A 144,179-nucleotide genomic window follows, 5' to 3' on the forward strand; every position below is an offset into this window, starting at 1 on the left:
CTCTACATAAACTTCTTCATTGATGTGTCCATTTAAGAATGCACTCTTGACATCAATTTGATATAACTTGAAGTTCATGTAACTAGCAAAAGCAAGCATAATTCGAATTGACTCTAATCGAGCCACTGGTGCATAGGTTTCATCAAAATCTATGCCTTCTTCTTGATTATAGCCTTGTGCTACTAGCCTTGCTTTGTTACGAATGACTTCACCATTTTCGTCCAACTTATTTCGGAAGACCCATCTTGTTCCAATTACTGGATGATCCTTTGGTCTATCAACTAGATCCCAAACATCATTCCTAGTAAATTGGTTAAGTTCTTCAGACATGGCCAAAAGCCAAAATTCATCGTCACAAGCCTCATTGATATTCTTTGGTTCTAATTTAGATATAAAAGCAACATTTGCAATATATTTTTCTAATTGCCTTCTAGTTTGGACACCACTCTTTATTTCACCAATAACTTGTTCATGTGGATGATTATGAACTTCTTTCCAAACTGGTTAAAGAGAAATATTTTCTTGAGAAGTACTCTCTATCAAGGGTTCTTCTTGAAGTATTACTTCTTCTCCTTCGCTTAGAGGTATAATCTGCTCACAATTCTCATCAAATACAACATGTAAAGATTCTTCAATACAAGATGTTCTTTTATTGAAAATATGATAAGCTTTACTTCTAGAAGAATATCCAAGAAATATTGATTCATTAGATTTTGAATCAAATTTATCAAGATTATCTTTGGTATTTAGCAAGAAACATTTACTACCAAAAATTTTGAAATATGAGATCTTTGGTATACGATCATAATACAATTCAAAACATGTTTTATGTAAAATTGGTCGAATAAAAACACGGTTTAGAACATAACATGTTGTATTTATTGCTTCAGCCCAAAAGTATTTTGGTAAATTTTTATCTTGAAGCATGGTTCTAGCACATTCTTGCAAAGTTCTATTCTTTTTTTCAACAACCCCATTTTGAGGAGCCGCTCTAGGAAAAGCAAAGTTGTGAGATATACCATGTAAATCACAAAACTTTAGAAAAGATTCATTTTCAAATTCACCACCATGATCACTACGAATTTTAATTATAGATGTAGATTTTTCATTTGTAATTCTTCTACAAAGTTTAGAAAATTCCGAAAAAGCATCATTTTTGCTTTTTAGAAAAATCACCCATGTAAACCGAGAATAATCATCTACTATAACAAAAGCATACTTGCTACCATTCAAACTTTGAATTCTAGATGGTCCAAATAAATCTAAATGTAAAAGTTCAAGAGGACGTTTTGTTGAAACTATATCTTTTGCTTTAAAAGAACTCTTGATTTGTTTACCCATTTGGCAAGCATCCCATAAGTGATCTTTCTTATATGGTATTCTAGGTAGGACTCTTACAAGATCATTCTTGGATAACTTTGAAATAATTTTAAAGTTAACATGTCCAAGTCTCTTGTGCCATAACCATTGAATTTCATTTGAAACAATAAGACATTTTTCATTAAAAGTGGGTAATTCATCTAGATATAGTTCATACACATTGTTCCTTCGTTTACCTTTAAAAATGATCTTTTTAGATTGAAAATCAGAAATTAAGCATAAATCATTTTCAAAAGAAACATGAAAACCTTTATCACATAATTGACTAATAGATATTAAATTATGCATTAAACCATCTACTAAAAGAACATTTTCTATCAAGGGAAATTTTGGATTACCAATACCTATTACTTTTCCCTTGTTATTGTCACCAAAGGTGACGGTTCCTCCATCCTTATTTTGGAGGGTGGAAAATAACTCCGGCCTAACAGTCATATGTTTGGAACAACCTCTGTCCAATATCCATTTGCTCCTTATGTTGTGTACCTACAACAAAATTAGAAAACAGAGCATTTGACCCCTTTTTATTTTCGGGTCCATGAGAGTTAATCTTAGGAACCCATATCCATTTGGATTTTGGTTTCCTTTGATAATAATATTCTTTCTATGAAAGGATTTATCATGTCTAGAATAATCATGTCTAGGCATATAAGCATTATAGTTTCCATGATTAGATGCATTTCTATTAGAACTAGAAAGTTTAGTTCTATGAACAAAAGGTTGAGAATAATGTCTTTGATTTTTCACCACATAATTTGGTCTATTTTGAGTATCAAAGAAGCTATATCCTAATCCGGTTTTATTAACCGAGCATCTTTGAGAACCAAGAAGTTTTTCTAGATTCTCTTGACCATTTGTGAATTTGGTCACTATAGAAAGAAGATCATTTGATTTTTCTTTAAGACTAGATATTTCATTTTGTAAGAGATTGGTTCTTACTCCAATTTCTTTTATCTCAAATGTATGGCAAGAGTTTTCCTTCTTGAGATCTTCTATCTCTTAAAGTAACACTTTATTTTGAGAGTCAAGAGTTAAATTTTCAGTTTTTAACTCTTTATTTTTAGAACTTAGACTCTTAAATTTAGCATATAAATCATTAAATGCTTCAAATAATTCATCATAGTCAAATTGACTTACCGAATCTTCTTGTGCTACAAAACACATATTAGCAACTTCTTCATTTGATTCTTCATCGGAAGAGGAGTCACTATCATCCCAACATGCTTGAAATGCCTTTTTCTTTTTGAATTGGTCCTTGGGCTTGATTTTGAGAAGAGAACAATTTTTCTTGATATGTTCTGCCTTTTTACAGTTAAAGCACTTGACTTCAATGGGATTGGAAGAATCTGCTTTCTTTACCTTTCTTTGAAATCTTTCCTTTTTTATGAATCTCCTGAATTGCCTTGTGATGAGGGCAATATCTTCATCTTCTTCTGAATTTTCTAAGTCAGAAGTAGCCTTAAAAGCAAGAGATTTCTTCTTGGGCTCTTCTTCTTGTCTGTCTTGAAGTTGGACTTCATATGCCATAAGGTTACCAACCAAATCTTCAAGAGTGAGAGTGTTAAGATCATTTGCTTCTTCAATAGCAGTGGTTTTTCTCTCCCATTCAGGAGTTAAACACCTTAGAATCTTTCTGACTAAATCCACTTGTGAATATTCTTTTCCAAGGGATTTCAAAGTGTTAGTTATATTGGTCATTCTAGTCACCATGTTTGATATAGATTCATTTTGCTTCATTTTGAACAATTCAAATTTATGAACTAAAGAAGCAATTTTAGATTCCTTTACCTTTGACGTACCTTCGTGAGTCACGAGAAGAGTATGCCAGATTTCATTTGCTGTAGAGCATTGAGAGATGCGATTGAACTCTATCTTGTCAACACCACAATATAATGCATTCATTTCCTTGGCATTAAGTGAAGCAGTCTTCTTTTCTTCATCGGTCCATCGGTTGAAATCAGTTGATGGAGTTTGGTACTTTTCTGAAACAACTCTCCAAATATCTAGATCCATGGATTGCAAGAATATTGTCATTCTTACTTTCCAGTAACCATAGTTTGTTCCGTCAAAGAGAGGAGGACGAACAGAGGCACATCCTTCTTTTTGTTGAGATGTTGTAGTTGCCATGCCAGATGATGATCAAATCAAAGTGATAGCAAAAACCTGCTCTGATACCAAATGAAAGTGCACTAGGATTGAGGCAACAAGCACTAGAGGAGGGGTGAATAGTGCTTTTAAAAAACTGTCTGCGGAATATTGAATGATTTTGCAAATCGAAAATGCAAACACACAAAGAACACAAGATTTTATCCTGGTTCGGTCTATCCCGACCTACATCCAGTCCCCAAGCAAAACCCGCTTGAGATTTCCACTATCAACCTTGTAAACTACAAGATCACACAGACCAAAACCGGTCCCACTTTCAGTAACAATCCTACTGAAAGCAAACAACTCCTTTAAACCAAGGAGTCCTTCTTTTTACAGAAAAATAAGTAACAACTTACAATACAACCTATGAGCCTTTCTTTTGAATGCGAATGAGATGCAACTGGCTTTTGAGGTTGTTGAAATACTCTACTCACGAATTCACTATCTCTCAAAGTGATTTGAGTGAAAAACTGAAGTGAAAATATCAAGTGAGTGAGAAAACAAATACTTGAATGAATAGGAGTGAAAAGCAATACGTAAATAATTCAAATCGATTGAATTCTTGTTTTTTTTTAGTGTAAAATGCACTCATATTTATAGTTAAAATTTTCCATACGTTGAGAGTATGAAAGGGTGTCAAAACCGTCCATTTTGAATGATCAAAACGTTTGAAAAACAAAAAGACACGCCTTTTTGAAGTTTCAGGAAAACGGCAAAATTAGTCGACTGAAACATCAGTTAGTCGACTAATAGTTAGTTATTAGTAGACTGACAGTTATCGTCGGTCGACTGATCTGTTAATCGAGTCGTTTGAAAATCTGAACTTTTGAAACTTAGTCGACTAGAGAAAAATTAGTCGACTGATAATATCATCAGTAGACTAAAAAACTTTTCAGTCGACTGCTGCTAAAAACTTCTAAAAAACAAACATTTTGTTCGGTCGACTGATAATAGCATTAGTCGACTGCTGCTAAATTTTCAGAAAACATATGTTCTGTTCAGTCGACTGATAAAATCATTAGTCGACTGCTGCTAATTTTACAGAAAACAGACATTCTGTCCAGTCGACTGATAAAACCTTCGGTCGACTAATTTGACAAAAATGACTTTTTAGAAAATATGGCGCGAAAGGATTAGTCGACTGGTAAGTCTATTGGTCGATTAATAAACATAAAAATTTAAGAAAAGAGTTTTCTAAAAAGATTTTCAAGAGTGTTTCTTTTAGAAAAGTTTTTCTAAAGACTTTTAAGGTGAAATGCAACCTAAATATGCACTCTAAGTAAGTCTCTTACAAGAATCTAAGACTTTTAATGAATTAAACATTTGCACACTAGTCTTTAAAGATTCTTCATTGAATTCTTCAATTTCTTCATAGCCTTAGCTGAAATGCAGTTGATTCCACTTGCTCATCATCAAAACCTTGTACTTGAAGTATCATGTATGGCTTCATTGTCGTAACATGGTCTTTTGACCCACTCGAGCATCTTTCCTGTGAAGGCACATAATTATCATTATGTGAATTACATGCACCACTTCGCGTTAGAGGCAACCACACACCTCTCATCCTACTCACCGTAGTACGTAACATACATGTTCAAAAGTACAACCACGATGAGAGGGGTAAGGATTTCTCATAGAAAATCCCCCAATATATCTACTTTATAGAAGTCCATAGTGAACTCATTCGAGTTTCAACTTATCGTGTGTGCGTCCTTTAGACAGTCGCAAGCATCTTGCCTATTAGGCGAATATCAACATTACATGATTACCTTAAATTATCAACACATATTTCGAGGTCTCTACATACCTCTCAGCCTGCTCCTTATAGTCCAAACATACTGTACATGACTAATAGTACAACTACAAGAGGAGGAGCATGGGTTTCTCAGAAGAAATCCTTAAACAATAATCTCGCGAAGGAAGTGCACCAACTATCTTGGTTTGACCAGAAAGCCTAGATACTAGGTCTCACATCAGAGGTGATATAGCGTTGATCTAGCGATGGTGCAAGTTTCTCAATAGGACTCTCGCCCTACTCATGCACAGGCTCCTAAACAAGGTTTTTCGAGCCGTATTTGATACGTGAACTGAAGTTGCAACACACTTCTCCCAAATACATTGATTTGGGAGATCCAACTGCTATCTCGCAAAAGGCTTTCGAAATCTGCTTTAATAGCTATACAATTTTGAAAATAGGTTTGCACCTAAAAACCATCATTTTTGGAGAACCAAAGTACATAAGTGTGCATCGTGGCTTTTAAAATAATTAAGCGAAACAATACACTATACACTTGAAGTTGCACTAAGGGAGTGCAAGCTGGCAAGAGGCAAACTTGTGCACATAAGAGTACAATGGCAAATCCAGAAGCAAGACTTGATGTGCAAAGTTGCACCTCAAGCGTAAAACGCATAAGGCACACACGAGGTATGGAATCATACCTCAACCATCGAAACACACAAGCAGACAAATGCGTGAGCAACTCATGAGGTATGAAATCATACCCTAACTAGGCAAGTACAAAAAATGACTTGTGAGACACGAAGTCGTATCTCGATTAAACGATAAGCATGAGCAAGTAAAGGAGCATACGACAGAGATAAGATCACAAGCAATAGTAAAGTATATGTGCAAAGTGCGTTAGCAACGTAAGGACAACACAACATATGCACAAAAAATGAGTATGAAGCAACCCTAGGGACGTAAAGCATAATGACAATAGAAAAGTAACGTACGAAAAGTACAAGCAAGAAGTAAAACCATGGTGCATAAAGCACGGGGAAATCATAGTATGAAAAGCCATAAAAGAAACAATTAAGAACATAACGAAGGACAAAGATTGCGTCTTGGAGTTAAAAGGCATACACATACAAGTAAATGCCATAGGGCCAAACGCAGGGCAACGGGAAACAAAAGACATAAAGAAAAGTGTGAGAACATAGAGGAGGACCAGGATTGCATCCTGGAGTAAAAAGGCATACATACACAAGTAAATGTCATGGCGCAAAGCGCGGGGCAGCAGGAAAGTAAAGTAAGAAAAAGTAAAGAGGACAAGGATCGCAAAACTGCATTCTTGACATGAATTAAAAGCCTGTGCACATATAGTGTGGCGGCAACAGAAAAGGAAAGTGCAAGAAAAGTAAAGAGGACAAGGATCACGAAACTGCATCCTTGAATTAAAAGACATACATATATATTTTATACGTATACATATATCATCCTCTTTCATTTTTAGTTATCATTGCTTATTTTAGCATTTATCTGTTCATTGTGTCTTTACACAAAAATCCCCTACATTGAGGGGTTGTGGGTCCTCATACGCCTGCGGCATAGGTAAGCACGAGCCTGAGGCACTAAGGTGAGCTGGATCCACCGTTCAACCTGTGATGCTAAAAAGGTCATCGATATGCCACAATATAAACAAGAAGTGGGTCCGCTAATACCTGTATTGGTACCAGACCCTAAATACGAGGGCAGGTAGGGAGCTCAGCTCCCTGCAGAAAAGCAACAAAGGCAACAATGCAGGGAGTCCTTGGTTCCCTACCTGCTGGAACAACAATGGCCCCCTTGACAGAGCCTTGCTGACCACCGACAATAAACAATGGTTGAGGCAGGGAGACTTTGCTCCTTGCATGCTCGAATCAGCAGAGAGGGCTAGGGGCTTAGCCCCAAGCCACACGAGTAGGGACAAAGAGGCCTGCTCCTGACAACCATGGATGCAGAGGCAGAGGCACAAACACTGCACCCTACCTACGAAGGTATAGGAGGCAAGGGCCTTACCCCCGCCTGGCAAAAAGCCAGAGGCAGAGAGCTCATGCTCTATGCCTGCCAAGACAGAAAAGGCAAGGGAGGGGGCAAAGGCTTCCTCTCGAACTTACCTCAATAGAAAATAGGATAGGGGGTGCAACCCCCTTACTGGAAATGAGACAGTCAAAGGCTCTGCCTCTGCCGGCAACAAGATCAAGGTAGGGGGTGAGCCCCCTGCCAAAAAACAAAAGAGATGAGGGGGGCTTCTTCCCCCGCTCAGAAACAAGAAGAAGGCAAGGGCCTTGCCCCTGCCCAGAAAAACAAAAGAAGCAGGGGGAAAGCTCCCCCTACTGGCAAAACAAGCAGGGGAGGTGCGACCCTATGCCAGGAAGCAATAGGAGGCAGGGGGCTCCAGCCCCTACCGAGGAACAACAGAGGACAAGGGGAGCTTCTCCCCCTACCGAGAAACAACAAGGGAGCAGGGGAGAGGTCTCGCCCCCTGCTGGGAAACAAATGTAAGGGGAGCTTCACCCTCTGCAGGCAGCGGGCGAAGCCCCCCTATCGGAAACAAACAAAGGCAGGAGACCTCGCCCCCTATCGAGAAACACAAGAAGGGGGGTGACAGGGCTCGATCAGGCCCTACCGACACACCCAGAAAGCCCAAGGTGGTGGCATGGGCTTGGTTCCTGCCGACCCATCAGAACACAAGGTGAAAAGGAGAGGAGGTGCTTAACACCTCCCTCCCTGGCAAACACAGAGCCACCATGGTGGCTTTGGTCCACCAACCCAAGAACAGGAGGGTCGAGGGAGACGAAGAAGAGAGGAGACAACGAGTGGTGCTCGGCACCACCCTTTTGGTAGACCTAGAGCCACCCACGATGGTGGCTCTGGTCCACCACCACAAAACTAGAAAAGGGGGTGGGGTTTACCTGCGAAGATCGTGGTGATAGGGGACCGAGGCGACGACGGGAGGCTCCTAGAGAGCGAGGGAGAAGGTGGCGATGGTTGCCCACACTTGGAGAGGGTGGTGTGGTCGGCGGCCTCATTCGTCAATGACTGCTCGCAAACCAGGAGGCTACGGGAAACCATGAGGAAAAGGGAGAGGTGAGGTTGGAAAACTTTGACATCAGGGGCTCTGGCGCAGCCGACGACCGGACAGTAGGTCATCGACGATGTTGCAGGTGGCCGTTGGGGAAACGAGGTCATCGATAGCAATGGTCGTTGGGTTGTTTGTTGAGGCCACCGACGTGAGAGATGAGGTGATGACAGGGGAGGAGACTGGAGGCTAAGAGAGAATGGGAGTCGAGGATAGGGCATTGCCGGAACTTGGAGGCATCCAGCGGCTTCCATCGCCGATGTCCTGTCGCCGTAGGACAAAGATGGGAGAGGCAAAGAGGAGAGAGAAGGGGCAAGGGATTTTGCCCCTCGCCCATGGTGCCTACGTCTTTTAAAAGACACAGGTTCTTAAAGCTTCGAGAACCCAGGTCCGGGTCAGGCTTGGGTCTGTGTTAGGCTCGTGTCTGTTTGATATTTTTTTATGAACTTTACACTGTTGTATACCTTCATGGATGGAACTCAGCAATGCGCCCTCTAAATGCGCTTCAGAAGGCTCCGCACGTGCAACTGTCAGTTCAGCTCTGCAGCTCAAGACATCCACTATAACATTGGTTTTTTCAACCTTGTACTCCAAGGCAAAGTCGAACTCAGCCAAAAACATTTGTCACTGAGCTTGTTTAGGTGTTAGCTTCTTTTGTGTTTAAAAATAACTTGTGGCCACATTGTCTATCTTGACGATGAACTTAGCACCCATAAGATAGTGTTGCCAAGTCCTGAGGTAATACATAATAATTGTCATTTCACGTTTATGCATTGTGTAACGCCTCTCTGCATTCTTTAGCTTATGACTCTCATATGCAATCAGATGACCCTCCTTCATAATAACTCCGCCAATGGCAAAGTCGGATGTGTCTGTGTGGGCCTCAAAGGGTTTTGAGTGATCAGACAACTTTAGCATTGGCTCCCTCACTAAGGCTTTCTTTAAGCCATAGAAGGCATCTTGGCACGCTCCTATCCAGAGCCATACTCGATTCTTCTTTAACAAATCTATGAGGGATGTAATAATGAGTGAATAACCTTTAATGAAACGCTGATAGTAGTTTGCCAAGCCAAGGAATGACAGCAACTCTACACTTTGCTTGGTAGAACCCATTCCTGGATGACTCATCTTTTGTCATCCATGCGCAGCACACCACCCCCAACAACGTGGCCAAGGAAGTTGATATCTTCTTGCCCGAAGAGACACTTCTCTCATTTAACATAGAGGTCATTCTACTTCAGCACTTGAAACACTGTTCATAAGTGCCTGACATGTTCCTCCATGTTGCTGCTGTAGATCACGATGTCATCCAAGTAGACTACCATGAACTTGTTTTAGTATGGGTAGAAAATCTGATTTATTAGGGTTGTGAACATGGCTGGAGCATCTGTCAACCTGAATGACATTACTAAGAATTCGTAAGCACCATAGCGGGTGACACAAGTTGTCTTCGGCTCATCGCCATCTGCAATCCTCACCTGCCAATAAGCCGATCTCAAGTCTAGGTTTGAAAAGACTCGGGCACTGCCCAACTGATCAAACAAGTCTACTATTAGGGGCAATGGGTATTTGATGTTTACCATGACCTTATTCAAAGCATGATAATTCACACAACCGTTTGGAGCCATCATGTTTCATCTATAAAAGGATCGGGGTGCCAAATGAGGCTTTCGATGGACGAATGATGCCTGCATCCAACATCTTATCTAGCTGCCTACACAGCTCCTTCAACTCAGTTGGCCCCATGCGGTATGGAACCATTGCGGGAAGCTTCGCTCCTAAGGTTAACTTAATCTTATGGTCGACCTCACGTCTTGGAGGAAGACGCTTCGACAATTTCAGAGACATCACCTCCCAAAATTCCTCCAATAGTGGGGCTAAAATCGGCAGCACTGCTGCTTCCACCTTTCTTTCTTCTGTGCACACCACAACTAAGAATGTCTGCTCCCCATGCTTAACACCCTTCTTCAGCTGCATCGCCGATAGCACTAAAGACTTGTCTTTCTGTATAAGATACTATACTATGTGGGATACGTCTGACCCCATGATCGTCAACGTGTTAAACTTTGGCAACATCAGAACATTTTGGCTTCGCAAAAACTTCATACCCAAAATTATCTTAAAATCGTTCAAGGGCACCACCGAGCAATTAGCTTTGTCGGCCCAACTCCCCATTTAGATAGCCACATCTCTTGCTTCACCAAGGATGGGCTTGGCCTCAGAGTTTACCGTTTTGATGATCTTTTGCTTTGGCCTCGGCTTCAAGCCCAACCGCTCTGCCTCTTCCTGTGAGACAAAATTGTGTGTAGCCCCGGAGTCTATCATTGCTGAAGTAGACTTTTCATTCGTAATGACTTTCAAGTACATAAGTTTCTTACTGACCTGTATGTTTTTAGCTACACAACTTCTAGCTGTATTAATCGATCGCATGACCCTCATCCTTGGTTGCATGGTCTTAGTGTCACTGCATTTATTATCACTGCATTATTCCTACGTAGCGTTGGCTTGCTCGTCGTCCTTCACAAGGTGCCTTGGGCACTGCTTGGGGATATGCCTATCTCCACAGAACCACCATGTCACAACCGCACCCTTGTTGTTGTTGTTATACTTTGGGTAGTTTTATTTCTTATCAGATTAATGGTGTGTCGATGCCTCACCTTTGTCGTTACGCCGCTCATCCTTCTCGCCTCCATGGTTAAGATTCTTCCTGACTTTGGTTGATGGGGTGAAAGGCTTGCGTTAAGTGTCAACTAAGCGCTCGGCCGTCACATATGCATCTTCCAAAATACGGGGGTTGCTCTTTTTCACTTCAGACTGTTCCCATGGCTGAAGTCTCACAATGAACCAGTTGAGCTTGTCATCTTCTGGCATGTTAAGTATCTCCAACATAAGCTTCTGGAATGTTCTGACATAGTCTTGCAATGAACCAGTGTGTTTGAGCTCACAAACCATCCAGTACGCCTGCCTCTATGTATTCATTAGCATGAAGTAGTTGTGTAGCTCCATTTTGAAGTTGTCAAAAGTGTCTATCACATATTGACCCATCTCCATGTCACTGCACTTCCACTTCCACCAAGCGATATCATCTCCATCAAGTAAGGATGATGCAGCCTTAATCCTCAGATCTTCAATGATCACATTCTGGATATCCAAGTAGTCTTCTACTTGGAATAAGAAGTTCTCAATGGCCTTGCTGTCACGAGAACCATTAAATTTTGTAGGTCTTTGCACATCAATCCTTGATGACCTCTCACCATTTCTGCCATTCAGGGTCACTGTTCGCTGCAACATGCGGTTTTTCAACTAAAGTTTCCCTACTTCAATCTGCAAGTCAGCCACTGTAGTCGTCAATGAAGTGACATGCCCCATTAGTAAGTTTACTTGCTCTTGCAGGCTCACCACCACATCATTCAGTCCACCGAATGATTCAATTTCACGTGAAATCGCTTCTTCATGCGAAGCCACATCTTCCATTAGCCTGTTGATAGTTACAGCCAACTCCTCTTGGCCCTGTGGTGAACCCATCTCCTCAGCTTCGACAATTGTCTTGCCTTTGGTGTTGCGCAAGTTTTGATAAGGCACCACAATGTCTTGCTCACAAATTGTAGCTTATTGGCGTGTCTGTCGACATCGACTCTAGAGTCCCTTTTCCAGCACGAGAATTTACTTTAGTACCACTTGTCACGAGCCTATTTCCTTTAATAGGCCAGTGTGGCACGACGGTCCTTCCTTACCGCTGCAAGCCTACTTGTCAACTCTCTTGCCAGTCATGAAAGCTTGTAATCAGAGTGCAAGAGAGAATAGAGGGAGAAGAATTGCAATAACAAGAAGCAATCACAATGAGGGTGAACAAAAGAAAGTTCAACACATTTAATTCATTCACAATTTTGCCCGTAGGCTATTACAGTTCAAGTATACGGGCTGCCTCTTCGGGGTATTGATTCACCTGAATCGAGTAGCTTACATCAGACTCAATAAAAGTGAAACAGACTCTATGCAGAACTTTACAATGTAAGTCACAAGGGAACAATAGCAATGCTTTGTTTTAATTAAACAGTCAGATTCCCCTTGTCCGTACCAGTTCTGTGTTAGTTGTTTGATGCCCGAAGAAGGCCCGATGACAAGTTGTGTAATGGGGCCCGATGTGTTGCGAGGATTGGATCCCACACTTCTAAAGCTCTTGTGATTCTGACAGTCTTTTTGGGGGAATGTCCCAATTTTGAGAGACATTTTGTAAAAAAGAAAATTGTATATCTCTTTCTCATTTTGTAATGAAATGTTCATTTTGTAATTTTGCATTACTAAACTCTTGGCTTGTAACCCGCTCAAAGATTCTCAACCAATTTCTCCTTTCAATTTTTCCGCTTGCGCAACCTTTCCATTATATATATATATATATATATATATATATATATATATATATATATATATATATATATATATATATTCTCTAAAATCCAAGGGATTTTAAGTTTGTATTTTTGGGGTGTTACAGTCATTGTCTGCATCTAGTCCCAGACTATGACCTTAGCAAGTTACTTCCAAGTAATACAAAGGGTTATTTGCAAAATGGTCCCTACCTTATTAGTGATTTACAACAACGTCTGTGGCTTATGGATTTTGGCAAAATTCCCACCACATTTTTGGTAACTTGCAACAAAGTCTTTGAGGTACTTTGAAAGAAGCTGTGAAGGGCAGCATAATGATGATTCTACCTATATAGAGGGACCCTTTTCTAAAACACAAACAAGGCAGGGAATATTTTGGCAAAAGTTTAACAAATTTTGATTTTAACCCAACTTAAAGACATTTTTTAGAAAAGCTAATTAGTTAGAAAAAGCTAAAAATGATAAGGGTATATAATGTGCAACATCTAACCATGGTTAACCTAACATCTTCTTGACTGAAGGACTAGTTTGAGCTAATGGCAAAAAAGGTATGGAGTGATTTATAAAAACACATAAGGAATGATTTTTTGAGAAATGTTTGGAGGATGGTCTATATTCTTTGAAAGGGAAATCGGGGGATGGTCTATATTCTCTTAATTTTTCTAGTATAGATCAAAATGTTTTTGTTATATAAAAGACTTCTTTTATAATTGACATAGTAGGGATGTACATGCTAATCTTAAGATTGTGCAAAACATTATTGAATGCTTTAACTTGCCTTATGATAAAAGTACTTTTCAATTATGTTCATATCAAATGAGAAAATTACATAAATTGCCTTTCTACAATATTTTGACAGATAAGGGTGGCATGTGGGTTGACTCAAATGCTTCTTTTGCAATATTTTAACAAATAAGATTCATTTGACTAATGGCTAAGTTTTCTAAGTTGTGCATGTAATCTTTACATGGTTGTGGAGACATCATGTTGTAAATCACTTACAACATAAAAAATGGCTCATGATACAGTTATTTGGTCAAATTTGATTTTGACTTTGTGTCTTACTAATTATAACAAATTTTAAGTCATTTTTGCATTTGTCCCTTCCCATGATTTGATTATTTTATTTATATTTGTTATAATGTTTTTTTATTATTTGTTATTTTTAACTGCAATGTATTATGTATGTCAATTTTTTGTGGATGTTTTATAGATCTATAAGTTGGTGGACAATAATTTGATATGGAAGAGGAAGAACCAAGAACCAATAATTTAATTTCTCAACCTTTAAGTTTACATATTATGTCTCAAGCTCCGGTAACACCAGTTGATAGCAACCATGTTTCAATGAAAGTTAATGAAGATTAATCAACTAATTCGGTTACATTAGCACTTGAACAGACAAGTAGGCATAAATCAGTTGTATAAAAATATTTCACTAGAAAAAAGATTGGTGAAAATGATAAGTTAGAGTATAATCATTGTCATAAATGTCTTGCTGGTGGTGCCAAGGTTGAAACTACTCATTTTCATGATCATATTAAGATTTGTCCTAAGGTTAAGCATAATAATATTCAGTAATATATTATGGTCACAATCAAAGCTACAGTGAATGCCGAAAAAATAATAGAGAATTAGCAATTTATTCAAGATGCTGAGAGAAGGGATCTTGCTATGATGATTATTCTACATGAATATCCTCTTAGTATGGTTGATCATTATGAGTTTAGAAAATATTCTAATACTCTTTAACCCTTGTTCAAAATGATTACTCAAAACACTGTAAAGAAAGATATTCAAAAAAATTATAATATGAAAGGAGACAAGACAATGAAGTTGTTGGAAAAAACTAAGAGTAGAGTTGCCATCACTATGGACATATAGTCATCTACCAATCAAAAGAAGGGATACATGGTTATCATTACACACTTTATTGATAATTTTTGGAGCTTGCAAAGTCAAATCATAAGGTACTTGTCAAATGTCAATCATTTTTTCTTTCAATCCTTACTAACATATTTTTTCAATATCAATATTTAATCACCTTCATTATATTATGTTTTGGTTTTTATATGTGCCTTGTCGACATACTAAGGAAGTTCTTGTTGAGTGTTTGATGAATTGTTTGTTCGAGTGAAACCTTGATAAGAAGCTGATAAGTTTGATGATAGATAATTACACCACTAATGATGCAGTTATGGATATTTTATTGGATAAACTTTCATTTGGTCCATTAATATTACATGGGTAGTTGTTTCATGTGCATTGTTGTGTACGTATTATCAACTTGATTGTCCAAGATGGTTTAGTTGTGATTAGAGAAAGAATTGAAAGAATTCTTGATAGTGTTGCTTATTGGACATCATCTCCCATGAGAATACAAAGATTTGAAGAGGCTGACTATCAGATGCATATTTTAATTATAAAAAAACTTGCTCTTGGTGTTAAAACTCGATGGAACTCAACTTTTCTCATACTTCCAACAGCTTTGCTTTATAAAGATATTTTACTTGTTTGACATATCGAGATCCTCACTATAAGCGTTGTTCGACAGAAGATGATTGAGAGGTGATACAAGATAATTATGAGAAATTAGATTTATTTCATCGCGCAACAAAATTATTTTCAGGTACAAAGTATCTTATAGTAAATGCCTACTTTCCAATTATTTGTGAGATTAGAGTTAAGATGACTAAGTGGCTCAGGGATCTAAAAGAAGTGGTGAAAAATATGACGCTTAAAATGCTAAAAAAATTTAATAAGTATTGGAGTATGATCTATGGTATTATGGGAGTGGCCACGATTTTAGATCCAAGATACAAGTTGAGTATGTTAAAGTATTATTACAAGAAGATTTATGGAGATAACGAGGCTTTAAATGAAATCACGAGGATTAATAATCTTTGTTTGGAGTTGATTAGTGAATATAAAAAACAAGAAAACAAGTCCAATGAACCTCAACTTTCTCCTCCTCCTCTTCAATCAAGTATTGGATCCAAATGTCTACTAATTGATAATCTTTCTGACTTTAATAAGTTTATACAATCTAAAGATATGGAAAAACATGTGGGAGATTGGAGTTGAAACATTACTTAAAAGATGGGATGATGCCAAGAACTACAGATTTTGATATACTATATTTTTGAAAGTCAAATGGTCCCAAGTATCATCTTCTATAAAAGATTATAAAGGATATATTTATTATTCTTATCTCCACAGTTGCTTCAGAGTCTGCTTTTAGTAGATGCAGGAGGGTGGTAAGTCCACATCGTACCAGACTTCTTCCAACTACAGTAGTTGCTTTGATGTGCTCTCAAAATTGGTTGTGGGCTTAAGCACAAGGTAATGAAATAATAATTTTATAATTAGTGAATGCTTATGTTATAATATGTAACTAATACATTGTTTTTTTTATTTATAGGTTCATCATCATCGAAGGATCCACAATGTTACATATTCTTGGAAGATATGAATGTGGTGAATTTTATTTTTTACTCACTCTTTTATCTGCTATTATCACTTGCTAATAAAATCTATGTTGGTTGGTTAATAGGAAAGTGAAGCAAAAGATACAAATGCTATCAATGCTAATGATATTTAGAGTTTAATGAGCTAATGGTAATTCTTTATTTGCAAGTTCATTAGCAAATTGTTAAAAAAAAATCTTGCATTTATTTTGATATTCTCAGTTACAAATTCCTTTAAGTGAAGAACTAATCGATGATTTTGTATTCAAATCATTGAAATTATGAAATAATATGAAGACTTCCAGATAAATCTCAAGAAAAGCAATTCTTTCGAGTCCTAGTGAAATGTAGTTATCAGCTAAAAGGTCAATTGAACCAAGTGGTCATTCTAAATTTTCAGAGATATCTTCTTATTATAACAATATATATACTCATCAAATGTATGTAATAAAGAATATATATACCTTTTGTAGTTTTGTTTTACATCTTCAATTTTTGTATCATTTCTCCCCCATTTGACATTTTTATTCTTCTTTTATACTTATCTAAATCTGAAGCACCTATTCTAGAAACACTTCATTTGTTGACTTTCATTATGATGTGATGTTTAATATCATATTCATCCAACCAACTTATGCTTTTTTTATGATGTTGGGTTTCATCAACTATTGTTCTTTTCTTGTATGTGACAGATATGTATAGAGACAAGAGTAGTCATATCTCCTGTTATGGTGATTTCACAATAAATATATAATGACCAAATATATAGAGATGTGGTGCTGCAAGAAAAGCATGAATGCTTTGGAATCTTGGTGTCTGCAATGCCAAAGGGAGCAAAAGTATGCCTTACAGATGTTTACTTTGTATATCAACTTTCAATGAAGTGCAAGACAATGAATTTCTCAAGAAATATCCAACTTTGCTCTTGACTATATATGGTTCCAGTTTATTAAAGCAATTCTTTTGAGTCCTAGTGAAATGTAGTTATCAGCTAAAAGGTCAATTGAACCAAGTGGTCATTCTGAATTTTCAGAGATATCTTCTTATTATAACAATATATATACTGGTCGAATATATGTACTAAAGAATATATATACCTTTTTGTCTTTCTGTTTTACATCTTCAATTTTTGTATCATTTCTGCTTCCATTTGGCTTTTTTATTCTTCTTTTATACTTATGATCTAAATCTGAAGCACTTATTCTGTAAACACTTCATTTGTTGACTTTCATTATGATGTGATATTTAATATCATATTCATCCAACCAACTTTTATTTTTTTATGATATTGGGTTTCATCAACCACTCTTCTTTTCTTGTATGTGACAGATATGCATAGAGATAAAGTCATATCTCCTGTTACGGTGATTTCACAATAAATACAAACAGCCCCGATAAAGAAAGGTAATTTCTATTTCCTTTTCATTCCCTCATCCCATTTTGTGATTTCATATCAAATTAAAGTGCAAACTATCTTTTTTAGTCGGGTTGGAAGATATTAAAAATGTCTCAAATCATATTCTATAAGTTCTGATTTCTTTGTAAAACTCTCTGAAAAGAGAAAATGGCGTAAAAGCCTCCAGCAAGAGAGACCAAAAGTACAGGTTCTAAAGCTCTTAGTTGAAATGCAGCTTTTTCCATATAGTTGTTTCAATGGTACATCTTTACATTTTTTGTTCTGTAATGGCTATTCTTCCCATCATTAATTAGAGATGTCAAAGACATGGGTTCAGCTTGGATATCTTACTACTTAAACCCATATACTTGTGTTTGGTAATGCCCATCTACTGTGGGGATAATGGACCAAGTTAAAATTGTGGATCTAATTATATGTGAACTTGAACTCAGTAAGCATAAAAGGCTAGTCAGATTAAGGGGTATCCATATTTATGTTTAAATTTGATTATGTTTTATTATCCAATTAGATCACATTTGGCAATGCCAACGGCCAAGCCACGTTAGACCAGGTTACGTGGTTGCATTCCGTACATCAGTCTATCTTTTTCAATGTATCCTTTTTAATATAAAAATATTAAAAATTATGTTTATTGATTAAAAATTAAGAAATTCCATGTTCTAGTGTCTATTTTGCGAAAAAATTTGGAACTTCCGAGTCTAACCTGCATCACGCGTCCCTGTATCAGATGCATGTCTTTGTCGCATAGGTTCTTGTGATGATTCTAGAAATTTCATTTTTGGATGAAAAGAGGGTTGTAAGTACCAAATTAATCTAGATCTTAGGAGCTCAAATTAGTTAATTGAATACATTTTCACAGATAATCAGACTTGAATTCAGTTCGAACTCCAGTTCAGATTCCGATTTGGATGTAGAACTTCATACCGAATCTGGATCTGAATGTTAATGGATTAATCCAGATATCCTATTCAAATCTGAACCGTTGACATCATTCCTACGTAGCATTAACATCCTCAGTCATGACGGTTTGATGGGAGACATAAATCATCCTTTGGCGTTGAACCATAAATAGCACAACGGCTCCTTTTAATGGTCATTGTAAACATACAAATTAATTCAACAGAGTTACAAAACCATTACGCTTTATATATAAACTGCATACACCCACGTAACCAACACGAGAGAGAGAGAGAGAGAGAGAGAGAGAGAGAGAGAGAGAGAGATGGGTTCAAAGGGGAGTGGTGCTATCATTGTTGCATGGCTGATGTTGTCTGTGCTTGCAAGCTGCAGCCAAGCATTTGATGTGACGATACCTGTTAGAGATCCTCATTTCTCGTGTATCAGGGATTGCGCCCCACAATGCATCGATGAGTTTCATTCAGCCAGCAGCTTCTTTGTGTTCCATTGCTACTCCCTCTGTCGCAAGCTCTGCGGTGGAGGCCTGATTGCAAACCGACCACACTCTAGCCGAACTCCAGCACCAGCAGCACCAACCCCTTCCTCAGCTTGAACTCAGCCAGTGCAGTCATGCTAGAATCGGCAGCCTAGAAGCCTCCTTTCTGTGTGTGTTTTTTTCTCTGTTTCTTGGTCACAATAAGCACACTTGTTTCTGCATGTGTTTAAGGGGTGTCAATGGAAGGAAATTTATCTATTGTCTGACTGAATCCGTCTTTGTTCAGTTGCATTTGGTAAGCCAAAACCATATATGATTATAATGGAATGCACAGATGGTTTTGATTTTTTACTACAGAATTCAATCGGTATGAGCTTTTCACCATCCTAACCCGAATATGTTTAACCAATATCCGAATCGGATCTGGTATTGGCCACACACATCTTGAATCCAAACTGCTTACATCTCTATTCGTGTTGTGATGATAAACGGATTGGATTATGGGCCTAATCCATAAAGTTTGGGAACACCAAGTTGGTTTGATAGGCTTTTTAGGACTGGGTTGTGTAGACTTGGTTTGGGTATTCCAAAAAATGATGGAGGCCGAGCACAATATCAAACTCAGGATTGAACTATATGAGTCCAATTGTAACGTAACGTGGTTCTGGTTGGGGATACTCAAGTCCCTATACACACTCACAGATCTAATTAGCTATTTTGTGCTTATTGACTCTAGATATATGTTGACCAGTTTCAGTGATTAGCTTAGTCTATGTTTTTCTTCTTATAACAAGGAACCCTTGTAGAGAACCGGGTCACTTAATGGGCCCGACCCACCCCTTTCGAATAGGCTTCAGGTGGGGTCCACGACTACCATTCCTTGCGTGGCCCACCTGTGAAAGCTATGGACACACCCATGTGCCAGCTGGGAGGTTTAGCCTTTGCTTTGAGGTGGTGTCTTTTGCCTATTTTGTTATAAAATTGGAGCAGCTTAATAATTTTATCATACAAAACCCCATGGTTAATTAGACCATACCCAAATTAAGGTCTCTGTGGGACAGTTCCAAGAAGAAGTTGGGTCCTGAAAATGTCTTTTTTAAAAGCAAGAGACTTAGTTTGGATCCTCAAGAAAAAAAAAATTCTAGAACAAAACTTTTACTCTAATTCACGCACACATGATGACCAGTGCATGAAACACCAAATGTACAACTTGTAGGCACTATCAGGGTGAGGCCCATCCTCCAAAATGGTGGTACTGCCACGTGTCTTGGGGAACGAGTGTCCTGAGAAAGGGCAGGCCCTAGGACAATTCGCAACTCAACCTCTCTGAGGACCTGGCCTAGGGCACGACTCTCTCTCTCTCTCTCTAACCCTAGGGGGGTAAAGCAAAACGTCAGAAAATCACACGCATAAATGAGACACTGGTTGGGTTCGCAGGAACCTACAACCACGGCTTAACACCACAAATAATTATTTATTTTAGTGTAAGTTGAAATTATTGACAATATATGGTGATATTGTCAAAATATCGCCAGAATATTGGGATAACATCACAAAATTTTTGCAATATTTTTTATTTTTAAAACTAAAGAATAAGCTTCTCTTTAATATTTAAAATCTTAGAAATTTAAGGATTTCAGAAACTTTCTAAAAAAACCCACTTTTTTTGCAAAAAAAATCTCAAAAAGAACCCTTGGTGAGAGATTGCCGATGAAGATATAGGTGACAATGACTAAAACAAGTTTATGAATTTAATATATATTTATATATTTATATATTTATATATATATATATATATGTGAATGTATATAACGTACCAATTCTTTAAATTTTATGCGTATGATTTATTTACTTTTCACAAATTAATTTATATGTATTTAGTTACTTAATATAAAATATCTATGTTTAATATATCTATTTATTTGTTTACAATGATATATTTATTTTATGTATATATATTTATTTTTATTTTTATATTTGTATATTGTATATGAATATGTGTTAATTATTTTACATATAAATAATATATTTATAACATATTTATGTTTACATTTATATATTATTCATTTATACTTATACATCCAAGTTTATAGCTATACATATTTACATATTTATATTTTTTTTACAATAATATATAATATACATTTATGTATATATATATATATGTATATATATATATATCTTCATATGTTTATGTATTTATTTAAAACATTTATATATTTATGCAAATATATACTTGTATATATTGATGTTTAATGTTTATATTAAAAAATATATATTTATTTGGGGTCTGATCCGAATCAACTTGCCAGGTTTGCCAACAATGGTTTTGATATGCTTATGAGACTGGGTTGTGAAACCTGGTTTATGTGTGTTACGAACAATGATGGAGAGACCTGGCACAGAGGTCTGACCTTAGGGAAGCAAACAGTTCAGATCTGGAACAGCTAAGTACATGGGGGAGTCTGATCCGGAACAGTTAAAAATTGTAAAACCGCCTTCCTGGATCCGACCCATTTGCATCCCTAATTGAGCTCTATCCAAACAAGATCAATATATGAGACACATGTTAGGTCAGTTATGAGCTGGTTGGGGATACCTGAGTTCTTATATACAGATAAATCCATCCATAGTCTCAACTTACTGGTGCACCATGCCCAACAGACTCAAAATTTTCACCTGTTGCTTTATTTTCATTATCTATAAGACAGCAATAACTAGAAAAACTCTCTTTTGCACACTATAACCAATTAAGCACCCGATTAGGTTAATAATACATGGGTAATCAATGTGTGCAAGTTAGAGCCTGCTTTATATGGTTTAAAACAAGTTCCAAGACCTCGGTTCAATCATGTTGAGATTTATCTTGTGCATCTTGGCATTGTCTGATACATCTCCTTTGTGAAGTATTTTGTGTTTATCTATGTTGATATTATCATAACATAAGACATATATTCAAAGGTGAGGAAGTTAATAAATAGTTTTGGAGAAGAGTTTTTTATTATGGATCTAGGTCCTCTCCACTATTTTCTTGGTATTGAAACCTTACCTACAACACATAGACTGATCCATTCTTAGAAAAAAATATATCCTCAATGTCTTGGGTCATGCGCGAATGTTAGAAGCAAAACTGATACTACAAGGATGAGGGTCAATAGCGGTGATTCTTTTTTAGCGAGAAAAAATCTCACCACTATTGATCAAGCAATAACGACATGATTTTTGTCTTTGCTATTAGCTTCATCAATAACAGTGAGCCATGAATCTCACCACTATTACTCTACTACGACCATAAATCTCGCCGTTATTAGCTTCATCAATAACAATGAGTTGAATATCTGTTGTAATGCCTTGCCCCTGCACACATCTCCCCATCATAGGATTTTACTTTATCAAGATAACAATTATGGTGCCGTTATAGAGTGACGTCAGTGTTGTTAAAAATATGCCTTAAGATGAAAAAAATGTCTTGCCTTGAGGCGAGATATATCAGCGTTATTGATCCTTAACGGCAATATCTAATGCTCGGAGAAGCTTGTCATTATAGATCAATAATGGCAAGATCTGGCTCTTATTGTTATAGGGTTTTAGTCTATAATGATGACAATTATGTCACCATTACAGAGTGTTGTTAAAAATGCACCTCAAGGCATAAAAATTGTGTCTTGCCGTGATGTGAGATATATCATCGTTATTGGTCTTTAATGACAATATCTAACAGTCAGAGAAGCTTACTCTCGCCATTATAGGGTTTTAGTTATGTTACTGTTATAGAGTGTTGATAAAAACACTCCTCATGGCCTGATGGGCCCTCTCTCTCTCTCTCTCTCTCTCTCTCTCTCTCTCATACCTAACCCTATTCGCCTCACAAGAGGCCCCTCACCCTCATTGTCAGCTCCTCCTCTCCTTTGATGCACCTCATCCTCTCCAAACCTAACCCTAACCCTAATGCCACCACCCAAACTCTCATTTTATACGTCGCCTTCAAGCACTGAATAATATCCCCAAAAAGGAGAAATTTTCAAGAAATAAGGGGAAATCTAGGGTTTTGATCTAGGAGGGACAATGCAGGCGGCACGTGCAAAATCTTGTCTTCTATAGCTCGTGTGGAGCCTCGCACATGGCAGGGGAATAACCCTGGCTCGGGGCCTTGTGATGGGTGCTAGGGTCTTCTTTGGAGTAGTGTATGCTTCTCCGTCGACGTTCTTGAACAAGAAAAGGGTCGTGGATTTAGTCACAGGCCTCCTCAAATCGATCCCCCTCGTCGACCCCGTGAAGGCAAGAGATCCTCTCTCTCTATCACTCTCATTGAAAGCCCTAATTTTCTCTAGTTGAGTTGGTTGCATGTCTTTGTGTTTGTATGGTCAATTGTGAAATTACTTCCTTTCTTTTGATTTTTATATGTACGTCTTGCATTTTGATCAATGATTTTTGGGTTTCACTCCTTTTGCAATTAGAGAAATTGTTTAAAAAAAATATTAGCATTATTGTGTATTAAGGTGATGACAAAGCCTAATTGATTGTGTTGTCGAACCCCAAAAAAACCCTTTTTTTATGTGTTTAATTGAATAGAATGCTTGAAAAATCGTTAGTATTTTTTGTGGATTTAAGGGATCAAGAAGCCTAATTGATTTGTTAATGAACTTTAGAAAAATCCCCGTTTATGTTGATTTTTGGGTTTATGTTTCATTTTTTGGGCTCACATTTCATTTTTGGGATGATGTTTCATTTTTTTGTTTTATTTTTATTTTTTTAAGGGCTCATATTTTTTACCTCACATTTATGTTTTGTTTTGTTTTTATTTTTTTACCTCAAGTTTTTATCGATCCTGTTAGGCTCAAATGCAAACTAAAGTTGAATATGATTGTTAGTTGAACACTTATTTGCATAATACTTATTTATACATATATTCTATAATGCCTTATGAAACAATGCAAGTTTTATTTTCAGGACTATTGTTGTGCACTTTACTGAGGACTATTGTTGTGCACTTTACTAATCCTTTTCATGTGGGCATGTGTTGTTTTTTGTTTTCTCATAGCAAAATACTACCAGCTGTCTCATTTTTCCTGGGATTCATAAGTTCAGCCTCTAGCCTAGGGACTTTGTGTTTTGCTAGTTACTTCTGAGTTTAGAGGCTTTTGCATTAATTTTGCCCTTTAGTCAACTTTTTGTCATCTCCATTTTTTTGCCTCATGTTTATGTTTTGTTTCATTTTTATTTTTTTACCTCAAGTTTCCATTGATGTGGTTAGGCTCAAATCCAGACTAAAGTTGAATATGATTGTTGAACACTAATTTCTTTAGCATAATACTTATTTATAAATCTATTCTATAATGCCTTATGAAACAATGAAAGTTTTATTTTGAGGACTATTGCTAGGCATTTTACTGATCCTTTTCATGTGATCATGCATGTTGCTTTCATTTTCTCATAGCAAAATACTACCAGTTGTCTCATTTTTCCTGGGATTCATAAGTTCAGCTTTTAGACTAGGGACTTTGTGTTTTGCTAGTAATTTCTAAGTTTAAAGGCTTTTGCATTAGTTTTGCCATTTAGTCATGTTTAAATTGGAAAGTGATTTTATTGTATGCTTTTGTCAAGCTAATGACTTGACATGAGGTTTGTTCTCAATGATTGAATGCACTTAGTTATATGTATCTTCATGATCTTCATTGAGGTCACTCCACCTTGATAGGTTTACTTCTAACCACTCTAGAAATATCATCTTTGACATGACAAGCCTAATTATGTTCTTTTTATATCATCCGTTAATTTTTTGTTTTTTTTTGCAGGTTATAGATCAATAATGGTGAGATCTCTATCTTTTTGTTATAGCTTATGACGAGGAGTCAATTATCCCTATTATAGTCTATAATGGCAAGATAGAGATCTCACCGTCATAGTGGTGAGTTAGGGATCTCGCCTTTATATCCTATCTTACCATTAAAACAACCTTGGCCTTAAAGATTGTCACACCACTATTGATAAATCCAGTTCTGGAGACATTCATTGTTGGTGTTGATTCACCCTTTAACAATGAGCTATAAATGTCACCGTTATTACTTAATAAATGCTATTTTTTTGGTGACTTGTTGTCGAGAATTCTCGTTATTATAGGCCTATATCTCGTCACTATTGATGTAAATCCTTATAGTGTAGTTTTCATGCGAGCAACAACTAATGTATTTTATCTAAGTATGTTGGTGAGCTGCTTGATGACGTGTAAACCCCGCTACGACAGAGCAGTCAGAGGGGATAAATATAAAAAAAAATATTAAGGGAAAGTCAGTTTCCCATTTGGGGAAACTATGTTCCCCGTGAAAAAAATCGAAGGATGAAGATAAATCTCACCCCCACGATCGTCGGGTGGGTGGGTGGGGGGGGGGGTTATCCTCATCCCCCCATGAGGACTATAAATAGCCCTCACGGTGCGCTCCTCTCCCTCACTCGAGCAAGAGGAAGCAGAGAGAGCATAGGGAGCAAAGGAAGAAAAAAAAAGTGAAGCTTACCGGATTCTGGCACCAGCGATGAGGTAAAACCCTCCACCTCCTTCATCTTCTTCTATTTCTTCGTCCTACTTTCTTTTTGGGAAAAGGGGTGAGGGAAGGAAGCCATGGCTGCCGGTGATTTGCAGAGGTAGGCCGACATCCTTTGCTATCGGTGAGATGTAGGGAAAAGGAAAAAAATCAAAGAAGATGCGAGAGAGAAAGAAGGTCGGCCTGTCGGCCGACGCCGGTGGTCGATACCTCTGTCACAGGGAGGGTCGGTCGGCGCTGGCGGCCGACTCATACCCTGTTGGGTACAGAGGAGAGGGTCGGCCGGTGGTCGCCACCTCTCTATAAACGAAAGGGGCTTTGCCCCTTTCGGCCTTTTTAGGGCAGACCTAGGGTCGGTCTGGGTGTGACCTAGACCGAACCGGGTCGGTTTGAGTCATGCCCAGACTGAGTCTGTATTAAAAAAAAATGGTGAAACCGAGGGTCAGTCTGTGTGCGACCCAGACCGAACTGGGTCGGTTTGGGTCGCGTCCAGACCAAACCCGAAGTTGGGTAAGTATGAAAAAAAAAGCAAGAAAATATTGGTTAAAACGGTTTGGGTCGAACCGGTTTAGATCAAACTGAGTCTAGCTGAACTGGTTTATGTGGGTTGGTTCAGAACGAACTGGTCTGAACTGAACCAATTTAGACTGAATCAGGCCTGAGCCGAATTGGTATGGATCAACCTGAGTCAGACCAAATCGGTTCAGTCTGACTGGATCTGGATTCTTAGTTCATATTCAGTTTGATCTGGACCTGTTCTGGATCCAGACTGACTGTTCTATAACAGATCGGATTAGTCTTGGATCCATATCAAAAATGGGTTTGGATCCAGTCAGACTGTTCTGGATCCAGATGAGTAATGGATATGGATCCAGTTAGATAGTGTTAGATCCAGATCATAAATGGATCTAGATTGGGTGGTGAATTAGTATCAAATTATACATAAATCTGAAATAACCAAATTACCCTTTTGGATACTCGAGATCTATTTTGGTAAAACGGGCATAACTTTGCACCCCAAACTCAGAATTGAGTGGAATTTGGTGAGTTAGACAAGTATTGTAGAGGGGAATCCACCGGTTCATTGATTTTGGTTAAATTAATGACACAAAAATCGAGATTTCATGAGTCAATTCAGGAGGGCTATTTTGGTAAGAAGTTTTATGCATTAATAAGAATATGTTTATGTAATAACCAGATTCTATTATCAGAGCGTCTTGAGACTCAATTTCATCTAGAGCACAGTATTTGCATTTGAGGTAAGAGATATTATTGACACTTTTAAAAGTAAATAAACATTTTTACATTGTATGTTATAGTAATGTTGTAAATAAATATGATTAGCATGATATTTTTTAGTGAGACCATGACATGCATAAAATTTTCATGCTTGACATTATAAATTGATTTCATAAGTATATTAGTTGTGATATACATGTTAGTTATGGTATGTCATGCATGTTAGAAAGAGATTGAATTTGTGATAGCATGTATATGTGATTATTAATAACATGCATTATGATGAGATTATATTTAGATTTGAGTTCCATTTATTCTATTCATGGTGTGTAAATGAATATATTGAGATCGAAATGCATAATCCCTTAAATTTCGGAAGTGGCAACCTGTGACAAGGGCTATCTGGTTCGCGGCTAGAGTGCAGCCACCACAGAGAGTGGGCCACCAGTGACTTAACGATGTAGAGACACTACATCGTTGCGTGCTTAGTGAGAGATAGTGTGAGTCTTAATGTCATCATGAGATTAAAGAGTGAGATCTATCGAGATCAGTTTATGACATCACTCATGAGAGAATGAGTGAAATTCAAGTTTGAGAATGTGGTTCAATGTGTTGAACTTAGATATAACTTAGGGTTACACTCACACTGGGTTGGGACTCTAGAGGACCATGGATGGTTGATAACCATCATGGTTAAGTTGTAGCATGAATCTGAAAGTGCACTAGGATCGAGGCAACGAGTACTAGAGGGGGGGTGAATAGTGCTTTTAAAAATTGTCTGCGGAATATTTAATGATTTTGCAAATCTCAAAGCAAACACACAAAGAACACAAGATTTTATCCTGGTTCGGTCTAACCCGACCTACATCCAGTCCCCAAGCAAAACCCGCTTGAGATTTTCACTATCAACCTTGTAAACTACAAGATCACACAGACCATAACCGGTCCCACTTTCAGTAACAACCGTACTGAAAACAAACAACTCCTTTACACCAAGGAGTCCTTCTTTTTACAGAAAATAAGTAACAACTTACAAAACAACCTATGAGCCTTCCTTTTGAATGCAAATGAGATGCTATTGGCTTTTGAGGTTGTTGAAATACTCTACTCACGAATTCACTATCTCTCAAAGTGATTTGAGTGAAAACTGAAGTGAAAATATCACGTGAGTGAGAAAACAAATACTTGAATGAATAGGAGTGAAAAGCAATAAGTAAATGATTCAAATCGAGTGAATTCTTGTTGTTTTTTAGTGTACAATGCACTCATATTTATAGTTAAAGTTTTCCATACATTGAGAGTATGAAAGGGTATCAAAACTGTCCATTTCGAACAATCAAAATGTTTGAAATATGAAAAGACACACCTTTTTGAAGTTTCAGAAAAACGGCAAAATTAGTCGACTGAAACATCAGTTAGTCGACTAATAGTTAGTTATTAGTAGAGTGACAGTTATCGTCGGTCGACTGATCTGTTAATCGAGCCGTTTGAAAATCTGAACTTTTGAAACTTAGTTGACTTGAGAAAAGTTAGTTGACTGATAATATCATCAGTAGACTGAAAAACCTTTTAGTCGACTGCTGCTAAAAACTTCTGAAAAACAAACATTCTGTTCGGACGACTGATAAAAAGCATTAGTCGACTGCTGCTAAATTTTCAGAAAACCCATGTTCTGTTCAGTCGACTGATAAAACCATTAGTCGACTGCTGCTAATTTTCTAGAAAACAAACATTCTGTCCAGTCGACTGATAAAACCTTCGGTCGACTAATTTGACAAAAATGACTATTTAGAAAATATGGCGCGAAAGGATTAGTCGACTGGTAAGTCTATTGGTCGACTAATAAACATGAAAATTTAAGAAAAGAGTTTTCTAAAAAAAAAATCATGAGGGTTCTTTTTAGAAAAGTTTTTCTAAAGACTTTTAAGGTGAAATGCAACCTAAATATGCACTCTAAGTAAGGCTCTTACAAGAATCTAAGACTTTTAATGAAATAAACATTTGCACACTAGTCTTCAAAGATTCTTCACTGAATTATTCAATTTCTTCATAGCCTTCGCTGAAATGCAGTTGATTTCACTTGCTCATCATCAAAACCTTGTACTTGAAGTATCATGTATGGCTTCATTGTCGTAACAATCTCTCCCTTTTTTATGATGACAAACTTAATCAAAGATGAAGCATTTAGATGCATAGATGAAGATTTTACTCCCCCTATCAATATGCTGCAAAACATTAAAAGTTAGAACATTTAAAGCACATATATCACATATTGATTGGTTTGCATTTTCATTCATCATTTCTTCATGCATTTAGAAATACATTCATTCAAAGCTTTTTTTTTCTCTTAATTTTGCATTTCTCATGCAAGATCTCCTGTTAATTACTATCATCATCTTTTTCTCCCCCTTTGTCAGAATCAAAAAAGAGTAAGGGCAGAAATAGCATAAGCAAAATAGAGATACAAGTTTAAAATATTACAACCCATAAAGTATGAAAGTTCAGACAACAAAGATTAGAAAAGTGAGTTGAGCAAATCCTTGATTGAAGTAATCTCTTTCTGAATCGAAGATAGTTGTTGAGTCACATCTTCACGAAAAGTATGTTGATGCAGCTCTAAAGCTTTCAGTCTCTGCATAACTTCATCATGGTCTTGACTTGTCAAAAATTTCTTTCTTTTTGCATGAGATGAAGGTGTCGCAGAAGGTGAAGGTTCAGAAATTGATGGTTCAATAGGATCAGATGGTTCAATTTGATCAACATTTAAAGGAGGCAGATATTTAATTTTCATTCTTTTAAAAATTGTTTGATCAAAGAACTCTTTTTGCTCAATGTATTTTTCATTTGTTAAAGGAACTTTGAAATATCTAAAAATACGGGTTAAAAGACAACCATAAGGAAGAAATGGTTTTTGTTTCCACAAATTTGTAAAATACACATTGGCCCAGTTGACAGAAATATTTCCAAATAAAACATAAAGAGCCGTAGATAGATCTACGGAATAATAATCAAAAGAACCAGTTTTGGGTAGAACATTGTGGGCAAGGATTCGTCCAGCAATACGTGCATGAGTTTGAAGATTAGTATTTTTGAAATGAGGGCAGTGAGGTGCTCCTGGAAGAAGAATTTGTTCAAAAACTCTATCATCATTCAATTCAATAGTGTTGAAAAGAGTGTCTGAAGGTGGAATTTCAAGAATTTCTCCAAGTAATTTCGAATCAAACTCGATTTCAACATCACGAACAAGAGAGGACAAAACTTCAGTTTCATGATCCATTTGTAAATTCGTGTAAAACAAGTGAATAAGAAAAGGATAGTGAAGGGTATCTGCACAAGCATCAAAAAGATGTGAAATACCAAGAAATAATTCTCTTATTTTGTAACGAGAAAACAAGTAAAATAGAACATTTCGGCCTGGTAAAATAGGTAGTGCAGAAATTGATCCAAAAGTATCATACAAAAGAGGATTTCAGAGTAATCTGAGTGAAAAACCATGTCTTGAAGTAGGTGTAGGAGGAGGAGAACCTAAACCTTTTGCAGATGCAGACTTCGTACGAGGCATGGTAAAAAAAGGTTACCAAAAACAATGACGGCTTCCAAATGATTTCCGGCAGAAGTAGAACGTTGTCTGGCGATGTGAAACAGAACCAGAGGAGGATACAATGGCTGACGGCGAGTGAGAAGTCGGCCACAAGGGGATTCCAGCAATGACTGTCACACAAGAGGGTTCCAGCATGTTTTGAAGATGCGCCAGTTACTGCAGGAGGATTCCGGCGTTTCAAGATCATGACCAGAAGACTCCGGCGTCTCCTTGTCACGGCAAGAAAATCCCGACGAAAATGGGATCGAATGGCACTCCGAGGGTTTTTCGGAAGAAAGAGAGGCAAAAGAGAAAGAGGGTTTTCATTTTTAAGGGTTTCGTTTTTAAGAAAAACGAAAAGATACAAAAACGAAGTGAAACGATGCTTATTTTTAAAAGAACGGGTGTTTTAGAAATCCAAGGGGTATCGGGTCCCTTCATTTTAAAATTTTAAAAAAAATTTAGTCGACTAAATCTTTATCGGTCGACTAAGAATGTGCGACTCATTCTAAAAAATATCATCAGTCGACTAGAAATATATCGGTCGACTAATATGGTGCGATATATTCCAAAATTTAAAATACCAGTCTACTAGAATTTTATCGGTCAACTAATATAGTGTGATTTTGAGATTTTGTTCAAAAATCAGCATTTTTATAAATCCAAAAATGAGCAAATACCTAGTTCTCTCCTAATTCTCATAAAATCTTCATTTTTAAGAGGTTTAGTGAAGATATCGGCATGTTGTTCTTTAGTGGAAATAAAATTTAACGAAATATCTTCTTTTAACACATGATCTCTTAAAAAATGATGTCTAACTTCAATATGCTTAGTTCTTGAGTGCTGAATAGGATTTTTTGAAAGATTTATTGCACTAGTGTTATCACAATAAATAGTTGTTGTGGAGTAATTCAAACCGAAATCTTTTAAGGTTTGTTTCATCCATAGTACTTGTGAATATGCTAAACTAGCCGCTATATATTCTGCTTCAGTTGTTGAGAGTGATACTGAATTTTGTTTTTTACTAAATCAAGAGACTAAAGAATTTCCTAAGAAATGACAAGTTCCACTAGTACTCTTACGATCAGATTTACTTCCTGCAAAATTTGCATCACTATATGAAATCAAATCAAAGGAAGATGATTTTGGGTAAAACAAACCGAAATCTGAAGTATCTTTCAAATAACGAAGAATTTGTTTTACTGCAGTTAAATGAGATTCCTTTGGATTAGCTTGAAATCTTGCACACATACAAACACTAAACATAATATCAGGTCGACTAGCAGTTAAGTATAATAGAGATCCGATCATACCTCTGTAGAGCTTAGTATCTACACTTTTACCATTTTCATCTTTATCAAGAGAAGTAGTTGTACTCATAGGATTCCTTCTTGATTTCGATGAGTCCATCCCAAATCTCTTGAGAAGTTCTTTTGTATACTTAGCCTGATTGATGAAGATTCCTTCTTCAGTTTGCTTTATTTGAAGTCCAAGGAAGTAGTTTAATTCGCCTATCAAGCTCATTTCAAACTCTTCCTGCATAGCTTTAGCAAATTCTTTACAAAGAGAATCATTAGTAGAACCAAATATTATGTCAACAACATAAATTTGTACAATAAGAATATCTGAATTAAGATTTTTAATAAATAAAGTGGAGTCTACCCGACCAATGGAAAAACCAGATTGTTCTAGAAAGTTTCGTAGTCTTTCATACCACGCTCTTGGTGCTTGTTTGAGTCCATACAAAGCTCTTTTCAATTTGTAGACTTTTTCTGGATATTTCTCATTTTCAAAGCCTGGAGGTTGCTCTACATAAACTTCTTCATTGATGTGTCCATTTAAGATTGCACTCTTAACATCAATTTGATATAACTTGAAGTTCATGTAACTAGCAAAAGCAAGCATCATTCGTATTGACTCTAATCGAGCCAATGGTGCATAGGTTTCATCAAAATCTATGCCTTCTTCTTGATTATAGCCTTGTGCCACTAGCCTTGCTTTGTTACGAATGACTTCACCATTTTCATTCAGCTTATTTCAGAAGACCCATCTTGTTCCAATTACCGGATGATCCTTTGGTCTATCAACTAGATCCCAAACATCATTGTTAGTAAATTGGTTAAGTTCTTCAGACATGGCCAAAAGCCAAAATTCATCAACACAAGCCTCATTGATATTCTTTGGTTCTAATTTAGATATGAAAGCAACATTTGCAATATATTTTTCTAACTGCCTTCTAGTTTGGACACCACTCTTTATTTCACCAATAACTTGTTCATGTGGATGATTAGGAACTTCTTTCCAAACCGGTTGAAGAGGAATATTTTCTTGTGAAGTACTCTCTATCAAGGGTTCTTCTTGAAGTATTACTTCTTCTCCTTCGCTTAGAGGTATAACCTGCTCACAATTCTCATCAAATGCAACATGTAAAGATTCTTCAATACAAGATGTTCTTTTATTGAAAATACGATATGCTTTACTTCTAGAAGAATATCCAAGAAATATTGATTCATCTGATTTTGAATCAAACTTATCAAGATTATCTTTGGTATTTAACAAGAAACATTTACTATCAAAAATTTTGAAATATGAGATCTTTGGTATACGATCATAATATAATTCAAAACATGTTTTATGTAAAATTGGTCGAATAAGAACACGATTTAAGACATAACATGTTGTATTAATTGCTTCAGCCCAAAAGTATTTTGGTAAATTTTTATCTTGAAGTATGGTTCTAGCACATTCTTGCAAAGTTCTATTCTTTCTTTCAACAACTCCATTTTGTGGAGCCGCTCTAGGAAAAACAAAGTTGTGAAATATACCATGTAAATCACAAAACTTTAGAAAAGATTCATTTTCAAATTCACCACCATGATCACTACGAATTTTAATAATAGATGTAGATTTTTCATTTGTAATTCTTCTATAAAGTTTAGAAAATTCTGAAAAAGCATCATTTTTGCTTTTTAGAAAAATCACCCATGTAAACCGAGAATAATCATCTACTATAACAAAAGCATACTTGCTACCATTCAAACTTTGAATTCTAGATGGTCCAAATAGATCTAAATGTAAAAGTTCAAGAGGACATTTTGTTGAAACTATATCTTTTGCTTTAAAAGAACTCTTGATTTGTTTACCCCTTTGACAAGCATCACATAAGTGATCCTTTTTATATGGTATTCTAGGTAGGCCTCTTACAAGATCATTCTTGGATAACTTTGAAATAATTTTAAAGTTAACATGTCCAAGTCTCTTGTGCCATAACCATTGAATTTCATTTGAAACAATAAGACATTTTTCATTAAAAGAGGGTAATTCATCTAGATATAGTTCATACACATTGTTTGTTCTTTTACCTTTAAAAATGATCTTTTTAGATTGAAAATCAGAAATTAAGCATAAATCATTTTCAAAATACACATGAAAACCTTTATCACATAATTGACTAATAGATATTAAATTATGCATTAAACCATCTACTAAAAGAACATTTTCTATCAAAGGAAATTTTGGATTACCAATATTACCAATGCCTATCACTTTTTCCTTGTTATTGTCACCAAAGGTGATGGTTCCTCCATCCTTATTTTGGAGGGTGGAAAATAACTCCGGCCTTCCAGTCATATGTTTGGAACAGCCGCTGTCCAATATCCATTTGCTCCTTATGTTGTGTACCTACAACAAAATCAGAAAACAGAGCATTTGACCCCTTTCTATTTTCGGGTCAATGAGAGTTAGTCTTAGAAACCCATATCCATTTGGATTTTGGTTTCCTTTGATAATAAATATTCTTTCTATAAAAGGATTTAGAATAAACATGTCTAGAATAATCATATCTAGATGCATTTCTATTAGAACTAGAAAGTTTAGTTTTATGAACAAAAGGTTGAGAATAATGTCTTTGATTTTTCACCACATAGTTTGGTCTATTTTGAGTATCAAAGAAGCTATATCCCAATCCGGTTTTATTAACCGAGCATCTTTGAGAACCAAGAAGTTTTTCTAGATTCTCTTGACTATTTGTGAATTTGGTCACTATAGAAAGAAGATCATTTGACTTTTCTTTAAAACTAGATATTTCTTTTTGTAAGAGATTGGTTCTAACTCCAATTTCTTTTATCTCAAGTGCTTGGCAAGAATTTTTCTTCTTGAGATCTTCTATTTCTTGAAGTAACACTTTATTTTGAGAGTCAAGAGTTAAATTTTCAGTTTTAACTCTTTATTTTTAGAACTAAGACTCTTAAATTTAGCATATAAATCATTAAATGCTTCAAATAACTCATCATAGTCAAATTGACTTACCGAATCTTCTTGTGCTACAAAACACATGTTGGCGACTTCTTCATTTGATTCTTCATCGGAAGAGGAGTCACTATCATCCCAACATGCTTGAAATGCCTTTTTCTTCTTGAATTGGTCCTTGGGCTTGATTTTGAGAAGAGGACAATCTTTCTTGATATGTCCTGCCTTTTTGCAGTTAAAGCACTTGACTTTATTGGGAATGGAAGAATCTGCTTTCTTTACCTTTCTTTGAAATCTTCCTTTTTTGATGAATCTTCTGAATTGCCTTGTGATGAGGGCAATATCTTCATCTTCATCTTCATCTTCATCTTCATCTTCTTCTGAATTTTCTGAGTCAGAAGTAGCCTTAAAAGCAAGAGATTTCTTCTTAGGCTCTTCTTCTTGTCTGTCTTGAAGTTGGACCTCATATGCCATTAGGTTACCAACTAAGTCTTCAAGAGTGAGAGTATTGAGATCATTTGCTTCTTCAATAGCAGTGGTTTTTCTCTCCCATTCAGGAGTTAAACACCTTAGAATCTTTCTGACTAAATCCACTTGTGAATATTCTTTTCCAAGGGATTTCAAAGTGTTAGTTATATCGGTCATTCTAGTTACCATGTCCGATATAGATTCATTTTGCTTAATTTTGAACAATTCAAATTTATGAACTAAAGAAGCAATTTTAGATTCCTTTACCTTTGACGTACCTTCGTGAGTTACTAGAAGAGTATGCCAAATTTCATTTGTTGTAGAGCATTGAGAGATGCGGTTGAATTCTACCTTGTCAACGCCACAATATAATGCATTCATGGCTTTGGCATTCAGTGAAGGAGTCTTCTTTTCATCATCGGTCCATCGGCTGAAATCAGTTGATGGAGTTTGGTACTTTTCTGAAACAACTCTCCAGATATCGAGATCCATGGATTGCAAGAATATTGTCATTCTTACTTTCCAGTATCCATAGTTTGTTCCGTCGAAAAGAGGAGGACGAACAGAGGAGCTTCCTTCTTTGTGCTGAGATGTTGTAGTTGCCATGCTAGATGGTGGTCAAATCAAAGTAATAGCAAACCTGTGCTCTGATACCAAATGAAAGTGCACTAGGATCGAGGCAACGAGTACTAGAGGGGGGGTGAATAGTGCTTTTAAAAATTGTCTGTGGAATATTTAATGATTTTGCAAATCTCAAAGCAAACACACAAAGAACACAAGATTTTATCCTAGTTTGGTCTAACCCGACCTACATCCAGTCCCCAAGCAAAACTCGCTTGAGATTTTCACTATCAACCTTGTAAACTACAAGATCACACAGACCATAACCGGTCCCACTTTCAGTAACAACCGTACTGAAAGCAAACAACTCCTTTACACCAAGGAGTCCTTCTTTTTACAGAAAATAAGTAACAACTTACAAAACAACCTATGAGCCTTCCTTTTGAATGCAAATGAGATGCTATTGGCTTTTGAGGTTGTTGAAATACTCTACTCACGAATTCACTATCTCTCAAAGTGATTTGAGTGAAAAACTGAAGTGAAAATATCACGTGAGTGAGAAAACAAATACTTGAATGAATAGGAGTGAAAAGCAATAAGTAAATGATTCAAATCGATTGAATTCTTGTTGTTTTTTAGTGTACAATGCACTCATATTTATAGTTAAAGTTTTTCATACATTGAGAGTATGAAAGGGTATCAAAACTGTCTATTTCGAACGATCAAAATGTTTGAAAAATGAAAAGACACCTTTTTGAAGTTTCAGGAAAATGGCAAAATTAGTCGACTGAAACATCAGTTAGTCGACTAATAGTTAGTTATTAGTAGACTGACAGTTATCGTCGGTCGACTGATCTCTTAATCGAGTCGTTTGAAAATCTGAACTTTTGAAACTTAGTTGACTTGAGAAAAGTTAGTCGACTGATAATATCATCAGTAGACTGAAAAACCTTTTAGTCGACTGCTGCTAAAAACTTCTGAAAAACAAACATTCTGTTCGGTCGACTGATAAAAAGCATTAGTCGACTGCTGCTAAATTTTCAGAAAACACATGTTCTGTTCAGTCGACTGATAAAACCATTAGTCGACTGCTGCTAATTTTCCAAAAAACAGACATTTTGTCCAGTCGACTGATAAAACCTTCGGTTGACTAATTTGACAAAAATGACTATTTAAAAATATGGCGCGAAAGGATTAGTCGACTGGTAAGTCTATTGGTCGACTAATAAACATGAAAATTTAAGAAAAGAGTTTTCTAAAAAAAAATTCATGAGGGTTCTTTTTAGAAAAGTTTTTCTAAAGACTTTTAAGGTGAAATGCAACCTAAATATGCACTCTAAGTAAGGCTCTTACAAGAATCTAAGACTTTTAATGAAATAAACATTTACACACTAGTCTTCAAAGATTCTTCACTGAATTCTTCAATTTCTTCATAGCCTTCGCTGAAATGCAGTTGATTCCACTTGCTCATCATCAAAACCTTGTACTTGAAGTATCATGTATGGCTTCATTGTCGTAACAGAATCAACCGATATTGAGAGTCTAACCTCCCGGCTAGCTATTGGTGGTTTCTCCGTGGTGGTTTCACTGCAGTGGCTGGTGATCCGGGGACCAATAAGAGTGTATGGTTCATTGTCTAGCCAACATTATAGAATTGAGGTGTTTTACGTGGGTTGCTACACCCATAAACGACTATTACTGGTATAGCCGACCTAGGGATAGTTGGTTATGAGAGAGTGTTTGAAAGTTAATGGGGGTAATTTATAATATACAAACTTGTGTGGTGTGTCAAAAACTAAACTAAGACTACGGGCTTAAAGCACACTACAATTGTAAGTTAAGTGTTTATTTGCTTATAATTATTCTTTACTGGGTTGTAGACTCACTCACATGTTTAATTACAACTATAGGTTGCAGGCACACTAACGCAGGCGGGACTTGACCAACTCCTTTTTCGGCAGAGCATTTGGTAATTTTTATTTTTATGTCATTGAACAATAATGTATTTGTTACTTTTTTTTTGTTATGAATGATGAACATTGTAAATAAAGTGAGTTATTGAATGATAAAAAAAAGCAAAAAAAAAAATAGTCATGTTTGTCTATGTGAAATTTGAACTTTTTCCTTTGGAAAGTAATACCAACTGAACTCAGACTTTCGAGTTCCAGATCGGAGTGTTACAAAAGTGGTATCAGTGTCAGGTTCACACAAAGAAGTTCATCATTCATAACGAGTTCAATGACATAAAATATGGATATAAGTCTCTGCTCGATAAAAATACGTTAGTAAGTAGGTTGTTTTGTGATTAAGAAATTGTTAGCGAGCACAACAATCACAAAGTTCCTAGCGCATAAGACCCTTTGAAGCCACTAGATGTAGAAAGAGAGGAGTTTGTCGCTATAATGGCAATAGCGACTGGAGTTGTGGAAAGCATGACTCAAATAGTTAGAGATCTGACACCACAACCCCTGTCGATTTATATCATTGTCGGGGAGAGTGACATTTATCGACAGAGCTACTCTGATACTACTCGGGTGTGGCAGACGCAATCCTGCGGGCGAGGGACTCACCAGTCCCACTGTCAGAGAGCACAATCAGTATGTGCCCAAATGAGGAGAGATTGGATGGTGGCTCGATAAGGAATCATAAAGAGAATATCCCCTAGTGCAAACTTTGCATCTCGAGGAGGTTCTCGTATGACCAGTGCATGAAGACGATATATGTTCTGAGCTAGTTATGCAGTTGCAATGAGTGCAGCCAATCGAGGAGCTTTACATCTAGTTGAAGAGTTTCTTTTTTAAGAAACTAGTTGGGTGATTCAGGCTGCAGAAGCAACATAGCAGGCTGCTGAAGCAGACATGTAGCCTCGAGGAGTTCAAAGGAAGGAGGTGAAGATGAAGACCCCACTGATGATCCTGCCTCACCTACCTACACTCCTGCCTCCCTTACCCACAGTCCTTCCACACCTACATATACTTCAGCTTCTCCCTAGTATGACCTGAATGTCCTTCCTGCGAATCACCGTCATTAGACACGAAGGAGTTCAGGGAAAGGACCAAGCTTCGAGTGGATTGAAGAGTGATGTGGCAGAACGCTAGGAATAGTTAGCTTATTTATTTAAGTTTTATCTTTTTGTCTTGCATTGTTTTTCTTCTTGCTTGCTAGTAATAAGTCTTTAACATGTACTAGATTGATTAATGAAATAAAATAAGATATTTTTGATCAATGAGTATCATAATCATTTGCATGTAATAAAATTTATATGAGTATAAACGAACCAAATAATGATAACCTCATTACGTGATAATTTCAACGCAGCATATATGGTCACCCGTAGGAGAACATCTTATCTATCTAAGGACATTGTGGCCGCTAGGCAAGAGATGGGTTGACTCGATGCAGCAACTGAGGATAGAGAGCACCTTGCTGGACCATCCCGAAGGGCACCTTCATCACCCCTCACGATAGAGGATACTCAAGATCATCGAGCGCCTTTGTATGCTGGTGCTCCTAAAAGTCAAGCTCCTTGTGAGGATGAAGTGCATAGTATGAAGATCCCACAGGGATCGCCAGTAGGAAGCTCAGTAGGAGAGAGAATAAAGATACCTTCTGAGTACACCATGAATCAAATCTTATATGAACTCTTATAAGTGACCCGAGCTCAGCAAAGTCAGCCTCAAACGGTTATTTCTGGCATCACCTATTGGGATGAAAGGTTCAAGAACATGCAACCTTTGCTTTTCGATGGCACTCCTGATGATGTTGCAGTGGAAAATTGGCTAATGCAAGTGGAAAATGCCTTGGATGACATACAATGTCCAAGAGATCAGAGAGTGTGGATAGTTGTGTCAAATTTGATCGGCGATACGGAGCATTGGTGGAGATCCATCAGGGATACCTTGGAGCAGTACACGTATTTGCCTTTGTCTACCTTCATGATAAGATTCTACAGGCAATTCTTTTCAAAGTGTTAGAGAGTGGAAAAAGAAGAGGAATTCAGGAAGCTGAAGCAGGGTGATATGACCATAGCCCAGTATACAACTCGTTTCAACTCTCTTTCTCGTTTTAACAAGTCTTTGGTGGCAAATGAGAAAGAGAAGTACAGACGTTTTGAGAGGGGCTTGAGACCCAAAATTCTGAGGTTGGTCGGCTTACAACAGATAAAAAATATAGTTGGCTCGTGGACTACGCCTCCATATACGAGTTCTGAGAGATGAGGACGAAAGAAAAACCCCAAAAAAAGGAAAAGCCTAAGACTGAAGACAAGACCCAGCACAATGGTAGCAATGTGACAGAGTCCTCTCAAATGAAGTTTTAGTATAGAGGAAGATTCTAATAGGAAAACAAGAGACAGTTTGGAGGTCAAACCCCTGGTTAGAACCAGGGTAAGCAAATCAAGAATATGGGGGGATCACAAGCAAAGAGGCAAAAGATTCAAAAGCTAGCCCAATCAGACAATGCATGCAGGACTTGTGGTCTTTAGAGGCACGAGGGAAAATGTGACCTAAGAAATGTGAGGTGTTTTAACTGCCAACAGATGGGCCACTATGCCAATGACTGCTCTCAACTAGATCGAAGAAGCAGTGCACCCCCGAAGTAGAAGCCCGTTGTACCAGAATGTGCGGCGGCTCTTTAAGAAGCTCTTGCTAGTCCTAGAGTGGTTGAAGGTACACTTCCTATTTTTGGTATTCTAGCACATGTATTGTTTGACTCCGGAGCTACACATAGTTTGACTACTTCAACTTTTGGGAAACGGTTACCCATTGTACCTTCACGATTGAGTATTTCTTACTTGATAGAAACACCTGTAGGCGAATCCACCGTTGTGGACATAGTATATAATAATTGCATAGTGAAAATAAAAAATCGTGAGTTGCCTATGGACTTATTGCAACTCAATTTCAAGGACATAGATGTCGTTCTCGGTATAGACTGGTTGTCGAACCATCATGCTACCATTGACTGTAGAAAGAAAATTATCAGTTTTTAAAACCCCCAGACTCCAACTTTCACATATCAGAATGTTAGAAAACTACTGAAACCAATGATCATATCTCGCCTGAAGGCCAACAGATACATTCAAGAAGGATGCATGGGATTTATGGCCTACATGAAGACCGAAGAGAGAGAAGATCTCACCATATCTAACGTGGACATAGTTCAAGAATATGCTGATGTTTTTTTAAAGGACCTTCCAAGTCTCCCTTCCGATCGAGAAATTGAATTCCAGATAGACCTTGTCCCAGGAACAACTCCCATTTCGAAGGCCTCTGATCGGATGGGACCCGCAGAACTTAAGAAACTTAAGGAGCAACTACAAGAGTTACTGGAGAAAGGATTTATTCGACCGTCAGTATCTCCTTGGGGTGCTCCAATTCTGTTCATCAAGAAGAAGGATGGATCATTGTAAATATGCATAGATTATAGGCAACTAAATGCAGTGACCATCAAGAATAAATATCCATTGCCACAGATTGATGACTTATTCGATCAATTTTAAGGAGCTGTATGTTTCTCGAAGTTGGATCTGAGATCGGGTTATCATCAGCTGAAAATTAAGAAAGAAGATGTAGCTAAGACGACATTTAGATCAAGATATGGCCATTATGAATTCTTGGTCATACCTTTTGGCCTAACTAATGCACCAACAACCTTCATGGATATGATGAATAGAGTTTTTAGATCATATTTGGATAAGTTTGCGGTGGTATTTGTTGATGACACTCTCATTTATTCCACCACGAGAGAGGAATGTAAAGAATACCTGAGGATAGTTCTGTAGACACTCAGAGAACATCAACTCTACACCAAATTATTAAAGTGTGCATTTTGGTTTGAACAAGTGTCTTTTCTTGGACACATTGTTTCTAAAGATGAAATTATAATAGATCCTGCGAAGATAGAAACAATCACCAATTGGTCTAGACCCAAGAATCCTACCAAGATTCATAGTTTCTTCAGATTAGCTTGGTACTACTGGCGATTCGTGGAAGGGTTTTTTCTATTAGCAGCTTCAATGATAAAGCTCACTAAGAAAGACATAAAGTTTGAGTGGAATGACAAGTGTGAGCAGAGTTTTCAGGAGATAAAGAAGTGTTTGACCATTGCTCCAGTATTTGTCTTGTCTTCTAGATCCGGAGGTTTCACTATTTATAGTGATGTCTATCATAACGGATTAGGTTGTGTTCTGATGCAACATGGTAAGGTGATAGCTTACGCATCTCGCCAACTCAAAATGCATGAAGTCAACTATTCAATGCATGACTTAGAGCTTGCAGCAATCATTTTCGCCCTCAAGATATAGAGACACTACTTATATGGTGAATAATTTAAAGTTTTTACCCACCATCAAAACTTTAAATACTTGTTTTCGCAAAGAGACTTGAACTTGAGACAAAGGAGATGACTGAAATTTTTAAAAGATTATGATTTTGAGCTGAAGTATTATCCGGAAAAAGCGAATATAGTCACTAATGCTCTTAGTAGGAAGTCAGGAGCATTAGCCAGACTCGCAGATTGGGATTTATTTTCCTCGGTCGTGCATCAGAAAGCAGAAGCCCAATGCTTACCAGAACGATTATTATTTGTGCAAACCACATTAAGGTCAGAATTGTGGGATCAAAATAAGAAAAAGCAACCCTTAGATCCAGAGTTGGCCCAAGTGAGGCAAAACATTACGAAAAGTGGAGAGTCAGACTTCAGAGTTGATGATCAAAGACTTTTCAAATTTCATACTAGAGTGTGCATTCCAAATGATAGTCAGCTTAGACACCAGTTATTGAGCGAGGCACACCACTCAAGATATGCCATCCACCCTGGCAGCACCAAAATGTATCGGGATTTAAAAGATAACTTTTGGTGGAGTGGTATGAAGAAAGACATTGCTGAATTTATAAGCAAGTATCTGGTGTGCCAGCAAGTGAAGATTGAGCACCAACGACCCGGTGGATTACTACAACCACTCCCCATACCTGAATGAAAATGGGCATATATCACTATGGATTTTGTCTCAGAACTTTCAAGAACCAAGAATGAGATGAATTCGTTATGGGTAATTGTTGACAGACTAACTAAGTCAATTCACTTTTTGGCATGTAAAACAACTCACTTTTGTGACCAGTTGGCACAATTGTTCATCAAAGATATTGTCATACTTCATGGAGTACCAGACTCAATTGTTTTAGATAGAGACTCGAAGTTCACATCGCGATTCTGGCAGAGTTTTCAAGAAGCTATGGAGACACAATTAAAGATGAGCACAACATTTGATCCCCAGTCTGACGGACAGTCAGAACGAACCATTCAGACCCTAGAAGACATACTACGTGCATGTACCTTAGAGTATAGTGACTCGTAGAACAACATTCTACCTTTGATGGAGTTTGCCTACAATAATAGCTTTCAAGCAAGTATAGGCATGACTCCATTTGAGGCGCTGTATGGTCGACGTTGTCGCACCTTTGTGTTGGGATGAAGTCAGAGAAAGAAGGTTGTTAGAGTCTGATTTGGTGCAGCGGATGGCAGACCAAGTGAGATTTATTCGAGAGCATCTTCTGGCACCATAAAGTCGGTAGAAAAGTTACGCAGTCCAAAGACATTATGAGTTAGAATTTGAGCAAGGTGAACATGTATTTTTGAAGATATGTCCTTTCAAGGGATTGATGCATTTTGGTCGAAGAAGAAAATTGAATCCAAGATATATTGGACCCGTCGAGATACTCGTGAGAGTTGGTCAGACAACATACAGACTGACTTTGCTACCTTCCTTGTCTCGAATTCACAACGTGTTTCACGTATCTATGTTGTGAAAGTATGTGCCCGATGCCTCCCACATACTGGATATTGTTGGGTCAGTGGTGAAAATTCAAGATAACTTAAGCATAAGAGAGAAGCCTATTGAAATCTTGGATGCTAAAGTGCAGAAACTGAGAAACAAAGAGATGTCTCTAGTATTAGTTAGATGAAGTCATTACAATAATAATGAGGTTACATGAGAGCGTGAATTAGACATCCATGAACAATTTCTATAATTGTTTACAGGTAAGATTCAGGACGAATCTTCTTTTAAGGGGGGGTAGAATTATAAAACACCCTCCAACGAAGCAGTTAAAAGAGATAAACATCGAAAAAAAATTATTAAGGAAAAGTCGGTTTTCCATTTGGGGAAACCGCATTCCCCATCAGAGTCAAGGGTTATCCTCACCCCACGGGGCTATTTATAGCCCTCACGGTGCGCCCCTCCCCCTCACTCGAGCAAGAAGAAGCAGAGGGAGGAAAGGAAGAAAAAAAAGGCAGAGTTTAAAGGATTCTGACGCCAGCGATGAGGTAAAACTCTCCAACTCCTTCATCTTCTTCTTTTTCTTCGTCCTACCTTCTTTTTGGGAAAAGAGGTGAGGGTCGACAGCCATTGCTGCCGGTGAGATATAGGGAAAAGGAAAAAAAATCAGAGAAGATGCGTGCGAGAGAGAGAGAGAGGGTCAGTCGGCTGACACCAGTGGTCGATCCCTCTATCACAGGGAGGGTCAGTCGACGCCGGTGATTGACTTGTACCCTGTTGGGTACAGAGGAGAGGGCTGACTGGTGGCTGACCCCTCTTTGTAAATGAAAGGGGATTTGCCCCTTTTGGCCTTTTTAGGGTAGACCGAGGGTCGGTTTGGGTCGTGCCCGGACTGAGTCTGTATTAAAAAAAATGGTGAAATCGAGGATCGGTCTAGGTGCAACTCAGACCAAACTGGGTCAGTCTGGGTCGCGCCCAGATTGAACTCGAGGTCAAGTCAGTATGAAAAAAAAATGTTGGTTGTACCGGTTCAGGTCAAACCAGTTCAGACCAAATTGGGTCTAGCCGAACCGATTTATGTGGGTTGGTTCAGACCGAACCGGTTTAAACTGAACCAGTTCAGACCGTATCGGGTCTAAGCTGAACCGATTTGGATCAACCCGAGTCAGACCAAACGGGTTCAGTCTAACTGGATCTGGGTTCTTAGCTCAGATCTAGTTTGATATGGACCTATTCTAATTCTAGACTGAGGGTTCTGGATCAGATTGGATCAGTCTTAGATCCATATCAGAAATGGGTCTGGATCCAGTTAGACTGTCTAGATCCAGTCAGACCATTCTGGATCCAGTTAGGTTGTTTTGGATCCAGATGAGTAGTGGGTCTGGATCTAGTTAGATAGTGTTGGATCTGAATTAGTATCAAATTATACATAAATCTAAAATAACTAAAATACCCTTTTGGATACTCAAGATCTATTTTGGTAAAATGGGCATAACTTTGTACTTCGAACTCATAATTGAGTGAAGTTTGGTGCGTTGGACTCGTATCGTAGAGGGAAATTCACTGATCCATTGATTTTGATTAAATTAGTGACACAAAAATTAAGGTTTCATGATTCAATTCGGGAGGAGTATTTTGGTAAGAAGTTCTGTGCATTAATGCGAATATATTTACGTAATGACCAGATTCTACTGTCAGAGCGCCTTGAGACTCAATTTAATCTAGAGCACAATATTTGTATTTGAGATAAGAGATATTATGAGCAATTTTAGAAGTAAATAAATATTTTTACGTTGCATGTTATAGTAATGTTGTAAATGAATATGATTAGCATGATAATTTTTAGTGAGACCATGACATGCATAAAATTTCCATGCTTGATATTATGAATTGATTTCATAAATATGTTATTTGTGATATACATGTTTGTTATGGTATGTCATGCATGTTAGAAAGAGATTGTATTTGTGATAGCATGTCTGTGTGATTATTAATAACATGCATTGTGATGAGATTATGTTTAAATTAAAATCTTATTTATTTTATTCATGGTGTGTGAATGGATATATTGAGATCAACATGCATAACCCCTTAAATTCTGGAAGTGGTGACCAGTGACAAGGGCTACTTGGTTCGCGGTCAGAGTGTAGCCACCACGGAGAGTGGGCCGCTCGTGATTTAACAATGTAGAGACACTATATCGTTGCATACTTAGTGAGAGATAGTGTGAGTCTTAATTTCATCATGAGATTAAAGAGTGAGATCCGTTGTGATCAGTTTGCGACATCACTCGTGAGAGAATGAGTGAAATTTGAGTTTGAGAATGTGGTTCAATGTGTTGAACTTAGATATGACTTAGGGTTACACTCACACTGGGTTGGGATTCTTGAGGACCATGGATGGTTGATAACCATCATCGTTAGGATGTAACATGAATCATACCAAGATTGAGAGCCTGATCTCCCGGCTAGCTATCGGTGGAGTCCCCGTGGTGGTTTTACTGTAGTGCTTGGCGGTTCGGGGACCTCTGAGAGTGTATAGTTCATTGTCTAACCAACATTGTAGAATTTGGGTGTTCTACACGGGTTGCTACACCTATAGACGGCTATTATCGGTATAGTCGACCTAGGGATAGTTGGTTATGAGAGAATTCTTGAAAGTTAATGAGGGTAATTAAAAATATACAAACTTGTGTGGTATGTCGAAAACTAAACTAAGACTAGTGGCTTAGAGTCCACTACAGTTGTAAGTTAAGTGTTTATTTGCTTATAATTATGTTTTACTGGGTTGTAGACTCACCCCCATATTTAATTACATCTGTAAGTTGCAGACACACTAGCATAGGCGGGACTTGACCAACTCCTTTTTTGACATAGCATTTTATAGTTTTTATTTTTATGTCATTGAAAAATAATGTATTTGTTATTTGCTTTTGTTATAAATGATGAATATTATAAAGAAAGTGAGTTATTGAATGATAAAAAAGCAAAAAAAAAAAAAAAATTAGCCATGTTTCTCTGTGTAAACTTTGAACTTTTTCCTTTAAAAAGTAATACCAACCGAACTCGGACTTTCGATGTCCTAGATCGGGGTGTTACATGACACTACTAGATATCATAGCATTCTTGAAGCATTACAATATATTACGTTGGCTCATCTTGATATCCCATACTTCGTGAACAAAACATGTCAATAAGCACATGCCAACCCAAGAGTATTGGAACCACGTCAAATGGATTCTTAGGTATCTTCAAGGTACAATATTAATGGGATTGAATATTCATAAAACATTTTCTTTTCAACTGTCAGTTTATTGGGATGAACTTTGGTTGGATGCCCAGATGATCAAGGGTCAATTAGTGGCTACCTTACCTTTCTTGGTTTGAACTTTATCTTTTTAGAGTTTGGCCAAGCAGCATACATTTGCTAAATCTAGTACATAAGTTGAATATAAAGTGTTAGTATAAGTTATTTCAGAAATCATGTTACTAGAGTTGCAAATTCAGCAAATCATGAATGTCCCACTTGGTGTGATAATCACGGGGCAACTTATCTCTCAGCAAATCTAGTATTTCTTGCCAGAATGAAGAAGGAGCTTGAAGTTCAATTTATTTATGAAGATCACCTGACAGATATTCTTACAAAACCTTTACCCTGAAAAGGTAAAAGATAAGGAGCTTGAAGTTCAATTTATTTAAGAAGATCAACTGGCAGATATTCTTACAAAACCTTTACCCGAACCATGTTTCAGTTATAATGGGGGTGTTGAATAAGAGGCTTCCTTAATGGTTCCAGTGACCAAGTTAGCAAGCAAGGAAAGCTCTAGAGAAGATCGGTTGAAAGACAAAACAGTCAAAGGAAAGATGAGGAATCCAGATTGGCTTCCAAAGACTTAGGTTCTTTGGTTTTCAAGTCTTACAATCGTGCAAGGAATTTGATTATAGAAAGGCCTCCTATTGTGAACAGGTCTCTGAAAGGATTTGAAATCTTTTTAAATCACTTTCTCAAATTGAAAAGGAGCAACTGAACATGAGATCTAAAATCACAGGGGGGCCACCTGTGATTTGTACTTGTTTCCTTACTTTTTAGAATCACTTTGTAAAATGTATGGGAACTCAAATCACAGAAAAAGAAGTGTGATTTGAGATCACAGGATTTGAAATAAAAAAGATTTCAAATCCTTCTAAAAAGGAGCTGCCGAACATACCCTTAATGTAAACCTGTCTAAAAGGCTTGTACCTGGTTGGGTTATAAATATACAAGACCCCTCTTTCAGAAGTTAAGTGGAAAAGAGAGAGTTCTATTGTGGACTTAGGCTTGAAGTTTAGCTGAACCACATTAAAACTTGTGCATTGTGTTTGCTTGAGAGTGTGTGTGTGTGATACGGCTCACGTTGAACTCCGATATTTTTCAGGTTGTATTAAGTTATACGTAACACATATTTTAATGGTATAATCATACTTTCTTTTCTTCTTTTTTGGCAGCTAGGAGGCGGCAGATATGTTGTGCAATACCAGCAAAAGGTTACATTGGTTACTGAGAGGAGCCGAACATATGGTTCATTGAGGAAAACAACTGCTTTCCGAATCACACTTGGAAGCATCATCCAGGGGAAAGATCTCTCCTTTCCCAATATTTTTAATATTAATTTAATCGTATAAGGGAAGTGACTAGAAACATGAGTTTAAATAATTGATGTGTTCCTTTTGTGGCACTATTCTTGTAATAACATTTGCATCTTTAAATAATGCATGGACCAGCTGTTTGTCTGTATGAAGCCCTGGATTTCCCATGCACTTACTCAAGAAACTGACGAATTGGGTGGAAGAGACCCGATTTCTTGCCTAACAGTCTTTCTTGAATTCCGTCCAACTTAGGAACTAATCAGAGTATTGTCCCAAGTAGATCTAATTTTAGTTAAAAAAAGTAAAGATTGGATCCTGATTTTATCAAGTGGACTTCATCAAACTAATACAAAGGCTTGTTTAGCTGTAGATAAAGGCATGGTTTTAAAACTAGTTGACTTATCACTTGGCTCGTCCTTGAATGACCTGTGATTTGGCCGGGTCATGTCACTACAAGGATGCAAGTCAATAGGGGTGATATATCTCGCTGCTATTGGCCCATATCTCGTTGTTGTAGTCCTATAGCTGCACTCATTTTCGCTGAAAAGTCAAAAAATAAATTGCCTTTGTTGAGTAATAATGGTCATATTTATAGCTCACCGTTAAAGGGTGAACCACTAGCAGCGAAGAATCGCTGCAGAACTGGGAACATCAATAGTGGTGTAGCAATCTTTAACGGCCAGATAGGATATAATGGTGAGATACTTGGCTCATCCTTTTAACCTGTTAACTTTATATTTTATATAAAATAAATAAATATATGTATATAGTATGTATATTTTATAATATTTTATCAAATATATGATATTGTTTATAATATATTTAATGTATAATTTTATTAATATATGTATAACCATATTTTTATATATAATATACATAATATTTATATTATATTTTATATAATATATGTAATTATATATGAAATATGTTATATATGTATATATATATGCATGACTCAGCCATGTTTTGTTCAAAACAAGTCTGTACTCATTTTGACCCAGTGACTGAGATCCGAGTCGAGTCAACCGAGTCACCACCGGCTTGACCCAGTAAGTTTTTAAACTATGGATAAAGGTCTAAAAATGACCCCTCAAGGCCAAACTAGGTCATGGAACTTGGTTCAGTTCGTTCCAGCTTGTCCGCAAGTGTTTGGCAGACTCGGACATGTTGAAACTTAATCAGGTACTAAATAACTTTGCAAGTAATAATCATATACTCTGTTAAAAATCACATTCTTCAAAGTTGAATTGGCCGGGTGTTTTCAGCATAGGAAGGATGTAAATTCTTGCTGGCGCTACTTGCAACCAATTTATGTGCATTGTTATCTTTGTTTTAATAAATTTCTTCTTCTTTTTACAAGAAAAAAAATTGGATGATAAATAACTCGATCAATGTGAAATCCTCAAGACATGCCTACATCTGATGGATTTAGTTCTGCCAATTAGAACCAAGACATGTTTTCTAGTAGAAAAAGGCATATCCACCCGATATCATAGATAATTTCCAAATTTTGACAACAGGGAAAGTCTGCCTGCCTTAATAATCACAGCCTCTGCTTAAACAATCTACTGCAACATTTTTTTTTGGATAATCCAAGAGAAAAACTCCCCCACCCCAATCACCAACCGGCCTCCGGTTGGTAAAACCCTTGAGGTCCCTCCTGCTCACTGGGAAGTACACCCAGCTTCAACCTTGTGGCAGGGGATGCCACCTACAGGTTTTGAACTTGTGATGTCCCGACATCTTGGTGATGTTCACAAGTTGCTCCTACCAGATGAGTGGAGCCCATGTGAGCAATTTACCATAACATGTTCATACTTGCAAGCAAGATCGAGAATTTTTCTTTTTTGAAAGGAAAGCTGGGGTTAGGCAGACCCAACCCACCAGTTACACAACATACCATTGGGTTTTGAACTTTCAATGTCCCAACCCATGGTGACATGCACTAACAGCTCCTACCAAACCAGTTGGATGATGAGTTGTGGAGCCTGATTCAGAGTTTTTTGCTCTTACAGTAGGGGGTCCGGGTGCTCCCCCCGTGCCGGTCTTTGGGTGGCTGTGGTTTTTTACTCTCTCTCGGATTTGAGGAGAGGTTTTTCCACGTAAATCTTTGTGTCTCTCTTCTTTGTGTTTTGATTGTTCTTGTTTCTTCGTTTTCTTGCTTGAGTGTTTCCTATCAATTGGTATCAGAGCGAGGTTCAAGTTTTCTTTTCTTGTGAGAAACACTCATCGGCAGTAGAACGTGAATTTTCGTCATTCTGTAGCCTTGAGTCAAAGTGATTTATAAGTACGTAAATATCTATTGTACTGCGATCTCACTAAAACAGAAAGAAATTTGTCGAAGTAAGAATGAAAGAGGGGAAGATAAAGATCGATTGGTTTGATAGCAAGAATTTCAATTTTTGAAAGATGTAGATTAAGGATCTGTTGTATCAAAAGAAACTATATGAGCCTCTATTGGGAAAGAAACTTGAGGCGGTGAAGGAAGAAGAATGACTATTGTTAGATCGTGTTAGATCGGCAAGCCCTAGGTATGATTCGTCTCACCCTGTCTCGCAATGTTGCATTTAACATTACAAATGAGAAGACAATAACGGATTTGATGACAGCACTATCAAACATATACGAGAAGCCATCCGCCTCTAATAAGGTGTACTTGATGTGTCGGTTATTTAATCTGAAGATGGCTAAAGGGGATTCTGTGACCAATCATATCAACGAGTTCAACACCATCACGAGTCAGTTGAGTTATGTGAGTATTGATTTTGATGATGAGGTAAAAGCCCTTATTTTACTCTCCTCCTTACCCGAGAGTTGGGGTGCGACTGTAACCGTGGTTAGCAGTTCTTTTAGGCAAAAGAAATTGAAACTTTTGGAAATTCGAGACCTAATTCTTAGTGAAGATATTCACAGAAAGGAGTCAGAAGAATCTTCAGGTGCTACCTTGAGTACCGAAGGTAGAGGGAGACCCTTTCAACGGGGTCAAAATTCAAACCGTGGAAAGTCAAGGTCAAAAGGAAGGAGTAAGTCGAGACCTCAAGGTGATCTTGTGTGCTGGAACTGCGACAAGAAAGGTCACCTAAAATGAGATTGTAAAGCCCCAAGAAAGAAACAAAACCAGAACCAAGAAAATGATCAGTTTGTAACTGCGACAGTTGAAGAAACAACATTTGAGGATGCTTCGATCTTGAGCGTGGACAGTCCGATCGAGTCATGGATTCTAGACTCAGGTGCCTCATTTCACTCCACTCTGTGCAAAGAGCTTATGCACAACTTCATGGCCAAAAAGCTTGGTAAGGTTTATTTAGCTGATGATCAATAGTTAAATATTATGGAGAGGGGTGATGTGCATATTAGGATTGCTTGTGGGTCCAAATGGGCATTGCATAATGTTCGTTATATACCCGATTTAAAAAGAAATTTGATCTCAATAGGTTAGTTGGATAGTGTCGGATATAAAATGGTATTTGGTAATGACTCTTGGAAAATTGTGAAAGGGATCTTGGTTGTTGCACAGGGAAGAAAATTGGGGACCCTTTACATGACTGATAACAATAGGGACATTATTGCATCTTTGAGTTCGAAAGCAGATGCTAAGTTATGACATTGTAGACTTGGCCACATGAGCGAGAAAGGGATGAAAGTGCTAGCATTAAAAGGGTTACTACCAGATTTGAAGTCTGTATATGCTGGTTTCTGTGAGGATTGTGTGTTAGGCAAACAAAAATGGGTCAGTTTCTCCAATATCGGAAGAGAACCGAAAGTAGAGAAACTAGAGTTGGTGCACAATGATGTTTGGGAGTCAGCCCCTGTCTGTTTCCTTGGAGGCTCACGATACTATGTGACCTTCATTGATGATTCCACCACGAAGGTATGGGTTTATTTTTTGAAAAATAAATCTGATATGTTTGTCACTTTTAAGAAGTAGAAAATAGATGTGGAAAATGAGACTGGGTTAAAGGTCAAGAGCTTACGATCTAACAATGGGGGCGAGTATGACAGTGTAGAGTTCAAAGCATTTTGTGCAGAAAACATAATTAAAATGACTCAGACTGTTCCAAATTGACTACAACAAAATAGAGTCGCTAAGAGGATGAATCAAACTCTCAATGAGCGTGTAAGGAGTATGGGACTGCAGGCGGGTTTGCCAAAGGCATTCTGGGCTGATGCATTCAACACCACAGCTTATCTTATCAACTGAGGTCCCTCAGTCCCACTCGATCTAAAGTTGTTGGAAGAAGAATGGACAAGAAAGAAGGTAAATCTCTCTCATTTAAGAATTTTTGGTTATATTTCCTATGTACACATTGACTCTAAGAAAATGGATAAGCTAGATGCTAAGGCCCTAAGATGTTAGTTTATTGGATATAGTTCAAATTATTTTGGTTATCGTTTCTGGGATAAACAAAGCCAAAAAGTAATAAGAATTAATGATGTAACATTCAATGATAATATATTCTACAAGGATAGTCCCGTTGTAGAATCAGAGGGTACAGGGAAACAGGGAGAAATGACGAGAGAGATTGATTTGGAGAAAATCTCAACAAATACCCCTATTGAGAATTCTAAGACTATCGAGGTAGACTCTAACATAAAGCCAACCACTTCTGCACCTAAGTTGAGGAGATATGTTTGAGTACCTAAAACTTTGACTCGATATTCCCCATCTTTACACTATTTATTGTTGACTGACTCTGGTGAACCAGAACATTTTTTTGAGGCAATGCAAGTGAAAGATTCAGTTAAGTGAGAGTTAGCAATGCAAGATGAAATCAAGTCTTTGCAAAAGAATGAGACTTGGGTGCTAACCAAATTACCAAAGGGGAAGAAAGCATTACTGAACAAATGGGTGTATAAAGTGAAAGATGAGCCTGATGGCAGCAAAAGGTACAAGTCAAGATTGGTAGTTAATGGATTCTTGCAAAAGGAGGGGATTGACTACACTGAGATATTCTTTCCCATGGTGAAGTTGACTACCATCAAGATAATTCTTAGTATTGTGGTTGCATAAAACTTGTACATAAAGCAGTTGGATGTGAAAACAATTTTTTTTCATGGGGACTTAGAGGAGAAAATCTATATGGTGCAGTCGAAAGGGTTTAAGGCTCCGAAGAAAGAAGACGGTGTACAAACTAAAAAAGAGTTTATATGACCTAAAACAAGCCCCTAGGCAATGGTATAAGAAGTTTGACACCTTCATATGTAATTGTGGGTTCACCAGATCCGAGTTGAATCATTATTGTTACTATAAGAACTTTGCTTTTGTATCTAGATGACATGCTTGTTGCAGGTTCTAGCATGCAGGAAATCAGCATACTTAAGCGGCAATTATCAAAAGAGTTTGTGATGAAAGACTTGGGTCCAACAAACTAGATTCTTGGTATGCGGATTACTCGGGATAGAGAGAAGGGAACTCTAAACCTATCATAGGAAAAATATATTGAAAATGTGGTGGAGAGGTTTAAAGTTCAAGATGCAAAGCCTAGGAGCACCCCACTGGGAAGTCACTTCAAACTCTCCAAGGAGCAGTCACTAAAGACAGACGAGGAGCGAGAAAAAATGGCTAAGGTCCCATATGCCTCAGTCATTGGCAGTCTCATGTATGACATGGTGTGCACCAAACTGAACATTGCTTATGCAGTGGGAGTTGTGAGCCGTTTTATGGTGGATCTCGAACCAGAGCATTGGGAAGCTGTGAAGTGGCTATTGAGATATTTGAAGGGGACATCAAGTATGTCACTTAATTTCAGTGAGAGAAGTGCAAACTTGCAAGGTTTTTTAGATGCAGACCTTGGTGGAGACGTGGACGGATGGAAGAACACTTCTGGATATGTATTTACACTTGGTAACATAATGATCAGCTGGATGTCAAGACTTCATAAATGTTTTGCCCTCTCAACCACAGAAGCTGAATATATTGTAATTTTTTAGGTCGGAAAGAAGATGGTGTGGTTGAAGAATTTTTTGAAGGAGATCGGCAAGGAACATGACAAAAGTGTTCTCTTCAGTGACAGTCAGAGTGCTTTGTGCCTTGCAAAGAATCCAATATTTCATTTAAGGACAAAGCACATTCAATTGAGGTATCATTACATTCGAGAGATGATAAATGATGGGACATTGTCATTAGAAAAGATCCTTCGTGCCAAGAATCCAGCAGACATATTGACAAAGGGTGTGACCACTGAGAAATTGAGGTTGTGCATTGCCTCAATTGGACTCCTTCATTGAGCATGAGAGAGGGTTGTCATTCCAGAGATGCAGAGAAGAGATTGAGAAGACAAGATAGATGAAGGTCCTTTTTGTATCAGTCTCCAAGTGAGAGATTGATGAGTTGTGGAGCCTAATTTATAGTTTTTTTCCCTTGCAGTAGGGTCTGAGGGCTCCCCCAAGTGGGAGGCAGCGCCCCCCGAAAGAATTTTGTTTTGGGGCTTATGTTTGGGACTTGGTTTCTTTTGGATCAGACCCGACTTGTTTAGGCTTAGGGTTGTCACCCTTGCCTTATAAATTTTTATTTTTTTTCTCTCTTGTAACAGTCGGAAAAGAGTAATAAAGATTTTTCTCTGGGTGACCATGGTTTTTTACTCTCTCTCGGATTTGAGGGGAGGTTTTTCCACGTAAATCTTTGTCCCTCTTCTTTGTGTTTTGATTGTTCTTGTTTATTTGTTTTCTTACTTGAGTGTTTCTTAGCACTGGAGCCCCCATTGGTAAGCATGATCTAGTATTAGTAACTGCAACTCGGACCCAAAACTGGAGAGATAAATATTGATATAAGAAAAGCACCTAGCTTGAAGGTGTTAGTGCATCTTAGAGACCTATATTGAATCTTTTTAGATCTATGTAGTGGAAAGAAATATATAGTAGTTAAATGATGGACTTACTTTCATGTTATTGAGGAAAAAAAAACCTTGCATATGAAATAAAATATCATACCCATTCACGGGAAGCATCGATTAGTTTGGAGAAAGTCCATGAATCCTACCCAAGTTTCAGTGTAGCTTTAATGCTTCTAGAAGGTGAAAATCATCTAATTTGTATGTATGTAGCACGTTTTGCTCATATATCTCAATTGACTTACATGCAATCTTGCTCTGGTTGCCCATTATAGAGCCTAAAGATGATCCATTGCAAGGTCTATTTTTACAAAATTGATCTGATGTAGAGCTTTTCCTAGGCAGGTTCTTCATGGTTAGAAAAGTCATTTCATTGCTAATGTTAAGGATTCACAGCAGTCAACCATACAACTAGCTTAGGAACAAGATTCTCAAGTTTTTAGTCAGAAAAAGTTCTTGGGATGATTCTAAAATTTTCATTTTTGGATGCAAGAGGGTCGTACCAGATTAATCTGGATCTGACTAGCTCAAAATAGTTAGTTGGATATACTTCTACAGATAATTACATTTGAATTCTGCCTGAACTCGAACTCAGATTAGGATTCAGATGTAGAACTTCATACCAATTCTGGATCTGATTGTTACTTGGATAGATTTTGCTGTTCTGATCGAAACTAACAACATAAGTTCGGATTAAGCCAGATATCCTATCCAAATCTAAACCGTTGACATCCCTGCATTACATAGCATTAACATCCTCAGTCATGACGATTTGATGGGAGATTATTCTCCAGACGTTGAAAGAGAGAGAGCAACGGCTTCTTTAAATGGCCAAACTATACCTGCAAGTTACTTCACAACGTTACAAAACCATTCTGCATACATATATATCATACACCCACACAACCAACACGAGCAGGCAAAAGAGAGAGAGAGAGAGAGAGAGAGAGAGATGGGTTCAAAGGGGAGTGGTGCTATCATTGTTGCATGGCTGATGATGTCTGTGCTTGCAAGCTGCAGCCAAGCATTTGATGTGACGATACCTGTTAGAGATCCTCATTTCTCGTGCATCAGGGATTGCGCCCCACAATGCATCGATGAGTTTCATTCAGCCAGCAGCTTCTTTGTGTTCCATTGCTACTCCCTCTGTCGCAAGCTCTGCGGTGGGGGCCTGATTGCACACCGACCACACTCGCACCGAACTCCAGCACCAGCAGCACCAACCCCTTCCTCAGCTTAAAGTCAGTGGAGTGATGCTAGAATTGGGAAACCAACAAGCCTCTTCTTTTTATTTCCTCTGTTTCTTGGTCACAATAAGCCCACTTGTAAGAGTTTCTTTCAGGCTCACTTCGCCGGAAAAGATTGGCTACCCTGTGGTGTAATAGAAACATCTTGTTCCTTTCACATTTTCTTGATTAATTTTTTATTTTGTAGATCAAGACATATGGATATAATCTATCACCCACCAAAAAAATATAAAACGAGCAAAGCCACTTTCTTAAGAGCCCCGTTTGTTTAGTCAAAAACCCTGTTTTAGATTGTTTGATTTTGAGGGCTGCAAAATTCAATGGAGCGCGATGTGCCAAAATTTTATAATTGACAAAATCATGCTGGGATGTAGGGGTGTCAACGGTCGGGTTTGGTTAAGATTCAGGTGTAATGGACTAGATTTTCGTTTGTGGTATTGGGTCTGAACCTGGGTCTAATCAGGTCCACTATAAAAAAAACATACCCAAACCGGATAGAAACTACTCGAACCAAACCCAGACCATACACAATAAAGCCATATTTTTTTATCATTTTTACATTGAAAACTTTCCGGTCTTAATCGGAACTCGGGTCGGATCCAAGTCTGGTATAAAATTTTACAATCTATACCTGGGTCCGAACCCACGTCTTAATCGGGTCTTCTTATTTATCACCATACCCGGACCCTATAGGGTTTGGTTCGGGTTGGGTCTGGGTAAACCAGGCCCGTTGAGACCCCTACTGGTATGTCCAAGCCACTCGATCTAAAGTGCATTCTCTAACAAAATGAACCGCAGTTTCATCAAATAAGGCTCACACCTATATGATTTAGTTAGAGATGTGGTACTCTAGAGTGCAGCTAATATTTTCCTAAATGTCACATAACGTTTCTGCTTTCATGTAATTCCACGTTAAAGCCATTGGCCTAATCAACAAAAACCTTTTAGTTATTTACGAAAATATATGTATTCTTAAAGTAAGATTTGAATTCTCATCATATTTGGTTTTCCCTAATCAAACAATTTTCGGATATGGAAAAAATTAGGAGCAGTATTTTATATATCTATGTTTGGTTTAGATCAAACCCTGTTCTTTTACATTTCTTTCCAATGTAAACAGCTTGTTTTTACTTTTTAATCTATTTTTACGAGATCTTTTTTAATCCGGATTCGAATCCAAATATGTTGCATGCGTGTCGAATCGTGGGTAGGATCTATAATATTCCGGTCCTCATCTGATCCATTTGCACCCATGAACTGAAAATCCAACTCAGAATTAAATTTGGTACGACCTCTCTCTCTTCGCCACCACCGATCGATCGATTCTCTGTACAAACTTGATCTCCCCACCATCATCCAATCGGATTGGCGATGAATTCATCACATTTCATGGATAATCAGATCATGGGTCTATCGGGATCGCAGAAGGACAAATTCTTCGAGCTATTGAAGCCATCCGACGGCCAGAACGGCTCAAATAAGGACGAGCTGCTCCCCAGCTACGACTTCCAACCAATTCACCCGATTTCGACTGGTTCTCCCGTTTCTGATGGAGCCAGGATTTGTTCCTCCGCCGATTCGAAGCCCTCGTCGTCGTATACAGTATATGTTTTTCTTGCTTTTCTTCGTCTTCTCTCCCTAGTGCCATCTTTGAGGTTTGGTGAGATGGGTATGTTTTGAATTTGATTCGTTTCGTGTACGGTTTCTTAGTGTTGGTGATGGGAATTCGTTGATTTAGGGCGACCGTTCTTAATTTAAGTGAGGTTTACATTGTTCCTTTTTCATTGATGTGTGTTAGCAAATTTAATTGTATTGCGTAGGTAACCGGTGGTTTTTTAGCTTTGTTGGTTTAGAGTGGTTGAGTCTAGATGTTATTGATGTTGTTCCTTGTTTTCTTTATTTTTGGGGCACTAATTTTTTTAGTTTAAACTGTTTTTCGAGTTTTAGCTTAAGGCAAGATGCAAATTGTTGATCAGCGAGAGGGGCTGTTTTTGGGAAAATTGGTTTTTCTTTGTCTATTCTCTCTGTGAGAGAGATATCGGGCAATTGAATGTATTTTGTTTTCGAATCAAAACTTTAGTCTCTTTGGACTTCCTACTGAAATTTCCTTTTAACAATTAAAGGAATTTATTCAATTGAGTAATATGGTGCTTTGAGAAATTCTACAGTCCATGAATTAACACATTTTTAGTTGTTAGGCATTATGAGGTTTTTGTTTTTCATAATTCTTGGGTTTTTTGAATAACTTCTGTTCAAAATGACCGGTATTTTGGATCTTGGTAAGTTTGGATTGCAGTGAAATATGGCTTGTTTTCATTTAATATGTGAACATGAGGTTTATTTTCTGTCTAGCTTGTATTTATTTATTTCGTGGCTTTGGTATGACCTCAGTTGATTTCTATCTCACCACTTCTGTTGTATTAAAGGATCCAAAACGGTTTGGATTTCTTTTTCATAGATGAAATTCATAATACATTTTTCGACAAGGACAGCTTAAGGCACAATAAAAACTAAGGAAATTTTCTTTAAATGAGAAGTTGTGAATAAATTGATGTATTTTCGGTTGCCATGCTGTGGAATTTTAAACAAGTATATTGTAAGAGATCAAAGGTGAGTTGTGCGTGATGAATGGAGGCAATGGAGGTGTTCTAAGAGAACTGTAGTCATTGAGGAAAATGTTATGAATAAGGGAGGACAGGAGATATGTTTTCATATTGGATTGAAATATTATTTCCATAACACTACAAACTTTTTGCACCTTTTTCTTCTTGTTTATATGCCTCCCCATCTTTTCTTTTTTTCTGTGAAGTTGGTGATATTATCATTTTTCAGTAACAAAGGTCACTGCTTAGACTTGATTTTACAGCAATAGTTTGATCTTTTAAATATAAGTTTTGTGACCTCACTACTATTGGGTGTGGGATATTTCTTATTATACTAGATTCATATTTAATACTCTTCCTCAAACATTCATTGGAGCTGTAATTTTCCCTAACCCTCATACAGTTGACTGAAAAGTTTCACATAGGGGGTGTAGAAATCCCATGGGGAGTGCCCCCAGCTTGCCTTTCATCAGAACTTTGTTCCGATTGTATTTTTGAGTCATTTTAGACCATTTTGGCCATGGAGAGTATATTGCATCTGCAATGTGGTAAGTTGAAACTTGGTGACAACTTTCTGAGGAGAACAGTAGTTTTACTATTGCGAATAGTTCTTTAATGATGATAAAAATGTGAGATTGCTTTAAAGTAAAACTCATACTATGTAAATGAGTGGTGAGACTACTTTCTAGGATAAAACATGATGCCTTTGAAGATCATGAACTATATTCATTGGATGATCTTCAAACTTGAGGACATGATGAATTACAGGATTTATAGCTGGAAAAGTTTGTGTTTGATGTTGAATCACGACATTAGAATGAAAAGAATGAAATTTAATAAGAAGGTTAGTGAAGAGGATGTGCAGTTAAGATAAATAACTTTACAATACAGCCATGCAAGAAATCTCAATTGTAAGCTATATTATATGACAAGATGGTTGGTTTGATGAAGTCATCAATCTATGCTGGTGAAATGAATTAGAGACAAACTGGTAGGGCATTATGTGATAAGTGAGTCTATCTACAATTAAGGGGCCACAATGTGATATGACCAAACCATCATTTTTATAATGTGCTAATGTTGAGCAACTAAAGCACACCAAGAAGACAAAGTGCATACTCACAAAATTTTCATGGATATACAAAATACCAAAGAAGGATAAAATTAAAAATAACATATTGTTGGACGTTTGTGAGCAGGGCCAAAGATAACAGAAGGGAAATCAGTGTCTCTACAGTGTTTTGGATATGGTTGACAAAGACCTTTGGCCATTGTTGGCAAACCCGGCAAGTTGACTCAGGAATCGCCTGAGTCGACTCGGATCGGAACCCTAATGAGTCACTGATTCAGGTTACCGATCCTAATGCTGATTATACTTTTTTTTTATCATGTATTTTATGATTTTAATGCACAACAATTCTTATATAAAGTCATTTGTTATGAAGAATCTAATATTATTCAATGAAAAAAGGTAATAATCATGTATAATTATATGATTTTGTAACTTAACTGTTGACGTATTAACTTGAAGTTTAGTTATTTCCATGTCTTATTCATGTGCTTACACTATAAAATATAGAGTCCTGACTCATCTGAGTCACCGAGTCAACCTATTGACTCGCAAGTCAAGGATTAGGTGATCCAAGCCCGAGTCATGAGTTTGCCAACTATGCCTATGGCAGCACTAGTATAAAAAGGTTGACAAGACACTGATAGAAGGAATTAGGAAAGGCAAGAAGACTGACAAAGACTACGATGGAGATTGTGGGTGCACTATGAAGGACTATAGGGTGGTTGAAGTTCTACCTTGGATGGGATGGAAAAACAAGACCAATAAAGTCAACCTTATGTAGTTAGAAGTGATGACAATAGTATGATTATGATGGTATTGTACCAGAATACCTTATTATGGTTTACTCCTCACTGGAACTAACTATTAGGACATATGACATAGCATACTACAATTTTCATTTGTTAAGGTTGACTCCACTCTGATAATTTGGGTGTTGTCTTGGTTATGGAAACATTAGTCTAGGATAGATGGTTTATTTGCGATGCTCTTGAAAAATCATAAAGCTTTTTGGCTATGATATAACGTGTTAGAACATATTGAAAGAGTCAAATATAGCTCACTGTTGGGTATATGGAAACAAGAAAACATGCTAAATTGCAGGAAACAAGAAAACATGCTAAATTGCCACTGTAACTTATCATAGTCAGTATCATCATCATATATAGTGTTGCCAGCAAGCATCAGTGCATCAGTTATATGGGTGCTCATGCAACTCTTTATAATGAGAATTCAAATATTTGATTCATTACTTGGTCACAGATCCCTGATGAATTTGTAACTGGTCATAGATATTAGCTCCCACTGCTGAGTTGTGGCATATCAAGCATATATGTTAACTGTTTTTATTATTTTTATTAGAGAAGTGAGACATAAATATTCAATTTGTGATCAATTTTGTTCTGTTTTTTTTTATGTCAACTCATTTTACAGTAACATATCAGAAGTTTGTTCAGGGAAAAGTTTGTTAGACATTTGTTTCTTGTGGTTGCTTCTTTATGTCACAGTAAACAGCTTCCACTGGACAAAAATGCATTCTGTACTATTGTCTAGTGTTTAAGTTTCAAGTAAATGATAAATGAACCTAGTCATGTGGTACATCCCATAAAGATATGCAAAAAAAGTGGGACTTGGATAATTATTTTGGAATATATTATTTGGATTCTGCTGTTTTATGACATTCACCCTGTTTGTTCTAAAATCCTCTTTGTTGACCTTTTACAGAATTACAGCTTGTAAAATCCATGAATTTTAAGGAATTTCAATAAAATAAAAATGTAAAATTGTGTGAAATAATATGGTTTTTGTCATATTCAATGCGATTTCAATGCTTGTGGGTTAGTAGAGTGAACCCGATAACGAATACTAGAAATGAGACTTGGATCCAGACTTTAGTGAGGTCCGAAGATCCGACCCGGTTCGTAAGGCTAAGTTGAGGAATTCGATTATTTCAGGATGATAGTGTGAGATCCGAAGTACATTAAATGTAAGATAGTGCGAAGACGGGAAAACTTGAGAAAAACCTGCGTGGAAATGCGAAAATCCACCAACTAGGGAAACGTCCCAAGAAGACATATAGGAAATTTCTTTGCGAAAACAAACAACAAGTGGTGAAGTAGCGTTGTGGTAGGATGTACGGTTGTGTGAAGCCACAACCCTAGTTCAAAACCCACGGTGCGCTTACGTAGAAAGGAAAAACGTTTTTATTTTACATGGAATCCGGAATGACACAAAAAGGGATAAATATAATAAAGTTGACACACTTTGCAACGAAATCAATAATAACACAAGTGGTGGAGTTTGTTGCCCCTTTGGTGAAAGACTACGGTTCGAAACCCCCTATGTGCGTAATACCTTTTTGCACAAAAAAAACATGATTTTTACATTAGTAAAAAAGTAAAATCGTGGAGCTTGTGAATTCCTACTTTATAGCCCATCTCCCACGAAAAATGTGTGGGAATTGGCTATTTTTTCCCCTCTTCCAAGAAGATAGGGGAATCCCACCAAATGGGAAAGAAGGGTGCCACTAAAACAATAAAAAAGGGAAGTTGGAGAGATTTTAGCCAAAGGGGAGGGGGGCTGTTTTTGGAAATGGTAAGCACCCACCAAAAATAGTGGGATTGAGGGAGATTCATGTGTTTGAACTTTTGAAAACCCACCTAAGTGGGTGGAGTTAAATTAGGGGCCTTTGAGAAAATCGTGGAGACCCCTCTTAACATTCTCTCTCTCTCTCTCTCTCTCTTGGTGATCGACTGCCATTGTTGGATGTGGAAGCTACTCCTCCTCGTGACGACGTGCTGCTCCATCGCGAAGAAGAAGCGTCCTCCTTCTCGGCTTGAAGCTTCGAACAAGGTAAGGAGTATTGTTTTGTATGCAAGTGTTCAATGGTCTGTAGCACAACCATGCTGCAGCGTTATCAAGGCTGTTTGGGATAGCACCATTGACTCGTGCGGGCGGTAAGGCATCGAGGCCGCTCGAGGTTGGGATGAGCCACCTTTTCGCCTATGTAGCGATACGGTGTGGTCCGGCTAATGTTTTTTGCCATGATGGATGCTGAGGGAGCCGTGCAATGCTGCTACCAACGTGTACCCGACTTTGTGCTAAGCTCCATACAAAAAAAAGGATAATGTCTACTGGGTGAACCGACCTAGGATGCCATCACGTAACTCGTAAGGGTTATGTGATAGGGTGGTTCCACGATTCACCTAGTTACACATTTACAGTGGGTGGAGCCTCTTTCCTTATAAGAATCATCATAATGTATATTTGTTTGAATGAATTGGTGACTATGTACATGTGACGTCGGTGCTCTTGGATTCAGTATTTTAACGTTATGTAGAAATGGATTATGGAATAAAAAAATATTTATTTTACAACCGCTTAGGGATTGCTCTTATGTCTTTATGTTTAGTCTAGGGAATGTTGGATGACCATGGGACCAAATGTTGTAGGGGTTACCCTGATCTTCTTTTATTACTCTGGCTATGAGTAGTAGGTTTGCAACTGAATATTGACATGATCATCACTCATGTCCTACTGAATTAGGTGACTGTATATAATACAACGATTGAGTTTAGTCTCAGATCGATAGTCATATTTGGCGATGCTATCTTCCCCAATTACATGTTGATTTTGTGTTACATGGTAATATCTCTTTTGCTATTAATTCTTGTATGAAAAGAAATATTTTGGTCAAGACCATATTTAACATATCGTGAATCAACAAGTTTCATCATTATTTTAAATTTTTGACAGATCTGAACCGTAGGTCTATATGTAGGAGTACTATAGTTGTTTTGCACAGATTTATACCGTGAACCAGATCACATCGTTGGTATTGTCTCTGCTGGAGCATTGGTAAGGTTAGCTAGAGCTAGTCGGATGTCTGAATACTCTCTTTTATGTGTACTTTAGATTTTTTTTTGATATCTGAGCGTCGCCTTAATGTGGACGAGTCGTGGGGCTTGGACGCTAGTTTCCTGTATGCTTGCAATAGGGCTTGCTGATTTCAATTCGCTAACGTGTTTCATTTGAGAAGTGAATAGGTAGGTCCGAATAAGCTTGTTAAAGTAAGGGTGCAGCAAAGTGAAGCTGCTGAGAATGCTACGACAGGGTTGTGACCCACCTCGCAGGGTAGCACACGCTGCTCCTGCTGGTGTTGTTGGCACCGCTTATGCCAATGGCACTGCTGCTCTACTGGCTACGGAGCCATATTACACGTCAAGGGCCGGTTATGTGCTGCAGGCTGACAAGGGTTTGCCGAGGGCCACCAACACCAATAGGCAAAGTTGAGCACGGTGGACCTGCACTCAGTATGGGTCAAGGTATGTTGGTCAGACCAGCATTTAAGTAACATTGCTGGACACCACTGGTCCGGCGTGGGCTAAGGTCCCTGTTGGCGTCGCGTGGTTGCAGCTTAGAAGACACGTTCCGGGTGGTGTTTCAAAGATCTACTGGGAACTGGTTGAGTCCAGTAGACTCCCTCTTGACCGAAGGTAGTAGGTGCTGCCTTCGAGCAAGTCTAGTTGGTTGGATCGAGGGGTTGAGTTCCCTTTTAGTCTTGGGATTTAGGGATGTTATGGCGATGGCGTCGGCCACTGCTCATGATGGTCGGTCAGCCATAGGGGTTCTGCTGTGACCTGATGGAGTAGACCGTAGCGTTGCATCACTAGGGTGAGTGCAATAGAGAATGGGTAACCCCATTCGAGTGCTCGTTGGGCCTTGCACGTCTAGGTGGCGGATGAGCTCCTTATCGAGCACGAGTAACAATTTGTATCCATGGTTGTTTGGTGCCACCTTGAGGCGGCGATTACACGACCACGCTACGGGAGGGCTTATGGCAGCCCGACGTAGTGGGAGAAGTCCATGTGACTTCAATAAGAGCACATCTAAGGAAAAGAAAAAAAAAGAATGTGTATATATAAAGTAAGCAAACCATGCCACATGGATGGCATAGTACATGGGGTGCAGGTGCATACAACCTCGCTCAAGACTTAAAGGTGAAATGTGGGCTCCGTGTCGAGCCATGTTCTGAGAAATGCTACTTTGATGGTGTTTATGGCACCTTGTCTCTAAAATGCATACAATGTGTGTGAACCCTAAGTCGGGTTCGGGATTCTTAGAATCCCCTGTGGTGCGACGACTCGCACAGGAAAATAATTGAGAAATCAAATGTATGCCTAAGTGTAACGCCCCAAAATTTCAACTTGTGATTTCGAAAACCTTATCGAAAAAACCTTTCAAAGATTTAAAGTTTTAACTTTTAAAAACGACAGCGGAAGACCTTTAGAAAGGAACACAAGTCAACAATCCTGGGTACGTTAGCTGAAAAACCATCATTCACATGTACAACCGGTTAAAGGAATTGTAGAAATAAGGCAATAGATTAAAAATCTGCAGTTTATTACAAAATGAGCATTTTGTTCCAAAGTTCAATAAATCTAAAGAAAACTCCAAAAAGACCCAGAGCCAAGCCGCCAGCAGAAAGAAGATAAGTCTTGATCCATATTGCACCACGCCATCGGCCGCCAGTGAAGTCCTACTCCTCACCTGCCCATAAAATGGGTCAGTTTCATAACAAACCAGTAGGTGCACGAACAGATTAGTAGAATGAAAATAAAACAGACATTCATGAGATAAGCAGTTATGATATTTAAGCAATCAATACAACTGTAATCTATTCTAACAAATGTAATATGTGCAAAGAGTTGTTAGTTGAAGCATTTCAAGCAGTGTAAGTTTCAATCATCTACAACTATCCATGAAGATATTCTTTAAGTTCTGATATTATCTGGCCTGTGGGTACGCACAGACGCGAAACGTAGAAACAGCCGAGACCGATCCGGGGGTTTATTATGTCAGGTGTTTTCATTAACCCGGATGGCTGACTGAGTCCGCTCCTAAGGGGACGGTCAGTGACCAAGAGAGTAAATCCCCAAAGGCATTCGTGGCCCATGGATGCATCCAACTTCTGCAAAAGTGCCTGGGAGTTACCACCTAGGATAATTTATGGTAATCTCAATTCCCCTAACTCCGATGACTGGGGAAGCCGAGTCTTTTGCCCGTGGGGTGGTTGTTAACAACCTGTCCATCGGAGTTTTTGTACCATCCATCATCTCCCTTGATGAACCGTGAAGGTCGAATGGGTACGACGGGGGTTTCTTAACCGCCGCCCCATCATACATGCTCTGGTCTATTAGACCCACTCGAGCATCTTGCCTGTGAAGGCGAATGGTCACCATTTATGTGATCTCAGCATTGTGCTAATTGCACGCATCGAGGTTGCTACAACCTCATCCTCCAACCATCGTAACCCACATGGGACGTACTTGTCCAAAAGTACGGTTGTACCTCCCTAGAGGTACGACTACGATGAGAGGGCAACATATAATGTTTTATGATTCTTTTGGATCATACATGACATGTATTACTCTTTTGAGCAATTGGCCTGTGGAGGCCGATAATATCACATCAAAACAATAAAGTGTTGATTCCCACTTCAAGATACTCCATGACCTCACATAAAATTCATACCGTACATGCCTTAAGGTTCGGTTACAATAGCAATTTCAGTGGTTTCCTCTCCATAAATGAGTCTATTCATAAAGTTTATCTTAAGTATGCAGTTCCAACAGAATAAGCATGCAGAACAGACAATCACGAGTTAAGTAATCCTACAGGTAACAGGTAAGCCAATTAACTACTTGATTCTTTCTAAAATGAGTCTACCATTGAGCGTGCAATTTCAAAAGAATCAAAAAGAGTAAAACTCTGACCAGCAAGTACTTCTTCAGATAAGCATGTATGCAAAATAACTATTTTATCTCAGAAGTCTTATTTTATTTTGTTCATACAAACTCTTCGTGCGACTTTCCCCTACCTCGGGATGTCGTGCAGCTGCGTGCGTCTACGCGTGTAGATGATACGAGGCTCAGGCCGCGGAGCCAGAGCGGGGTTCGATACGAAGTCTGCAAAAGTGCTACGTTAATTATCATGCGGAGAAATAGAGAAACAGGCCTGCTGATTGAAAAAGAGGGGCAGCAGGGGTGTGCCCCTGCTGGCCGAGATCAGAAAAAAAAAGAATGACAAGGGGCGAGCCCTTGCCTGCAGACAGCCGCGGGGTGACAGGGACTGAGCCCTCTGTCGAAAACACCGAGGCGGCAGGGGGGTCAGCCCCTGCCGAGCACAACGAAGTGGCAGGGGCTGAGCCCCTGCCGACAACAACAAAGTGGCAGGGGCTGAGCCCCTGCCGGCAACATCAAAGTGGCAGGGGTTGAGCCCCTGCCAGCAACAATTAAGTGGCAGGGGTTGAGCCCCTGCCAGCAACGTTAAAGTGGCAGGGGTTGAGCCCCTGCCGGCAAAATAAAAGTGGCAGGGGCTGAGCCCCTGCCGACAATATAAATGTGGCAGGGGCTGAGCCCCTGCCAGCCAACGTTAAAGTGGCAGGGGCTGAGCCCCTGCCGGCAATAGAAAAGTGGCAGGGGTTGAGCCCTTGCCAGCAACGTCTAGTGGCAGGGGCTGAGCCCCTGCCGGAAACATCGAATCGGCAGGGGCTGAGCCCCTGCCGACAGACACGAAACAGCAGGGGCCCAGCCCCTGCCGATGGCAATAAGGTGGCAGGGCCTCGGCCCTTGCCTGGCAGATCCAACGAATGGCAGGGGCCTCAGCCCCTGCCAGACCGAGTCACGGCGACCCCAAAACAACGAAAAAAAAAAAAAGGTCCCGCAGGGGTGACTGGACCCCTGTCGGCCCTTCGACAGCCCCAATAGAAAAAAAAAGGGGGGGAGGAAAGGTGACAGGGGCCTGAGGGCTCCCTGTCGACCCTTCGAAGGGCACAAGAGAGGCGGCAGGGCTATGCGCCGCCTGCCGACCTCCCGACGAGGTGACAGAGAGGGGGGGGGGTGAGGAAGAGAAGAGGGAGGAGAAAAGGGAAGACGACGTACCTGGGAGACGGTGGCCGGCGTCGGCGGCGTGCGCAACGAGGGAGGAGACCGGTGCGGAGGGGGGGCGAGGGCTGCGAGAGGGAGGCGTGACTCCCTTCACCCTCCAACGTCTTTCTTAAAGGCGCAGGGGGGCAACGAATGGGGAAACCCTTGGTGGGTTTCTCTAATCTGCCCGCAAGCGAAGGGGAGGAGGTGCGGCGCTCGGAAATGCTCGGGTTACTTAAAACCCTAAAGAAAAGGGGCTCGGGTCGGGTCCGGACCCGACCCGACCCGACCCGGGTCCAAAACAATTTTTTTTTTTTAATTGCGGGTTTTACATCCTACCCTTATTAAAAGAATTTCGTCCGCGAAATATTTATTGCCTTGAAGAATCAAAATACAGGTCAGGATAATTTTTCCTGATATCGTTCTCAGGTTCCCAAGTACATTCGTCAATTCCATGATGTTGCCACCGAACCTTTACAAAGAAAATGGTCTTTGATCTTAGCACTTGGTCACGACGGTCGACTATCTCCACTGGTCTTTCTTCGAATGTCAAGTCCCCTCTAATGTCCACATCATCATAATGAATGATGTGTGATGGATCGTGAACACACTTCCTCAGCATGGATACGTGCAAAACATTATGGATCTGGGCGTAATGAGGAGGTAACGCCACGCGATAAGCTGCTTCTCCAATCTGCTCCAGGATTTCGAACGGTCCAACGTATCTAGGACTTAGCTTTCCCTTCTTCCCGAACCGAAATACGCTCTTCGTCGGCGATACCTTAACAAAAACCATCTCGCCAATATCGAAGGTAAGCTCTCGTCGGTGTTTATCTGCATAGTTTTTCTGCCGACTCTGAGCGGTACGGAGTCGTTCTCGAATCATCTGCACTTGTTGAGTATAGTGTTGCAAAACTATAGGTGCCTCCAATCTTCGTTCGCCAACCTCGTCCCAGTAAACAGGTGATCGACATGGCCTCCCATACAAAGCTTCGTATGGGGCCATCCCGATGCTCGCATGATAGCTGTTGTTATACGCGAATTCCGCCAAACTGATGTGGGAATCCCACTCTCCCTTCCAGTTCATCATACAGGCTCGAAGCATGTCTTCCAAGGTCTGAATCGTACGTTCCGACTGCCCGTCAGTCTGAGCGTGAAACGCAGTACTAAACTTCAGCTTTGTGCCCAAAGCGAGCTGAAGTTGCCCCCAAAACCTTGAAGTGAATCTAGGATTACGATCGGAGATAATCGAGACTGGAACACCGTGCAATCTCACAATCTCTCTAACATACAGATCACCGAGACTATCCAACGATTGGTTGAGACGGATAGGTAGGAAGTGAGCCGACTTGGTGAGTCTATCGACGATCACCCAAATCGCGTCATGCTTCCTCCGCGTCCTCGGAAGACCGACTATGAAGTCCATGGTAACATCCTCCCACTTCCATAGAGGGATCTCTATCTGCTGCATGACCCCACCGAGTCTCTGGTGCTCGATCTTGATTTGCTGATACGTTAAACACTTCGAGACATACTCAGTCATGTCTCGCTTCATACCGTTCCACCAATAATTGCATTGTAGGTCCTTGAACATCTTCGTGCCGCCAGGGTGAATGGTGTATCTAGACTTGTGGGCTTTCGCAAGAATTTCATCTCGGATGATCGGGTCGTCAGGAACCCAAAGGCGCTCCTTCAACCATATACTTCCATCCTCCTTCAGACGAAAAGGTGTATCTGCCAATATCGCTTGAGCCTTCAACTTCTCGTAGCGTGCATCAGTTTTCTGTCCATTGATGATCCTCGCAATTAGCTCAGGTTGAGCAACAAGGTGGGATAGACCGATTGAACCTTGAGTGATTGCGAAAGGTTCCCAAGAGGCTAGGTCTTCGACCAACCTCCATCCAGCAAATAAGGCATTAATCGAAACTTTCGGTGCTTTGCGGCTGAGAGCGTTAGCCACGACGTTCGCCTTTCCTAGGTGGTAGGAGAGGGTGAAGTCGTAATCCTTGAGGAATTCAAGCCAACGTCGTTGTCTCATGTTCAATTCTTTCTGCGAGAATAGATACTTAAGGCTCTTATGATCGGTGAATGCTTCAAACTGCTCCCCATACAAGTAATGTCGCCATATCGAACACCACCGCAGCTAACTCTAAATCGTGAGTTGGGTAGTTCTTCTCGTGAATTTTAAGTTGCCGAGAAGCGTAAGCGATCACTTTCCCATTCTGCATCAGCACGGCCCCTAGGCCTGACCCAGAGGCATCAGTATAAATCACGAATCCGCCTTTACCAGAAGGTAAGGTCAAAATAGGAGCACTGGTAAGTCGCTCCTTCAATAACTGAAAACTCGCCTCGCACTTCCCGTCCCATAAAAATTTAGTCTCTTTCTTCAGCAACTTCGTCAGGGGTAACGCAATTTTAGAAAAATCCTGAATGAATCTTCTGTAGTAACCCGCTAGTCCAAGAAAACTTCTGATATCACGTGCGTTCTTTGGTTGCTGCCAACTAAGTACAGCCTCAACCTTTGCAGGGTCCACGGACACTCCTTCCTTAGAAATAACGTGTCCCAAAAACATAACTTCTTCCAGCCAGAATTCGCATTTAGAGAACTTGGCATACAAACGTTCCTTTCGCAGGGTCTCCAACACAATTGTTAGGTGCTCTCGATGTTGCTCTCGACTTTCTGAGTACACCAAGATGTCGTCGATGAATACGATCACGAAGGTGTCCAAAAATGGCTTGAACACCCTATTCATTAAGTCCATAAAAGCTGCGGGGGCATTGGTTAGTCCGAACGGCATGACTGTGAACTCGTAATGACCGTATCTCGTCTGAAAAGCCGTCTTAGGAATATCATCATTCCTAATTCTGAGCTGATGGTATCCAGACCTAAGATCGATTTTTGAGAAAACCTTAGCCTTCTGCAACTGATCGAACAAGTCTTCGATACGCGGCAATGGGTACTTGTTTTTTATTGTGGCCTGGTTGAGCATTCGATAGTCGATGCACAGACGCAAGGTCCCGTCCTTCTTCTTCACGAAGAGCACAGGAGCTCCCCAAGGAGAAACGCTGGGGCGAATGAATCTCTGATCTAACAACTCCTGCAACTGCTTCTTAAGCTCCCCAAGCTCAGCTGGCGCCATTCTGTAGGGTGCTTTGGAGATTGGCGTCGTACCTGGTAGCAATTCAATATTGAATTCTACCTCACGAGACGAGGGAAGTCCCGACAGCTCTTTAGGAAAAACGTCGGGGTAATCGCGAACAACATCCAGCTCACTGATGGGCATTGAATTCGATTGGATAACACTAACCAAAAAGGCAGTGCATCCCTTCCGCAAGAAGTTCTGTGCCTTAAGCGCCGAGATCATCCGCTTGCTCGAACAGGTCTGGGAATTCTGAATTTTACTCTCGAAGAGCCTGGAGGTGATAAAACGATCTTGCCATCACGGCAAAAGATCTTGGCATGATACTTGTGCAACCAATCCATGCCTAGGATGACGTCAAATTCAGTCATCTCCAGCAGGATAGCACAAGCAGGCAAATGCCGCCCTGCCACAACTACGTCCAATTCAGGTATGTAAGTGGTGCAAACTGTGTTCTTCCCAACGGGGTTATACACGTCTAGAGCATTATCAAGTGTTTTTACAGTTATATGAAATTGTTTTACGAATTTTTCTAAAACAAACGAGTGTGTAACACCACAATCAAAGAGTGCAAAAGTTGCTTGATCAGCAACAAGAATGGTACCTTGAACGAGATCCCCTTTCGTCAATTGTTCGACCGTGGCTGCATAAACTCGACCCGACTCCCTACCACTGCTTGGTTGTGCTCGCTGTTGTTGCTGATGAGGTGGTCGAGGAGGCTGAGATACGTTGCTGGTTCGCTTGAGGTCATCTGCTGCTTTCTTCCGGCAGTCGCGTATGAAATGGCCCATCTTGCCACAGTACAGGCATCCACCAGTGTCCCGTGGACAAGATTGTCCCACGTGAGGCCTCTTGCACCTGGGGCAGTTATCACCAGACGGTTGCCTGGACGGTGGATGGCGCTGCTGTCGTTGGCGCTTTGTCGGAGGGAACTGTTTCTTCCCTCCCTCAGTCTTCACTGGAAATGGTGGTCGTTGCCCTGGGCCGCCGGGATAGGTCTTCTTTTGATCCCCATCTGTCTGGGGTGACTTTTTGGCTTGCACACTTTTTGAACGCTCCCAATCCTCGTTCAGTAAGGTGGCTGCTGCTACCGCCGCAGAAAAAGTCGCGGGCATGCTGGTGAGAACCCTATGTATGAGTCCTTCCTTCAGTCCGCGAATGAACTTCCCAGCCCGCTCATGATCATCCTTGAATAGGTGAGGACAATAGCGCTCCAACCGTTGAAATTTGGCGATATATTCGTTCAAACTTAAGCTGCCTTGGCACAGCTCTAGAAATTCCACCTTCTTCTTTTCCCTCGCATGAGGAGGGAAATAGTTTCCGAGAAAAGTCCTTCGGAAGGCCTCCCACGGAATTACTTCAGCACCTGGAAACTGCACCTCCCGGGTAGTGTCCCACCATTCGCGAGCGTCGTCCTTCAATCGAAAGAACCTGAACATCGTCTTCTTATCGTCAGGGACGGACAACACTTGGAATACCCGTTCCACCTCTTTGACCCAACTCTCCGCTAAGTCAGGGTCAACCTTGCCAGAGAAGGTAGGAGGGTTCAGCTTCAGAAATTTTTCATAGGTGGCAGTTGGTGCATTCCCAACAAGGGAACCCGGATCCTGATGGGGGCGACCCTGGTTACGAATTGCCTCAGCTAAGGAGTTGAGGGTATCCATCATGAATCCCCTCTGCTCACGCAACTCATCAGTCATGCTGTTGCTTGAGTTTCCCGCCATCCTTAAAAAGCAACCAAGATTAAGGTCAAAAATACTGAAGACGTACAAGTAGGCATAAGTATAGGAGCAAAGGCAAAAACATAGATCTTTATTACGAAAGTCAAATATTTAGAATCCAGCTGTGCTGGTACATAAGCAAAAGTTCTATTCCGTAATTATAAATGAGTTCACAGACTCCAACAAAACTGGGTAAGTGCTACCTCTCTTTAGGGACGGCTAGAGTACTTCCTAAGATATTCTCTTCTATTGCCTGTGCGCCTGAATCTGCGCTTAGGGGTGAAGGGAAGTGGCTCCTCGTAGGAGGTCTCCTGCCCGTAAAGAGGCGTCGTCGGAGTATATTCCGGTGAGCCAAGACTATAATCTGAAGAATCCGTCGTAGGTGTGTATGTGGGTGATACATCGCCCACTGGGTCTGCTGGAGGTGGCGGTTGCTCGCCTGCAGTCGAAATTGCGATCTTGTCATCATGCTCGGCCTTGTGGAGGCAAGCATTCATGGTGTGCCCTGTTTCTCCGCAGAAAACACACTCCTCTGCTAACTCAGGGGGAACAAAATCTCCCGATGACTCCTGTGGTATCTGATGGTGCACCCGAACGTGTGAAGGCACGAAACCACCTTCTCGAGCATGCACCTCAGCCCACGCTGTTGCCAAGGGTATCTGGTAGGCGATCGGTAGTGGGAAGCCTTGCTCATCCGTAAAAATGGGTAGAGGAGGGCAGTTAGCCCAGTAACCAGCCCCGAACATCTCATGTCCGCCCCTCTCCCTTACGGAACGGCCACGTACTCTACGCGTGCCCCTACCGCGACTACCACTAGAACCAGTAAACGGATCCATCTATCCAACGGTACTACGAATAAAACAAGAATATAATTTAGTCTAAACATGCTATAAAATATCAAAGACTTACTTACAGCGCGATGGGAATCTCAATAGTCAAGATTTCACCTCTTTCTAACCTGGCTCTGATACCAAGTTGTAACGCCCCAAAATTTCAACTTGTGATTTCGAAAACCTTATCGAAAAAACCTTTCAAAGATTTAAAGTTTTAACTTTTAAAAACGACAGCGGAAGACCTTTAGAAAGGAACACAAGTCAACAATCCTGGGTACGTTAGCTGAAAAACCATCATTCACATGTACAACCGGTTAAAGGAATTGTAGAAATAAGGCAATAGATTAAAAATCTGCAGTTTATTACAAAATGAGCATTTTGTTCCAAAGTTCAATAAATCTAAAGAAAACTCCAAAAAGACCCAGAGCCAAGCCGCCAGCAGAAAGAAGATAAGTCTTGATCCATATTGCACCACGCCATCGGCCGCCAGTGAAGTCCTACTCCTCACCTGCCCATAAAATGGGTCAGTTTCATAACAAACCAGTAGGTGCACGAACAGATTAGTAGAATGAAAATAAAACAGACATTCATGAGATAAGCAGTTATGATATTTAAGCAATCAATACAACTGTAATCTATTCTAACAAATGTAATATGTGCAAAGAGTTGTTAGTTGAAGCATTTCAAGCAGTGTAAGTTTCAATCATCTACAACTATCCATGAAGATATTCTTTAAGTTCTGATATTATCTGGCCTGTGGGTACGCACAGACGCGAAACGTAGAAACAGCCGAGACCGATCCGGGGGTTTATTATGTCAGGTGTTTTCATTAACCCGGATGGCTGACTGAGTCCGCTCCTAAGGGGACGGTCAGTGACCAAGAGAGTAAATCCCCAAAGGCATTCGTGGCCCATGGATGCATCCAACTTCTGCAAAAGTGCCTGGGAGTTACCACCTAGGATAATTTATGGTAATCTCAATTCCCCTAACTCCGATGACTGGGGAAGCCGAGTCTTTTGCCCGTGGGGTGGTTGTTAACAACCTGTCCATCGGAGTTTTTGTACCATCCATCATCTCCCTTGATGAACCGTGAAGGTCGAATGGGTACGACGGGGGTTTCTTAACCGCCGCCCCATCATACATGCTCTGGTCTATTAGACCCACTCGAGCATCTTGCCTGTGAAGGCGAATGGTCACCATTTATGTGATCTCAGCATTGTGCTAATTGCACGCATCGAGGTTGCTACAACCTCATCCTCCAACCATCGTAACCCACATGGGACGTACTTGTCCAAAAGTACGGTTGTACCTCCCTAGAGGTACGACTACGATGAGAGGGCAACATATAATGTTTTATGATTCTTTTGGATCATACATGACATGTATTACTCTTTTGAGCAATTGGCCTGTGGAGGCCGATAATATCACATCAAAACAATAAAGTGTTGATTCCCACTTCAAGATACTCCATGACCTCACATAAAATTCATACCGTACATGCCTTAAGGTTCGGTTACAATAGCAATTTCAGTGGTTTCCTCTCCATAAATGAGTCTATTCATAAAGTTTATCTTAAGTATGCAGTTCCAACAGAATAAGCATGCAGAACAGACAATCACGAGTTAAGTAATCCTACAGGTAACAGGTAAGCCAATTAACTACTTGATTCTTTCTAAAATGAGTCTACCATTGAGCGTGCAATTTCAAAAGAATCAAAAAGAGTAAAACTCTGACCAGCAAGTACTTCTTCAGATAAGCATGTATGCAAAATAACTATTTTATCTCAGAAGTCTTATTTTATTTTGTTCATACAAACTCTTCGTGCGACTTTCCCCTACCTCGGGATGTCGTGCAGCTGCGTGCGTCTACGCGTGTAGATGATACGAGGCTCAGGCCGCGGAGCCAGAGCGGGGTTCGATACGAAGTCTGCAAAAGTGCTACGTTAATTATCATGCGGAGAAATAGAGAAACAGGCCTGCTGATTGAAAAAGAGGGGCAGCAGGGGTGTGCCCCTGCTGGCCGAGATCAGAAAAAAAAAGAATGACAAGGGGCGAGCCCTTGCCTGCAGACAGCCGCGGGGTGACAGGGACTGAGCCCTCTGTCGAAAACACCGAGGCGGCAGGGGGGTCAGCCCCTGCCGAGCACAACGAAGTGGCAGGAGCTGAGCCCCTGCTGACAACAACAAAGTGGCAGGGGCTGAGCCCCTGCCGGCAACAATTAAGTGGCAGGGGTTGAGCCCCTGCCAGCAACGTTAAAGTGGCAGGGGTTGAGCCCTTGCCAGCAACGTTAAAGTGGCAGGGGCTGAGCCCCTGCCAGCAACGATTAAGTGGCAGGGGCTGAGCCCCTGTCGACAATAGAAAAGTGGCAGGGGTTGAGCCCCTGCCTGCAACGTCTAGTGGGGGGCAACGAATGGGAAAACTTTTGGTGGGTTTCCCTAATCTGCCCGCAAGCGAAGGGGAGGAGGTGCGGCGCTCGGAAATGCTCGGGAGAGTTCGGGTTACTTAAAACCCTAAAGAAAAGGGGCTCGGGTCTGGACCCGACCCGACCCAGGTCCAAAACAATTTTTTTTTTTTAAATTGCGGGTTTTACACTAAGTATGAGGTTCGTGAGGCTCTAGGTATACCTGAAAGACGGTGTATGTTACCGAACCCCTCATGGTGCGATAGTTCGCACATGGTTATAAGGAAAAGGTTAAATAAAACATAAAACCTTTAAGATTCTGGGTATACCTGAAAGACAGTATATGTTACCGGATTCTCCGAGCTCTAGGTATACCTGAAAGACGGTATATGTTACTGAACCCATAGTTTACCTTGGAGAGGGTAGGTGGTACAAGTTTCATGGACATTCATGTTTTCATGAGAGTTAGGCATCTCACCGTATGGTCTCAGTCCGCTACGGTGTCTATGCCTGTAACACCCCAAAAATTTCGACGTGAAATTTTTGGATAAATTTTTTTTTTTTTTAAATAGGGAAAGTGACAAGTCCAAGTGTCGGGCGAATTATAGGTAAAACAGAGAGGTACTGAAATCATTCCATTTATTAATTTAAAGTATTAGCTATATCTCATAAATGAAAATATTAATCCAACTAATCAGAGTCTAAACAGGAAACACTGAAAACTGAGATCTCTTGACTACTTCCAAATCAGACACCACGATGCTCCGTTTACTTACTACCTGAAAAAGATTTAAAGCAGAAGGGTTAGACTTCCTTGTCTGCGTAAGAAGTATTATATTCATATGTGGTGTTCAGTGTCCTGTGTATAAATATGTGCAGCAATTTAATTTCAGAGCTAGCATGTAATTTGTGCTATTATAAAGAAATAAGCATGCTTTCTACATCACTATACAGTACAGGAGATAAACAGGGTTATAGATAAGTTTATTCATACTAGCATGAGCTTTCTGTCAATAATTTCCACAATTTCTCAAGAACAAGTTTGTAGACCAATTTAATTTCTTTTTGTGTTTATCTTACTCTTACCCTGTGGGTACGCACAGGCATAGACATCGTAGCGGACCGAGACCATACAGTGAGACGCCTAGCTCTCACGAAAACATAAACGTCCACGAAACTTGTACCACCTACCCTCTCCAAGGTAGACCATGGGTCTGATAACATACATCGTCTTTCAGGTGTACCCAGAGCCCAGAGAATCTGGTAATATATACCATCTTTCATGTATACCCATAATCTCAAAAATTTTATATTTATGCATTCATTTATATTTTTTATTTATGTTCTTGTGCGAGCCATCGCACCACGAGGGGTCTGGTAACATACACTGTCTTTCAGGTGTACCTAGAGCCCAAAGAGTCCGGTAACATATACCGTCTTTCGTTTTTCCCAGAGTCTCATGAATTTTATGATTAAGCATACATTTTTATTGTTAATTTATTTTCTTGTGTGAGCCATCGCATCACAAGGGATTTCCAAAAATTCTGAACCCGTCACTAGGTTCACACACATTGTATGCATTTTATAGTCTGGGTGCCATAAGCACCGCCAAGGCGTATAATTTTCTCAGAATTTGGCTCAACCCAGAGCCCACATTCAAACATTTACTTTTTGAGCTATGGCGTACTCTTTCGTACCCATGATCAATCCCATATTCGCGGCAAGCTTTGTTTAACTTTTATATGCACACCTCTTTCTTTATGTGTACTTGGATTGAAGTCACATGAACTTCACACCCCGCATCGAGCTGCCTAAGCACGCCCGTGCGATGGCCGTGTGGCCGCCGCCTCAAGGTGGCACCAACAATAATAGATACTAACTGTTACTTGCGCTCGATGAGGATCCCATTCACCACTTAGGTGTGCAAGGTCTAACGAGCACCCAAATGGGGTTACCCATTCTCTGCTGCACTCACATTAGTGGTGCAGCTCTACGGTCTAATCCAGCAGGGCATGGCAATACCCCTATGACCGACTGACCATCATGAGCAGTGGTCAGCGCCACTGCCACAACATCCCTAAATCCCAAGCTAGAGAGGGACTAAACCCCTCGATCCAGCCAGCTAGGCTTGCGCAAAGGCAACACCTACTACCTTTCGTCAAGAGGGAGACTACCGGCTCAACTAGTTCCCAGTAGATCCATGAAGTATCACCTGGAAACATGTCTTCTAAGTTGCATCCCCGTGACACCAGCAGGGACCATAGCTCACGCCGGACCAATGGTGTCTAGCAATGTTATTTAGATGCTGGTCTAGCTAGCATGCCTTGACCCATACTAAGTGCAGGCCCTGTGTGCACAACTTGCACGCTGGCGTTGGTGCCGACAGCATCAACAGGGGCAGTGGGTGCTGCCCTGCGAGGTGGGTCACGATCCTGTCGTGCGTATTCTCAGCAACTTCTCTTTGTTGCACCCTTACTTTATTAAGCTTATTCATACCTACCTATTCAGTTCTCAAACGTAACACACTAGAGAATTAAAATCCACTACACGTAGAAGAGAGTAATCAAACATCCACTAACTCTAGCTAACCTTACCAATGCTCCAGCAGAGACAATACTAATGGTATAATATGGATCACTATATAGATCTGTCCAAAAAAAATATGGTGATCATAGATATGGATTTATGTTTTGAGTCATTGTTTAGCATGATTAAAACTACAACAAATATGTTGCTAACTTCTGAAAATATCTGTCGAATAAAAAAAAATGATGGTCAACCGCTATAGCGGTTTTATAATCAGGTGTTAAAAATATTTCTTCATTTACTTTACAATGGGATTTGAACATGACCATTTGAAACCAGTTGAAACAAGATTTTTCACCAGTCTATGTTTGAATGAAGCATATAAGAAAATGAGGACTGAATCACGTTATGGATGGTGACAATGATTCAAAGTGCAAATAAAAGAAAGAAGCAGTGTAACAGCCATTCTAGATATGTTTCCAACCCTTCATCCCACTTACTACGTCATGGTTGATATAGATGCATACATAATTCAAGGATCTGGTCTAGAATGTCGCATAAAAACAATACCTATTCCTTTATGAAAACACACCCTGGATATATATAACATTGATATTTTTTTTCTTTTTTTCATAGGAATATGTATGAAGTCTAGAACAATCTTTCAACTGTTATTTCAACTACAATTTAGTCATACAGGTGATATATAGATTTTTTTCTCTCAGAACAAATACCCGAACATTTCAAAACATAGCAATGATGTATATGCTTAAAAAGAGAAACATCTGATATTAGCAAAATACGGTCTCATGGTTACATGTTTTTTTTTATTGCTATGCCCCAAATCGCCAAATCAGAAAACACATCTTCGATCAGCCTCATCCACGATATTCCACTTAGCTATAGTTGATCAATGTGTTTGATGTGCATGCGTGGACAACTTTCAGTTTGTGTGTTAAATCGTGTGTGTGCATCTATTAAGCAGTACGAGTTCTATAATCAACATGTATTAACAAAACAACTTGCTTACAAAATAGATCTAAACCTACACTATGCATTAACCACATCTAGTTCTTATTCTTCCAGCGTGAAAGTGTTGTTTCAAGAAACTAATCACACTGTTGTGGTGTGGATGGTGTCCTCAAATGAGATCGGACAACCCACGCCCCAACATGACTCTTGACGCCGACCACCCCCGTGTCGATAGTGCCATCCTACCCGTATTGACGGCACTACAACATATTTATGCCGCAGGGCATCTAACGCATGTAAAATGTGATACTCCTTACCTTGTTCGAAGCTTCAAGCCGACAAGGATGATGCTTCTTCTTCGCGATGGAGCAGCACGTCATCACGAGGAGGAGTAGCTTCCACGTCCAACAATGGCAGCTGATCACCGAGAGAGAGAGAGAGAGAGAGGAAATCATGCTCCACGATTTTCAAAAGCCTCCCTACCCTATTTTGTCTCCCCTTAGGTGGATTTTCAAAATTCCAGCATCAACCTCCAATCCCAATCCCACGATTTTTGCTGGGATTGATTCTTTTCCAATATCGTCCTTTTCTCCATGTGTAAAATTTTCCAACTTCTTCCCCCTGTTTCCCTTTACTGTGGTACCCTTCATCCCATTACATGAGATTCCCCCCATCTTTTGGTAAAGTAAGAGGAGTAGCAACTCCTCTCACATTTTTGGTAGAGAAAAAGCCAAAAATATAGGCTAAAATCTTGAGACCACGTTTTTGCCATTTCAACAAGGTAAAAATATGGCCTTTTGTGCAAAAAGGTATTCTGTGCACAAGGGGTTTCAAACCGTAGTCTTCAATCAAAGGGTCAACGAACCCCACCACTTGTGTTATCTTTGTTTTCATTGCAAAGTGTGTGGATTTTATTTTATTTAACCCTTTTGGTTCCGTTCTAGATTCTATATAAAAAAAAGAAACGTTTTTCCTTTTTATATAGGCACACCGTGGGTTTTGAACTAGGGTTGTGGCTTCACACAACCGTGCATCCTACCACAACACTACTTCACCACTTGTTGTTTGATTGTGCAAAGAAATTTCTTATATGTCTTCTTGGGACGTTTCCATAGTTGGTGGATTTTCGCATTTTCATGCGGATTTTTCTCAAGTTTTCCCGTCTTCGCACTATTTTACATTTAATGTGCTTCGGATCTCACGTTATCGTCTTGGAATAATCGAATTCCTCAACTTAGCCTTGCGAACCGAGTCGGATCTTTGAACATCACTAAAGTCTGGATCCAAGTCTCATTTCTAGTATTCGTTATCAGGTTCCTTCTACTAACCCGCAAGCATTGAAATCGCATTGAATATGATAGAAACCATATTATTTCACACAATTTTACATTTTTATTTCATTGAAAATTCATTAAAATTCATAGGTTTTACAATGTCTGTGCGTACCCATAGGGTAAGAGTAAGATAAACACAAAAAGGAATTGAATTGGTCTAGAAACTTGTTCTTGAAAAATTGTAAAAATTATTGACATGAAATATGTAGAAATGATAGAAATAAGTTCATGCTGGTATGAATAAAACTTAGCTATAGCTCTGTTTATCTCCTGTATTGTATGGTGATGTAGGAATCATGCTTACTTCCTTATAATAGCACAAATTATATGCTAGCTTTGAAATTAAATTGTTACACATATTTGTATACAAGACATTGAGCACCACATATGAATATAATACTTCTTACGCAGACCGGGGAGTCTGACTCTTCTGCTTTAAATCTTTTTCAAGTAGCGAGTAAATCAGAGTATCGGGGCGTCGTCTGGATGTGGTCAAGGGATCTCATTTATTTCAGTATTTTAGGTTAGATTCTGATTAGTTGTTTGGTTCTCATTTATGTGATGTAATTGACATTTTGATCTATGAATGAAATTATTCAGTAATTCTCTATCTCATCTGGAATTTACCCAACACTTGGTTTTTTCACGTCCGCCATTTCAAAAAAAAAAAATTATCCAAAATTTTACATCTAAATGTTGGGGTGTTACAGAACCAATGAAAAGCTCTCAAGAACGGGATAAGGATGTTTATGATAAATCTGCAGTATCTGAGGTTGACTGAACAATGAAAAAAACATGCTGATAACCTTCTTCATGAGTCTGACACAGCTGGAAAGCAGAGCTCTCCATCTTTTAGTCTCAGTAGATGAGGTGAAGGTCTCAGTTCAGAATCATCACGAGCACACTGATGGAAAAGTGACACGGCTGTAAAACATTTTAAGAGAGGTGCTTTGGCTTTTTCTACGCATTTATCACCATTTACATTGCCTTGTTTAGTTAAAGTTTTCCAGTGTTTGTCACATTGTCTTAATAGGTGATTTCATGTTTCATACTAGGTTTGGAAAAACTTGAAAAGTTTGCATTGCCTTCCATTGGTTGTTTACTCGTGGTTTTCTGCATCTCGTCTGTACTTGTGAATGTGTTTTTCCTCTCATGTCATTGTGTGTTTCATAGTTCAAGCGTTGTGTTTTAAATAGCCCTCACATTTTCCATGATGTAGTGCTCTCAGGTGTCTTCTTTTTTGTGCATTTCATTGATCAATTGCTTGCACCTATTCAGAAAAGAAAAGAGAAAAAAACATTTAAGTTGGAATTTTTGATTGATGGTATTTGATGAATGTTGTGTTGTTGCTATTTGTCATGCCAAAAAATCACTCCTATACTTTCTTGTTCTTCATTCCCCGTTTTCTTGCAGACACTTTTTTTAGTATGGTGGTAGTTTCATGCTATTCATGGAGTTGTGGTAGCAACCTTTGGAGTTGATGATACTTCCTGTTAGCTTGTTACCTGATTCCGGAGAGTGTTTTCATCATCAATGATTTTATCTTTCATCATGGATAACACTATTTGCTTTTATTCTGGATATCTTTGGTTCCTTATGCGCATGTGATTTTTCAAAATGCATGCTAATAACAATCAGAATTGCTGAAGTTCAGTCCATTGGCACCATGGGTTTGTAATGTGCCTAAGTACCCAAGATAGTTGTGTCACCCTTCCATCAATTATCATCATAGAATATGAATACAAATTATGAACGACAGGAACCAGGTTTTTATGGAAGATGAATTGGTAAACTTAAGAGTGATAAAAAGCCAACTCCGTGCAGGTTGATCAGGAACTGGTTTAATGTACGTGCAAGTTTTGTGAAGTCATGTTTTTCTCTGTCTTTCCTATCTAATCAAATGAAGGCATGCATCTCTTAATCCCAAACCAACCCATATCATGATCCATGTGGTCAAGTAGGTGCAACTCAAATCTTGTTTCTAATCTAACCCTCCATGTCCAGTTAACATGCATCTGGCTACACCCAGATTCAACCAATCGGGATAAAGCATGTATGGACCCACTCTCCTAGCTCAAACTTATTTAGGTTCAAATTGCATCCACCCAGGTACACTTGCTCCATATTGGCCATGCTACTCCAACTAAAGTACCCACGGAATTCCAAGTCCTAATTTAACCTGGTTCTGACCAAGCTGAGTCTGATGTTGGCCCTTGTGGTGCTTATCCTAATTGATCCTTGGTGAAAGTAGAGTTCACAGTACCAGATACTGGGGTTTCATTTATACCAGGCCATCTGAGAAACTTAGATGTAGTAATTTCTAGTACTTGGCCGCGACGTTTACAAGGAAAAGGAGTAGGATGTTGCCCTCAACTAATTTAGTTTATCAGTCGTGAAGCATTTATGCTAGAGTAGTATAACAGCCATTTAGTCTTAAAGAAATTCTAATTCTTGATTTTAGCTAGGAGAATGGATTACTGCTATATTATTACAATCAAATCATTACCTAAAGTAGGTCATCCTGTAAACTTTTTCTTCTTTGTCAATTAAAATGCCAAATTGGGAAACTAATTCACACTAGCAGAATTAGTAGTCTTCAGCTGCAACTGCAGCTATTATACTATTGTCTATTTTATTTGGATTTGGTGATTGTTAGTCTCCAAATGCTTTTTCAGAGTCACAAACTTTTAACCAGCCGACTCCATTTACTGCCAACTGTGAACCACTCATGACTATGGAGGCACAGTTAAAGCGAAAACTCTTGCTGAAGTGAAATGCTTGAAAGGTTGAATTTTCATGTGTGATTTGACCTGATTCACATAAGTCCTAGTCTGATCAACCCTGCATGCTAATGGCACCCTATTTCCCTGTCCCAAGTATTTGTTTTATGTATGTAACCAGGAGTTTTATAGTATTTGATTACTCCATGATGTAGAAATCATGTAGTCCAGTAACACTTGGTCTGTGTTTGGTTTCCAATTTCTGTGCATTTCTCAAACTAGCTTCATCTATCTGAGCTACTTGCCACTTAAAAATGCAGGCAAGTACTGGTGTCCAGGTGCTCCGAGACAAAAAAGAAATTGCGGAAGCACACTCGCAGCATGCAAAGCTGCAACTATCAAAGGCAGAGTCTCAGGCTCCAGAAACCCCTAAATCCACTCAAGCAGAAGCTCTCCAACAGCAGCCAGCAGTGCCTCCAGCTCCACAGCATCTTCAATCACCTCTGCATCCACCTCCTCTCCCTGCTCTCCCTCCACCTCTAAATGCTCCTCCGCCGAATGCTCCGCCACCTCCCCAGCAACAAATGTCACCTCCTATTCAGGCTTCCCCACCCCAATTATCACCAATCCAGCCACCTTTCTACTCACCATTGCCTGCTCCTCAGACTGAGCCACCACATCCACAGTATCAATTGCCACCTCAACCACAAGAGCCTCAACAACAGCAATATCAGTTACCGTCTCAGCACTATCAAATGGTGCCTCCTCTGAGTGGAAACCCTCTTCCACAATACCCTCAGCAACCTCAACAGCACCAACTGAATCTCCCATATTAAAATCCTCCTCCTCCGCCATCACATCACTCAGAGGAAATGGTTTCTTACATGCCTCCACCTGGAGCTCAGCCCTTCTATGGGCCCTCTCACATGTATGAACCACCTTCAAGCAGGACTGGTTCTGGGCAGGTTCCATATCCTTCTGGGTATGGCCCTCCCTCTGGCCCTAATTTCAGTGATTCGTATGGTTACTCAAGGTCACCTTCTCGTTATGTGGCCCTCCAGTGAAGCCATCACAGCTCCCTCCCTCTGCTCCAACTGGTGGAAGCGGTTACCCACGTTTGCCAACAGCCCAGGTGTTTCCTCAAGCGCTACCAACTGCTTCTGGTGTTGTTGGAAGCTCAAGTTCTGGGACAGGAAACCGTGTTCCCATTGACGATGTGGTTGAGAAAGTTGCTACAATGGGGTTCTCAAGAGACCAAGTGTGTGCTACAGTTCGGACGCTGAGAAAGAATGGACTGTCAGTTGATCTCAATGTGGTACTCGACAAACTGATGAATGATGGAGAAATACAACCACAGAGAGGTTGGTTTGGCCGATGAGGAACCCCTCTTATTCATTGTGTAAAGTATCATGATAATGGGGTTGTTTTGAGAACTTGGTTTTTCTGGCAATATTTTACCCTTTCTTTATTGGATCTTGGCAATGGATCCTGTTAAAGTTCAACAGTTTGCTTAAAGAGTTTAAGAGGTCCGTTTGTTCCTTCTTTCAGTTGTTATATTGGTTGCTTCTACTGTGTGTTGTCATCTACATAAAAAAGCAGAACCTATTACTGGGATCGACTTCAATATTTTCTAGATATTAGCCTTTCTTGTGACCGTTAGCAGAAGGATCCCTTGTCATGTATGTAGACCTTATGTAGGTTGTAGATGCATAGGCTTACCATTTAGAAAAAGTGGAAATCGGATTTTTTTTTTGCCACTTGATGCAATATCTCATATTATCTGAGTTTTGTTTAGAAATTATATTGCCCCATTGAGATGCTGTCTTAGTCTCACTATGGTTGTAGAAAACCTGCATCCAGTGGCCCAACCAGGTGTTGAAAGGAGTCATCTTGCCTAGGTTCATGCCAACTCGTAGGGAAGTTGGTGATATACTTATTAAACCGAATTATTCTTCACTCAGTTGCAGTTCCTTGGGTGGTCTAATGGTCATGTGCTATGTTGACAGGATGACTTAGCTCTTTCTTGCCCTATCGGTTGTAAGCTCCTTATCTGGGAGCATGTCCAGATCTTGATTTTGGTGAAGTTGCTAGCTAATGGGTTGCCCAAAACACCCAGTTTTCCTATGAGAAAACTGGGGCCCCTTGGTTTCCCAAAATTGGGATGAGTTGATGTCTTGCATTTTGATCCTCAAAGCCTTAACCCAATTTATCCCACATTTTCTTTGCATGCTTAGATGTGGATAAGTTGAAATGGAAATAAAAATGGCTTCTGAATCCGTTGATTGAAGAACCAAATGATTTGCCAACCAAAATGGTAACGATATCAAATTGAAAATTTGGAACTTCTCAAATACCATATGGCTCATGTAGGCTAACTAGCTTTCCTTCAAAATTTCTGTTCTTTTTTTCAAGGAACTAGCTTTGCTTAACTAACCCCTCAAATTGATATGATCAATGAAATGAAAAGCCCCGTAACCAAATTTTAAAAAGCCAAATTCAGTATGAATTACAGTCTATCAATGGTCCATGCCTACCTGATCGGACCTCTATTTCGACCCGATTCAGGTCTTATATTGGGTTAATTATGCTATTTAGCCAAGTTGGCCAAGCTTAGATGATCGTTTGGAGTCTAAACTATCCTTCCCTAACTGGAACCAGATCCAAAGTTCTCATTACATGTAACGAATTAAGGTTAAAACCCTCAAATCGTTGTGGTACTCCTATAGTGAGATTGGAGATCCACATGATTGGTTCCACAACTGAATATATATGAGAGCCAAAGAGGGATGTTTTCATCCTTGGTCCCACCCCTACGAACTACTACTACGCATTTAAGAATTTTTTCTTATGTTTACGGTGGGGGCATGTAAGACTAGGTGGTTACACATCAAAAAATTTGATTTGGAAATTGAATTTTTTTTTCTTCTTGATAATTAGGCAAAAACTGCCGAGTTCATTAGTGTAAAACCTTATGTCCTTGCCAATAACAAGAGTACACCTGGCTTTGCCTCACAGCAAAAGACATGATTCTCCAACTCACAAAATCCTATCAACTTGGTGACGTTTACAAGTCATCCCTACCAGATGAGGAGAACCATCCTAAGCAAGTTGAAAAGGAGGTAAAAAAAAACCTGCCACCTTCAATGTGGGTTTGAGTCTTAGTATTGTGGGACCCGCCCACCCACAGCCATATCCATGTGTTTGTGGAAATAACGGTTACTCTCATGGGTTCACAAGAAACCTTCCAGAGGAATGATGTAATTTGTCACTTGTTTGAGTTTTGGGAATTTTGGAGCTCTTGTTAATCAGTTCTTTATTAATGAATCTGGTGGTTATCGTATGCAAAACAGATCTTTTCTAGTTAATGTCGTTTGTCAGATAATGAAAAAACAAAACCAGAAAAATAACTGAGGTTCATTGATCTTGTGTGATTGTGATATAGTTCAATCTTGAGTTCGCTGTTGCGACAGGTTTCCATAGTTGTTTGAAATAGCTTCACCAAGTCCACAAACCCAGTCCCACAAGACTATCAAAACCAACTTGGTGTGGCCAGACTAGTTGGATTAGGTCCATAAATTACCGTTGCAACAGGAATTCATAAAGATTAAAGATGAAACACATGATGCTATTATGTTTTGCAAGAACACCAATGATCCAAAGTGGGCTTATTTGTGACCAAGTAGAGAAAAAACAAAAAAGAGTTTGTTGGTTGCCCAATTCAAATTCAAGCATGACTGACTGCACTGACTTCAAGCTGACAAAGGTGGTGGTGGTGGTGGTGGTGGAGTTTGGTGGATCCACTTTCGATGTTCTTTCACGAGCCGAATGCAAATCTTTTTACAGAGAATGTAGCAGAAGGCTGTTACAGAGGGATCGACCGCTCCATCCAACTCTTGTACGCAATGTGGAAAGCAATCACTCTTACACAAGTGATAAGGATGTGGATCTTCCTCGTGGCAGTTTGCAAGCAGAGACATCATCAGCCATGCGAGAAGGATAGTAGCACTTCCCTTTGAACCCATCTCTCTCTCTCTCTCTCTCTCTCTCTCTCTCTCTCTCTCTCTCTCTCTCTCTCGTTATGTAGGTGTCTGCAGTTTTATCTGTATGTGTGGGTAATGGTTTTGTAACTGTGAAGTAACTTGTATGTATATAATGGGCATTTAAGCGAGCCGTTGGGCTCACTTTGCAACGCCCAAGAGGATGCTTTATGAGTGCAGATCAGGTTCAAGAAGCCTTGAACAGGAAACTGTCCAAGGCCGCTTGGATGCCGTCCATCAGAAAAATGAACGGTACCCAAAAATATACTAACACTTTCATGTTTGGATGAATTTCAGCAGTTTTTTTTTTGTTCTTTTTTTTTATGATCTAGCTGCGGGATTAAGGTCCCCTTCCTTTCCAGTACACGAGCCAACCACCCATACCAGTGGCTCCAGTGGGGTTTAACCACTCATGCCATTGGGGTTTCAATTTGAAACATCTCATCACATGGTGACTTGCACAAACTGCACCTACCAAAGAGATGCATGGAACCTCCTTGGTCCATTTTTCTGCAATTGATGCCGCTCATTTGAAAATTGGATGACATTGAAAATCTTGTGGGGCCCATCTAAGTGGAGAACATTCTTTTTTTTATGGGTTTTGAATGCCATTCATCTTCTAGATGAATCGGCATCCAATGTGTCTTAGGCTATGTTTGGAAGCCTTCCAATGGGATGGAAACATGGCTTCAGTGTAGCCAAAATATTGTTTTGCCACTGTGTGACGTTGAGAGATGGAGTTGCCAAAAAGATCCTCCTCCCGAAACAGTTAAAAAAAATAATTTTAAAAGCCCAGTCCCAGCCCAGCCCTGATTCCATATGAAATAGATTTTTATCCATTTTTGTAGCCCAACCCTGACTGCAGCAAATAGTTTGATTTGTCCACATGAAATAAATTTTTATTAATAATTGTAGCCATTTTTTATTTTATCTCAAAAAAACGAAATTCGGGGGTACTGCCCCCGAACCCCCGACAATCACACAAATTTTTTTTTTTTGCTACACCCTTATGAAAAACAAAACTATCAAACTATAACTATCTCTACCAATTATCTAAGAAAAGCTGAAATAAAGCAAGAAATAAAGAGATGATTTGACATCTAGCGCTCACATCCTTTTAAAGATGGAGGTTTATTAATTCTAAAACAAACTAACTTCTTAATTTGAAAACATTTTATAATAAATAAGACTTATCCTAAAGTATGGATCAATCATATGATCAAATATCTAAATAATAAAAGAGCCTAAAAACTAAGATGGATCCAAATGGACCCTGCTAGACTTGGTTTAAGTTGATCTGCTCTTGCATCATTATCGTCACGTTAGAGAAAACTTGACCTCAAGTCTAAATCTTGCTTCTGCTTCTAGTTTTGCTTTAAAGTCTTCACAATATGCAATTTGAACGTAACCATGATTTTCAAACGGGAGATAATGATCAGAACCCATTATGAAAAGTGCAAAAAAGTCAGGTATGCTCTTGTCAAACCATCCATAGTCAAGACCTCTACTTAGACTGGGATCAAATGGATCAAACATATCTAATACAAGTATGCTCCAATCTGAAGTTGTCATGCAAATGAATTGGATCTATTGCACCAAAATATTTATTTCTCCATGCTCCACATGTTGTTGTTGGTCCTTAATCAAATCTACCACTTGGACCAGTTTTATGTTGGGGAAAACTTTTACATTCAAATACAAGGTTTGGTTTGGAATGATTCACTAGGAGGTATATCCAATTGGTTTTTGGTATTGGGTAAAAAGATGGGAAGGTTCACTTTAGTTTGGATATGACTAACTTGAGTTTAAGTCCGTAATGAATTTATTTAAGGATTCAATAATGGATTCTAAGGTGGAATTAAGTAGATCCAATAAGATAGGTTTTGGACCGCTAATTGATTTTGGATCTAAATCTTCTTTATATGGATCTAGGTTTGGGATGGTTTCTGAGAGAGGTTTTAGGGTAGGTTCCTTTGAATTGGGCTTTACATAGGTCTCTTACTTGGGTCTGTGTAGTTTTAGGAATATGTAGGGGTTTCTCTTCTTTTTGTCTCAACCTTTGCTTCAAGATCCAATGCATTTTGAATTGCTTGCTCTAAAGATGTGACTCTGATATGCCTTAATTTGTTAGATATGCGAAACTCAAGCCCACCAATATACCTAGTAATTTGCTTTCTCAACAATCTCTTTAATCTGAGCTTGTTTTGCTAGGAGTTAGAATTCTTTTGTGTACTCTTGTACTTAGTGGCATAGCTAGGATTCATGGGGGGGGGGGGCGCAAACAGGGTTGGTGTGATAGTCTGGGGTTTGGGGGCAGCGCCCCCCCAAATTTTTTTTTTTTTTTGAGATAAAATAAAAAATGGCTACAATTATTAATAAAAATCTATTTCATATGGGCAAATCAAACTATTTGCTACAGTCAGGGCTGGGCTACAAAAATGGATAAAAATCTATTTCATATGGAATCAGAGATGGGCTAGGACTGGGCTTTTAAAAAAAAAATAACTGGACCGGGAGGCAGGACTGGGCTACAGCCCAGTTCTCCCCCCCAGCTCCGCCTACCTGCTTTACTTGATCTGGTCCAAGCACGTATCTTGCCTTTGGTTTAAGTACTTTGTCATTATACTCTTTGAGTTTCAATTCTGGTCTTTTACATATTATTTTTAAATTCATACGGGCCTTCGGATTATCCTTCTTTTTTCCTTTAACATTCATTACCATATTGAACACATTATCAAACACATTTTTCTCCACATGCATCACATCCAAATTATGTTGTATCAATAAGGTCGACCAATATGGTAGTTCCCAAATTGTAGATTTTTTTGTCCAATTGTGATCCTTCCTAAACTCAAGGAAGGGCCTCGCACTACGGGCATCTGTCAGTCCATATGGAAAATATCGTAATCGTCTTAAAATCTCTATGACAGACAATCATGTAGGTGGACCTTCTATTTCAGTTGTGTCTGCTTTGAACACATTCCTTTATCGTCGAAATGGATGGTCGCTGGATAGAAATCGATGGTGATAATCAAACCAACATGGCTTCCTTCCATGCATCGATCTAAAATATTTTGTATCCTCCATGCAGTACAGACATGTCAACCTTCCATGTGTGCTCCAACCAGATAACATACCACATACAGGAAAGTCATTAATTGTCCATAGAACAACAACCTTCATATTAAAGTTTTATTTTTTGCGGGCATCGTACATGAGAACACCATCATCTCACAGTATTTTCAGTTCATCAATCAATGACCTTAAATATACATCAAGATTTTGGCCCAAAAACGTCGGGTCAGGGATCAATAGAGACAAGAAAAGATTTTGACGCTTCATACACAAGCTTGGAGGAAGGTTGTATGGGGTGACAAATATTGGCCAACACGAATATGGGTTTGATCTACCTCCAAATGGATTAAATCCATCTGTACATAAATCGAGCCTAACATTTCTTACTTCCATTGAAAAGGTATGATGAGTATAATTAAAGTGCTTTCAAGCTTTTACATCAACAGAATGCGTGATCTTGTTTTCATCATGTCAAACTTTATTTGCATTGCTATCTCATGTGTGTAGCTGTCCTTGAAGACATATACAATTAATCGTTGCAATATAGGGGTGAGAGGGAAGTAGCAGAGCGACTTGTATGACACTTCTTTTGACATCGTGCTACCATTGCCCTTTGTCTTTGGCTTGAACCGAGGATGCCCACATGACGAACATGATCTACTAGATCTATTACATTGATGGAAACAAGGACATTGCAAACGAGCTAGACCTACCTTAAATTTTGCCATTGGATCTCCATGGGCCACATGCGAATTTGGATCCACTTGATTAATCATATGCTTGACTTGGACCTTGGTGGGATCTGATCTTAGGAATTCTGGGTTATTCTGAGCTTGGGATGGGGTTTGCTTTTGCTTGGGTTATAGATCTTGAGTTGACTCAGGGTTTAAGTGGATAGGTTTATGGGTTTGAGCCAAGGTTGTTGGAGTTTTTAGATCTTGGGTCAGGTTAGGGCTTAGACAAGTAGGAAAATGAGTTGGAATAGGATATTTTTGGTTTGGAAAGTGATTTGGGTCATAGTAGGTATTTGGGTTATACTGGACATGTGTAGATGGGTTTTGAATTGGATATGGATCATAAGAGGGGTATTGGTGGTTTAATGAGTCATATTTTGTCGGGTTTGAGGGATTTTGGGTTGTATTGTCGATTCTGGTGGGTTTTGAGACAAGTAATGATCCAGATGAGGGTTAAATGGGTTCAAAGAGTGGTTTGGTGGGTCTAAAGAGGGCTGAAACTGGTTTTGAATTCCTAAACTCGATCTAGAGGTTGGGAAAATAGCCAAAGGGAGAGATTGTTGGAGTTGTACCGGGGAGATAGAACCAATTTTGATGGAAACAAGTTTGGTCCCATCGGGAGGGGCTCTCTCGCGATAGAGGGGAGAGGGGAAGCAGCTAGGGTTTGTGAACTCTCCCTCACCCACAGTCAATGGTGGGCAGAGGTGGAACCACATTAAGAGGAGGGTGGGCATGTGCCCACCTTGACCCGCTTTGACCCCTCAAGAGGGTATAGGGTCGACAATGCCCACCCTGACCCACATAACTATAATTCTAGTGTCCAGACCAACAACCCATAAGGTCGGGCCCCTCCCCTTTCAGCTTTCTCAATTTTCCTAATCTCTCTCTCTCTCTCTCAATTATGTGATTTTGCCCCTCCTACGACCTAGGTTGTGGGCTTACAACCCCCTCTTTGCGGCTTTGCCCCTTCTGACAAGGGTGTGACCCTATAGTCGGCAGCTCGAGCCCTCACTCAGCCACTCTACCTTTATTTCTCTTTTGGTTAGCTCCTGGTCATGATTGCCCTCCTCGTGACCCCACTTGTGGTGGTGGTTCCCTTTTTGCAGCTTGGTCTATGCCTTCTACCTCATAGTCAGGCCTTCACTCTCCCTCTCTTTCTCTCTTGCTCCCTCCGCAGCTCTGCCCTACTCGTAACTCTACATGTGGGCAGTGGGACCTTCTCTCTCTAGCCCTTTGCGGCTCTGCCCTTGCCTGTGTACCCACAAGCTCACATCGATAAGCCTCTCTCTCTCTCTCTCTCTCTCTCTCTCTCTCTCTCTCTCTCTCTCTCACGACTTCCTGTGTAACCCCTCTCCCCGACGACCTGACAGCGGCATAGCCATCCAACGCACTGCCCATGCCATTGTTGTAGTGCACATGAGGTCTATCCTCTCTAGTGTTTAGAGCATAAATGCATACTTGATTATGTAAGAATTAAGTTTTCGATCAACATTTAGGTTTAGGATTTTTTATATTTTTTCTCAATTAGAATTTAGATTTTTAATGAAATGAATATTAATTATATTTTATATTTTTTTAAATCAATATTATACATGATCTACATGCTTGATTTTAGATAGACATTTATGACTTTTGATATTTTTTATTTTAATTAGTTTATGTATGAAAATTATGAGTAAAGTTTGTTAGGATTGAAGTTTTCATTTAGTTTTTTTAAATAGCATGAATATTTAATTAGGTTTTAAAATTATTTGTGCTTTTTAATAGCATTTAGAGTTTTATTTTGTTTATAAATGAGATGAATATTTAATTTATATATTTTTGTATTTTTTTAATTAACATTAAATATGATTCTACATGCTTGAATAACATACGTGCATGTTTAGAGTTTTTTGCATTTTTTTTCAATTAGCATTTAGATTTTTAATGGGACAAATATTAATTAGTTATTTTTTACTTTTTAAATCAACATTATACATGATCCACATGCTTGGTTTTTGTTAGAAATGTAGGGGGTTTGGTATTTTTTGTTTCAATTAGTTAATGTATGAAAACTATGAATGATGTTTGTTGGATTAAGGTATTCATTTTATTTTTTTTAAATAGCATAAATATTTAATTAGGTTTTAGAGTTTTTTGTGTTTTTTAATAGCATTTAAACTTTTATTTTGTTTGTAAATAAAATAAATATTTAATTTAGGTTTTATGTTTTATGTTTTATGTTTTATTTTTTAATTAACACGTATTTATTTTTTTTTGTTTCAATTAGCATATATTTCAGTTTCTTTTTAGTTTTATTATCTTTTGTGCATTGGGTTGGTGGTTTCATTTATTAGCCTTATCATAAAGATAAATTGGTAAAAGATAAAATTTACTAAATATGTTTTATGCTTTAATTTGTTTTGGGTGGTGTGTATTTTTTATAATTAATTATAAAACATGTATGATGTTTTTTATAAATTTTTTAAAAGATTAACTAATTAAATTACTATTTATTTGCAGGATGTTTATATTTCTTTGTCACGTCTTGTTAAATGCATTTCAAGATTGAAGCTTAAGCTTAGTCACACTGCATTGTTCATGAAAGTTTTTTTTTAATGAATGAGTTTGTATTTGAATGATATAAGTTTGTGTTTAAACTTTGAATGTTTTAAAGAATTTATGAGCAAGAAATAAATTTATAATTTTGAATGAATTGATTAGGTTATGAAGTTACATGTTTGAATGTTTGATCGACATGTTAAAATGTTTTTGAATGGATTTATGTATGTGTTTAAATATTAGAAAGAATTTATGTTTGCATTTGAACTTTGAATGTTTGAAAGAATTTATGAGCAGTGAATAAATTGATATGTAGATTATGAAGTTATGAATGTTTGATGGGCAAGCAATTTAGAATGTATTTGAATGAATTTATATTTATATTTAAATGTTAGTAGGAAGAATTTATATTTATGTTTGAATGATATAAGTTTCCGTTTAAACTTTAAATGTTTGCACAAATTTTCTGTATGCACTGAATAAATTAACACTTATTGAATTGATGAGCGTGCATGTTAAAACGTGTTTGAATGAATTTATGAATATTAGAAGCAAAACCCAAGTTAGAATAAATTTGGTAGATGTTGTTAGTATTGTTACTTAAACTATTTCATCTAAATGTATACTTTGGTACTTTGATTTTTTGTTAATAGATGACTAAATGCAGCCGGACAAATCACTGAGTTACAAGTCAATGACGAATGAGCTGATTCTCAAGTACTGTGCATTTGTGCCCACTATGAATTAAATTTCTGGCTCAGCCCTTGGTGACGGGCATCTGACGAGTCTGACAAGGCCGCCGGCCAAACTTGTTGTCGGTGGTGGTGGGTGATTGGCGACTAGCAGCCGGCCCATGCCCTACCATGGTTGGCCGACTGACAGGGCCCGTAGGTATATGGAGATGGGAGAGTGGAGGCAGAAAGAGGGGATGTGGGCTAGTGGCCAATGGTGAATTGTTGGGTAGTCGGTGGTGGTTAGGGATGGAGGGGCGTATGGAGGACAAGAAGGCAAAGCAGAAATGGAGGAAGAAGGGGCGGGAGGGGAGGCTGCCACCAGCGATGAGAGATCCCACCAGTCGATCCTATTCGGCAGGAGGTAGCCAGACAAGGCCAGGTTAGAAAAGGGTCCTCACCTGGCCTGTGGCGGTGGCTCAAAGAACTCTCCATGCATCCAGGGATTTTTAGGCAATCCTAATACCTCTGACCGGTGCAGATCGATGCTCGGGCAAGCGGGGGTAGCCCTGGCTTTGCACAATCGGTGGTTGTACGTCAAAGGTGCTGGTGTCGTGCAGTCGATAGTTTGTTGTTGCAACTTGGTAGAACACATAGTTAGACTGATCCACCATAGATGAAGACGTATTGCGGTGATTATTTAGCGGTGGCCATGCTTCTTGTTCATCTAGGTAGCCAGTCAACGGGTTGGGTTGGGTTTGGTTGAGATTCAAGTAGAAGCAAACTCAGACCTGATTTGAGATGAAGGTATTGGGTTCAGTGCTGCATTTAATCAAATTCACCATAAGAAAAACCATACTCGGATCCAATAAGGATTTCATGAATCAGACGGGAACCATACCTAATAAAATAATGATTTTTTTTAATCTTTTTTACATTGAAAAATTGCAGATCTTAGTTGAAACTCCAGTCAGGGCCCAAAAAAATTCACAAACCATACCCGACTCCATATCTTAATTAGACCCTTTGAGTCCGACCCAAATTCTAGTCAGACCTTCTTGTTTTTTCACCAAACCCTAACCCTATAGGGTATGTCAGGTTGGGTCTGGGTCAAATAGGTAGCCATATGATATAGTCGTTTGGTGATACCAGCTGATGTAGGGATCAGCAAGATACTCCTGAAACCTACAGATTTAATACCCTACCTAACCTGAAGCAGATCAGGTCATGCTGAACATGAGCGTTTTTGCTCATGCCCACATCGTGGCCGTCTGTTTGCATTTTGGATGAATGCCACGTGAATGCAAATTGGATGGCCACGATATCGGCATGAGCAAAAACGCTCATGTTGTTCAGCATGACCTGATCTGCTTCCTACATAACCGTGGAAATGACCCCACCCCATCACCCCTCTCTCACGATGAATGAAGAGAACTGGTTCATTTCAAAAATGGTTTGATCCGATAGTGGCTCATTCAAGTGGTTCTGATGTAACAACCACTGGTTCGAACCCCAAACTGACCCATTTTCAAGGCATGCAGACTGATTCTTGGCCTTTTAAAGCTAGTTTCTCTTATCCAAACCAAAAACCGACCTTGTGTGACCCGGATCTAATCTTAAACCCTATAAACCCTATCCTATTATGCTCCTATCCAATCAAAAAAGTGGTAAAACTTGAACCCATTTTATGATCCTTCCCTAACCTAGTCACAAACCCATAACCCACAAGTCCCATTTACTCTCACCAAGGTCCAACATTGTAAAAAGGTTGATCCACCAAGTCTAACCCAGTTCAAGCCTGCGGAGATACTGAAGCAGGTCGAGCATATGTGCAATATTGCTTACTTTCTCAAGGTTCTAAATTTGTTTCATAGAACACCGAAGAATGTTATTGTCTTAGATCCCAAGCTCAGATCTAAGAGACTGAGAGCAAGCAGATTACCAGGTATATTTTGGGCTATAGTTTCACATAGATATTAAACCAAACTTCTCTAAAGTTATATCATTGGAATACGTGATTCAAGTGAGAAGATATATTAACAGATGATGAGGGTCTGCAATCACCTATCTCCACTTCCATTTTCAAAATTACTCATACCAAAATAGTAGAGCCCCATTTCAAGCCCAATCTGAAACCTCTTTCAAAACCCAGTAAATGCTTAGATCAACTCTAGATCCATATGATCCAGATCAGTACAGAGGTTCGTATGACTATGGTTGGTTTGGTAAGTGCCCTGCAAGTTTTCGTGTGCACTATGGAGAAGATTCTAGCTACTTGGCTCATTCAGCTCTTGGAGAAGCGTGGAGATCCGATTTAATATTGTGGACCCATAAGTGGAATAGAATTGGAAAAAGCAAAAAAACATGAACTAGACCTGATGATAAGTCTTTTTCAACCCGGAGAGAATGATGCAGAAGCCGAGTAGAAGAGCCAGATCCCTAAGGGACTGTTTGGATCCAATTATATTTTGGATCTATTTTATTTTTGTACAATATTAAGATAGATTTTATTTTTTTTAGAAAGTTATTGTCGTACGGACGGGACCACGTAATTCTGTTTGTGTGTGCATGCTTGATGTGTAACCTGGTTATCATCTTTGCATGAGTTTGTTCCTTTTCTACATCCCCCAAAACCAGTGTTGTGCATCAGAAACCTTGAAACCTATTCTTGATTTTTTTGTTAATTTTCAGAACCATATTCTCATCCTTTAAACCTTGCAGTCAAGCGTTGATCATGTTAGCTTAGGCAAATAAACTTACATCGACTTGTTTCTCTCTTGAAATGTTATTTATTTATAAAAAAAATAATTAATTGTATTGATCTCTGTAGTTAGGGGATGTAACCAGGTCGGGTTTGGTCTATGTTTGAAAAAAGTCTTAGGTCGACCTACTTTTGAATCAAGTCCGAAAATTAGTCTGCCACCCAACCCAAGTTGGTTTGGGTTCAGCTCCGAGTTTAAGTATGCCTAAAATTCATAGACCTGCATGGGTTAACAGTTCAGGTCCAAACAAGTATGATCTTAAATAGACCCACTTTTTAATTGGGTTTAAAAAATAGACCCAAACCCGACCCATTTTGATTCGGATCCATTTCCAAATTAACCCACCATCATTAAAGATTGTGGGCCTCATATGGGTCAACAGGTTAGGCTGCGAACTAAGTGGGGTGTAAACACGTCAAGTCTCAAGTAGACCCATTTCAACCTTGTTTAATGCAAATTTAGCCATTTAGCATATCCATGTTAATTTGGTGTCAATGGGTTATGCCTGGGTGGGGAGCGTACAGACTGAAAAGCATAGGTACAAGACAGGTCCAAATAGCACAGGGTCCATTTGGTCCATTGCGGTTAACTCAATGCAAGTCAGGCAGAAAATTGGATTTATATAAGATACCTTATCTAGGTTCTCTACATATCTTGTGACTTGTCTAGGAGTTCATACGGTCCATTAAGCTATTCAAATTGGATCAATATGTTGGATTGTGGATCCAATCTAAGCTAGTGATTCAGACCAAAGGTGCATATTATATACATCCGTTTGGGTAGGTACGATGTGAGTTTTGATAATGGTCAGGTCAGGCACATTTTATATAGAATTGTTTGGGTAGGGTATGAAACAAAGCTCGGGTACATATCGGGTTAGTGTTCAGGTTCGGTTAATTTGGATAGAAATTGCATAGAACTGTTTGGTTCTGGTATAAGTGGGTCTGACCCAATCAGGTTTAAGTCTATATTTGCCATACCCAAGGACTGACCCATTTTTTAAATGGGTCTAAAGTTTAGCCATGACCTGAAACCATGGATCTATCAAGATCTGGCCAAATTCAAGCCTAGTTAGGGATGTAAACTTTCAGAATTTGGGTTGGATCTAGGCATTGCCGAGTTTGACTTAATCAAACCTGACATAATCATATCCCGATTCGAATCCAGCTTCGAAGTCAGATGTGGATCATCCAAAACTGAATCTGGATCTGACTTGCTTAAAATATGACATTAATTTACATGTACTTGGATTCGGACTTTAGCTGGATTTGGATCCTTTTCAGATTTGGACTCAAATTCAGACACAATGATACTATATCCAGACCCAATTATTAATCAGATCCTCTTTTGGCTACCAAATCCAACTAAATGAAATCGGACTTGGTCAGATATTTGACCTAAATTCTAAACCGTTTATGCCCATAGGTCTAGTAATTTGGGACATCGGTTCAGTTCGGTTCTGATATACTCCACCCAATTACAATCCCTGCTATAGACAACTATAGAGCTCGTGAAGACCTTCCAAATCAGTGCTTATACACCTACAATTAGATGTGGTTCAGTTCGGTTCGGATATACATTAACATAGTTTACTAACAAGTAAACCTGTGATTTGAACTCAACTAAACTTTATCTATGCAGTCAAAGCTTTGTCAATTCGTAACTTTTTTAGGTTTAAATGTGTAAAAGCAAAATTCGGCTCCCCCTGCCCACTGAGTACACTTAGATTCATTCTTGTGGCAAGGGATGCTCCCTGTGGGTTTTGAATTCGTGATATCCCATCAACTTAGCTGCATTCACAAGTCACCCCTACCGTAAGAGCAGAGCCCTTGTGGGCTACAGTAAGTCAAAGTTGCTACAAACATGGGTTCGGTTCACAGAGTTTCCTCTCTCTCTCTCTCTCTCTCTCTCTCTCTCTCTCGTGTGTGACGGGGGCACTATAATAGAAGTATGTCACAATTTTAAGAATGACATCTACACCTAGAATAACCTAGATGTCATTTTTAAGAAGATTATAAAATAAAATATTTTTGCATTCCAATGCCCCTGTTCTGTCATTAAGAAGTAGTATAGATTATAGACCCCATCCATTTTACATCTAAACTAGACCCAAATCAAGGAATTTTTATCGAGTTCACATGATTCATTAGAGACCACTTCTACGTTTGGTTTTTGCTCACCAGTCATGCAGTGAGTCCTCAAATTTTGGTACATTGTAGATCATCACTGATTTCTATCTCTTGGAAAATCTGCATCTATACATCATGATCACACGATCCAAAATTTGTTTTCCACTGAATAGTGCATGAACATCATATTTGGCTCACAAGGGCTCCACTCACTTGGCTAGGTTGGTCAGCTTAAACATTCAAGGAAGGTGAGACTTTGGATGGACCCTTGTGTGTAAGCTAAGTCAAGTGATCCCCCAGCCAGAACCAGGTGAATAATGTGATTCATTGATCATGGTGTAGCTCAATCCTGAGTTCGATGTTTGTAACAGGTCTCCATCATTGTTTGAAATACCCAAACCAAGTCCACAACCCTATCAAAACCAACTTGGATGTGCCCAACCTTGTTGGATTAGGCCCATAATCCAACTCCCTCACAGCACCAATGCACAAATATTATAGATGAAACACATGATGCGATTATATTTGCAAGAACTCACTGATCCAAAGTGGGCTTATTTGTGACCAAGAAAGGAGAGGAGGGAAAAAAAGAAGAAAAAAGAGAAAAAAAAGGGGTCTGTTGGTTGCCCAGTTCTAGCAAGACTGCACTGCCTTCAAGCTGAAGAAGGGAAGGGTGCTGGTGCAGTTTGGTGAGAATATGGAGGTCGAAGCGCTGGGGAATGGCAAATCCTGTTACAAAAGTCCTTGCATTTGGTTGTTCCAGCAGCATTCCTTCCTGCATCAAACATTAGATAGCACTCTTTGAAGCAAAGCCAAATACACAAGGTCGGAAATGTGTCTTGGTCTTCGCCATTAATGCAATCTGTAAGCACAGACATCATCAGGCATGCCACAAGGATAGCACTTCCCTTTGAACCCATCTCTCTCTCTCTCTCTCTCTCTCTCTCTCTCTCTCTCTCTCTTGCCTGCTTGTGTTGGTCATGTGGGTGTATGCAGTTTTATTTATATGGGTAGTGGTTTTGTAAGTTTGGGAATTAACTTCATGTAATGGTCATTTATAATAGACGTTTTGCTCTGTTTCAACGCCTAGAGCATGATTTATGTCTCAAATCAAACCGTCATCATTGAGGATGTTAATGACATGTATATATGGACGTCAATGGCTTAACCGAGGCATCGAACTCTTGACCTCCTTTAACTTCAAAGCCTTAAGCCGACCTACATAGCCAGGGAGGGAGCCTTTCTGGGCACCAAAGCTATTTAATTGGTTTCAGTAGAGCAAAGTGCATCCAATTAACAATCAGATTCACAACAGATATGCAGTTCTACATCTGAATTAAAATGAGTCCGAACTGAATACTGCTCAAAGTATATCTGATTAACTATTATAAGCTAGTCAGATCTGGTACTTTTGGTACTACCTTCTTCCATCTCAATCTGAATCCACCTCAGAGGGTTCAATAAAGTCTACATCCAAATCAAACCCCACCCATTTATGTCCTTTATGGTTGGGGATAAGCCCCCATGTATGCCTGATAGCTGAACAGTTGGGTTTGTGGGAGTTTAATTTGCAGATGAACGGTTGGGTTTATGTTGGAGTTTGAAAAGTGTAGGTAACATGGAGAGACCACCATTAGGTTCGGACATCCCATACCGGCAAATATCCAAATCTAGTTTTTAATTTATAAGTTGAAGGTCATGGTTTGGGGTGCAAATGAATCAGGTTTAGGCAGATAACTGATTTGAATCTGACAGATTATATGCAAACATGGATCCATAGCTAAGATCCGAATTTGGATAAGATTAGTCAACAGCGAGATCAATCATAGGTGTTGGATCCATATTCTGGTGCAAAACCATGTCTGAATTTAATAGCCATATATTTCTGTTATCACTTGGTCTTTCCAACAGGGTCCAGAACTGCCATATATCTTCTGGATCTGGATTCAACAATATCTCATCTGATCTCATTCACATCTGAACTCAGATTCGGATACTCACATGCATTTCCAGGTTCAGATTCGAATTTGTTGTGATATGACCATATCCAATCCAGTTACACCCTCAACTGATGAGTGGGCCGCTTGCCAGTCAGTACTTTAGCTAGGTTGATATAATAAGACGATGTCTTACACTCAGTTTGCTACAAATTCTTCGCTGGCCCAAAAAGGGCCATCAGGTGGCCCTTTTTCTGGGCACTATTCTAACCGATAAAATCTACAAGACATTCATATCGAATGAAAGAGGCCAGTTTAAAGGCAAGTCACATTTTGTTTACCATCTCATACATCTCTTCTCTAAAAGCTAGTTGTATTCTATCCCATCATGCTTCTGAAATGTGTACAAACTACAAAGTGAAAATTCAAACTCTTGGCACATAACTTTAACTATAAAAAAAATTGGTGACAATCTTTTGGGTGACCAATGCACCCTTACAGCATACAATGTTATAAGAAACAAAAACAAAAGGAGAAAAAAACAAAGGAAAACAGAAGAAAATGCAAGGAAGCACTAGAGAAGGCAATTAATGAATAAGATAGAAAGATCAAATACAATTTGCACATGCTCATTGATGATGGCAAACTAAGAATGTGGAGTGGAGGTTGAGAAGCACATCACACGAGCCTCAGTTCATATTCACCAGCCATTGTTATGTATCTCACCCAGGGAAGGGCCTGATATCCACTCTTTTCGATGATTTTAAGGTACCGAACCTGCAAGATTAGGAGACAAATGAATTCAGCATCCCCCAGAGCAAGAGCAGCAAGAGCGAGAAGTTGTTAATCAGTTGTTCGTGCATCTGAACAAAATTTAGCAGGTCCTTCAGCTCCAATACCACCAACTTTTCTCTCAGACTGGACTTGATGCTATATACTGGTATTCAACACAGTTAAAGATGAACGTGTCCCATTTTATGCTTCCATCAGAAAGTTTGCATTGAGGTTCAGGGTGGCAAATATTATTCCCACATCAGGTTAGGAGTATCCATGTAGATGTGCACATAGGCAGAGGCATGGTAATTTTTTTTTTATCAAGAAGAATCATTATTCTTCATACCATTTAGATTTCCCTTTTCTTGTGGATGGCCAAGATGGGGTCCAGGGCCCTTTTATTAAGATAGATCCAGATATCAATGTTTAATTGGATTTTTAGAAAGTTAAAACAAAATTATACAAGAATGTGAGTCTTTAAAGGGGTGGAATAGATGGAAACAGGTATGTGAAATCTGCATAATATTGAATTTTCCAAATGTTGGAAAGGATATACTATTAGAAGTCAACAGTGTCACATGGTAATATGCGATTTTTGTGCAAGAGTTTGTTAGTGTACCTGTTAAGATAACCGAGACAAAGAACTGTTGTAACAACGCACTCCAATACAGATTTCTCAATATTTCTTTTGAGAAGGTCCTGAATGTACCAAACTACAGTTATGACAGCACATAAATTGCAGAGAGCAAGTCCTATTGGCTTCAAATGCAGGCTCTATTTATTTGGCATTTTCACATTGAATTTTATATATTTACCAGTTTTGGAAGCAATATATTCAACACTATCCATCAATGATGTTAATTTCCAGAAGTTGTTGGAAGTCATAGATAGCAATTCCATGCCAGAATCAACGGTATCTTCTTTCCAACTATTCTGATCTAACCTTAGTTTTAGCTGTTTCAAGAGAATCATCTATCACAGTTGTATTCCCAAGTGATCATATTCTTGGCCAAAAAAACAGAAATGAAGTTGTTAAGAGAGAAATTGTACATTGTTGAATTTACCTTAATCACATCCCTGCTATAAACACCATGTATTGATGGCAGAAAGGAAGCAGATTGTTAAAAATTGGCCGAGTTTTTCAAAGAGAAATTGAATTGTAATCTTGGGACTACAAGATCCTTATCAGGGCTTCCTTTTAACTAGATGCAAGAGGTAGACAGGATATGACTGGTGTATCCTTTCATAGAGGAAGTGAAGAATGCAGTATGGACTCTGGAGCATGGCAGAACTAAAGGCCAGGCTGAAATGGATTTACCAATGGAGCTTTTCGAACACTCCTGGGATTATGCAAGGTGAGATGGGATTTTCTGGTTGGTTGCATGAAAGAAATAGAGATGATTCTAGCAGTTATCCCTTTCCTTTCAGAAGAGGCTGGCAGCAAAATGATCCTATCTCACCTCTTTTATTTGATATTGTCTGCGAAGAGTCCTAATAAGGTTTCATAATTTTATCTCATTACCAAGTATCCCCTCTTTAATGCAAATGATATGCTGACTTTTAGGGTTAGATAGTAAAAATCAGATGTAGAAAACATGGTTGTTGAAACATTTTGCTTTAGTGTCAATTGTTAATATCAATAAATGCAAATTTGAGCTAGTGATGTTTAACATTGAGTACAGCATAGGCATGGATATTTTAAGTTGCAAGCTGTCACAAGGACACACCCAAAAAGACAGTACATCATTTTTCTGCAGTTTTCCATTTAGTACATAAGGGGACACAAAATGAGCATAAATTGAAGTATCCCTGTAACCGATTACAAGCTGGATCTCATGAAATACCTTGATTTGAACATTCATAGGGAAATTTCTAGAGTGGTGGGAGGCAGTGGAGAACAGGGTCAACAAGAAATTGTAGACATTGTCCTCTACATACTCAGGAGGCAGAATTATCTTGATTAAGTATGTGCTGCTCAAAATCCCTTCTCAACTCCTGCCTTTATACATGTTGCCAAGAAGCACTAAGAGGACACTATGAAGATTTTAGCCTTCTGCCTTTTGAATGGGCTTGCCAATGATAAGCATGCATTTGATGGACTTGTGATCAAAAGTTAAAAACATTAGATCGTTTAAATAAGTCCTTTACGATGAAATGTTAGTCCAACTATTTCACGAAAATAATTGATGGGTTACATTACTAAGAGAAAATTATGGAGTCAAGGGATTACCATGAAGCTGGAAAAGGTTGATTGTGGAAAGATAGCAAAAGTATTTGGAAAGGTTGGTGTAAGCTATGTCACAAGGACACGGTTAAGGGACATCAGATGCACTGCTCTTGTGTACTATTGCATTTGAGAATAGAATATAAGTAGACATGATAGGAAAAAGTTGTAGTATCCTTGTGGCATAGGGTGTAAGGTGTTACCCTTGGACAGCACCAATACCCATGCATTAATTTGGCACCAGTCAAGTGTAATACCAAATCATATTTGAACTCAGACCTCAGAATGAATAAGGATGGTGTCGTTGCTTACTCTTGGATGGCTGGAGGAGCTTGAGATTTTACTTGTAGAAGGTGATTAACTACAAGGGAGATGGAGAAATAGCTCTCTCTCAAGAGTCTCAACCAAGATCCCACTTGATTTACTGTTTGCAGAGTAGAGGATGATATTATTTAATGATGTGAAAAGTCAAGTTTGTTGAACTCAGCAGAGCCTTTCTCACATAGTCCATTTGGGATCCTAACCGAAATCCTAGAGCACTGTTTTCGTGTGGATGCTATTGATGGATAAGGTCCCAACCCAACCCACTCTCACCTAACAAAGAGGGTCTTTCACCTTGCTAGTTGCAGCTACTCGTGCAGTATTCAGGAGGAACCCACATGGTATCTGTTTTGGACTTGTGTGGCTGATATTTATACATAGGGTCCCAACCCACAGTCTCTGTTATTTGTGTGGTGTTGAGGAGGAATTCACGTTTGTATTTGTTCTGGACTTATCGTTTCTTCAGAAATATTGTCACCCTTGCTTGGCCAGAGTGGAAATGGGAACATCTGCGCATAAGGTCTTAGTGCTTACTTATTGGGCTAGGAAGGGTAAGAGGTGGTGGCAAGTGTGGAAATGGTGGGTTTTCCTTGCGTTATTGCATAAGTGGCAGGAAAAAAATAGAAATGTCTTCGATATAAAAAAGAAGAAATCATCTTTCATATTTCCTTTTGCCAGGGACAACTCTTTTTTTTATAGGTCTTTTCCAGTTATTGTATCTGTTTCTGGTGACTACTTGTCACCTGCTTTTAATGAAAAGTTTTATGCTTCTCTGTCAAAAAAAAATTAGATATCATAAAACAACTTCTAAGTAAATTCACGTTTCTGAGATAATAAGATCATAAGGGAGGAGTTGAATGAGATTGCTAGAGGCTAGATCTAACTACTGCTTGTCCTTAAGCCACCATCATTGTTCTTATCATTAGAAAAGTGACACAAAATCCTTCAGAGCTGTACCCATGGAACATTGTCCATGGCACACGAGGTAAACAAGTAACAAACTTCAAAGTGGAGAAACATAGATGGGACAAGAAAATAACCTGTATTCCTGAGACTGTAAAGTATGGAATTTCAAACTTTACTCGAATAGGAGCCTTCTTCTCAGGAGTTGCTTCTTCTGAAGTTATGCTTGGCAGACTGAACTGTGCCCTCAACATATACTCCTATACAATCAAATAGAATGGTCAACCATGATTATTAAAAAAAAAATTACAGTGCACATCATTGATCACCTGTAAAAATTCACTAGCTTCTTCCCATGAGAATCAAGAAGAAAGAACAATATTAAACTCAACTCGAGACACACCTTTCCACCAGGAAATGACTTTATTTTCCATACTAATGCATCATTTTCAGGAGCATATGCAGCAGAACCCATAGAAGTCCGTACATTAGGGTTGGTGGCATCTGGGGGCACAGGTAGCTCAATTTCCACATTCGTCGCAGTGCTGTAAACAATAGTACAAATAATACCACAAAACAATCAGGATTGGATATTGGAACCAAAACAATGGATTGACGAACTCAAGTTATCCAAGAAGGAAAAAAGACCCACCTACGTTCCTTGAATTGACTCCTGGCCTTAACCACGAATTCTATACGACTTCTTGAATGCCTTTCAACTTGAGCTTCCACCCATATCAAAGGTTTTACCTAGAAGAATTAACAAATGTAGGCTTCATATGCAGAGAGAGAGAGAGAGAGAGAAAGAGAGAGAGAGAGACCTGCATGCTCAGTCTGTATGTCATCAGATCAAAAGATCCATCAGGGGGTATGAATGATATCGTACGGTCATTCTCAAAACGGGCCAAGCGCACACATCTGAAACAAAGATGATTTAATCAGAAACCTAAGTTCCTCATAAACAATTGGAACAACATCCTTTTACTTCTTTAGACCAGTAGAGAGAGAGAGAGAGAGAACAGGTTGATTATGTACTGGTGAAACTTTATGTCATCCAGATCAATTGCTTTGCCCTTTGTTGATCGACCTTGAGCCTCCAAGAGTACCCGATCATTCAGCCCTAGCTTACACTCTGGCATTCCACTGGAAAAAACAAGGATAGATTAGTTCTAAGAATTTGTTCCAAGATTGCAAGGGAAGGAGAGAAACATGACAACTATGAAATGCTGAACATTTGGCTAAATCCTTCACCTTGATTTTCTAGATATACCTATACATCTATCTAGCCTTTTGTGCCACATGTAAGTACATGCAAACACATATACATGTCCACCTTTGGTCACTACATCTGATACAGACAACATTCTTCAGGACCTGGCTCTTTCCAAACGCACACACACACAGGCCTCGTGTGCATGTGCATGTGTGTAATGATATACTTTTGTAGAAATATTCTTAACATCATTCACTGGTGTCTGATTATAAAGGTGCTATTGGCTATCAAATGAATAGATGGAGGAGGTTAGAGGGCCTGGAGTTTCAGTGCACCAGGCCTCAATTATCAACCATCCCAAAACACAAATTAGAAAGAAAAAGAAGGGGGAAAGAAAAGGATACAAGGTTTTCATTTGTGGATATGCAAACATAACAACTTAGTTGATCTCCTTGCTAAGAAACAAAACAAATGTGTAGATTGGACAATGCCATGCACAAACCAAGGGAATATGGCATAGGCATACCTCAAATATGTTCTCATTTTTAATGCACCAACTACATCAGATCGAATAATCTGGCCATTGCTATTTACAAGTATGTTGACACTTTCCACCACATCCAAAAACACCTGAGAAAAAAATGCATGCTCTAAGTACCCATAATAAGATATTGGAAAAAATTTAAGTAGAACTTTTGTAGGAGAAACAAAACTAGACCTACTTCATTTTTCTTGTATCGTATTCCTTCACTACGCCATGATACTGCATTTGTTACAGCCATGGGAGGTCGCTGTGTGACTTCCATCCTATAAGCATCTGTTTTAATAAACTCACTGAGAATCTTTGCCTCGGTATATTGAGGATAGCCAAAGTCCATCATTTCATCAAGCAATTCGTACTGAGAGAGCAACTAAAAATCAGTACAGGAGAACAATAATGGAGGAAATAATCTTGTTTAGGAAACAAATGGGGCCTCGATTATGTGCACTACCTATGAAATGTGATCTTAAACTTGAAAGGCAGATGAAACTTGAGCATTCACGCATACACAAACAAGCCAATTTTCTTACCAAGAATCTAAATCACAAACTAAGTATCTTGCACAATACAAATAACAATAAAGAAAACTAAAAAAATCATCTTACCACAACAACAAAATTATCTCTAAGAGATTCTTCTTCTAATTCTTCAAAATAATGCTTAAAGACCTGCCACAAGACAAACATATCCAGATATATCAAAATAATTGTCATAATTATCAAGCAAAACATACACTAAATAATTAAATGTGGTACCAAATTTTTGCAAGGATATTTGTTAAACTAGATTTCAATATAGCTTGTCCTTTGAAGCAACTTTAATGAGATATAACAATGTGAAGAACAGACTGTGATGCACAAACAATGCAAAGAGTATCCAAGGAAAAGTTATTTGTATTAAGAAACCTTACATCAACAACTCGGTGCAGAAACAGGAGAAGACTAGCAGCATTACAGTTCTGTCTGGCAGCTATCATGAGATAAACATTGTTGTGTTGAAAGAACATGTATGTCACACCATTGTCATACACAACTGGATTTTGAGAGTCAGGATCCCCCTGTCATATGTAATTGAAAGTATTCAATATAGCACATTGACATACAATTAAAATTGCCTCTTTTACAAATGAACCTAATAGTCAGTTTATTTGGAGAAAGAACCAAAACAATGAAACCCAACTGGAAAATAAATAAAAATTTTATTATAATTTTTTTTTTAAGATGAACCAGATCTTTTCTGCAAGAAAAATAAAAAAGACAAAGAACCTTAACTACAAATAAATAAACTAAGAAGATCAGTAGCATGAGAGGAGTTCCAAAATGTGTGCTTGTGCTTGCGCAAAAGTTAATGAGATTACTTTAAGGATGCTGGATAATAGTAGCAGTGGCAAAAAATATTTATGTACAAAGAAGTAGAAAAAAAAGCTTTCTCCTTCATGAACTATTAAAACAAACAAAAAAGTAATTAATCTCAAATAGGGAAAAAAACCGTCAGGGAAAAATATTTTTTGCCGCTGCTACTTCTTTGTACAGCTAACGTGCTTGTACAAACTACATATGGATGCAGGTGATGCAGTGGAATTGGATCCAATTCCACTAAAATTCTCCTATGATGCTGGATAATAGCCAAAGAATTTAGTGGACATGGATTCCAATTCCACCAAATTCCCTTAATCCAAACACAACCTAAAGAACACAGCAAGTTAGTTGTAAGCATATCCACACATCCATGCTTCACCAGATCACCAGTACCACCAAATAGAGGGGTGCATACACAGGCACACATATGAAGACTTTAAGAGAGGCATTTTTTCAGGAAATTTTGGAGCAATCGTATAAAATTTCCATGGAAACATCACATTAGAGAATAACAAGGGCCAGAAAACAGATACAGAAATCAACAAATGGTGTGACGCTTATTACACATATATATCATGCTACACAAGTTTTAGCATCATTCCATATTTAATAATTGAAAGGAAGCATGACTTCTAATATAGGAAGTCTAATACCAGGCTACAAGTTCCTTAGTTTGAAACTAAGATTTGCAGAAATGCAAACACAAGAATGCCACATCTGCAAGAAAATAGAGTTGTGGTCTTTATAACATGTGCTTCTAGGGAGACGGTCTATGAGTTTGCAGGGAAGCTTGTATTACTATGGCTCAAATTATGCACTACACTAAAATTCGGCTTGTGGAGTGGGGGCATAAGGGCAGGGTGGGGGCTGTGTAGAGAGGGTGCTTGCAAATCCTGTTGAAATTTGACTATGATGAGGAACTCACTAAATCTCAAAGTACACAAAAGAAAATTCTATCTGAAATCGAGGATACCTAAGCTGGACAGAATGTACAAATATAATGAGTAGCAGTGGCAAAAAATATTTCTGTACAAAGAAGTAGAAAAAAAAAGCTTTCTCCTTCATGAACTATTAAAACAAACAAAAAAGTAATTAATCTCAAATAGGGAAAAAAACCGTCACAATAACCAGTGAAATTCCATTGACATTCTGCAATTAGTTTTGCATTCTAACTAAGCTAACGATATGATGATGGTAGAAGATAGTCTAACACCAAAACAACAAACCATGTTTTACTGAATAGAAGGAAAGATAAAACAGATCTGTGGTCGAAAGAAAGACTAATCAAACTAAACCCATATGAAAGCAAAAACTCTCCAAATAAAGACAAAATAGATCAGCATTGGAAAACCACATATTTACGCAACAAAATAGCCAAATTCAGCATCAGAATCAGCGCTCAAAATCATGACAATACAAAACTCAACACAGCAAAAACAAAACGGAGACGCAATCAACCCCAATTCTGACGACATTGCATTCAATTCAGCAAAAAAGCATAGTTCCAACTGCAAATGCAGACCAAATCTCACCAACCAACAACGCAGATTAGCAAAGAAACACAGTAAATCGAAGCAAATCTGCCCGATCTTGCGTCAATCCAATTGAAAAAAACACGGAAACTTTTAGACAAAGAATGGAAAAAACAGGCATAAAAATTACCTCCTTCTCGATGAGCTTCATGAAGAAACGTTCCGCCTGCGTCGCCGAGACATCCCCGCGGTAGTCGCGCCACACCAACACCCGCCCCTTTATGTCGAGAAGGAAGAGCGCCGAGGCGGCCCCGGCCATAGATTCCCAGCGCTCCTTTCCCCCTCTCTCTCTCTTCTTCCGCTCTTCACTCCCTTCTTCTACTTCTCCGGAGATCAGATCCAAGAGGAATACGCAAAGAAACCCAACTCCTTCTGAACGCAAGATCGTTACCACCAGGCAATTCAAGGGGCACCACCTTCATAGGGATACTCCCTCGTTCGATCCCGAGCCCCAGTTCTCTACAAAAACGGAGGAATGATAGAGGAATCAGAGAGGGAGAGCAGCTCGCAATCTTCGTTTGGTCTGAACGAGAGAGAGAGAGGAAAATGAGTAAAAGAACATGGATTATTGAAAAGATTCATTTCTTTTATTATTATTGTGTTTTAAGGGTTTTTTTCATAAAGAAAAGCGTTTTTTTCATCGAATAATTTTTTTTTATGACGAATTTCTCCACCCGAGCAGGTAATCTCCAGGTGGGGTCATCGACACCTAAGCGCTTACGAATCCTCACTAGTGTAAAACACCCACAAACACCCGGTGAGAATTGAACCTGAGATGAAGGGGTCAGCACCTTTTTCAATAAATAATTACTGTCTTCTCTTTCTTGATCAGCAAGATGGAGTTAGACAGACCCTACCAGTTACAATTATCAGTATAAAATCTTTCACTACATATGAAAAATTACCATGTTGTTATCTCATGTAATTTGTTTGGGACTTTGGTCAGATTGTAGCCTCTAGGAGTTGTTTGGACTGAAATGGCTTACTTGCAGAGAACATTGCACCCTACTGGGATATGTCAATGGTTCGATACACACAGGAGACATCCCTCTTCACAAGGTTGAAGCTGATGTATTCTTTGGTAGGCAAATAGAGACCTCAAAGGTTTTACCAATAGATGTATAGCCGGTGGTGGAAGGTTTTACCTTTGGTCTAGCTAAAAAAAAAATCCAAACAGAAAAGGTGTCGGTGGATCGAGTTTGGTTTGGATATCCAATTGACTGATTTACATTTTAGTCGAATTAGATATCGGGCATTTCATGTGTAGTTAAAAGGTTCGGACTTGGTCAAAGAGTTGTATGTCCAAATACAAATTGAAACACACGTAAAACAGATCCAGTAATAGCTTTTCTCTCATTAGGACAATCCGATAAAATATTAGATTTGATATGTCTGCAATCAAACCGAATCCAATCTATTTACATCCGCGTATAGGGATGGACTTCAGATTGGTACTGCATGGAATTTCATTTTGCAAGCTGGATCAAGTTATTATTGGGTTTAGTTTCATTTGGGTTTTGGGTTGCAGTTGCAATCCTGGCATGGTGCTCACACATACTTGTTAGGCTTTTATGGTTTTCAATTGATGAACATTACATATTAGAATTCTTATGGAGGCAACGTTTACCAACCAAAGGTTGGAAAACTATGAGAGCTAAAAGGTAAGCCAAATGACTAAAGATTGCCCACGAGAAAATCAAGGTGGTGCATCACTAATGGCTTCGCATGAGCACTCAATAATTTTTTTTGTTCAAGGAAATTCCTTATTTTCCTGATGGGTGATTGGATTAATCAGTCAATGTGCTGGCACAACCCGTTTTAGACAGGAATACCATGGTCTTTTAGGCCTAAGATAGCCTATAATTAGACTCATTAGGTCATTTGTAGTCATTGCCTTCCTTCTTGAATGAGAATCATCTCTCTTGGCCTCTCTAATCTTTAGAATGAATGACTCTAACTTGACAGAGGTAAGCTCAATTGATTCTCCCATTGGGATTTCCCTTAATTCCCTCACAACTCTCTCTCTCTCTCTCTCTCTCTCTCTCTCTCTCTCTATATATATATATATATATATATATATATATATATATATATATATATATATATATATATATATCCTAAACCCACCAAATTTCCTCCATAATTCTCCATCTCCTTCACTCCATAGTTGGTTACCATAGAAGAACTTGCACACGGCATGATGCTCTTGTTTTGGTGTTCTTGTATTTGCTAATTTTTCCTCTTGCAACCATGCCGAACCCACTGTTGGCTCAAACTTGTTGCTCTGAACATTTGCACATCTACACTTATTTCGCCTTTAGGAGCACTAACAAAACAGCCAATTAAAACATGTCCAGTCCAACCTTCAGCCCTATTAACCAACCTCTCAAACTCGGTTAAGTTTCCTTAACAGAATTAATTTACTGCAGTTTTGTGAGGGCACCATGGATATCTTCATACTCAGTCAGTCCAAAACGCACACAAATGAAGGTTTTTGTGTGTTGGCTTTAGCCGGCAAAACCATTGCAAGGCATCTTTCTAAAGATGAAATGAGGCCAATGGTCTACTTTCTATCTAATCTTCAAAGGTATCTGAAAAATTGTTCTGCCCTATACACCCGTCATGAAGAACTTCCCCCAGTTCCTCGAGTTTATGTTACTTTAATTGCTTGATTTGATGCCACCTCATAAACATGAGATGCACTGGAATCTTTATTAAGTGATAATTGATCTATAACTTCACATTCATAGCCACTATCATATGTTTGATCTCTTCACATCCACAAGCTCTGAAGCCTCCCCAAGTTGTCTAACCCGCGTGATTGCTCCTGCACTCTAGTCCCTTCAGCCGTAGTTCCGTCACCAATGCTTGGTCAGTGATCTGAAACAGGCTTCTCAACTTAGACGGTTACTTGTAGTTTCTTAAAAGCTAAGTCCGTCTTTGCAAATATGCTAAAAATTAGACATTTTTTTATAATTTGTTCAACAAATTGCCAAAAAGAGCTGGAGAGAGAGAGAGAGCCGAAAGAAGATCAACATTAATACTCATGAAGATCAACAAAATGTTGAACCCATGAACCGAACAAAATAGAAAACAAAACTAAAATATAGAAAAAACAAAAGCTAAAAAAAAGAAAGTACAGACAGCTAGCAACAAACAACAAAGCCAGCTCAACTAGGATCCACTGGATTAGAAGAAACCACCATTGAGTGAATGTTGTTCAGATGAAAGCAGAGGTCTCTAAGATGCATACGTAAAATCGCATATACGTCAACCAGGATTTTATGGACAAGATGATTAAGGATGACTGGAATTTGACGGAAAGTAGCATCATTGGGTGCCATCCAAACAAATCACCAAATAGTAAGCAACCATGTCTTTCAGATCAGTCTTCACCGCTTGCATCGTCTAATTTCAATAGGGCCAAGGAGCAAATCAAGCGCAAAAGAATCGTCTTTGACAATTACGTTCGGAGATCTCCACGTCCTATTAAATAGGGCCACAAAGATTGGGCAGGACCAAAATAAATGAAAAGTAGTTTCTTCAGCAGCTTGACACAACACACACCAACTTGGAAACAGAAAGCCCAACTTCTTTAAATAACTGTGAGTCTAAACCCTATCATGCAAAATTAACGAAGCCAAGACCCGAGATCTTGGAGAAGGGCCCTTACCACATAACGCACACTCAGGAAACCAATCTGCCCTTAGGAGGAGCAACGATCTATATACTTTGTGGGTGTGGAACGCACCATTTGGTGCAATCGCCCATTGCAACCACTGATCATAATTTCCAACATTCCCAGTTTGATCTCTGAAGGACGATACGGCTCTCAGCCACATGCTTCGCAAGTGCGAGATCGCCAACCCCCGGGTTCCATGGCGAAAATGAGATAAATCAGGAGTACCATATTTAGCATGAAGCAAGCGAGCACATGGAGAGCTTGGTTGATGAGTCATCCAACATTGCTTGGCCACAAGAGCAATACTCCTCTGTCTTAGAGCAAAAACACCTAAGCCAGCCATACGCCTAGGTAACACCATCGTTCGCCAACCAACCAAATGACGCTTACTCTTAAGTTGACACCCAGACAAAACAAAATCTATCATTAAACAACAAATTTGCTTCTCCACGCCCACATGCATCACGAACATTGACATGAAGAATTCAGAGATAGATGAAAGAACATGTCTGATTAAAGTCAGACGGCCAGCAATAGAGAGATAAGACACCTGCCACGAAAAAAGCTTGCTTTTCACTTTTTGAATAGTTGGAGCTCAAGCAGCGGAAGAGAGGCGCTTCACATGTAACGGCAGACCCAAATACGTCATCGGCAACTCAGAGATTACACAATTAAAAATCTGTTGACCCGCTGCAAGCATAGGAGACTGAACATTGAACATAGTAAAAGAGCATTTGCTATCATTTAGAGAAAGCTCAGAAAGAGAAAGAAAGAATTGGAGAATAAACTTGAATCTATGCATCTGATGCACGTTTGCTCGCCCAAAAATAATCAAATCATTAGCATAAATAAGAATATGGTCCGAAAAATCTGGAACATCTAGGGGATCTATCAGGCGCTTCTCCACAGCACGCTTGAGCAACACCACGAGACCCTCAACAATGGCATTGAACAACAAAGGCGAGAGAGGGCAGCCTTGCCTTAATCCACACCCCAACTTGATCCGGCCACCTCTAGTGTCGTTAATCTTAATCATGGCATGAGCATTAGAGACCAATTCCCTCACCCACCAAGAAAAACGACGACCAATGCCAAAATTGGATAACATTTGAAATAAGAAGGGCCAATGCACAGAATCAAAGGCTTTATGAAAATCTAATTTAAGAGAAAAATACGGTTGGCCACTAAGATGTAAGGAGTGAATGACTTCAGAGGCCAAGATGAATGAATGGTAAATCATCTTATTGTGGATAAAGGCGAACTGAGAGTTCAAAAAAAATTGGTAAGTCATGACCTTCAACCTATTAGCCAATACCTTAGCAATCATCCGATAAAGGGCACTCATAACAGAAATCGGGTGAAATCTAGTGATATCAGTGGCAGCATCCTCTTTCGGAATTAAAGAAATAATTGCTAAGTGGGTTTGAATAGGCAATCTGGAGTTACGATAGAACTCATCAAACATGTTAATAATATCAGGCTTCACACAAGACCAAAAAATTCTGAAGAAATCCACATGAAACCCATCAGAATCGGAAGCTTTTCACCCTGACAAACCTTTGATGGCCCTAAAAATCTCATCTTCAGAGAACTTCATTTGCATAATTCTGGCTTGATCTTGCTGAATCGAGCCGACAGAAACATGACAAATGACACCCTTCGCAGTAAGTGAAACAGAATATAAATCTTTAAAATACTGAGTGACAACTGAAATAACGTGTTGATTAAGGTACGCAACACTCCCAATGGTGATTGATGTGACAACATTTCTGCTATGACGATGAGGAGCATATGAGTGAAAACATTTAGTATTATCGTCTCCGGCCGCAAGCCATTTCACCCTTGCTCGTTGCTTCCATCTAATTTCCTCTTTGACCCTCTAGTTCTTCAAAAGCATTGATAACTCAATAGATCTACCCTGCAAACTCTGCAGGTGAGAATCAGATAGAAACTCTGGGCAAGACATTGTTTGATACAATGTTGAAATCTCTTGCTCCCAAGTAGCCATTTGCTGAAATTTAGCCACATCTCGATTATGGAGCCAAGCTTTGATATCCTTAGCGAGACGAGACAACTTCTCATGACACCAGATAGTTGCTCACTGCTCATTGGAAGGCTTGTTCTAAGAGTCTGAAATAGTAGTGTGAAAGTCTGGTTCTTTGAGCCACCATTGTTCAAACACAAAACTCCTGGCGTATTTAAAACCATCCCCCCAAATAGTGATTAACTGACCATGGTCCGAGATAGAGGGAGCCAGCAAGACACACTTGATATCGGGAATGAGATTCAACAAATTTGGAGTGACAAAAACCCTGTCAAGAACTCTGCAGCATGGGCGAATCCGCCTATTAGACCAAGAGTAATGCTCTTCAATAAAAGGAATTGGGTAAAGGTGATGTTGATTAAAAAAATCTTGAAAACCTCGCATGGATGCATTGAGAAGAACGAGGTTATTAGAATCCTGAATAGACAAAAGACAATTAAAGTCCCCAATAAGAAAATGATACTACCCGTTTGAGAGGACGATTCTATTTAAGTTGTTCCAGAAAGCAAGCCAGACCCATGTCCAGTTGAGAAATATTTAAAGATTGTTTCCCCAAAATAAGGATACCACTAGCATTGTTGATCGCAGGCTTAAAAAAATAGTCAGCACTCATCCATATACCAGAGGCAACAGAACGAGAAACTTCTTCCATCTTAGTTTCACATATAGCAATCAGGTCAGGCTTCTCCTGTCTAACCTAATTAGCCAAAAACGTACGCTTAGAGGGGCAATTCAAGCCCCTGATATTCCAACAAAGAGACTTCATGACACACAATCTGGATAAATCCGGGGAGTGTGTGGCCTCACTGACCTTCATGGAGACCTGCCATCGAAAGTCATTACATTGAGAGGGTTGCTCCTCTTTCTTCTACTACCACTGCCGACATGCCGGTGCCGAACAACCTTCGTACGTTTAGTAGCCCTCGAAAAACCTGGAGAATCACCCCTTAGACCAGAGACAACATCAAGTGAATGATCTAAGGAGCCACCTGGGATAGTAGAGACTGCCGAGATGGTAGATACCATATCGACAGTTATATGAATCAACTGCGATGAAGAGAGAGAGATATCAAGCATTTGGGCTGCCTCTTCAACCTCAACACCCAAAGGCGATAGAGTGGGGAACTGTCGAGGAACCGGTGCAGCAGAATGTAGAGCCACACACCTCCAAAAACTACACACAGAATCAGTGACGGTAGAGACAGTAGTAGTGGCCTCATTGACAGCTGACGATAAAGGAAAAGAAACCAATAGACCAATAATCATGCATCTGTGAGCCTCAGTGGAACGAGCATTAAACGCTATAATGTGAACCGCCATATAATCAAAATGCTTTAATGAAAAATAATGAAGGACGATGGCAAAATTGACCTTTTCTCATCTTTTGCATGACTGTCTAACCAAGCTGCCAATCCACCTCGAGAAGGGGCCCTAGTCGTGAAAGGCACAGAGCCACTGACAGAGAAACCATGATGGGCATGAACATGAGAAATAATAATGGACTTATCACTGGTAGGATAATAATCAAAACTAGTTGCGGCAGAAATCATGCCCCCCCCCGGCAGTACATTCGACGGTCGTTGAAAACAAGATACGAGAAGTTGAACAGACGTGTTGGGTTTGGCAACGTACGCCGGAGGTGTAGATAATATAGCTAGAACGGTAGTAGAAAAGGATTTTCCGGTGAACTGCCTGGGCAGAGCATGTGATAATTGGATCGGGACCCAGATAGTCCCAATCTTGATGACACGAAAAAAAATCTTCAGCTGCTGAAAATCTTTAATCTACACCCATGACAAAAAAGAAGTATGTCGCGAAGGTCGCTTAGAACTCTGACATGCAAAGTGGCTCCCCAACACAAGAGATTCGTGGGAGTCAAGAGGCTTCCTGGTTGAATGGTTGTGAGGAACACTTATTCGCCTTCGTTTCCAAAAAGAATGACGACAAGCAAGGAAAAATGAACCACACCTATGACAATCAAAGCGTTTCTGAAAATTTAGAGAAAAACATGAAATGCACTACCAATCTCTTAGTCTAGCACGACACAACTGAGATCTTGTGCGAAGGTCACAAAAAGAGTGTTGCCATGAAGGTTGAACCTGTTGCCAGCCTCGATCATCGACCCAATGTAGAAGCTTTCGAAAAAAGAAAGGCGGGTCAAGCAACGTCATGACAGAACAGGCTTCGAGAGACTCTCTCCTAATGGAACAAATAAATTTTCTGACGTTCGAGATATGAAGAGAGACTGCATCCAGGCATGAACCGAAGACATCCGAGAGATTGAAAAATAATCGATGCTTGAGTCTGAACGGTAGCTCAACATCGAAACCCCACCGTCGAAGGGCGAATGCTGCGCCCCAGTCATTAAGAGCATCTTGAATGATATGGAGGGCCCTCCAATTTGCTCTCAAAGAGCGATCAGAAGCAAGATCCCAGAAAACACGCGACGAGCAACTCATGAGGAAAAAAGGAGAGAGAGAGAGAGCACCTAGCTGTCGGAGGGATGGTGGACGGTTGCAGTGGGAGGTCGACCTTTTCAGCAGTTATAAAACCTCTAAAAATGCCAGAGATCTTGCTGCCTGAGGGATGGTGGGCGATTGCAGTTGGTGTTGGCTTCGGTTGCAGTGAGGGACGACTCTGTAGAGGTCGGGCGATGGTGGCTTCGATGCGGCAAGGGACGACCTTGCAGAGGATGACCCTAAGGTCGGGCGAAGGCAGGGCGAAGCTGGAGGGGAATTCTGGCGACGGTGGCTCCTGAGCGGCGATGGGTGTCGCTGCAGAGTTGATCGGGCGATGGTGGATCCCGCACGGAGAAGGGCGTCACTGCAAAGAAGGTTGGGCGATGGAGGTTCCGACTTAGCTAGGGGTGCCACAGCAGAGGAGGAGGGACGATGGTGGCTTATGCGCAGTGAAGGGCGTCGCTGCAGAGGAGGTCGAGAGGTCGGGCGATGGTAGCTCCGGCGAGGGACAACGTTGTTGTAGAGGTCACTACGCTTAAGAGTCACCGGAACTTCTTCGACGTCGATGGGAGCAGGGGTTACCATAAAAAGCAGGATAGGGCTGGAAGAGTGTAAGAAGAAAGGAAAGGGAAGGGGGGGATGTTGGCGAAACCCTGTAAAATTAGCAATGACAGAGAGCGTACCTGAATTCACCATAGTTTGTGTAGGAAGTTCGGCATTCTCCTCAGTCGGTCGACGCCCACAATGAGCCCAAGCCTTAGGTCGACGGTGAGCAGGACCCTTTCCGCAGAGTCTGAATGTGGAACAGTATTTTGGCAGGGAAATGCTACAAACACTCATCATCTTCGCAGCCTCCTAACCCTTTATATAATGGGGAAATAAGGCAGTTACGTGAATGTGGTCTCTCCACATTCACGTAACTCCTACCCACTAACCCCATTATTTGGCCACTAATGTGACCCACTAATGGCTGTGTCAAATCGGGTCACACTGTGGGTTGGACTCTTAAACCCAAAGTCCAACATTCTCCCACTTGACCCATTGACACCAAAAGTGTACTAAATCGAGGTGTATACTGTTATCTTGATTTAATTCTTTATGTGGGTTCATATGCCACCCTTTATCACAATGATGAATCGTATGAGTCAAGGATATGAACACTTCTTTATGAAATGTCATATTTCCTTGTACTACTCTACAATTCACCTTCAGTGCTTAGGCATGTAAAGAAATTACCTTTATGAATAGGTTGGTCTCTCACCTATTCTATTGGTTCTTTAATATTGTTATTCTGCTATTCTCTCTAACCCATATGAGAGATTCTTTATGCAAAATCAACAATAACACAAAACCTCAGAGAATCAAAACATTAACACAAATGTGATCACATAATGTATTGTCATACATCAGAAAGAATCAAAAAGACCCATCCCCTTTACATGTTGGGAATATAATCCCGGTGCTAGCCCTTTAGTAAGGGGATCCGTAGTCATTTCTTTCGTCCCAATTGTATCAATACATACCAGATGATTCTCAGTCCTTTATTTAACAACAAAATATTTTAACTCCATGTGTCAACACGATGTTGTGCTCTTATTGTTATTTGAAAAGGACATGGCTGCTTCATTGTCACAAAAGATCTTTAGTGGTCTCTCAATAGAGTCCACTATACCAAGACCCATAATGAATTTTCTTATCCAAATGGCATGTGACAAAGTCTCGTATAGAGCAATAAATTCTGCCTCCATGGTATGAGCAGCAGTGGTAGACTACTTTCCACTTCTTCATGAGACATCACCACCCGCTAGAAGAAAAATGTATCGAGTAGTGGATTTTCTACTGTCAATACACCCTCCTAAGTCCGCATCAGAGTATCCAACGACCTCTAGGTGGTCAGCTTTCCTGTAGGTCAACATATAGTCTTTCGTTCCTTATAAATAGTGCATGACCTTCTTTGCTGCCTTCCAGTGCGCAATGCCTGAATTTGACTGATATCTACCAAGCATTCCCACAGCAAATGCTATATCAGGTCGAGTGCAAGTCTGCACGTACTGTAAACTCCCAACTGCTGAAGCATATGGGACAGCATCCATCTGAGCCTTTGCAATATCATCCTGAGGACAGTCCTTTAAGCTCAATTTATCCATTTTCACTATAGGTGCCGAACTAGGAGAACAATTCTCCATCCCATATCTTTTAAGAACCTTAAGGATATAGGATTTCTGAGATAGGCCAAGGACACCCTTAGTTCTGTTACGATGGATCTAAATTCCAAGGACATAAGTAGCCTCACCCATGTTTGTCATATCGAAATGAGAGGAAAGAAAGTCTTTTGTTTCATGTAAAAGACTCAAATCATTAGTTGCAAGAAGAATATCGTCAATATATAAAATCAAAATTATGAACTTACTATCACTAGTCTTAATGTAAATACACTGATCAATAATGTTTTCAGTGAATCCAAAGTTCATTATTACCTGATTGAACTTCTTATATCACTGGCGGGAGGCCTGTTTAAGTCCATAAATTGACTTATTCAATTTGCAAACTAAGTTATTCGAGTCATCTATACTGAAACCAGGAGGTTGTTGCATGTATACCTCCTCATCCAGATCCCCATTTAGGAAGGCAGTTTTCACATCCATCTGATACAACTCTAAATCAAAATGAGCTACGAGGGCCATGATTATCCTCAATGATTCCTTAGTTGAGACAGGAGAAAAAGTCTCATTACAATCAATGCCCTCTATCTGTGTGAAACCTTTTGCAACAAGCCTAGCCTTGTACCTCTCCACATGACCTTTAGAGTATGTTTTGGTTTTATAAACCCATTTACAACCAACAGGTCTAACTCCATCAGGTCGAGGTACAAGATCCCACACTTGGTTCTTTGTCATAGAATCAAGCTCTTCTTTCATGGCATTGATTCAATGTGTTGATCTTTCACTTTCAATGGCTTCTGCAAATGTAAATGGATCTTCATCAATGTCTATGAAATCATTTGACTCTTGTAAATACACCACATAGTCCGGATGGATAGCAGATTTCCTAATTCTGGTGGACCTCCATACAGGTGCTACAGGTGGTTCAAAATGAGCCTCTGTATCTTGTTGTTGTTGTATATCCTCATTAACAACCGAATCTAGTTGGGATTGATGTTCATTGACTGGACTTTCTCTTACATTACTTGAATGAATAATGATAGAGAAAGTCGAGTATTTATTCTTAGCAGGTGAGAAACCTGAATCCTGCATTTCCTTAAAATCAATATTTTGAGATGCATCTATCCCAATAGAACCATTTTCAAGAAATCTTGCTTTATCAGTTTCCACTATATGTGGTGTATGAGATGGACAATAAAACCTAAAGCCTTTCGATCTTTCTGGATAACCAATGAAGAAACCACTAGTTGTCCTAGGATCAAAAGCTTTTATATGTGGGTTATACAATTTAGCTTCTGCTGGACATCCCCATATGCGCATATATGATAAAGAAGGTTTTCTACCTATCCATAACTCGTAAGGAGTCTTTTGAACAGCCTTCGTAGGAACCTTATTCACAATATGCATTGTTGTACTAAGAGCTTCACCCCACAAGGTCAAAGGAAGGTTTAAGTGATTCAACATCGCTCAAACCATTTCTTTAAGCGTACGGTTTCTCCTTTCAGCTACACCATTCTGGTAAGCACTACCAGGCATAGTATACTGAGGTACAATGCCTTCCTCTTTTAGAAACCGCGCTAATGGACTTTCCTTTTGTCCCATCTCAGTGAAACGACCATAATATTCATCACCTCTATCTGACCTGACAACCTTAATAACTTCACCAGTTTGTTTCTCTACTTCTTTATTGAAGTCCCTAAAAACCTGAAAGACCTCTAATTTTTCAGATAATAAGTAGAGATACATATACCGTGAGTAATCGTCTATAAAGGTGACAAAATATTTTTCACCCGTATAACACGGTGAAAAAGGGCCGCAGACATCCGTATGCACTATTTCTAACTTTTCATTCTTGCATTTGGCATCTTTCTTATATGTGTTAGACTGCTTAGCCTTTATGCAGTCAACACATGACTCTATATTCGTAAAATCAAGGGATCCAAGGATTTCCTCTTTCACGAGTCTTTGGACTCTCTCTTTCGAGATATGTCCTAATCTTCGATGCCAAAGCAAATAGGATTGATCATCCTTTAGGCCACGTTTATTGTCAATCATTGTGTTCTCAATGGAATGAGATTCCTGAATTTGGAATTTGGTTCTTAATCGATACAAACCATCACACATATATGCAGAACCTATATTCATTGAATTTTTTATAATAATAAGTTCAGATTTTTCAAATTTAAATACAAAATCAAACTTATCAAGTTTTGAAATTGAAATTAGGTTCCGACTATAAGATAAAACATAAAAAGTATCGACCAAATCCAATATAAATCCTGACTCCAACACAATTCTGCAGGTCCCAACGCTCTTGACATGCGAACGCATATTATTTCCTGAGAAGATGCTTCTTTCATTCTCTGTTGGTTCCCTTTTGTTCAGAAATGCCTGCAAAGAGTTGGCAATGTGCACCGTGGCATCAGAATCAATCCACCAACTATGCAATGGAACACGAATTAGATTGCACTCATGAGAAACGAATGACTTATTACCTTTATTTTCGAGCCACTTCTTGAACTTCAAACAGTCCATCTTCTTATGCCCTTTCTTTTTGCAGAAGAAACACTTTATAGAAGGGCCTTTTAACTGGGATCTAGTTTTCGCCTGAGAGTTCGAACTCTCCCCATTGGCTCTCTTTTGATTCTTTCTTTTGAAAGAGCTTTTCTTTGGCCTCGACCTCTATTTATCCTTATGAGAGGCCATGTGTGCACTTGGCACCCTCTCACCCTTCAATCTCTCATCTTACTCAACACACTTAGCCAATAGGTCATTAAAAGACCACTCATTATTATGTGTGTTGTAGGAGATTTTAAAAGGTCCATACTCAGTAGGTAACGAGGTTAAGATCATATGGACTAAGAAGGAGTCAGAGATGGCGAACTTCATGTCATTCAGTTAAGTCGCAATATTCCTCATTTCCAAAATGTGTTGTTGGATATGACTGTCACCAACATATTTCATAGACACTAATTTGGATATGAGCGTACTAGCCCTTGCCTTATTAGACGTGACGAACTGAGCCTCAATGGCTCCCAGATGTTCCTTAACTGTCTTACAATGAGGAATGACGCCTCGAATATTCTAAGCCACCCGAGATTGCAAAAGCAACAGGCTAAGTCTGTTCGAGCGCTCCCACTTCTTAGAGGCAACCTTTTGATCGGCTGTACTCTGTTCTGTAAGAGCGAGAGGTTCGTCAATTCTAAGGGTCATATCTAAATCCATATAGCCCAAAGTGAATAATACAATTTCTTTCCAATCAGAAAAATTTGATCCGTCTAAGATAGGGGTACTACTTGAACCGTCGATATAGAAGAAACCTGATAAATCAAGGAACGAAAACGAAAAGACATTACTATTATTGCTCAGACGAGACTCGTGTTGAAAAAGTAAAAGTGAGACCCTTTATTTTCACCTTTTTTGAGACAAACATAGTTGAGCAATTATCGTTTCACTTTGGTGAAAACGATAATACTCATAATTGTTCCGTCTCTTCAATTCTCAAGGAATTGACTTCAGTTGGTGAAACTAGTAGATCATGAATCCAGAGACAATTCAACATTGTACCTTTGGGTACAAACATGCTTCATGGGCTGGAATACACATCTACTATCACACCCTGTGTAAATTTGGAACACAATGACATACCTTTGGGCAGAATCGATGTTTAATAAATTCACACACAATCATAATTACGAATCTTAATACGGTCCAAAGAATCCTTAATTAACACGACTCAGATCACCTTGGTGATTACATGAATCGGTCAATCAAAATATTTTACCGAAAATCCTATTCGTATTATGTAGCACGCCCATGCACACATTTTAATGCATGTATATTCATGACATAATATAAGTTCATACTTCAACAAATATGCATAAACTAATTGTCATGAATTAAGTTACAATTCATGCTTAAATTTATCATGCACAACTTAACCAACACAAAATACATGAATTAGCATGCATAAGTCATGCATTATTCAAAATAAATACTTTATAAAGCATGAAAAATAACAAAAACATGCTCATATGGGTAAAACCCAGAGTCCTCAAGTAGGAACCGATCTAAAAACACTCTGAACCGGTCTGAAACCGCCCCAAACCGGTTCTGAACCTTATAAATCGATACTTAATACGAACAAAAGTTCATAAAACCCTATAATCGTATGCTAAAATCCCTATATCTCTTTATATTTATGAAAACAGAGTCTCAACATTTCGGAACCGGTGAAAAACTGGAAAGAACCGATCAAAAACGACTCTGAACCAGTTCCGGAAGGGGTCGGATCAGGTTCCTGATCCGATTCGGTCTTAATAGTGTTCGGATCCTGCATTACATGGATCCGATCCGGTTTAAATGGGATCCGGGTAAGACCCGACCCATACTTAATACGGGTCGGACCCGACCTAAACTAAAACCCGGGTTAGACCCGGTCCAAAATAGACCCGGGTCAGACCTGGTCCATAACAGAACCGGTCCTAAATGGACCCCGGGTTCGACCTGGTCCCAACCGAACCCCGGGTACGACCTGGTCCAAACCGAACCCGGTCCATAACAGAACCGGGTTATGGCCCATAACCCAATGTTGGCGAAACCCTGTAAAATTAACAATGACAGGGAGCGTACCTGAATTCGCCATAGTTTGTGTAGGAAGTTCGACATTCTCCTCAGCCGGTCGACGCCCACAATGAGCCCAGGCCTTAGGTCGACGGTGAGCAGGACCCTTTCTGCAGAGTCTGAATGTGAAACAGTATTTTGGCAAAGAAATGCTACGAACACTCATCATCTTCGCAGCCTCCTAACCCTTTATATAATGGAGAAATAAGGCAGTTACGTGAATGTGGTCTCTCCACGTTCACGTAACTCCCACCCACTAACCCCATTATTTGGCCAATAATGTGACCCACTAATGACTCTGTCAAACAGGGTCACATGAGAGATTGGGGACAAACGACCCTCTGGCTCTTGCCCTCTGGTATGAGAGAGAGAGAGAGAGAGGTGAGTCCGAAGGTAAAGCGTGCTCGGATATGGGGAGGTGCATTCCCGTGTTGGCTCTGCCTCATGGTGGCCACTCCAAGAATACCACATATTCTCCGACATGCGCAATTTCTTTGGTACCAATCCATCCTCTTTTACATTCGTTTCATTGATTTCTGATCATTCCACATCCTCATTCTTCAGGTTTTTACTTTACCCATCTTCTGATTTTCCTTTCCCTGATCAATATAGTGTTGTTCTAAAGTCCGATTTCTGTGTGCTTTGATGATGTGGACCTATGTGCATGCATGTGTGTGTGTCCATACATACACATACATGCATACATACATACATACATGTGTTATGTATGTGATCTTAAATTTAACATGTCATACTACAAACTTTTGATGCAGATATTGGCATCTTAAGTTTATGAAGAAAATTGTACATGTGGAACTTTCAGACGTGTGTTTTCAGTTGTTTTTTGATGCATTGAATGCCAACTCATTGCATCATATGACATTATCATACAATACACTGTTGTCTACTGATATATGCTATGAGTTGATTTTTACAAATGATTGAGATATTTCAAGTGCTCATATAAACTACAAATGGAAATTTTACACACGTGGTCTAGTATCTGATATCTTGTTTTACGAATTTCTCATTTTTGCTAAAACAGAACAGTTTGCTGTTTGCAGGTTTTTATATTTTGGCAAAATTTGAATCCAATGCAGACAAGAGAATTTATGATGCCAACCATTACATTATCAGTGGCCACTCACTGGAGCTCCTGTGTATGGTGATGGTTCCTGTATTGCTTACTGTGATGCTCTTGTCCAGAAGTGTCAGAATGGAAAGGTTTTTAACATATAAGTTCATACTTTATTATTTTCAACATTGTTTCAAGCATGAAACACCACATGTTTTAGTTATGTAACACATCAATAATTAAGACACCTAAGGCTTGTCTAGTTGGTCTCTTGCAACATATGAAGATTCTATTGGGATTCAAAAACTGTAGATTAAATTGTATAACCATGTAGAGTTTTTTTTTTTGAATTTGCAGGCGTCATATTGAAGAACTTAAAATGATACACTTCTGAATTAGGAGAATGCTGGAAATGATAGACAACACTGGCCTGGATGAATAGTAAAGGCAGATTTCTATTGTTTCTACTTCTCCTCAAACAGTCGTTTCTGCTTTCATGTTATAAATCAATTCTCATAAGCATAACCTTTTGTTGCCAGACAAGTACTGTACATTAAAATATAAATCTTCATGAAAGTTGGTTTTATGATTTATTTAATTGATGCTGTTTTCTATATCATGCAGTGGAATATGGCAAAAAAGGGATTGTTTGTGTACTACTTTCTGTATAACATTTCTGAACCTTATAAAATAGTAATCATATGCAAGAAACGCTCATGTTTAGGACTAGAAACCATACTCTGAAAGTAGCGTATACTTTTGTTGTGATGGCTAATGTTAAAGGATACAAATGATAAGGTGTGTGTTGTACAATTTCGTGCTACTTCGGTCTGCACCAGAAACATGCACTCTTATATTGTGTCAAGGTTGGACAACTAAGAAATGATAGGAATAAAGAGTGCATGTTGTGGAAGGACATGTGGATCAATAAATAGGGATGGGATAAGAAATCAATATGATAGAAGATGCTTGTGCAGAAGACAGTTTATGGTCGAGACTCCTGAAGGTGCAATACAAGTTATATGGGCCACTATGTCACACAGATACTACATTTTCAACCCTGTTCCATATTCCCTTATATGTTAGTCATATTAGAAATTTCATGTGGAAAGATTGTTTGTCAGTCTTCAACAGCTTCATTTCGTTGTTGGATATTAAGCTCGGAAAAGGAAACAACATAAGATTTTGAAATGAAAGACGATGCAGTCTTCATATGCTGCAAACTCTATCCAGGATTATATCATATTGCTCGCAAAAGGATGCCATCATTTGTGAATGTTGGCAATCTATATGGGAATGGTGCGTCCAATTTAGAAGAAACTTGGAGGATATGGAATTCGAGAAATGGATTGATTTGATGAACTTAACAGGCTGCAAACCAACTGATATGGAGGACTTATTCCCATGGAGGTGTGAGAGGTTCTCCACTGCATCCTTTTGTTGCTCTCTTTTCCAGCCTGGGTGGGTATTTTCCTAAGAATGCCCTTTGAGGTTTGGTCCATCTCCTAGAGCAAATTTTTTTGCATGAGTGTCATCGTTGAATAAAATCAACACCCAGAACAATATGAAGAGGAACATGCACTTGCTACCTGTGTTGTGCAGAGGAGGAGACTGCAGAGCTTCTCTTATGGTATTGCTTTTACTTCCATTAGATTTTAATGTAGTTTTTCATGACATCATTTTGTGCCTCTTACCGGCTGTTTGTATCTGAGAACTCTCTCTGGGACCAGCTGCTATGTGAAAGAGAAATAGATGGAAACTCGTATGGAAATGGTGGTTGCTATCAGTGTGGCGGTCAGTTTGGCTTTCAAAGGAACAAACAGATATTTAAAGGGAAGCCCTCTAATTTTAAATCTATTCTTTATACAATTCAAAGGTATTTTCATGCATGTGCAACGAAGAGATGTTCTAACCATGATCTGGCCTGGATTGCCCAAATATAATAGGAAGTAATATTTGATCATGTTGAACACTGTTTCTTGTTGGTGACTCAACAGTTTCTTTATGAAAAGTTCATGTGTGTTGGCCAAAATAGTTTAGACATATTGCACATAAACTTACCACAACACCTATGGAAAAGGTTTCCAAGTTGCAAATATGAAGAATTAAAAAAAGGATGACAGCATATAAATTTGAAGGAAGACTAGGAGGAGGGATGTGAAATATTGTGGGTTGACTCGACTTATAACTCTAGACAGGAAGGAATGGAGCAACAAATTCTAACAGGCTTTCCAGTGATGAAGTGGGATTGCTAGGTTAGCCTTGAGATTATCATATTTAAGTATTGAGAGAAGATTGTTAGGCCCATCATTCAAGACGTACAATGGGCAATAGGATGTGGAGGTTTGAAACAGTCATGAAGCACTCCCTTGTCTTCATGATTGCTTCTTTCCTTTTGTTACATTCCTTATCTTAACATGGTTATCACTTATCAAACCAGATCTGTCCCTAGAGGCGACTCTATTATTCTTAATATCTATTGTCTTATTCCCTTATGTACAGTCTCATATTTCTTTCCCTTCTTTCTTTCCATTACATTTTTGAACCTGACTTCTACTATTTATCTCCCTTCTTCATGTTCTCTTCAAGCCCAGTGACTTCATCTCTTCTCATTTCTCAATTCTGTTTGTGTTACTTAACACTGCATTAGGGTCATCCATTCAGTATCTCACAGGAAAAAGGAAAAAGAAAGGTGCCTTGACCCTAAAAGCTAGTAATACTGTTTGTTATATACTTCATCATGTTATGATTGGGCACTAGAATGAACGACCCTGAAGTGGGACCATCATTGTTCTCTTTTTTCTAGTTGAATTTTCTTGGACCAAACAACAGGTGAAAATTATTTAAAACAAAAACTAAGGGTAAATTGCTGATAGCTTGTTGCTTGATCATATCCATAGTGACAAATCTCGCAAAAATATCGTGAGAAATTACCTGAAAGTTAAAAACGACAATTTCTTGTGTTTTTTTCAGCAGAAACATAAATATCCCATTTTAAACATGATATTTATGTTTTTATCGGCTATTTATCGTAAAAAAATCATGTGTTTTTTATTCTTTAATATTTTTGTATTTTTATTTCTTTATACAAATTTATTTTTTATATTTTAATTTATTTTTTATTGCTGAGATTTTGCCAAAAAAATGTGAGATTTACAATTTTTTTTTTATAGTTTTTGCAAGTTTTTGGCTGTCGAGATTTTGCAGTTTTTTACTTTTGTCACTATGATCATATCTTCAAATTTGTATAGTCATCCATTGTAGACAATGTTTATTTAGTGGCTAAAATACATTCCTTATTTTTGGGGATAATCTCATCTTTTCCTTTATGTGGCTTCTTTATCCTCAATTAGCAGATCCTTTTCGAAAAGGATTCAATGTAAAAACTTGATGCTTGTAAGGGCTATTTGTTAGACATTGGCTTATAATCTATGTCACAGGGACTCGGCCAACTGGGTGCCGCACCTGCGTCGACGTGGGTGTGCGTGCGGGTGTGGCACCTGGTGCAGTCAACCTGACCCTGGGTGCGTGGACACACCCAGGGTCATTTATGTCCAACTTTTGGAATATATATATTTATTTCTTTATTTCTTTATATTTTTGCCGCACCCCGGCACCCAAGTTTTTTGAAAGTACCGCAACCTCGCACCCGCACCCGCACCCGCACCCATGTGACAGCTTATAATGGCACAACACATAATAACCAACTGCAATTTGAGCAGGAGCGCAGGAACAAGAAAGGTATACTTGGTTCTGTGTTTGTGGTTTTTATCTGTAGTAAGTGTTATTTCCGTAATTTTGTTTACCATAATGTTGTCAACAATGTATATTTCACAACAGAGGGCACATGAAACCCAAGTTGGAAGCAATAGAGGGTGGCTCTCCTGACTCGGTGACTTTTTTGGCGTTCCTTCTTCTATCGCTGGTCCCAACAGAAGGCAGATGCAACCACTTTGTGTTTGTCAAGCTCCTATATTAATATGTAAAAAGAATGATACATCTCACAGGAAAATATACCCATAAAAAGAAGTATTTAACGATTGGAGAATGAGAAAATGTTGTTTCATTTGATTTGTCCCCATAAAGTAAATGGTTCACCCTTGAGAATAAAATGTTCAAACTCTTTTTAATGCAGGCAACTACTTGAGTCAGTCTAAAATTTTCAAATCAATCATAGTTTTGTTAACTAAACTGGTTCTTCAAGTGAATTGATTTCAATAGTCAGTGGACTTAAGTAATCATTGCCGAATGATTTCTTTGTATCTTTATGTATAATTTGACAAACTTTTGGACCATTAATTCTTTGCCTAGGTGTATAAGTTGCATTGAGTTGACTAAACCTTTTCTAGTTCCATGGTGACTTCTAGAACACTGCTCTTAGCATTTTCAGGTCTCCTTGAGTTGCTACTTGTCAGATATGCTTCTGTCAAGTGGATGCATGTCCCTTTGCCTTGTAAATACAGCCACCCCCTTGTATCATATAATTATCTTCAATCTATGTAACACGGACTCTTCTAACGGGGCACCACACACTTGGACACGGCTTCCTTTGTGTCAGGTGAAGTCAACCACACTGAGGTCCATTTCTGTCCAAAAGTAGATTCAGTTAACCCTAACCAAGTCCAGTTTTATCTATATTATATATATAAATACATAAATGCACACACATACACTTATAAGGAATAGCAATTATAGATTGTAAATTTGATTTATTGCATGAATTTATGCATGATGAATTGATGATATGATAATTATTTTTATTTCATTAGTGTTAACTTAAAACTGTTAAAAATTATATATATATATATATATATATATATATATATATATATCCCCACAGCCCTGCACCCAAGTTTTTTTAAAGTGCCGCATTGCTGCATCTACATCCACACCTAAGTGACATAGTCTTCAATTTGTGATCAATAACGTCACGAACTAGTTTAAAAAACACTAGATAGGAGTAAATGTTGCAATAGTTAATGTGGTGTTCTATTCATTATCTATAAGCAATTCTCCTAAAAAGAACTGAGGGGAAATTCCAGTGTTTGCTTTGGCTGATATTGAATATGATGTGTGATTCTCAGGAACTATAATGCACTGAAAATAGCATCTTTTAGTTGCAGTTGCGGTGAAGATTTGCCCATGGTTGCCAAAAGCTTCATATCCTTGGAAGCTCGCTTTCTGGAAGCCACTTTAGAAGCTGTCAAAGCTGAGAATTAGACACTTCCAAATCTCACTTCTCTTGTTATGAGAAGCATGATTCAAAAGACATGGGATTTGGGAAACAGAAATTTTACCAAGTTTGCTATGGATGCTGTATACAGGACACATGCATCTCGTTTGAAGTTACTAAATTCTTGTGGAAAACATGATTTACATGCACTTCAGGTTAGCATTGTATGGATGTTGCTGAAAGCCTGTGCTGCTTAGTTGTTGACAGATTATTCATGATTGAGATATTGATGAGATACTTGTTCTTATTTAAGGATATCATATATGCTCAGTCTCATTTCTCTTCTTCCAGGCGAAGAACCCTGGACTTGTTGGCTTGCCTGAAAGCTCTTGTAAATTTATTACTTGCATTAGAAAATATACACTTCTATATCTGAATGTGTTAGAAAATTCTGGGGATTTCTGTAGTCTGGAGCGAGCTTACACATCTCTTTGTACAGACAGAAGGGTAATCAATGGCTCTATATCTCTGCCCTCCTTTTGTTTAGTTCTGCTTAATATCTGGTATATCTAAAGTAATAAATCTCTCTTATCTACACAAGTACACATGCACAACTAATACGGATGTTCATGCACATGTATCCATGCATGCAAACACCTATGATCTTAGACCCTTAACGAAATTATATGTGAAGAACAGACATGTCTTAATTTAGCTTTCCCGTCTCCAGTTTTCTCTGAGTCTTGAAGATATAGTTCCAGTTGCCCTTGGAAGATACATCCAAGCCCTCTTTTCCACCATCCAGCAAGCTGAGGCAGTTGGTTCCAGCACAGTTAAGGGTATGTTGGAGACACTATTCCATGTATTCATTGAAAATGGAAGCATATGGAATAAGATATGCAGTTTACCTCAAGGTTTTAAAACCAGTGACTCGGAACTTGACTCGTTCTTTATTGACTCGTAACTCGGCGGGTCAACTCGGTGACTCGGACCGGGTTTTGTTAACTTTTGATTTTAAAAGAAAAACAATATATAATTTGTCTCAAACCATGTTTTTGAGTAAACATATAGTCTCCAAATGTCTGTAAGAATATAAAAACTGCAAAGAGCTATAGAGGTTTGCTTGAATTTGATATTTATACAAGCACTTTGACTAATTCATGACTTGAATTAGAGGATGTGGTCACCATGAGTTCAGTCTGCTACTACCTACTGTTCCTAAAATGGCCAATCATCTATGCTAGCTTGTTTTAAAAGTTTCAATTCCCTCTCTAACCTATGTCACATGGGTGCGAGTGCGATACGGGTGCGGCGCAATTTTAAAATTTTTGGACACGAGGACTCGGCTATATAAATATTATATATATATATATAAAGTGCAAAGACAGAACAGTCCACTGTGCAGCCCCCCACCCCCACCCCTCCCCCCCCAAGATTTTTTTTAATTGTGTAGCCCAGAAATTTTCTTTTACAAAATAAAATTTCAAAAGATGGACAAAAATGACCTTGGGTGCATTGACCGCACCCAGAGTCGGGTTGACCGAGTCCGAGCCGCACCCGTGTCGGTGTGTGTCGACGCGGGTGCGTCGACCTTGGAGCCGAGTCCGTGTGACATAGTCTCTAACAAGTCCATAAATGTAAAATAGGGATATATGTGCATATTGAAAGTTTAAAGAATGCCCAATATCAACATAAATAAGCAATTTTCTGATGTATGATAATATGAAAACTATGCAGGAAATATATTAATGGCACAACTATAAAAAGACTACTAATATTTGAATATGTACAATGCTTGTTCACATAACAAATGGATGATGAAACCTAAATGTGACTTCTTATAGGCACATTTGACCCTCCATATATAGTGAGAATCATTTCTTTAAAATATTTTGCTAGAATAAGTTGATAGCACAGGGTGAACAATAGTTCGAATAGCATGGCGATTTTATTCTATGGATTTAAATGATTTTTTATCTTTAAATAATTTTTATTTTCTTTTTTATACAAAATCTGGGGGTAACCCTTGTTAAAATATATGTACATATATATTTCAAAACTGTAATTTGAAACTCAAAAATCAAATTTCAAACATCCCAGAACTCGCCCGAGTCAGGCTGAGTCAAGCCCGAGTTTTGGCAAACCGAGTTTGCCTTGTCGGGTTGACTCACTGGAGGGCCGAGCCGAGCCGAGTCAACGAGTTGACTCAGCGAGTTTTAAAACATTGGTTTACCTGAACTGAATACTTCATCTGGCTCAGGGGTTCCGGAGAGTACTCTCTACAGGTGAATCAAGTGAATGCAGTACTTTTATTAGTTGTTTAACATTAACTCTTATATGAATGATTTGCATTCTAACACATTTTGTGGCAGTTATATTCATCAATACATACATTTTTTGGAAATTGATATGAGGCTTGACACACTTGAAGTAATAAATGAAAGAATCCAAAAGTGTTTCAAGAACCCAAAGTTGACGAATCTAACAATACTACTAAGGTTGAAAGAGACTCATGTGTGACTCTTTTTTGGTGTTAAGCGAGTCCTTTGTTTTGTTGTCTAGCTGGTTAATGGTTTTTAAGGTTGGAGTTGATATGTGTCGTGCTTCTATTTTGACAAACACTTAGTGGTGTGAGATCCATGAGTCTTGTATGACATGTGAAGGTGAGTCATAACACGTTTTTGAGAGAGAGATAGAGAGAGTTGTGGTCTGTTGTGGTGTTGGAGTATATGGTGTGTGTGTATCCACGTGTTGATGGAATGAAATGGTGTTGAAGTATGTGGTGGTAGACAGTAAATAGAATGGTGGTTTTGGTTTAAGGAAGTATGTGAGAAATAGAGAGAGAGGGTGTGGTCTGTTATTTTTTTCTAATAATTATGTTGTTTGTCAAAAGACGAAACCACCCATCCATCTTCATGTAAAAATATCTTCAACAAGATATTATAATCAAGACCCGATATTCTTGATGAAAGATAAGTGCACACATGCACAACAAGAACACTAAGAACACTTGTGCACAACAGCACAAATCAATCAATCTCACAAATGCACACACTAAACAATGAATATAGCCTTTATTGAACACTTGGGCTTTGACCCAAAGCCATACAAATAACAAGGGGAGAACCCCTATTTATACACAATAGAGAGCCTTGGAGGGGCTCCACTTATAGACGTTGGAGCCCCTCCAACAGTCACAATTGTGACCGTTGGAAGGGCCCAACGTCTATAAGAGTTGGCCCTCCAAGGTAGTTGACTTGGTAAAAAAGAAGAAATAAAAAATAAAAAAGAAGAAAAGAAAAAACAAAATTACAAGCATATTCGTAAGGTGAATATGCTCAAGAAATATGAAATGACTAAACTACCCTTATAACTAACATTATATATATAAAAAAATATATATGAGATTACAAGATTTGATACATAATTTAACACCCCCCCTCAAACTTAGGGCAGAATGATTGAAAGTTTGCTAAGGAGAAAATTGAATCGCGGAGCGCACAAAGCTTTGGTGAAGAAATCTGCCAACTGATATTTTCAAGTAACATATGAAAGATCTATGACTCCTTTTAGATAGGCTTCATGAACATAGTGACAGTCCATCTCAATGTGCTTAGTCCGCTCATGTAATATATGATTTTTGGCAATATAAATTGCACTATCAATATCACAAGATACCTTAATGGACCCTTCTATTGTGATCCCCATGTCTTCTAGCAGCTGATGAATCCATACAATTTCTATGATAGTAGTTTCCATGGCCCGATATTCAACTTCAATTGACGATAGAGATACTCTTTGTTGCTTCTTACATCTCCATGAGATCAACGAATCTTCTAAGAACACACAAAAACCAGTGGTGGAGTGGCGATTATTTGGGTTACCTCCCCAGTCAGAATCAGTATTAGCAACTAACTTTAATTCAGAAGAAGAGGATAAGAATACTCCCTTATTTAATGTACCCTTTGTGTATCTTACGACCCGTAGAATTGCACTCATTTGGACTGATGTTGGTGCATGTTGAAACTGACTTGCAATATGAACTGTATGAGAAATATCTGGTCTACTAATACTCAGATACATCAATGATCCCACAAGCTGTCTGTAGGAGGTGAGATCAGAGAGAGGAACACCATCATCAATCTTCATTTTGGCTCCCACTATAGGAGGAGTTTCACAAACCTTATCATTCGTAATACCTGAGTTGTCAATAATCTCAGAAGCAAACTTAGTTTGAGATAAAAAATACCCTCTATGAGAGTATGTTACTTCAATACCCAAAAAATAAGTTAGGAATCTCAAATCAAACATTTCAACTCTATCCTTCAAAACTGATTTTATGCTTTTAACCCCTTTAGAATCACTTTTGGTTATAAGCATATCATCGAAATATAAAAACAGAATGACTATCTCTACATTGGTTTTTCTAACAAATAAGGCAGTGTCAGTAAAACAGGATGAGAAACCATTTTCTAACGTTACGGAGTTAAATCTATCATACCAAGCCTTGGGGGCTTGTTTTAAAACATAAAGTGCTTTGCGAAGACGAATCACTTTCCCTTTGAGAGTCTTCATTCCTGGTAGAGCATCCATATATACTTCTTCATTCAGATCACCATTTAGGAAGGCGTTTTTAACATCCATTTGTTGATTGAGGCAACAATGATGAGACATCAGACAATGGCCATTTGGGCCACATGAGCAAAGGTTTCTTCATAGTTAATCTCATATTCTTGACTATATCCCTTTGCAACTAATCGAGCCTTATATCGCTCTTAGTTTTTACCTTAAATACCCACCTACATCCTATTGGTTTTTTACCCTTAGGGAGATCTTGGAACTCCCAAGTTTTGACTATTCTTAGAGGACCAAATTCATTCTCCATAGCTTCTACCCATTCAGAACATTTTCCTGCTTCCTCAAAATTTCTAGGTTCTACGTAAGAATGAATAACACTAAGAGATACCCTATATTTAGGTGAAAAAGAGTCATATGAGATAAACCTAGAGGGAGCTTTCCTAGGTCTTTTGGTTCTTTGCAGGTTCTCCTCTCTTGGAGAGACAGTTCTACTGGTGCATCATATCTTTCAAGAGCGCTTCTGAAGGTGTTTTTATCTCTATGAACATAGGTGATGGGTTCTCTAGAAGATCCCTCATCGATATGTTGACGAGGAGGAGAGAGCAAAGAGGTGATAGTTTCTTCGGTTTCATTATCGCTTAAGGTATTCGGAGTTGACTCATCATCACTTGTATCATCATCTTTAGCTAACATTTCAAATAGAAAGAAATAATCCACATTCTCATTATGAGATACAAGGCTTTCGAAACCACTAAGATTTTTCAAAAAACTCACATTTTTTGAAACATATAATTTGTAATTTCTAACATCATAACACCTAAAACCCTTTTGGGTTTCTGAATAACCAAGAAAGGCACAAGAAATGGCCTTTGGAGAAAGCCTATCATTTTTATTCGTAAGGACAAAACATTTACAACCAAAAACCCTTAATCTACTATAGTCGGGTTCCTTCTCGTATATTTTTTCAAAAGGATAAATTTTGTTCAAATTTTTTGATGGAAGTCTATTTATGAGATAGACCGAAGTAAGGGTTGCCTTAGCCCAGAGGTTTTTTGGGATGTTTTGTAAAATAAGTAAAGTTCGAGTTGTTTCAATAATATGCCTATGCTTTCGTTCGGATAATCCGTTTTGTTGAGGAGTTTTTGGGCAAGATTTTTGATGGATGATACTACAACTTTCAAGATAACTCTTGAATTCATTTGAGAGGTATTCTCCTTCGGAGTTGGACCTAAGAATTTTTAAGTTTTCATTGAATTGATTTAAAATCATCATATGAAAAGTTTTGAAAGTAAAAAAAACTTCATGTTTATGCTTGAGAAAATATATCCAACAATACCTAGTGTAATCATCAACAAAAATCACATAATATGAGAATTCTCTTTTAGATATCACAGGAGTCAGACCCCATACGTCGGAATGAATGATTTCAAAAGGTTTTGTTGTAAACATGGATCTTTGATAAAAGGGTAAACTTTTCATTTTTCCAAGAATACATTCATCACATACAAAATTTTCTTTACAAAGGTGTTTAACAAAAGGTAAATATGAAATTTTAACAATGTGGGATGTTAAAGTCTCTTATGCCATACATGAATATCCTTATTTTGGACAACGTTACAAAATTGATTCTTAAGAACTTGAAGAGAGTCAACATAGTAGAGATCTCCTCTCCTAGAGCCTTCCCCAATCAACCTCCCAGATCAGCGATTCTGTATCCAACATTTATCAAAAGAAAATTTTATATCGCAACCATGGTCCGAGAGTTGAGAAACCGAAAGCAAATTCAAATTTAGTTTTGGTATGAATCTAATTTTTGGAATAAAAAAATCTTGTTTTTTGAAATTGCCTATTCTTTTAATTTCAAGAGATGTTGTATCCGCCGTTGAGACAAAAAATGAAAAAGAGTTTTTAGAGTATTCGGAAAGAGAACAAGCACTTGGGGTCATATGAAATGATACACCGGAATCTAAAAGCCAAGATATCTTACCGGGAGGTGAAGATGTTGTCATAGCGGCTCCGAAAGTTCTTCCCTTGAGAAGATGTTAAAGAGCTTCCATAATTTGTTGTAGAGAAAGAGACCCATTGGAAGAGGATGGCCATTCTTCCGGTTGAGATGTGGTAGCCATTGCAAGTCATTTCTTTCATTTTGGGCAAATAGGTTTGATATGCCCCGGTTCTTTACAAAAATGACAAGTTAGTTTGCTATAGTCTCTTTTTCCATTTTGCCAATTTCCTCATTGATTTTTATTCTCAAAATGAGGAGGTTTGTAAGTCTTCACATGGTTACCCGGTCTTGAAATGACATTCACTCCTTCACTTTCTTCTTGAATAGAGGAGGTTGCAAGGATGCTAGGATTGCTTTTACTAATGCCCATACGGATTTCTTCCCCACTCAATTTGGTAATAACATCTTCAATAGCGGGTGATGTGAAAGAAGAAAAAAGAGATGACCGAATTTGTTTAAATTCAGGTCTAAGACCATTTAAGAAATTAAAAAAGCGATCTTCCTCAAGTTGTTTGTGTCTAAGCTCGATAGCTTCACCACTCCATTTGAGTTCAAGCATAGCAAGCTCGTCCCAAATGAAACACAATTCGGCAAAGTATTCCCGAATAGTCATCTCATTTTGTTGTAAGGTCAAAGCCCTCTTTTGAAGGTAGTATTTGTGGGATAAATCTCTTGAAGTGTACATTTTTTTGAGGTATAGCCAAGCTTCGGAAGCCTTCTTGAATTTGATGATGTTGGCATTGATCTTAGTTTCAACGAATGAGAACCAAGATAATATCTTGAAGTTTTTCATTTCCCATTCGGCATGTTTCTTTGAATAATTCTTAAGAGCCTTTTGCCTCTCTTCTCCTTCAAGAATCTTTGTATCTCATTTTTCCATAATGGTAATTTTTGGTTCTGGTTCTGGTATCGAACCTTGAACATACCCCCAAAGCCCCTTCCCTTTAATATGGGCTTCCATATTACCGACCCAAACATGATAGTTTGAACCATTGAGTTTAAACCTGAGGGAGAAGTGAGAGTCCTTTTCGCCCATTAGAGAGGATAGAAATAAAAAAAGAACACGTACCTCAAATGATTCACTCCAATCTCCAATAGCTTGAAGGCACATTTTTTGAGGTATCCAAGAATATGGAGAAACACACGATATTCCTTCCTTAAAACCTTTGCTCTGATACCATGTAAAAATATCTTCAACAAGATATTATAATCACGACCCAATATTCTTGATAAAAGAGAAGTGCACACATGCACAACAAGAACACTAAGAACACTTGTGCACAACAGCACAAATCAATCAATCTCACAAATGCACACACTAAACAATGAATATAGCCTTTATCAAACACTTAGGCTTTGACCCAAAGCCATACAAACAAGGGAAAACCCCCTATTTATACACAATAGAGAGCCTTGGAGGGGCTCCACTTATAGATGTTGGAGCCCCTCAAACGGTCACAATTGTGACCGTTGGAAGGGCCCAATGTCTATAAGAGTGGGCCCTCCAAGGTAGTTGACTTGGTAAAAAAGAAATGAAATAAAAAATAAAAAAGAAGAAAAGGAAAAACAAAATTACAAGAATATTCGTAAGGTGAATATGCGCAAAAAGGTAAAATGACTAAACTACCCCTACGACTAACATTAAATATATATATATATATATATAATTAGGTAGATACATATGCATATATATAATATATGTATATGTATCACCTTATATATATAAAATATATATGAGATTACAAGATTTGATATATAATTTAACACTTCACTACTACAACAAGAAAAGTAGGAAGAGGGCATGAAAGTGTTTTTTTGTAATTTGCGATCATATTTTGAGTTTAGAATAACCAGAGGATGAGAGAGAAAGAAAGGCAAAAACATCAACTCATATTCATGTGTTCTATAACACATTGTATGCTACATGTTTAACCATATTCGTGCTTGATCCACTGGGCAACACATTACATGCTATGTGTCTATCAATGTTTCAAGGATCAATAAATACTTGATCCACTGGACAACACGTTGCACGCTACGTGTCTATCCTTGTTCATGATATATATTAAAGGGCAATAGATAGCTATAATCAGGTGTTCACTCCAAGAGGTTGGATAAGCATTATGTCATGCTGTGTAGACACGAAACAACCAGGTGTTCACTCCAGGAGTCTAGGTGGGAATCTATCAATGACGTTTGGGTGGGGTTGTTTCTAGGAGTGTAGGGGCGATGTGTCAGTGACGTTTTGGTGGGTTTGCGAATGATATAAATATGAGATTGCAACATTGGTGCGAGTCTTTGCAACTAGTTAAAGCCATGTGTGTGATGCACATGTGCATGCATGAGTGAGTTGATGCTTGAAATGCGCAAGAGAGATGTGAGGGTTAGCATCTCGCGGAGATGTTGCTGAGGCATCACCGCCTCTTCAGCAAGGTAGGTACTATCAGGCTGCTCGTGCATATGATCTCCTCCCTTATGGATGGCCCAGAAAGAGTTGGAGGTAAGGGCAGAGAAGGAGATCTGACATCTCGCCAAGACGTTGTCAAGGCATTGCCACCCCTTTGATGAGGTGGGAACCATCAGACCGCTCATTCATTTGCTCTCTTCCCCGATGGACGACCCCAAGGAGGCCACGCTCGTTGCCCCTCAAGCTCACCGTTAAAGATGAGAGTGATGTCTAATTGTTACTCTCTTGTTGGGAAAAGGATTTTGCAGAATTTGTAAAGGTATTTGTTGTATCAACATCTTTTTTTTTTGCCACTATATAATAATGCTTGCATATTCAATATAGGTTAGAAAAGGTTTCATATGCAATTCTCACTTACCGAGGGTTTCACATGCAAGCTTTTCATTTTGATGTTTCACATGCAAGCTTTTCATTTTGATATTTTGATAGGTTCTTTTTATTTGTCAGATTTTCATTTATTATAGAAATGTGCAAGCTTTCTATTTTGATATTTTGACATGTCCTTTTATTGTCCGTTTTTCATTTATTATAGAAATATGCAAGCTTTCTATTTTAATATTTTGACATGTCTTTCCTTTTATTGTCAGTTTTTTATTTATTATAGAAATATGCAAGCTTTCTATTTTGATATTTTGATAGGTCCTTTTTATTTGTCAGTTTTTTATTTATGATAGAGTATGACCAGTCCTAATTTGATGGTATAGACTTTCAACTTTGTCTTTTCAAGTTGTTTCCTTTAGTGTGTTTGTTTTATGAGTTGGATTGATGGAAGGATATTCTTTCATATTGCTTACCACATTTTTGGTAATTTCTTTTTGCAATTGTCATTGATTTGTCTCCCTTTCTATAATAAAATGTGTTTTGTGAATTGCTTTCTATAATAAAATATCAAAATAGAGAGCTTGCACATTTCTATAATAAATGAAAAATTGACAATAAAAGGAAGGACATGTCAAAAATTCAAAATAGAAAGCTTGTATATTTCTATAATAAATGAAAATCTGACAAATAAAAGGTTGAACCTGTCAAAATATCAAAATGAAAAGCTTGAATGTGAAACCCTCGGTAAGTGAGAATTTTATCTGAGATTGAAACCTTCTCTAACCTATATTGAATATGCAAGTATTACTATCCAGTAGCAAAAGAAGGATGTTGATACAACAAATCCCTTTACAAATCTGCAAAATCCTTTTCCTAACAAACAAAAGTAACAATCAGGCCTCCCTCTCGTCTTTAACAGTGAGCTTGAGGGGTGACAAGTGCATTCTCCTTGGGGCCATCCACATACGAACGAGCTTCCCGATGGTGCCCACCTCATCGAAGGGCGACATTGCCTCAACTTCATCTTGGCTAGATGCCGGATCTCCTGCGCCACCCTCACCTCCAACTCTCTCTAGGCCCTCCATTAAGGAGGAGTGCATATGAACGAGCAACCCAATAGTGCTCGCCGAAGAGGTGGCGATGCCTCAGTGATGTCTCGGTGAGACGTTGGATCTCTTGCACTGGCCTCATCTCTCTCCCGCATCTTAAGCACCAACCCACTCATGCATGCACATGTTCATCACTCACATGCCTTTAACTGGTTGCAAAGATTGGCACTAATGCTGCAGATCCCAAATTTATATCATTCCCAAACCCACCAAAACCTCATCGATAGATTACCCCTACACTCCTAGAAACAACCCCACCCAAACATCACCGTCAGATTCTCACGCGGACTCCTGGAGTGAATCCAACCCCTGGAACAAACACCCGGTTGTAGCTATCTATTGCCAAGGATAAAGACACATCATGTGTAAAGGAACAAGAATCTTCCAAACACACAAAATATGTCCTTCAAGGATCCAAGAGAAGAAGAAGAAGTGTCCACAAAAGGGCACACTACCAAAACCCACACAAGGGGTATTCACAAGAACACTTAAAAAATAAATATTTTATTCACCCACTAAAATGCAAGAAGCATATATTTAAAGAGGGGGTGACTCCTATTTATATACATGAGATGAGTGGGAAAATGAGACTCAAATAGAGTCGGAGCTAATCCAATGACTCTATTTGTATTCGTTGGACTAGCTCCAACAACTCCAAGACTAGTCAACTTTTAGTTGACTAGTCAGTCTATTTAGTTCAAACTGAACTAGATACAAAAAATAATTAAAAAAAAAGAAATGAAGAAAAATATATATAATATATATTATATATATGTGCATTTTAACACTCCTCAAACTTATGGTACAATAACCGAAAGTTTGTTTAAAAGAAGGTGATATCTGAGAGCAACGAGAGGTTTGGTGAAGAAATCTGTTAACTGATATTCATATGACACATAAGGAGATCTATAGTCCCATGAAGATAATCCTCTTGAACATAGTAACTGTTCATTTCAATATATTTAGTCCGTTATCACACTCTTATTGTCACAACACATGCATGATGCATCAATTATTTGAGCTCCCATAGCAGCGAACAATCTTTTGATCCAGACCACCTCCATTGTTGTACTTTTTATTGCTTGATATTCAACTTCAGTTGATGAAAGCAAAACCTTTTGTTGCTTTTTATATCGCCACAAAATCAACGATTCACTTAAAAACACAAAAACCCATGGTTGAGTGTCTGTTATTGGGATTACCTCCTCAGTCAGCATCAGTGTAAGCATTTAAATCTAGCGAAGATGAAGTAGACAAAAAAGTCCTTGAGTTAGTAAAATTTTAATATATCGAATAATACATAGAACTGCTCCCATGTGAACAAAAGTAGGAGCGTGTTGAAATTGACTAATTGTGTGTATGTGTGTTATATCAGGTCTTGTAATTGAAAGATAAGAGAGTCCTCCAATAAGTTGTCTGTAAGGAGTAGGATCTTCAAGAGGTTCTCCGTCATCAATTCACATTTTGGTGTTGAAAATCTCAGGAGTATCAACTTTTTTATCATTCATGATTTTGGACCTGAAAACAATATCAAAATCAAACTTAGATTAAGATAACAAGTACCCTCTAGGAGAATAAGCAACTTCAATTCCTAGAAAATATTTCAAGAACCCTAAATTAGTCATTTCAAAATGCTTTTTGAGAATTCTTTTAATATTTTCAGTTCCCTATTTGTCTCCTCCGTTGATGATCATATCATCCACATTGAGAAGTAAGATAATAATACTTAAATAAAAAATCTTAATAAACAAGACAGAGTCAGTCAAGCAAGATCTGAATCCAAAGTCAATCATGACATGACTAAACCTGTCATTACCAAGCTTTTGGTTCTTGCTTAAAGCCATAAAAAGCCTTTTTTAGACAAAGAGTTTTACCTTTAAAAACATTTATACCAAGAGGTTTCTCCATGTAGATTTCTTCAACTAAGTTTCCATTAAGAAAAACATTTTTGACATCTATTTGAAATATATGCAATTTTCTAACTGAAGCTACGGCTACTAGAGTCCTAACATTGGTCATTTTGGCAACTAGTGCAAATTTTTTTTCGTGATCTATGCCATATTCTTGGGAATAATCTTTAGCAATCAATCTGACTTTATATCTTTCAAGAGTTTCATCACTCTTGGTTTTGATTTTATATACCCACCTCCAATCTATAAGTTTCTTTTCTTGTGGGACATCTTGGATGATTCAAGTATTCACCTTTTGAAAAGCTTCTCACTCTATTCTCATAGCCTCGATCCACTCAGAATGTTTTTTGGCTTGAGCATAGGTTGAAGGTTCTATATATGAGTGAATTAATGCAATGATGCTTTATATTTTAGGGGAAATGACT

General features: G+C 38.9%; 2 protein-coding genes across 2 annotated transcripts; one reads left to right on the forward strand and one right to left on the reverse strand.

The window, feature by feature from the left end:
• The first annotated feature begins 57,407 nt into the window (after positions 1 to 57,407).
• On the forward strand, positions 57,408 to 84,230 carry LOC149815625 (uncharacterized). Its single transcript, XM_089990587.1, has 2 exons — positions 57,408 to 57,750; positions 83,715 to 84,230. Exons 1-2 carry the CDS (start codon positions 57,520 to 57,522, stop codon positions 84,228 to 84,230), a joined length of 747 nt encoding a protein of 248 aa, XP_089846713.1. The 5' UTR covers positions 57,408 to 57,519.
• A 17,474-nt stretch (positions 84,231 to 101,704) lies between these two features.
• Positions 101,705 to 110,675, reverse strand: LOC149815626 (AP-1 complex subunit mu-2). The gene is made up of 11 exons (XM_089988677.1): positions 110,277 to 110,675; positions 108,167 to 108,313; positions 107,862 to 107,924; positions 107,438 to 107,614; positions 107,242 to 107,345; positions 106,538 to 106,645; positions 106,324 to 106,420; positions 106,155 to 106,252; positions 105,906 to 106,047; positions 105,640 to 105,762; positions 101,705 to 102,057 (listed from the first exon to the last, which is right to left on the reverse strand). The coding sequence occupies exons 1-11, from the start codon at positions 110,403 to 110,405 to the stop codon at positions 101,959 to 101,961; spliced, it is 1,287 nt and encodes a 428-aa protein (XP_089844803.1). The 5' UTR covers positions 110,406 to 110,675; the 3' UTR covers positions 101,705 to 101,958.
• Positions 110,676 to 144,179: the final 33,504 nt, after the last annotated feature.

Source organism: Nuphar pumila, chromosome 15, assembly GCF_984573655.1.
Source record: "Nuphar pumila chromosome 15, dmNupPumi1.hap1.1, whole genome shotgun sequence".
NCBI lineage: Eukaryota > Viridiplantae > Streptophyta > Magnoliopsida > Nymphaeales > Nymphaeaceae > Nuphar > Nuphar pumila.

Excerpts from the sequence above, each read along its gene's own strand:
- LOC149815625 (XM_089990587.1), top strand. The coding sequence starts at position 57,520 with ATGAATTCATCACATTTCATGGATAATCAGATCATGGGTCTATCGGGA. Across the intron at positions 57,751-83,714 it reads AGCCCTCGTCGTCGTATACA|GCAAGTACTGGTGTCCAGGT; the intron begins GTATATGTTTTT and ends TTAAAAATGCAG.
- LOC149815626 (XM_089988677.1), bottom strand. The coding sequence starts at position 110,405 with ATGGCCGGGGCCGCCTCGGCGCTCTTCCTTCTCGACATAAAGGGGCGG. Across the intron at positions 107,346-107,437 it reads TACGATACAAGAAAAATGAA|GTGTTTTTGGATGTGGTGGA; the intron begins GTAGGTCTAGTT and ends TTTTTTTCTCAG. Across the intron at positions 106,048-106,154 it reads AGTCAATTCAAGGAACGTAG|CACTGCGACGAATGTGGAAA; the intron begins GTGGGTCTTTTT and ends TATTGTTTACAG.